The 144,179-nt window shown below is 41.3% G+C and overlaps 8 protein-coding genes and 1 long non-coding RNA gene across 12 annotated transcripts in view; 3 read left to right on the forward strand and 6 right to left on the reverse strand.

Annotated features, from left to right (window-relative positions):
* Positions 1-3,076: 3,076 nt before the first annotated feature.
* Positions 3,077-46,331, reverse strand: LOC127351913 (thrombospondin type-1 domain-containing protein 4). Of its 2 annotated transcripts, XM_051379910.1 has the most exons (18): positions 45,979-46,331; positions 45,257-45,311; positions 44,977-45,046; positions 43,424-43,746; positions 41,671-42,103; positions 40,566-40,668; positions 38,125-38,261; positions 13,823-14,027; positions 10,744-10,919; positions 10,432-10,528; positions 10,022-10,219; positions 9,529-9,658; positions 8,368-8,572; positions 7,463-7,636; positions 6,605-6,778; positions 6,253-6,432; positions 5,301-5,445; positions 3,077-4,953 (listed from the first exon to the last, which is right to left on the reverse strand). In XM_051379910.1, exons 2-18 carry the CDS (start codon positions 45,283-45,285, stop codon positions 4,811-4,813), a joined length of 2,922 nt encoding a protein of 973 aa, XP_051235870.1. In that variant the 5' UTR covers positions 45,286-45,311; positions 45,979-46,331; the 3' UTR covers positions 3,077-4,810. The 2 variants fall into 2 exon arrangements, with proteins under 2 accessions (XP_051235870.1, XP_051235871.1); XM_051379911.1 differs by lacking the exons at positions 38,125-38,261; positions 40,566-40,668; positions 41,671-42,103; ... (2 more) ...; positions 45,257-45,311; positions 45,979-46,331 and adding an exon at positions 24,618-24,874.
* Positions 46,332-50,822: 4,491 nt separating this feature from the next.
* LOC127351914 (leucine-rich repeat-containing protein 49) lies at positions 50,823-83,056 on the reverse strand. 2 transcript variants are annotated; one of them, XM_051379912.1, is made up of 19 exons: positions 82,731-83,056; positions 82,418-82,483; positions 82,275-82,335; positions 81,906-82,124; positions 81,638-81,740; positions 80,958-81,161; positions 80,072-80,138; positions 75,910-76,053; positions 71,980-72,096; positions 71,776-71,837; positions 69,312-69,459; positions 66,994-67,077; positions 65,302-65,477; positions 64,472-64,567; positions 58,164-58,398; positions 57,079-57,264; positions 56,389-56,498; positions 53,084-53,237; positions 50,823-51,666 (listed from the first exon to the last, which is right to left on the reverse strand). In XM_051379912.1, the coding sequence occupies exons 1-19, from the start codon at positions 82,818-82,820 to the stop codon at positions 51,451-51,453; spliced, it is 2,538 nt and encodes an 845-aa protein (XP_051235872.1). In that variant the 5' UTR covers positions 82,821-83,056; the 3' UTR covers positions 50,823-51,450. The 2 variants fall into 2 exon arrangements, with proteins under 2 accessions (XP_051235872.1, XP_051235873.1); XM_051379913.1 differs by lacking the exon at positions 71,980-72,096.
* A 5,829-nt stretch (positions 83,057-88,885) lies between these two features.
* Positions 88,886-94,504, forward strand: larp6a (La ribonucleoprotein 6, translational regulator a). Its single transcript, XM_051379813.1, has 3 exons — positions 88,886-89,667; positions 91,526-91,724; positions 92,568-94,504. Exons 1-3 carry the CDS (start codon positions 88,886-88,888, stop codon positions 93,663-93,665), a joined length of 2,079 nt encoding a protein of 692 aa, XP_051235773.1. The 3' UTR covers positions 93,666-94,504.
* A 3,597-nt stretch (positions 94,505-98,101) lies between these two features.
* Positions 98,102-103,026, reverse strand: tm2d3 (TM2 domain containing 3). The gene is made up of 6 exons (XM_051379872.1): positions 102,873-103,026; positions 102,217-102,318; positions 100,758-100,918; positions 100,310-100,484; positions 99,593-99,668; positions 98,102-99,455 (listed from the first exon to the last, which is right to left on the reverse strand). The coding sequence occupies exons 1-6, from the start codon at positions 102,976-102,978 to the stop codon at positions 99,290-99,292; spliced, it is 786 nt and encodes a 261-aa protein (XP_051235832.1). The 5' UTR covers positions 102,979-103,026; the 3' UTR covers positions 98,102-99,289.
* A 1,054-nt stretch (positions 103,027-104,080) lies between these two features.
* Positions 104,081-115,426, reverse strand: tars3 (threonyl-tRNA synthetase 3). The gene is made up of 19 exons (XM_051378833.1): positions 115,082-115,426; positions 114,085-114,174; positions 113,670-113,857; positions 113,007-113,130; positions 112,629-112,753; positions 112,428-112,545; positions 112,146-112,210; positions 111,958-112,036; positions 111,594-111,740; positions 109,748-109,846; positions 107,727-107,893; positions 107,450-107,612; positions 107,184-107,321; positions 106,609-106,686; positions 106,412-106,512; positions 105,850-105,954; positions 105,427-105,499; positions 105,196-105,310; positions 104,081-104,593 (listed from the first exon to the last, which is right to left on the reverse strand). The coding sequence occupies exons 1-19, from the start codon at positions 115,391-115,393 to the stop codon at positions 104,445-104,447; spliced, it is 2,436 nt and encodes an 811-aa protein (XP_051234793.1). The 5' UTR covers positions 115,394-115,426; the 3' UTR covers positions 104,081-104,444.
* A 586-nt stretch (positions 115,427-116,012) lies between these two features.
* On the forward strand, positions 116,013-130,491 carry ulk3 (unc-51 like kinase 3). Of its 2 annotated transcripts, XM_051378835.1 has the most exons (17): positions 116,013-116,140; positions 116,645-116,789; positions 116,926-117,066; positions 117,365-117,485; positions 117,810-117,905; positions 118,206-118,349; positions 118,812-118,894; positions 120,078-120,233; positions 120,461-120,566; positions 120,708-120,748; positions 120,926-121,028; positions 121,611-121,675; positions 122,074-122,152; positions 124,514-124,554; positions 126,833-126,880; positions 127,129-127,192; positions 129,290-130,491. In XM_051378835.1, the coding sequence occupies exons 2-17, from the start codon at positions 116,685-116,687 to the stop codon at positions 129,304-129,306; spliced, it is 1,410 nt and encodes a 469-aa protein (XP_051234795.1). In that variant the 5' UTR covers positions 116,013-116,140; positions 116,645-116,684; the 3' UTR covers positions 129,307-130,491. The 2 variants fall into 2 exon arrangements, with proteins under 2 accessions (XP_051234795.1, XP_051234796.1); XM_051378836.1 differs by lacking the exons at positions 124,514-124,554; positions 129,290-130,491.
* A 1,977-nt stretch (positions 130,492-132,468) lies between these two features.
* Positions 132,469-138,260, forward strand: LOC127351369 (uncharacterized). Its single transcript, XR_007880881.1, has 2 exons — positions 132,469-134,279; positions 137,840-138,260. It is a non-coding gene; the product is annotated as an uncharacterized LOC127351369 (long non-coding RNA).
* si:ch1073-459b3.2 (growth arrest-specific protein 1) lies at positions 133,719-137,101 on the reverse strand. Its single transcript, XM_051378837.1, has one exon. The coding sequence runs from the start codon at positions 136,437-136,439 to the stop codon at positions 135,690-135,692; it is 750 nt and encodes a 249-aa protein (XP_051234797.1). The 5' UTR covers positions 136,440-137,101; the 3' UTR covers positions 133,719-135,689.
* A 961-nt stretch (positions 138,261-139,221) lies between the features above and the next one.
* The window catches only part of cplx3b (complexin 3b), a 6,560-nt gene continuing 1,602 nt past the window's right edge, over positions 139,222-144,179 (reverse strand). The window contains exons 2-3 of the mRNA XM_051378838.1: positions 142,209-142,296; positions 139,222-141,990 (exon numbers count right to left, since the gene is read on the reverse strand). Coding sequence (XP_051234798.1) covers positions 141,766-141,990; positions 142,209-142,296 — 313 coding nt within the window. The 3' untranslated portion in view covers positions 139,222-141,765. The remainder of the gene's footprint in view (positions 141,991-142,208; positions 142,297-144,179) is intronic.

Consider the following 144,179-nt stretch of genomic DNA (forward strand, 5'->3'; position numbering starts at 1 on the left):
GTTTGTTTCCTGTTTGAATCAGACACCAGTCCACACAGATGTATTGTACTTCCTGCTTGCCTGGTTGTTCTTGGCATTTGAGTTCTGTGCTACACAAACAGGATTTCCAGTGAAACTCACAAAATGACACAAAAATCCTTCTTCGCTTAACAGCATCTGCAGGGTTGCTCGAATTGGTATCATTCAAATTATTCCCTAACCAAGCAATAAAGGAAAAGAAAGAAAATAAAAGTTCAGAGCATGACATTAAAGGTATCCAAGCACTGAACACCTTATTGAGTTTGAAACTCAACCAAAGGATTCAAAATAAGAGGCTGTAAACTGTTTGTGCTATTGATTTTATCTTCATCCAGTAGCTTTGAGGCCAGCAGTTAACAGAGACCAGAGGCTTTTGACCAATAATCTGCTGCATTAAAGTAATATTTTAGCAATATTGTCACACAGTTTTTCACTTATGACGCTAAATATGCAGTAAAAACTGAAAATCAGCAAGTACTTGAGGGCTCTCTTCAACTTTTGAAGCCTCCTTAAACACCATTATCAAGTCCAAAAATCCTCCAGTTTTTTAATGTTAAAAAGAAGTTGATTTGAGAATAATAATAACAAAAATAAACAGCAAGAAGGGTTTCCATGTATGTAGTCTAATAGTTTCCATAAAATGTTTATACTCTAATTAATTATCCAAATTATGGAACTCACTTGACTGACCACAAAAATTGCATTTAAATTTAAAAATTAAAAACAATTGTTGTATGTCTTATGCCTAAAGGGGAGCATCACCAGCAGAGTGTAGTGTTTAGCAGGCTACAGTCATTTTAAACTGTTGCACAGGCCTCTACACACAGGTAACATAAGATATTCAACACTATGTTTGGTATTTGAAATGTTCTTACTCTGGCGCCATCATGTGAACCCTACTGCTACACTGAAGTGGGGATGCGTCCCACACCTCTAATACCCGTGTATCTGTGGAACATAAGGCTTTCAGCTGCCAGCAAGAAGGATATGCTAATCATGCTTGGGCTTTTCGTATTAAAGGCCAGGTGTAACAAATTCTTCTTGGAGATTTGTGGTCAGTGGTTGCAAACTGTTTTTCTTTTCAAATTAAGAGCTTGAAAAATGAGGACCTGGCATAATGTATTGCAATCTTTTTATCTGTGTGCAAGTTTGTTGCAAAGTACTTTGGAAATGTCTTTAAACTGTTCTGAAATATCTGCTTCCCAGCCAATGGCGAGTTCACTCCAGAGCGGAGGACAATCTATGAGGCTGTCCTCACATCCTCCAGCTGTCCTGACTGCCATCAAACCAGGTCATCATCTTTTAGTCAGTCAGCAATTGATTAAATGCCAACATGCGTAGGTGTCATTTTTGCCAAGCTATTTTTGGTTTACTGTTTGCACAATTAATGAAACTGGAGGAGCTACTTAGTGATGATTGGACAAAATAATCCTAATAAATCTGTTAAATGCATTTCTTTTCATTCCACCATCTCTATCTCTGAACAAATGGGGCATAAGGGTGATAATTTATGCTGCTTGTGTTAAAGGTGTTAAGCACCGCCTGGCTGACCGGGTTCACCTGGAGGAGCTGGTGAATATCGGCATCCTGAATGACAGCGTATGTCAGAGGATACTCTGTGGTGAGAGAAAGAAGAAAACACAGTCCTGTTCGTCCAATATTGATGTCTCATCAATAATAGAGAGACCCTCATTGCAGAAGTGAGAGCAGAACAAAAAGAGGTCAAGCTGCAGGAGCAAGTTCACAGTGAGGGCAGGAGAGAGGGGAGGCTGTTGTTGTCTGAACTTTGAACACAGACAGTTTCAGGTTGTGGTGGAGGATTTTATACTGTTATGCTCTTCTGACAACTAAATACAGAAGACACCGAAGATCGTTTTATTGCCTGGTTTCACTAATAGTTCGACCTACAGGTGATGGCACAGTGAAATCATCAATTTAAACACTCATCATCTTTTCAGTCACATTTCAGTAATCATTAAACAGAGTTATGTATTGTTATGCATATTGTTGACTAATAACATCTGAATTTTTAGTGTGGTTATATCAGTGTTTCAGTGTTTTACTGTCTTCACACACAAAAACACACTGATTCACTGTTTGACTCAGACTAGTAAATTATTTAATGTAAGCAATGTAGAAAGATAAACTATACTGGTATTCATTTTACTATTTGAAGAATGTTAATCAAAAAATCAAATTAAATGTAATGGTGTTTAGAGAGCAACCTCCATTTAGTCCTGACTGCATCCTACAGTGGACGAGATGAGTTTCCTGAAATTTCATAAAAGCAACTTAATTGTGGAGATCTGTGGTCAAGTTGTAAACGAATGCCAAGTTTAAGCCTGTGATACAAACCAAATTATTTATAAGTGAAAGCGAAGGTGAACAATGCAACATTAACACAGTCACAAAATGGTCACTGCAACTGTACATTTACATTGCACTGAGAACCTCAAGTTGAACCTTACACAGTATCTCCTCAAGGTTGAACAGATATTTACAAAGGACAGTCTGGGTGATCATTTTCATGTTGACGTTTTTATGTGAAGATAGTGGTAGAAAACTACTCATGATTCTTGCCTTATTGACAATACTATGAAAATAAGACCTAGATTGTAAATAATAAAAGCAGAATATTCCTTAAAGGATTTTGGTGCAATTAACATTCAACTTGGTGGTGGAGGAGATTGAGGGTTTCATTCTTTGCAAAACCCATCAGTCCGTGTCAGCAGGACTGACAAATGAACTAGCTTTTTTTCCTGGAGCTTTCAACCATCTCTCTCTTAGTGTATGTAGCAGTTGAGTTGTTATGACATATATACATAGAATGCGATTAAAAATATATAATTGTATCAATTTGGTCAGATATTAATATACTGAAGAAAATTTCCTGACATTTGTCCTGAAGACGAAGTAGTGTTTCATTATAAGTGGAACTGTAAATCTATTTGATGTAAGACTGCCTTTGTCCTCTACATGGATGACTCGTCCTCAATGTGATGAAAAACTGAATCAGTTTAGAAATCAGACAGGAAAGTATGCTGTGCAAGTGTACAAATAATTAGTAATTTTTTTTATTTCAAAAATTCTCAAGAACACTCCATGAAAAATAAACGGCTGAACAGTTGTAATGTAAAAGAAGACAAGTACAGATGTTTTATTAGTTGCACTCATTCGAATACGGAAGGATTCTGGTATTTTAGTTTAATTCTTTTTGATTGTTTTGGGGAAAATCAAGTATCACGTCATCATGTCAACACATTCAGATGTTGATGGTTTGTTTCTTGCATTTAGAGATTGAATCAATTGCACACTTGAATCATCCCAACTTAAACATTGATTAATACAGTACTTATGGATCTGAGGTAAATTTATGGTGCATGGAGGGAACTGCTAACATATAATACAAAAACAGTTTGAACAACACTTGAGAGGCCCAGTGTGCAGGTTCTGTATGAAACTGAAAGAGAGGCTGATTCAACAAGGACTTACTATTAATGTAAACCTCATATATACCATAACAGATTAATAGTTGTAAAATACTGTGGTGATTTTTCTTTACAATCAAATACTAATAATGCTTTATTGATAATTCAATGTATTTATAATTAGAGATTTATCAGGGATTGTACAATGGTGGAATGATCATCTCCTACAGAAAAAAAAAAAACATATATATGCAGTTTGTTTCACCTCTTCAAAAATACTTTGGGGTTTTTCACCATCTGCTTCCACCATCCAGCAGGCTGTGGAATGCCTACATTCAGTCCAGAGGCTGTGATTGGTGGAGAGACAGCAAAGGTTTTATCCCCACAGCCAAAAAGGGGCCACTGGTGGCCGATAAACCAGTGTCCTCCCTGGGGAGCCACACAAATAAATAAAGAGGGCTTTTTTTCTCTTCAGTTTCTGGGAAGATTGTCTGAGAACCCCTTAAAAAATACCTTTTACCATTCACTCTGTCATACAAACATACATATATACATACATATTACAAAGGCTGCATTTACACCTAACGGCTGCGCAGGCAGGAAAACCAGGTGGTCTGCCACTGCTTAGGTAATCAGAAAAACCTCATCCGTGCCACAAATAAAATCTAATTCACACATTTTTCTTGTGAATACATGCTGCGCAAAGGTTACACCATCAGCATCATGGAAGGTTTGACGCACAGTATTTCTGTGAAAATGGTAATTTGTCACTGTCTTCAGTTTGATGAGGTTACATATCTTTGGTCAACAAGTGGTTGTTAAATAGCTGATTCATGTGAGACAGCATCAACTTCATATGACATCATGCCATGAATCTGAGTATTGTAGTGTAAAGAACCATATTAGAACATAAACAGTACTTTCTATACATAGTCCATCTTAAATAGTTTACAGGTGCTCTCCACTTCATGTCATGTAATCCACAACAGCCAGCTGCAAACTGCTCCCACTGAAACAAAAAAATGTAATTCTTTAGATTAAACGTTGTGGTTAAAATCCATAAAGTTTTTTGTAGTTTCCTCAGTTTGCTACTGATCTTTCTCACCCCACCAGCACTCTGTTCATCGAGTGAGTGGATTCCTGTCCTCCACTATTCTTAGGTATTCCTTTTCTCCCAACAGCTGTCTCCAAATAAGCCAACAGAAATGTTCCTTCTTCAGCTTCCATCCTTGGCAATCAAAACAAGAGTCTGTTTAAACCAAGGTCCAGCCAGTTCACTCCCCTGGCTGGCCCGAGAACAGAGTGCCTGTGGCGGGGTATTGAGTCTGGTCCGACATGGAGCTGAGGGACCGTGGTAGAGAGTGCTAGCTGCGGCCCCGATGAATCGACTGTCTGTGGGTCACTCGTGAACATGAAGCACAGCATGTCGTCTTGTAGTAATCATACACGCAGAGGCGAGCCTGGACCACCACGTTGCAGTTAAAGTACTTGTCTCTGCAGTTCTCATCTGAAACAAAAATTAAGCAAATAATATGTGACCTTTATTAAACCAAGGGTGCTGTGTAAGAACCAATGACAATAGACTCTGGATAAAGTGTTGCAGGGAGATGGGAGCGTTAGCAATATTTACAGCTCCCCAGTGCTGCTTCAACTTCTAATAAAGTTTGGGGTTCAACCCCTTGCTCAAGGTACAGCTTTCATTTCAAGCATTCAGAGATGGCACATTGATGAACATTACTCATCTATATCTCATATCCAGCTGGACGCTACAGCCACAATAATGACCCTAAGGATGCTAAAATCATTCATAAAAGTTAGTAATATTCCAGAGAACACAGTCAGGGGATGACTGACCAATGTGAGGTATGCAGGGCTCTGGGTTGCAGTTCTCCCTCTGTGCTGGTCTCAGCTGCTCGTCGCAGCCATCGCTGGACAGCATGTCGTCAGACAGGCAGCGCACCTCCCGCACACGGAAACCTCCTTCACATGTTTTTGAACACTGGAAGGAGAGGAGTCAGTGACAGCAGTCAGTCCCAGAATAATCCAACCTTAACCCAAAAACCCAAAAGTTGGTCTACTGAAACTCTGCAAACATTCTTAATGTTGCAATCTGAACCTATAAAGGCTATGGAAACATAGTTTCACACTTATCTTCCTCATAAACACAGTATTTTCTGGCAAAGTTAGAACAGTTTTTCTTTTTTTAGTTGAGCTCAGTTGGAAAAAGGTGACGGCCGTGCACTTCGGTGCACCAAACAGAGCTTAAATCAAAGTCCTGATGAGGCAGATTAGCAGAGTTTTGTATTATTTATTAACTTTGATTGTTGCTTCTTTAAATACTGTCATTCATACATGATAATTATTGGTACGTAACAAATAAAGGATCGATTTTTTTACCCTTTTCCTGAGAAGTGCTATTCACACCAGAGCGTGATGAAGATGAAAATAACTTGTGAAGTTCACAACTTCAGATATCACATGCAGTACAAAGTGACTTAATCAAGGAGACCATGAAATTAAGCATACTATTTGTCATCCTGTTCTGACAGATCAAAGTCTGACTGCATGAATGAGCCTGTGATTGTTCTCTCTGTAGTTTACCTAATCAGACTCATTTTCTATGTCTGTAAACTCAATGTATACTACAATGTATCTACATAGCATTTAGAGGGATTTCTTCATCTGTAGCTAACCAGATTATCAGCCTTGTTGGTCATTAATCAGTTATTGAGAATAGTAGGGAGTGGATGCCTTGCTTGAGAGCATCTAAACAGCAAAAGAGGAGAGGGTTTCATATCTTACTCACAGCACTCCAGTCTGTGTGGTACCACTTCGCTCCACAGGCCTTGAGGTTGCAGCTCTGCTGGCTGAGGGGCCGCTCCAGGGAGGAGCACTCATACGGCGGCATGACAGTGAATGCTTCCTCTGACTTCAGCAGACACACTACTGCCCTCTGCTGGCTGCCTGGGCCACATTCTGCAGAGCACTGGGTCACATACAACAGCACAGACCATATGGATTCAATTACACGTAGCAAAAACTGAGACAGGAAAACAAATCCTTACATGTCACTGTAAAATCACTGTAAAATCCCATATATTTAGCTACTCCAGACTACGTCCCCTCAAGCCAAGCGTGACCTTCTGTTGTACTCATACCTGGCTCCAGGGGCCTGTGAACCACTCAATGCGATTCTCACAGGGGCCGTTGTTGCAGACTTGGGAGTCCGCAGGCCGTTCGCTGCCACAGCCCTCCAGAGGAAGGCTGCCGATGTGGTTAGTCAGGCAGAGGACTCCCCGGGTTCGTACCCCCATCCCACATTCAGCTGAGCACTGTGAAATAAACACTTGTTTAATAATAATAACCTGATTTAAGTGGACACATGACATGACATGTATGTATATAAATGTATATAAAGAAGAAACAAGTTTGATTTACAGTACACATAATACGAGGATGAGGTACATAATTCATATCTCCCCTAACTTTGTGGTTCATATTCCTTCAAGTATAAAGTGGATTTGATGATCAGATCTGCAGTACTGTTAAACAAATGTTAATTTCAGATCTCTGCTCCTGTTGGATTAGTTCTCCCTTTACCTTTACTGGTCATTTGTCTTCCTGTATGAACTTTTCTTCTACTACAGCCTTCGAATCATAACTGAAAATAGGAAAACATCTCTATAATGGGAAAAGACTCAGAGAGGGTTGAGTATTTTCCCATTATACATTATCTTCTATATTCAGTCATTCCTAATAGTCTTTAAAAAACCCTCTCTCTTCTCAGCTCTAATTTTAATCATTTCCTTTTCTCACACTATTCCAACTCTACTAGTTACTTGTGATGGAGAACTAAACCTTTATCCAAGCTGTTGTTCTAGCTGTCAAAATCTATATTAAAATATCTATAAATCATTTTCAAAAACAGCTGTTGGATGCATGAAGACCTACACAATGACCACACTGTTAGAAAATGAATGAACGTTACTATGCCTCCCATTGAATCTAACACCTACCCTATTGCCCCACTCGGTATAGAACCAACTCTTGGCACAGGCTCCCATGTCACAGTTCTCTACATCGATGGGCCGCAGATTCATGTTGCACTCCTCATCAGGAACAAAGTCGCCCACGTTGCTGACACAGCGTACCTCTCGTGACTTCTGACCCAGCCCACATGGCACCGAGCACTATGGAGACACAGGCCACATGGTTAACACGGTACCGTGGAGGTAAACACTACTGGAGAGACTAAAAGGCTTCTATATGTTTTTGTTTTTTAATGAGTACACTCTTTGGTTTATGTAGTGCATTAATGTATCTCTACACAAACTGGATTCTGATTGTGGTTTTCCTAAGTGGGTTAGGGTTAGTTGTTTTGAAGATTTACTGTATATCTTCTGCCCATAACATTTAAGTTAATATGGCGAAACCGGGAGCAGTTTCTTACTTACATATTCAGCATAAGGCACATTTTAACATATTATCATCCATTGGAATAGATAGAGAAAATAACAAATTGTATGTAAAAAGTATTTTAATAATGTTTTTAATTGGGAAAATAGCTGTCTCTATAGCTGCTAAATGCTCCACTATTTTCACCAGCTAGTTGCTGTCTGTCATTTGGTGCTGAGCAGAAAAAAACACACCTTGTCCATTTTACACTTAAAACTAAGCTAACTGTCTCCAGGCTCCAGCTTCATATTTACTGTAAACATCAGATACAGTCTGAAAGTAAGCTTATTTCCCAAAAAGTCCAACTATTCCTTTAAATGGTTGAGAGTGAAAACCTAAAGATACTGAGGATACTGATGTCAGGGATACAATATCAACCATGCACAGCACTTTGTTATACACTAACTGCAGAGACAGGTCAGACAGGTGTGATGCAGTCACATTGTGACAAACAGCTGCCACTCACAGCGGTCCACTCGGAGCGGATCTGCCACTCACTGCAGATCTTCAGCTGGCAGGTACTGGCGATTTCAGGCCGCTCCAAGTCACGACAACGGCTCGTGTGGACGTTGAGGGTGCGGTTGGCGTAAATCTGGCGACACAGGACCTGCCGGTGCTGCATGCCCAGGCCACATGTCTTACTGCATTCTGACCACTCTCCAATATCCCAGCTGCTCAGGTAGAAATCATCAAAGCTTGGTGTTAAGAAGGTATATGCAGTGTATAATATATACATTTTGTTGTTTATATTGTGATACGAAGATATATTTTGACCATTGTTTTGAAATAACTATTTTGAGTAGAAAAGGGTTTAGAAAGCTTCATGTTCCAAATATAAGTCAAAACGGCAGATAAACACAAAACAGATGTTAACATACATTGCAAACTGCACACTGGTTCTGTGAGGTGTCTGCAAGGTAAACTAAGACAGCATCTTCTTCTCATATCTGTTATATGCTGTATTTAAGATTTATTAAAAACTCACCTATTCAGAACTGCCTACCCCACTTAACCATCTACATTGTCTTTTCTTATCTGTTTCTTATTTCTTGCAGTTTTTTTTTTTTTTTTTGTGTTGTACGGTGTCCTCGAGTGCCCAGAGAGGCGCCTCTAATAATTTAATGTATTATTATTATTATTATTATTATTATTATTAAGGGCCTTTTTTGCTACTGTTGTTGCTGTATACCTCTGTCTGTCTGTCTGTCTCTCTCTGTCTGTCTCTTTGTCTCTCTCTCTCTCTCTCTCTCTCTCTCTCTCACGCCAACTGGTCGAGGCAGATGACCACCCACCTAGAGCCAAATGGTCTGTCCTAGGTTTCTGCCTCTTAAAAGGCAGTTTTTCCTTGCCCTTGTCACCAAGTGCTTGCTCATGGTGGTACTGTTGGGTCTCTGTAAATAATGTTATAAGGAGTTCGGTCTAGACCTGCTCTATTTGAAAAGTGTCCTGAGATAACTTCTGTTATGAATTGGTGCCATACAAATAAAATTGAATTGAATTGAATTGAATTTTTCAACTCATGAAACTTTAACAATTATATAACAGCAGTGTGTATACCATTCAGTCAACTTTGTTTTTGAGTGTCTTTTAAATTCAAATGTGAGAACAGAGGAGAGTGGTCTCTCACAAGGCTGGGCAGGGCTGCAGGTTGCAGGCCTCTTCCTGTGGAGTCGGTCTGCTGCTGCTATCACACAAAGCATCCGATACCTGGGCATGGTTCAGCCGGGAGACACAATGAAAGATGGAATACCTGAATCCTAAAAAGCACACAAAGCAGATGTTTAATTTAGGCACTGAATCTGAAATCTGAAAACAAATAGCATGTGTTCTATGAAACTGGAGTCATCCTCACTGTTTTTTATAAATGTGGGAAATATGATGAATTTGACCTTTAAAAAATGGTTATAATAGTTAATAGTTTGTTTTTACTGGATTCTAATCGTAAAAATAAGTCATGAGTAACAAATAAAATTTTTACACTGAGTGTTATATCATTTTACATGAGAAGCACTTTTGGTTGCGTTCAGTGTTGATAATGTAAAAACTCGAGCTCACTTTCCTTTGGCTCTAACTCTGTATGTCTGCAACTAAAACCCTAAAATACAAATAGTTTGACTGACCTTTACCACAGGAGGCGCTGCACTCTGTAGCACCAGCCATTTTCCAGTTGTAATCTCTCACGCGTCTGGGTGGCTGTGCGACGGGAACCTGGTTGTCAGGGAGACGAGGAGGGTCCCTCCCCCCACCCGCTGGGTTGAAGTTTTCCTGTTTAGTGTTTCTGTGATTGTCGTATCCACCCTGTCCATTCACAGCATTCCCTGAGACATGGGCACATTAAGACACACTAAGAAACGAAGGTCACTGCGGAGAAGAGATTGTTTGGTTGCTTGGTGTTTGGTATTATGATTAGATGGATTTGTGCAGGGCAGCAACCAACGCTCTTGATGAATTGTTTTCCCTATAATATGTCTTGAGCAATCAGAGCTATGGTAATAAACAGTTAGGGGGGTAAAAAGTAGGTCTAATTTACCTTCTGGTCTGTGGTTTGGTTGCTGAGGGCCAACTGGTTGCTCAGTAGGGAGAATGTACTCATAGTGAACACCAGGGTTTGGCTGCTGGAAGATCATCTGAGGCAAAGTAGAAGAGTCAGTCATAAAATAATACTTTTCACCTTCAAATATTTGAAAAGTATCCTTCTAAAACACAATACCTGCCCTGAAAAGTGATCATACAACAACAAACCTTAGTTTCTCGGGTCAAACTGAAGCTTGCCAGCATGAATAAAAGAGAAAATGAGTCACTACTGTAAGTATCTGGAGGTCTTAGTTGATTCATTACTTACATAAACGTCCAGGATTTCATTGGTGGGCCCTTCAGCAAGAAAGGACTCCCCAGCTGTGCTCCTGATTTCGTTGGGTCGGCGGTAGGTGAACATGGTCCCCCCTCCCTCATACTTGCCTGGTCGGTCAATAGCCCAGTTTCCATTAATGATGGATCGCCCTGATCGGCTTCGGAGAGCTGGGAGAGACAGACAGAACAACCACACAATCACCACCGACAGCCCTGAGCTCAAACGAAAAGGAAAATACTGCCACAACCTCTTCCACATAATTATTGCTCAATGTAAAAGCATTTAGGCATAATGAGAACTGTAGCACTGACTTCCTCCACCCAAAAAAAGTAATTATAGTTAACGGAATAAATGCTCTCACGTGCACTTTCAAAGCAATGTCTTTTAGAAACGTGACAATCTGTTTGTGCTGGCAAATCCTTCATGCAAATCCTGTAACAAAATCTCCCAAGATGTTTTCCACTGATTTCATGGATTAAGTACAATAGGCCATTAGAAAAGCATTAGAAGTGTAACATTAGACAGGCTTGTAAAAGAGTGTTTGGACAACTAAAAGCACATTAGAGATGCACAGTGTAGAACAGAGGCCTATTGAGGGAAGATCAGGGACGTGGTGAGGATATGGTAGGTGGCTCCAGCTAGACTCCTGCCTGTGTTTCATATCTTTGTTTGCATTTTAAAACCGAAATATCCATTTTGAAAACATGCCGCTGCCTGCAATTTTGTAAATGGTACCTATCGGTTCAAAAATAGCATTATAAGATGAGTCCTGTTTATTTTATCTACAAGGATGTTTCAGTTTCTTACATTGAGAAAGCATGTCCATGCATGATTGGTGCTTTTGGTTACAGAAGGGTAGTAGTATAGTATGCATGTGTGTAGATGTGAAAGGCTAGGAGAGTGAATGTTATAAAAGGTGCATATACCGGTTAATGTGTATGTGTGTTGTTGTACATAACTGTACATAACTCTGTGTACTGGTGTGTATAAAAATGGTCTGTTCAAATTAAAGAAAGTGGAGCACACTTGGCATCCAAGTAGCTGGGATTTGAAAGGCAGCCACAGAACCCATCTTCAGAGTGTTTCTAGTTCTTCTTTTACAGAGTGCTGAAATTCCTCACCTTAATTAAAAAGGATGGTGAGGCTTTAGGGGTAAGATCCTCAAATGAAAGCATGTTTATGCACTTTCCTCAAGGGAAGCGGCTGTGGGGGGGAAATCAAGGCCATTCCCCTCTTCCTCCGAACCTACTGCAGAGCTGGGGCATGGCTCTAATTAAACAATGTCTGACATTCCAATAGTCACTTCTGAAAATAACCCACCACTGTGTCCCGCAGTTGCACCTCCTAAAGACGCCAATTATCTGTGTAGTGCGCCTCACTCAGAGGCTCCAATGAAAGACGGCACCACAGTGGTGGGTGGTAATAAAGGCTGCACGCTGGAGAAATCCTGAAAAAGTGACACCACCCCCTGGTTGATGCCTTTTCAGACAAATCTAATTAATTTTACAAGCAGCTGCTGCCTGCACAGCTGGAACATGTAGAATTGTCAAATGTGAATTTCTCTATAGTATTTTAGTAGTATATCTGGTGGATGGACACAGAAGAAAATAAAAAATCTTCTGTGTTTTGAGCTGGAATGAAGGCAGAGCTCTGCAACTGATGAAACTATAAACCTGGATGGATAGCGGAAGTCACTATTTGCCGAGAGGCAAACTAAATTGACTGTGACAGAACATAAGTACTCCAGAAAACACTGCAAGGCCTGTTTAAAATATTGCAGACATTTCTGGCACTGAGCTTTCTGGACTGTACCCTGTTACTGAATAAAAACTCAATTTCAGCTATTATTAACTGCTCAGATTGGCAAACTAATAGATCCTAAAACAGTATTATTACAGTATGTAACACACTAACATGCTGCAAAGAAATTCAAACGTAGTTCACTCAGCCAATTCACATGGAATGGATTATTACGTGAATGCAAAATATGTACAGCACTGATATTTGGCGTCTAGACTGTGACCTCATCGCTCCCCAAAAGAAAACACCAAGCTTAGCACAGCAGGGAGTGGTAGGTGACAATGATTACCTCCCCCCTGGGAAAGTAGACCCAGAGCCTGCAGGTGGATGCTGGAAGTGGGGCTTTTGCAATGCAATATGAATAGCAGTGGCAGCAGAAGCAGCAAGTGGGGGCATGAAGCAGAAGGCATGGTAGCAAAAGTGTGAGCAGAGAACCGACATCCTTTTTATTTATTTAGATAGACGACAGCAATATTTACAGCATGTTTCTTTATCTATTCCCATCTTAAGCAGTGACATTGAACTGAGAATATCCATTTCCTTGTGCACATAGTGCCTGACTTTTAAATATTTGTAAAGGTCCTTGGTAGCTTTATTGTAAAATCAAGTTCACCTTGTCCGCCGTTCAGTAATGGCATTATTTCAGATTTTTCTAAATTAACTTTGTACCGAGATATCAGTCCAAATTCTTTAACACATTCTATCCCAGCTGAATTAATCTAGTCTGTTAGGGTTAAGAGGACATCATCTGCATATAATAAAATGTTGTGCTGTTTTGTCCCTATTAGGGATGTCAAGTTTACTCACCTTGCTTTTCCCTTTATTTCTCTTTATTAAAAGAGTTAGTGAGTTCAGTACTGAATTAAGCAAATAAGAAAACAATCTATTAGGAAAGGGTCCGCTGCTGTTGTTTTTTGTTCAAATGTTTTTAATAAAAGGAACATATTTTAGGGTACATGGGATTAAATGTTTTGTTTTTGTTTTGGGACAGCAGACTTCCTTTGGCCATCCCTCTTGTTAGTTTAAAGAAAGCTGACAACCCTAGTCAAAGGGTAATACTGTTTTTGTTCTATTGGTAGTTAACTGTAGTAACATTCACAATGTTAGATTTAAAACTAGGAGGAAAACCATCAGTCCTGAGCAACAAGACCAAAGACCAATGCTTTAATCAGCTCAGGTTTTCTGTTGTGAAACCACAAACATGGTAGTTATCACTGTGTGAGCTGGTGCTGTGGAATGCAGTATAAAAGTGTTGAGCACTTTTTCCCACCTAGGTAGTTTCTGCTCTTCACCATTTCTGTGACGTTGATCTTGGTGGCTCCCTCTGGAATCTCCACTATCTTGTGGTAGCCGATCTTGGACAAACTGTGTTTGAACACTCCAGAGACCAGCCTGCAGGTTGTGTTGTTGCCTCCACACACACCGCACTTGTCCATCACCCTTCCCGATCCGAGATACTCATCGCAGCCTTGGCTCTGTTAGACAGAGGGGAAAAAGGAGTCTAAGTGAATAAGGGATGTGTGAAACAGCTGTAGTTGAAACATCAAAGTGTGCACTAAAAGTGTTCAGTACAATAGTTGTTTAAGATCTCATTAGGCATAAAAGATTATATTTAAAAATCTAAGCTAAGTCACACTGTAAACTCACATCATTAAAAACAATAATAGAATATCTAATTAGCAGGGATCTTGTTACTTGCCAGAAGGCACAATTTTGCCGTGACTGTCTTTTTACTAATCCCAGAATTTTCTTCATAAATCTCTAGGGTGTGAGTTTTCTGTGTCACACTGGCGGTAATGATTTACAGGAAACCTGGGCATAGTAAAAATAGAACAGTTAACATCAGCAGTCCATAAACTCACTCAAACCAGCAGTAAAAGCAACTCCCTGTGCAAACAGGTGGTGGAGGAGCTTAAAAGTGGCCCCAGTGTGCTACCGTACACTCAAACACACCAGGCTGAATGTGGTTATTACAGTGCCAGGGTAAGTCCCAAAACGGACCACAGTCACCAATAAGGAAACCGTATTGGAAAGCCGCCAGTCTCCAGGCCTTCTAGTAGGTTTGCAGCTCTCGTTTGGCTTCCATATGGATTCCCTGTTTAAAGCTGACGTATTCCTCTTGCTTTGTCTCTTTCCCTCAGAGATGTATGAGCTGGGTCCCAACATTCATAAAAAAAAACTTTAAATACTGCTCAGTTTTACATGTGGTTGTGAGGTGCCAAACCAAACTCTAAAGATGAATGACAGTAACAAATTTACAGGAAGTGTATAATAAGTCATAAAAATGTGGTCATCTCCATGGGTTTAGCTAGAGCAGCCGTAAGTCAGCTGCAGGTGAGTGGAAAGGCAGACAGAGTAAAATACAGAGAGCTAGGAGTGGACAAGGAGGTGGAGAAAGGTAAAGGGAGGTAAAGCAGGAGAGATGGAGGGAAAATGGTGGCCAGACTTAGACTGAGGCTGTTAGGGTGAACTCAGAAGGAGAGTCTAGCTCTCTCCCACCCATCGCAGCTCATTCTGTTCTGGGCCAAAACAAACATAAAATGCCTCCTTCCACACAGGAAATAAGTGATGAGAGAAAAGAACACCAAACTTTTTTCAGAGTGCTGAAAAAAAATCAAATAATAATACTGCCAAACGCTTCTGTGGTCAGTGTGGAATTATGTTGCAGTACAGCATGGGGCTGGATAAAGCCGGGATAAAAATCAGTAAACATAACATGATCATATTCAGGGGAAAACTGCTGCGTTTCATGACCTCACTTTGCAGATCAGTGAATATAAAGCAACCCAGAATATTGAAAGAATACATAATACATGATAAAAACACTATTTGGGACATTCTGACAAGCTACAGAAAGTCCACCGTGGAAAACAAAATAAAATGCAGTCAAGGACGACTATATAGTGACATGACTTCTAATGAATATCTCCTCCACGTCTCCATTTTCACCATAAATCCCTTCAGACTAAAACAACACAATTATAGCAGCTAGGCAGTCTTTGCCTGAAAAGGGGAAAAATGTTCCTCTCATAAAACAGACGCTGACACGGTGAGAGGTTATCTGTGGCCATTTGGACGGGAAAATGTCTGAATCAAAACATATTAATGTAGGAGTGGTGAATGAGCACTGAAATTTACTGACCCAAATCTGAATTGTCAATGTGATATCATATGACTGTGGCTTTTTTTTTTTTTTTTTTTGTTCTTCTGATATGGCAAGAGCCAAGAGGTTTTATGTCTATGCATTAGAGACTTAAGAGACTACTTGATATCTAGTTATCCGGACCGTCTGGACCATTAAAATCCCTCAACAGTCAAGACAAACTTTTCAGCCTTGCAGTAGCATGCTGCACAAAACATTAACATCCCAATCTGTTCCTGAATAATCCCCCAAAGTGTCACTGTCCTGGCTGTCTCTGACAAAGTGACCTTATCTGTGAACGCATCAAAATGAGGCTAAAGCCTCGCTAACTGTTCCCAGCAGAACTCAAACAGAAATCTCATTGTGGCTGATGAACGAGGAGGCAGCTTTGGAGTCTTGGTCTAGTTTGTTCAATGCTTTATTCACCTTCTGTCTGTGGGTGGTTTGTGCCATCTGGTGAGGGGAAAATCCTGTTTTCAGTGGAATTATAACAGGATTTTAAAAATGTCACTAAAGCCCACCTTCATCTGGGTATGGTTACACGTGTCAACTCCCAGTCTACTCGTGAACACTGAAACAACATAATCTTAAAGTAAATCCTGATGGTACTGTCCCAAGATGCAACTGGGTTAAACTCATAATACTGCAGAGTTTTTGTAACAAACTGAACTCACACACAGCCAAAGGCACTTGTCACCAGAGATTTCTTCTACTCCCAGAAAACACAACAAGACGTTTAGAATTCAACACAGATGTCCAGAGGGTGAGTTTTAATCTCTTTCTTTTTGAACTACAAGTTTACCCCCATATGATGGCAGCTTTTCCACTCACTTTTAATGTTTGAATACTGAAAATAAACCAGGGCAGAGACTTTGGGATGTGGACCCCCAGTGGTCAGTGTTATTGTCATTAGCCACCAAATGAACTGTGAACAGTGAGTTATAGGATAATGTTAACTATGACACATCAAATGAGTGTGTTGGGTCCTAAAATGAAGAAAAATCAAATCATTTCAACTTATATAGGCCATGTGAATTTCTGTTGTTGTCTGTTTGTATTTCACTTATACTTCCTTTATTCCAAGGTGAATGGCATAGCCACTACATGTCTTAGGAAATGTTCTTTTTTTAAGGACAGGCTACTAACAAATAATATGAATTTAGTAGTAAAGTTAGTATTAAACCATTTGTGGCCACTTGAAGGCAACAGAAAATATCTATCACGGAAGTAACAAATACTGCAGTTCCTGCAACGTCCACTTAAGGCTGGCTAGAGAAGTGAGTAAATCTGAAGGGCCCATATTAAAATGCTTGTTTACAGCCTGGTACAAAAAAACTGTTTTGGTCTCTATAGCTAAATTCCTTGTTCCTAACAACTGTACGAGGGGTGAACTTTTATAGAACTCACCAGTTTAAATTATATTATGCTTACATAAGAGCGTGGTTGTTTTGAGTGAAAGTTCTCAGTAAGAAGGCCTCATTCAGCCCGCCTCATCTTCACCCACACTCACATTTTCACTCATTTTTGGATTAGCTGGGAGCAGTCCTGACTGACTGCCAAAATGGCGAAAGCCAGAGCCGACCACACTGAGCTTCACAACGGAAACCAATGGGTGACGTCACTGAGTTTGACTGAGTCACTTTTTAATTATACAGTCTACGTATACAGACAACACTGATAATCAAGCAGTTGCCAGTTTTGTCTCCACCAATTCCTGAGGCAACTATCTGGCTCTTAAGCTGCTCAATGCTGCACTATGTTCACAAGCTAGTTGTTAACTTTGCCGGCCTACTATCTGGTTCAGAGAAGGTAGCGTAGAAAGTTTGTCACAGCTGATTCACTGAAAACAGCTGCCTGTTGCTGGAAGCAAAGTCAGTGAGAGTGGTAAAAGTGAACCAAACCAAACCAAAACAATGAGCCGAAGGACACTAAAACACTCTGTATAGCTAAGGGGAACTGCAGAGATAGGGATAATTCTCTCTGTGTTCGTCACTATGTCTGATACCTTCCACAGTACAAGTAATCATTTGACCACTTGTCAATATGAATATATTTATTGGTGCAGCTTTAAAGGGCGTAACTGACAAGCCCAATAAATGTGTTCATGATTTTTACAGGCAATATGCAACAAATGCTACGAAAACTATAATTAATACTGAGTTTCACATTGTAGCCCAGAAATAAGCGATGATTTGCACAGGCCTCTTGATCTGTATGTTAGATACATGTAGAAATGTAGAAATGATTTCCAGTTTGCTGTTTCACTTGCATGTGTACAGCAGCGCCTCTGAGATAAAGATTTAGAGGCAGCAAATGTCAGACTTTGGTATCATTCCTTAACACTTAACATGTACAATGTCAAGATATAGTTGCCCAGTCACTAAATATCTTCCTGACAGCTCTGGCATAATGTTACAGTTGCCTTGCAATAATAGTGCTTTTATCCATGTAGGAGGCCTGGTTTGTGGTTCCACACAAGGAATGCAAATATGAATAAAATGCCAATGCTCAGAATGATATCATGCTTAAATTAACAGCAGTGGTAACATGCAGGCATTTAACTCTTCTCTACTGTAGTAAATTGAGTTTGAGATGTGGTGGAAAAGAGCTTCCACTCGGTGCTGGAACGTCTCTGAGTGTTTGAGTGTGTTTGTGTACCTTAGATGAACTCTGTTAGTTTTGCTGTGGTTCACATATTTTGTGAGGTTCTTTAACAAAGGTTATTTGTGTTTTTCCTGGCCTACGTGGGATATCATTTATCTATTATTTATAAATGTTATTTATGCAGCCTTATTAACATGATTTTATCTGCTCAATTTACTATTTACATTAGTAACAGACCAATAAACAGCAATGGTCTGGTGTCTGGGCTGCAAAGTATGTCAGAGAGAGCATTGCAAAGTGAAGGACCCCGTTTCTGTCTAACATGTGTATGTTGTCAGACAGCGTTTAAGGTGCTCAGTCAGAATAATCTGTGACTGACAGACACATCAAGCCCAAGGCTGACAGACTGACTCCAGCAGATGCTTATGGCTGAACCAGAGAGCTACACGGCACTACCAAAAACACAAACTATATCCACTACAACAGAAGCTATGCACATTACTCATACACAAGGCTCCCCCCTTTTCCTCTATCTTTGAAATGTATCCAACTGTCTGTGTGATGCATTTTATTAAGTATTAAGGTTCAATGTAACTTAAACTGACCTGGTCATACAATAAATATGTAAAATAAACCTTTCAGCATCTTAGAGCCTCAAAATATAAAAACACAAAACGTTTTTAGTAAATACCACATCTTATAACCAAATCACATGAGGCAGTGTGTCAACATATAACATCATGTTTAAAGGGTCTTTGAGAGACACAGTTCAACGCAAATTCAAAGTTTATGTGACTTCAATAAATCAATCAATCAATCAATCAATCAATCAATCAAAGTTTATTTGTAAAGCACTTTTCATACAGTTTAGTCCAGTGTGTTAGAAGTGCTTCACAGACGATTGACGAGATGATAATAAGACAAAATGGAGTAAAAATTAAATAAAGAAAGATTTAAAAATAGAATACAATAATAAAAATGAAAATAAAATACAGATATAACAATAGTGTTTAATGAAAGCTATTCAAAAAACGAATTAAAATATATTATAAGAACATAATTCAAATAAATGAATAATGAAATTTACAAAGGAAAAATATTGTCTAAAACCATTCCTTAGTTAAAAGCCAGGCTGAAGAGGTAGGTTTTGAGTTTCCATTTGAAAATTTCAACACTTCCAGCTGCTCTCAGATTCTGCGGCAGGCTGCCTCGCCAAAGGTTTTTATTCATTTTTGGCTTGTGCTGGAGGATCTGAGGGGCCGCACCGGTTCATACACTGTGAGCATGTGTGACATACATACTGGTGCAAGACTTGCTGTCTCTCTCCCAGGTTCAGAGCAGCATGCCAGGCTTGACTCTGTCCTCACCAGAAGTTCCCACTACTGTTGGAGGATTTTAACATCAACAAACTGTTCAGTTGTGCAGTTTGTATCACAGCAGCTTCTGCTAACAGTTTCAGTTATAAATGACAATTCTCAGGCCTGACAGACTTGCCCAGAACAACTAACATTGCTACATGCTGCTGGTCCAAATGCTGTAAAATGGCAATGAAATGGAGAAGGTTATGAGTAAAAGGATGTTTTCTTAGTCTGGATATGGTGCAATGGTTAAGCCCCACCTCCTCCAAGTCTGAATCCGCATTGGCTGAGGCTCAGATCCCGCCAGAACCTCCTAACCTGTATCTTGGCAGTTTCCCTCTCAGCTTTCCTACTAACCACGAAAAACAAAACAAAAAATAATACTGCTGTCTCCGTAAAAAATGTTTTCACTATCTTTGAATGCACCGTAACAATTATACTTCTGTAAATAAAATGAACAAATAACAATACTGAAGGGTTTTGTCTCATCCATGTCAACAGACAATGTGCTTTCTGCCAGTGGGACATTAGCACAGCTCCTCGTGATAAACCTCTGGGAATAAAGACATGCTATGGACTGTACTCCTACGGTAAAAATGCATCCTGGGATGGAAGTATTGCCGTATTTTAAAACATATTTATGAGCGTGGGCTTCAGGGGGCTGTTTGGTGATTACACTGGGGGTTTCTGCAGCTCTTCACACATTGAAACGTTGTAATATTCATTGGCAAACGGCCAGTGAAGTTATCATGACTTGGTCAGCTGTGACACACCAGTTCATCTGGAAATGCAATACAGGCCTAACTTACAGACGCAACATCATCCCAACGACAAAGAATTTATAGTGGAAGTGACCTCAAGACACGATGCTCACTGTCTGGAAATGACATTATTGAGATCTTCCAAACATCTCTCAGACAAAAAAATCATATAAGATGATGATAAGGTTTTGAAATTAGGTTTAGATTTGGATGTAATGAAAGTATGGAATGTAAATATGCCCCCTTACTTTCATATGAAGTGCACATTGTGGTTGCCACGGCTACCAGCATCTGCCTCCCACATGCTGAGATGCTGTGGATCTTTAACCGGTTTTAATGAGCAGGGGCAGGCGACACTGCTTTTACTTCAGTCAGCACTTCAAACACATCTGTATCTGCAGAAGCCACGCTGTCTTCAAGTTCACATGTGACATTCTCACTAATAAACTGACTATCCCTGATTTACTGTTACATCCGGTATGAAACCATTAAATACAAGATTTTAGAGAAAATTCTTCTTTTTGAGAATCACACTGGATGTGATTAAGGTCACATTCATCATTGGTACAGACCTTCTGAAGCTATAATGCCAACATTCATACTCAGGGTTTAAACAGATTGAAGGGTGGTCTATTTTTTTAATATTGCCAAAAACAAAAATACTACAGGAAATATGGAAGGAACGGGTTAACCAGTGACAAAGTCGTTACTACCTACAGTAGCAACAGAGCATTGCTTCCAAGGCCAAGCACCTCATTAAATACATTTGTTTATGGGGCTACAGGTTACTTTAAAGAAAAGCCCACTCACAACTACCACATTCAAGATTTCCCATCTCTGTGGAAGCCATTCCTGGATGATATTAGAGTAAGATAACTTAGTCTAACTCAATTTTATCTTTCCTTGTAATCCTTATTACTTATCTCTACACTGCTATATATAAGAACAATACTGTTTCTTTATTTTCATGTCTTCTACATTAATCATCAACGGGTGAGGGTGCTGACACGCAGCTTACCCAAATATTATGTATGCATCCATCAAGTGCATATTTTGATGGATGCATGGATTTTGAAATAACCCAACTAGTAATAGTAAAGCTTTCCGCACACTTAGATCAGTCCAATGTGGGGGTATGCTCTGATGAAGCTTTAGCTTTGCTAAATAAAGTGATGTATTGCATGAAATCTTTACCATTAGTTTGGACACATTGAGGCTTCCAGCACCTTAGCAAAGATTTAGCCAGGTGGAGCGGTTGTCATTCTGCATTAAAAAAAAGTCAACCAAAGACAGTATTGTCACACACATCGCAGAGCTTACGTTAGTTTAATCAGTTACAGCTTATCAAATCTGCTAGTGACAGTGTTAACCTGTCATCGAGCACTAACTATTTCAACTATTAACTATTTTCAAGCAGTGCAACCGTTACCATTAACGTTACAGCACTAAAATGTGATCATCAATATAAACAACTGTTTGTTGTTGCTGTAACGCTTTCGTCAAAAAAGTGTGAAGAAGTCTGACAAACTTGATTACGCATTTTGCCCAATAAATAAAAAATATATCAAAATAATTATGCAGATACAGCCTTTTAATGCAGGTGGCTCCAAGAGGAATCAAACTTACTATGGAAGATATGACTTCATCAATAGCTCAAAAGTTGCAGATTTATTCAATTTGTTCCTTTCCCTCAGATTTCACTTCTGGCTCTGGTAAAATGGGAACACTAACGAGAACACTAACCGTGGTTTGTAACCACAAATAGAAACACAAGATCTGGTGTTTTGGATAGTAATCACTCAGCTTTCCACTCTCCACAACATAGCATTTCATAAAATCATAGCAACGTGCGTCAAACCAAAATGGGAACGCAGACAAACTGGGATTATTTACTGTAACACAGGACGAGATGAGCCGAGGAAAAAACAAGTGGCAGTTGTGGTTCCAACTAATTTATGAATTGCATTAAAGTTCTGTTTGTGCCTGTAAATGAACAAGTTACCCAATTGCATTTTAGTGTTGTATGAATTATTTTTCAGAACTAAAAATACAAAAATTCACTCTGGTAATCCGGTTATCATGTCTACAGGATCTAGCCAAGTGGTGAAAAGAGATGTAGGCATGAGTGGCAGGACCTTTGATCCCCACAGTAAAACGAGGCCTCATCCACACCACAAACTGCCCTCACAACCCGGGGCGGGGGGCAGAGTGTCTTCGTTAAAGGCTCCCGTGCTTGTAAAACACTCAGAAATAGCATTGAGCATAGTGAATATACAGCCATAAAAAATGCATAAGGTTTCTCCTGACATCACTGCTCTGATTTGGGAACAGAATGATAGAGTGGTCTCTACACGGCAAAGTAAGGGGTTTCATTCCCACTGCAACATCCACCATAGACATAAATTAAAGACATGATAAAAGGAGCATTTTTACCCTGGCCCTCTTTAAACAGCTCCAAAATCATGTTTTGGCTGATTTTATCAAGTAGCAAAAGAGTTTGCTAACAAACATGATTTTGAAATGATGACATTCGAAAGTCCATTAATGACGCATCACTTCTGTTTGGGATCTCAGAGACGAGCAGTACAACACAGTTAGATACTGCATATGTTTCTGATCTGTAACTGTTTGATAGATGTTGATTCTTTTTTTGCAGCTCTAACCCTCAAATCCCAAATGAGCCTACTTAAATTTATGTTATTGGAGACATTTCTGTTACAGAGATCTAACAGTGATGTCTAATTGACCCAAAACATAAGGACTCACTCTGTAGGATGACATACTGTACATTTTTGTCTGTGATTTTTTGGCAAACAAAATAAATATAATATTTCTTCATGAGTAGCTTCTACAACATATAAAACATGAAATATTTCCTGAGAGTAAAACTTTTTATGCTGGTTTCATTCTTTCTTCTTTTGTCATTTTCATCAAATGTGCAAACTCATAACCAAGGTTTGTACTTTAGTACTTTTCAAAATATTTGGTTTTAATAAGGTCACAAGAAAAGACTAAATATACCTCAATGCGGTGGGGTCTGTGGCACATCATATAATGTGGAAGTAAGGCGAGTCAAAACAATACCTGCCAGATCTCTAAAGAAAGACAGCCCAAACATCTTCATAGAAAATACACATAAAACAAAATCTACAAGTAACACAGTCCTTCTTACACAAGTTGATGTCAGTTTGGTGAGGCTGGCAGTGAGGTTGGACATCACAGAGTAGGATGAGGGATACTAGGTTATTCTTAGTGTAGAATGAATGTCTACTACTTCTGATGCTACAGTAGCATTAACTAATTCTATCAAATGCCCATGAACACCTCGGATTTCCCCAAAGACACAACCACTCTATTTCAATCTGACGCACGCAGTTGCTCTCACAAAATATGTCAGGAGTAATTCATCCCACAATTTGTGCACTGACAGAATCCAAAATTTACATAAAATTGATAGCTATGTAGTTTAGAGTCATATAAAACTGGCACAGACATCCTCATAGAGACCTTGGCACTTCACAAGTTTGCATTAACAACCTCAGGCACCTCACACCAGCCTCATTAATCATCAGCAAACACAGGTGAGCTAAAACTAGCAGGGCTGAGCCACAGGTAGCGACAGGCTAATTCAGGCTTTCTGTCTGTCCCTAATAGAGTTCCAAGTACATCTTTATAGTCTCAGGACAGGCCTGACTCACTGAGTCTTCCACTAGGAGGGAAATCTAATCCCACAAGTAGCCTGTGAATGTGCTGTGGAAAAATAAACTGCTCCGAGAGCAAGCAGAGCCACAGTGAAAACAGCCATACTGTAAATACTTCCACTGAGTAGATGGACCACAGATCGTAAGGCCACACTGACAGTCAAGGTTATGGAGTGACATTGTCCAGTGCTGTCTACAAGCACTATAAATTGGTAGGAAATCAGTATCACGCTAACTTGCGTCTACATCTGAGAATTTGGATGTCTTAATCTGATCTACTTCAATCACCAAGTCCATTAAATACACAGAATTCTCTTAGCGACACACATGCAGCGGCATATCAACCACTGCAAACCTCACAGCAGAGAGCCCAAAACAAACTTACACTGAGCAATGCATCGCGCAATGCACCCCTTACAGCCAGAGTGTTAACATCAATGGGAGTCCCCACTCTCTCCCAGGTTCCTCCAGGACCCAACAGAGGTGAAGTGGGTCCTACCTGTGACCGCGGCTTCCCCTGCACACGCATGTGGAGGCAGACGAGCAGCAGAAGAGCCAGTCCAGACAGCATTCTCTCATGTGGCCACAGAAATGTTCGGTCACTCAGGCTTCCACGCCAGTCCAGTGGCTGCTCCTGTCAGCCTCTTCCCTGCCTCTGTAGCTCTGAGAATGCCAAAAAAAAACCTCTCACTACAGAGCTGATCTCTACGAGCTCCCCTTGTAAATTGAGCTGGGGGAGGTGCAGCTAAGGGAGGTAGAGGGGACTGGGGCTTTTTTAGAGGAGAGAGAATGAATAGGAGGGAGAGAGAGAGAGGTGGGAGGGAGAGGAGGCAGAGAGGAGAGTGTGGCAGCTTACTGCTGACAGTAAATTGGAACTCAGAGAGGAAGTTTGGGGGAATATTTTCAATGTGACAAAAAAAGTAAGAGAGGAAGGAAATTCTTGCGGGGCTGAAATGAATGTGTAAGCAAAACCACTATGGTTAAAATTGTGTGGAAATAATTGGCAGGTGGGTATGCCATCTTCTCGGGATGCCAACAAATAGGAATCACAGAATTACACACTTCTTAATACTACAACAACTCAAACCAGAAAAAAGGGGGCAAAGTAATACGGTTCCAAGGTCTCATGAACATCCTGAAGTGGAAACAACCCCAAATGAAAAACATATTTTTGTTGTTCCTGCTCACTCTCAAGATACAAAAACAACAAGTCAAAAAACAATGAGATCCCTTTGCCCTCTCTGAGCCCCCCCAATTCTTAATTACAAGCCACGTTGCAATGCTGGAAGCACAACTGCTGGAGCCAACAAGACCCGACTCATCATATGGTTTTCCTATTGCGCCACCATTGTTTCCACGACATTAAACCCTAATTCACCAGGATATACTGAGGTAAGGAGTACACTCTTCATCCACGCTTCTGACAGTTGGTTTTTTCATAAAATTATATAGGCAGGCCGAGCACATCAGGGACATTGTGGCTGGACCTGTTTCTACACAAAGAGACTTCTGCAAGCGCCGGCCTGGAATAAGCATGAGATAATTGAAAACGTTCCTGTTTTGAAGTCGCGCGCAGAGACCACAACAGGCAGCAGCAAAGTCTACAGTACTGAAAGGCTGTGTTTCAGATGGCCGAGCACCAGGGCAGTGGAGAGGGTGACGGACTGACAAGATCATTCAAAACAGAAAGAAGAAATAAAACTGCTAAAATACTGTTGAGATTTTGACTACCAATCAAGCTTTACTAAGATTTCTCTAAAATCTTTACTCTCTGTTTGGACACATTGAGGCATCCAGCACCCAAGCAAAGGTTTAGCCCGGTAGAGCGGTTGTCACACACAAACTAATCAAGCCTTGACTTTTACAAACTTTTTGTGCAATGTTTATACAGTGTGTGTTTTAGTAGATAGTGCATAGCCTGTATACCTTACTAAATGACATTTACTATCATTTATGTTATTAAAGAGTGTGCTACTACTACTACTCATTCACTCTTGTCAACATAACGTTGCAATTAACTTTAATTTGATAGAAAGAGGGTTGCTTTGAGATTTAGTGGGTGACTTTTTTTGCATGAATGCCAGTAGGGCTGACAATGTTTCCATTTAAAATTTTTCTATCCAAAATTTAATTTTGGATAGAAACATTTACAATTTAAATTGATTATTTTCAACAAATTAAACTCCAGCCATGTATTTATGGTCTTTCTAGTTTAAGATTTAATACAAATTGATCTTGTTTTCAGCCTGAAAAAAATATTTTTTAGGTTTTTGTTTATTCAAAAAAGTCCTGTAAGTAGATTACTTTTTTAATAGAAAATTTGACCAATTTAGCTTATATTTATTAAGATATTACACTATACTTCAAATTATTTAATAATATTCAAATACAATCCTGGCTTTCAAACTCACAGAATCATCACTAGTAAGCAATTAGCTTCAGCTGAGTGAATTTGCTGTAGACAGTTGTGCAAGTTAAATTAAAATTTACGTTTTTGTGTTTTGAAAATTGCACACATTGTTCAGGACTAAAAAAGGCAGTGACTAACAATCCCAGTAATAAGCATATATGGTATTTACAAGTACAACAGTACAGTCCTTTAGGTGGATGCAAATTTTCAATGTGTTAAACACCAGCTCACAGTAATCTGTCCCCATTAAAATTAACAGCTACTATGAAGCCTGGGACAAGATTTATGTGTGCACTCACATGTGTAACAAGTCAGCTGAACAGATTGCCAAATATTTGCGTGCTGGCATAACTCTTAATAAATCACACCCTGCTACCTTTCCTAATATGCTGTAAAGCTGTTTCACAGAGTGCAAGGCAGGGCAGCAAGAAACAAATTGCCACACCTGCAATTTGTCTTGGCCTATGTTGGAACAGTGTCAGCTGAGACACACAAACACACACAAACACACACACACACACACACACACACACACACACACACACACTTATATGCCTATCTGGCCTAGTTCATCCTGCCAGTAGCATCTGTCTTTCTCAAAACAAAATAGTATTACAGTGAAATTGTGAATGGCTCACTCGACCGTCTTTGTTTTCATAGTTTAAACCTCACAAGCACGCACACACACACACACACACACACACACACAGACACACACACCATGAAACAGCATGTGCAGTATGCAGTAAGTGGCGACAACAATCCCTCCAGTCAACACAGCACAGCTGCAGACAAGCAGGGGAACGGCTCTTTTCAGCAGCCCATCCGTCACGATGAACCAACAGACATCGCCTCCTTCTCCCCTGATCTGCCTCTGATCTGGATAGATCTCATTATGGAGGCATAGCACCCAGAGGTCGGGTGGGGCCAGACTGACTCTCCAGTACACCCCGGGGTCTTTGTTTCCTTTAACAAGTGGGTCAACCCTGAAGCAACCTTGGCTCCAGGCGCCTGATTCCTCCGGTCTCTAACCCACACACGTCAGAGTCATGCTCTACAGCAGGTGGGCTCAATGTTACTGTACACTGTCGGGGTCCGGCAGACTCACACTCATACAATAGCTGTATTCAGCTCCTGTTCTTATTCCCTGTCACTTTTCCAGCCTGTCTTGGCGTTTGCTGTTTGGAGGACGTTTAAATCCAAAGCTCATTAGCAGAACCATAACTGCAAACATTTTTAGCAGGTGTGGCCTCAGAGGGAAACACTGTACCTGGCAGCTGTAATGCCTCTCAATAATCTGCCTTACATCATGCTTCATACACGCTCACACTGAAGGATGAGAGAAGAGGATGCAGGGCCCCTGGGTTGTACACAGCAGTGCATTTCACAATCTCGAACAAATCCCCATTGCTATTCAATCATATTCTAACATCTCCGTTCATTTTATCTACCTCTTTTAAACGGCCTACCCTTCAAATCTGTTAACTAGAGCAGTAACAGTTCAGAAAAGGCAGAAAGTAAGAAGAGAAAACACAGTATTTCTTTGCATCTGGGATACATATTAGTCAGCAAGGCCAGGCATGTAGGTCTCATGATTGTTTCCTTTGAGCAATGTATTTGACTGAAAAAGGCAGGAGTGGAGTGGAGGAAGGCGGGTTAATGAATAAAGCAGGTCGAGAGGGGATTTGGGCTGGGAGGGGCAAGGTGTGGCTGAGGGAAGCTGCTGTTTCTATTTGTCTCGTGCTTCTATCGAAAAAACAGCTGATGGTGGATGGCACAGTCTGCAGAAGAGATACAATAATTACTGTACATCATAGGTATCCTATCCTATGTTCTACCCTGAGTCAAGTGCACAGGTATTGTACTGTATGTAGGGTGTAATTTCAGCCAAACACTATAAAGCAGCAGATATTGGTGATTAGACCTACTATTGCATAACACGCCACCTCCCCATCACCACCATGACCTCCAGGATGTCCAGAGAGCCTCAATTGAAAGTTTCCATCAACCTCCTGCTGGCTTCATTCCACCACCAGCAGCATCTGAACTCAGGGGGATCCTGTCCTAACTCTGACATTCACAGGGGTCAGTGGGCTCCACATTGAGTATTTCTCCCTTGCTCTCAGCAGATGTTAATGATAGATGTCAAAAACCATTAGTTTTACATGTTATATTGCTTACATTGCACAGGAACCTTCACAATGCATGGGACTTGGTTGATGGCAGTGGATGATGCAAAAAGGCCTAAAAATTAAACTTCTTTCAAGCTGAAGTAGAAATGTACAGCTCAGATGATCCACTGCCAGGTAGTATTCGAAGTGTGAGGAGTAAATGAATGAATTGCTCTTTACAGCCAATGGTAAATTTGTTGACCATCTATATATCTAAGACAAAGTCTAAAGCTGGAGCTTTATTGGAAGCAACTGGGCTTTGGGTGATTTGTTAATCATATTGCTCACAGTGTGAAGACACAGGCAGTCTTGTATCACCTGGACCTTGTAAAGCTAATACGTGAATGTTTTACAATCCAAGTGTTGTCTTTGACATTGTCATTGAATTATGTTTTCAACATTTTTCAGCATAATGGCATAAAGGCTTGAAAAGTCAGTGGCAATTTCTTTTTGTCTATTTTGTGAACTCTGATCAGAGACACGGACTATGGCCTGCAAAGGCTCCAAGGCCTTTCTTACTCAATAATCTCCTCAACAAGAAGCTTTTAGGAAGCACAAAACTGTGACCGACTGGCTATACAGTTCACAAATAGACCTGATGGGTCCACGTTCACTCATTTATTTCTTTCTTTTACGTCTTCATAGACCTGCTATTGGCCTTTTCTCAATAAAGCTGTTAGACGGCATCAGATAAGAGTCTAATTTACAATGGGGTCTGACCCTGAGCAGCACAGACGCACTCTGTTATTAACAGATTTACCAATTTATACGCACACACATGCTGAGATGGAAAAAATTTCTACATAGGCATATATAATCAAGACTGTGTACACAAACACAGATAGAGTATCACATAATATTCTCAAACACCTACAATTATAAACACATGTAAGTGAAACATCCACTCACACACACTCACACCTACGTTTCTTATCTCATTCTCAAATGACCCTAAATTCCCGGCACCCGGTGAGCACTGACCACACATTGAGAGCTCCAGATCTCTGACATTCCAAACAAACCAATGAGGCATAAAATGTGGTCAACTGTCTCTTCAATTGACAACCACCCAGATAGCGGCCAATCACTGTCAACAGCCGTCTGTCTGAGGAAGACCTGTGTGACCGCTGAGTGCTAAAAATACAACCTTGTATCCGTATACTATACCCTCATAAATCTGTCTCTGAGACCGGACGCTGGGATGCACTGCTGTTTGCCCTTGAAGCACACTCCACAGCAGAGCTCAACCCGTTGTGTGTCAGCCACCCAGCTCAACACACATCAACTGTCCCCAAATCCCCATCATCCACCCATCTGTCTACCTGCTTATTCTCCTCACATACTGAACAATTTGGTTCCTTGTAACGACACTGCTTGGTTGTGAGAGAGATGCATAATAATCATGATAAGTTAGGGTGAAAGAGTGCCACACTGTGACAAAGGAAAAGCATCACATAAAAGCAGTTGAACACATAAAAAAGTCACACCACAATAACCACAAATCATATATATCATATAAATAAGTCATAAACTTCCCTCATCTGCACATAATCTGTTAAGGGTTATTTGTGATTGTCATTTAGACCAAGAGAAAGAATAAATAGGAAAAGTGTATGGATCTGATTTTGCAATTACTTTCTGCTGACACCAATATTTGAAGGTGCTGGCCCAGCTGTTGTTGTGCTGAACTGCCGGAATACGATCCGGAAATGGAAGTTCAACACAGAGCTGAACACTGGTAGTCTTTTACTCTTCCCATAGTCCCTTATATAGTCCTGTGTGGTACCATGAGAATATAACAGACAATGTAACAAAAAGTAATGACTGCTCCTCACATAAACATTCATTCAAACCAGTTCACATTTTTTGTATATGAGCAAACAGGACTAAGAGCGAGGCAAGGCAGGAGTCAAGTGAGGAGAAAATGTGACCATTCTATCCAGAGGAAAATGAAATGAAAAGACAGGATATGAACAGAGGAACCACCAGTTTGTTGGAAACACATCAAATGCAGACACTTTGCTTTTTCAGAGCTTGAAAGAGGCCCCACTCCCAAGGTTAAACACTCCCCTGTCCCCTAAAGAAAGACTTAATGAGCTGTAGCAGAACCCAGCAGAGGTGTGATGGTGCAGAACAAGTGTCTGACCCCCGAACCCAGAGCTCTCAAGCCTACTGGTCACACAGAGCCAATAAGGGCTGACATGGGCCAATGAGAGTCAGTAGGGGGGACAGCAGGGCCCATCAAGATCCAGGAAGTTTAGGCCAAACTCAAATATCAATCTGTCATCTCCTTCACATCTTAACTCCTCAGCCACCATTTGTCTTAGCTGTCCTCCAACTGGAATTCTCATATTCAAGTCCTCTTGACAGTGACAAGTGTCCTAATGAGTATCATTAGGCAGGATACTATACTAGCTCCATATAGCTGAACCTGACCTGTGACTCCCTGTGGGGGTAGCTAAAAGAAACAGTATCTCTATTCCAGGACTAACTGAGCATTGCATGAACATCTATATTTTTGTTTATTTATTTTATTTTATTTTTTCTTTCCTTTATGTTGCAGACTTATATATTTTGAAACTTGCTGTTACAAGAGGAATCACTTGCAAGTGTTTCAAAAACGTACTTCAGAGTTCTGTTGTGTAACATTTTTAGACAAACTGTCAAAGTTTAATCTAACAAGTCTCAGAGTCTACAACCATGCAAGCGGCTCTGAGAAGCTGGATTTAGGCACCGCGGTGCTTTGAGCTAAATGCTAAGAGATTGTAGAGAGACAGTAAAAATGTCTACTGGCACCATTTCTAAAAGCTGCTGCACCACATTTACCACATCCATCAATAAAAACAAAAACCCAGTTTACGATTTTCTTTACTTCCTCAAACAGCGAGGAACAGTTGGTGGGAGGCAGGTATATTGTTTACCATGTTCACCATCATAGTTTAGTGTGTTAGCATGTTAACATGCGCTACACACAGTGCAGCTGAGGCTGATAGGAATGTCATTAGTTTTGCAGGTATTTGTTCATAAACCAAAGTATTACATTTAAATTCTGACTTGATGATGTTGCTAGATGTAAAGTCAGCAGACCACCAAAGTAGTTTTAATTCATCCTGAGCGGAACATGAATGCCTGTCACAAATTTCAGGGCAATCCATCTGAAAGGTATTGCGATATTCAATTGTCAAAGTGGTGGACTGACTGACCAACCTAAAAAAACACATTTAGAAATGAATCCAGTATAGTGTAAATTAACTCCAGAATGATATCTCAAGTAGTAATTGTAAAGACAGCATCTGTCTTCGGGCCAATACCCATCATAACTGTTACTGTATATGTGCAATAACTGAAGACAGGCTCTGCTGACATGAATCCATAACCATCTGCAGTGGGTAATGGTGGGGAACATCCTATGAGTGTGCAGCTGGGGCTCGTCGTGGATTAAGGTATCTCCACCAGCCTTTGACAGGCAGGCTGTATATCAGTGCACTCATCCCCCTTTTAACAAGTCTGCCTGTCCACCGTAGCAGGGAATGTCTAAAACAGATGCAGCTGTCAGAGGAGAGAAGTGAGGAGTGGCCTAGGATGTTGTCTGATGAGTTTGGGCCTGGGTGCTGGGAAACGTGCCAGTCAGAGGGGAAGACTGTGGCTCAGACCTCAACACTGCACTGGATCAGACGTAGCCTAGTTCTATCTGTCATCTTTATTAAAGAGAAATCCATGCTAAAATCTGCCCGTTCAATGCTACACTGCTTGTCAGCAAGCATTAATGCAAATAAATGCAGAATTAAAACATTTGGGCTTTTAAAATGCACGTATCAACCCTTTTCCTGTTGTTTCATCATTGTCTCCCATCTGACAGTGAAGAGCAGTAGGAGGTAGTGCAAACTGGGTCTACAATAGTGCAGGCTAGAGAGATTTTTACCCTCAGCTGGGCCCACCACCGCCAGCAGAGAAGTGTGTGGTCAGTGATCGCCCTTTAAAAATACACACACCCTTCTCAAATGCCCTTCCTTGGTATAAAGAGAGAAAAGTCGCAGCTGAATGGAATTCCCACCATAAAGGGATCTTTTCTTCTTTCACTCTTCATCTGAAATGAGTAACCACATTCAAGGGGGTTTTAATGTCTCAGAGCTGGCTTTTTCAACGTGTTCGTATACATATGTGATTCATAAAAATTTTTCAGTGTTTCCACTTTTAAAGACAAATGGTGATCCGAAAGAAAATGATCAAAGGATATCAGGAATCTCTGAAAATCATGGTCATTAATTGCCCCATAATGTCATAAAAATTACGTAGCGCTTTCCTTCTTAGTTTATATGCAACACATGATACAACGTAGTAAAACATAATTGCAAATTACATTATATGTGCCAACATTTACAGTTCAGGGAGAATCGCGTCATATTAGAGTTAGGCCTCAGCACAGTAGATGAATGAACCAGAATGGAATCAAATAAGTACTTACAGCATATGAATCTATTTTTGAGGAAGATCAGGTATGTTTATGATCAGTTTAGTGTCAGATGAGTGAGATTTCACTGGGAAACAAAACGTGCCAGAATCTTCTGATAATGAAAAGAAAGTGTCTGAAACTCCAGCAGTTTATGTTTTTTTGCTGATGCTATAATAGTCTTGTTAGTATCTTAATAATTATTTAGCTGATGATCAGAGACCATAGACAGAGAGCAAGGTTCTAATGTGGACAAACACGTAAAGGCAATGCAGCAACTGACTATCCACACCAATTTATTTCATCAGCTGTGTGCTGAGCCTCCCAAACAAGACTGTACACAGCAGTTTTGAAGCAGCTCCTTGGAGCTATCTGAGGTAGGAAAAATCATTCTTGGTTGAGCTAATGTTGAAGAGAGTGGAAAAAACATGACAGTCACAAACTCACAGCCACGCTTTCCACAATACTCGTCGTTTATTACTGACGCATCAACCTCATCAAGCTTGGTTGTACAGCTACTATTTAATCATACATGAACAAAACATGTCATCTAAACGTTACGGTTGAGTTCAGAGGCTAAAGAAGAACAGGAGCTCAGCAGCAGGCATCCATTCACAGCAGGTATAACGCTCAACTAACTCAAGACAGGCTGGGCGCTGTCTGATGACATTTCTCTCATATCTAGGCAACACAGTCTCCTAAAGGCACATTTTAACAGTTTTGGCTGTTACAAAGCCCCAGCAACACAGAGAGCTGAGTTCCCTGAACAGTGAGCAACTAAGCACAAGGTACTAAAATGGAACGAAAAACATTCACTGGCCATGGGAAACATGAAAAAAAAAATCTGCCATGTCTTTTCCTGTACTTTCCAGACCTTTTAAAAGGACAAGAGCCCTAAAATCTTCCTTGTGGGCTAGTCAACCTGCGAGTAACCACATCACTCCATCCTACCTCGGACAGTTCAGGACAAGCACTGAGGAGACAATTAAAGGACCAGCGTGTAGGATTTTGTTGCATCCAGCCGTGACACAGTAGATTGCAACCACCTGAATAACCACTCACCTTCCAAGTGTGTAGGAGAAACTACCTAAACTTGTTCATTTTTCAGGTGATTATAAATTAATGAAAACACACCTATGAATGTTATATTCCATTTCTGCCAGTAGAGCCTCCTAAATATTAAACACCGGACCTTTACGGTGGGGAAACAATCCAGCCAGTGAGATGAGGATGAAATCACAGCAGTGCTCTATCAAACAGAAGCTGAAGCACTGCAGAAAGTAAAGAAAGTACGATACCTTAAAAGACCTTGATTTGCCTCATTAGCGTTGGTTGTAAAACCTGATAGACATGAGTCTCTCTAACAGGCCAATTTGAGGGTGTCACTGTATCACATTTAGAAATATGAGATGGAGAACTGCACCAGGGGCCAAAGGTCAGATGAACAGAGCTGGGTTGTTATTCATGCAGCATGAAAGGTATCAGGGACCACACAAACTATTGGCTGTGTCATAGGGGACAGCAGCATTGCGCCATCACAACAAGCACATGGTGTAATTGCGTCACATTTCCCCCTAAATTTTTCCCCCAAATGTTTTTAATAAATTTTTCATTTTCATGATTAAGTATCTAACAATTGGTTCACTGTCACAAAATGAAGCAAAGAACTGCATTTGGACTGCATATGAAAGAAAAAACTAAAATTGCCTCCAGACACTTGTGCAAAGTAAAATAACTCACAAAGGAAACTGTGATCTTTCATATTGTGTGAATATAACGTACGTTCAACCTCAGCTCATTACATTGCTCCTTTTCTCTCTAATTCATTCACCTGTCATTTTCCAAAAGTCACTAACAAAGTAAAAACAAAAAAAGACTTATTATAACAGATTCTGTATGCTTTCAATCACTGTAGAGACAGTAACAGTAGATATTTAAATTAGGAATGCTTTGAATGTTTAATTTGAATAAAGGTTAATCAAGTAGCTTACCTATTTGTACAAATAGCAAACTTTCACCATAATGATATTTTTCTTCCAGAAAGTTCCCAGTTGGACAGCTGGCTGTTTCTTGACAATGTCATCAATGTGGTTTGGGCTTCCAGAAATAAACTTTAGTATCTCTGTGCTATGCAAAAACAGGCTCTGACCTGCTAGAGACTCTCCTTTTGAATAATTAGAAATAAATTATTGTGTGGTTTGGCTCTGATCTGAATCAGAGGCATTAGAGTACCTGGTACAGTAGGTATGTAGAGCATATCACTTCACAGTGTGCACTAGTTTGTACAATAGCTGCGTATGAGATACCTACTGATCCAAAGTGTTGCAGTGTTTTAGCTTGGTTTGTTAGGACTTGAACCGACAAGTGTTCAGTTTATTGCATTTTAGTTTTAACCTTGTCACTGTTGCTGGTCTGAAAATTGGTCAACAAAAATATTTTGAGGCAAAAAAACACATTGGTTTTGTAGGTGACAATGTGTAATGTGACAAAGAGACCAGTAAAAACTGGACATTTAAAAACCAGAGCTGTACAGGGCAGTATTGTTATACCAACTGTAAAACAAACCTATTGCTCATACAGCTTGACTTTCCCAGAGAATTTGGGAAATTTACTGACTCACTGTGCATTAAACACTCTTTTCAAAATGCAGCTACAATACCAGAGATCATAAAACAGTTCAACACATACAGTAGACCTGGCCAGATCTGCAACCACCAGGGCCACATAAAGACAGTGCACAGTTCCACATGGACCCAAAGAAACTACAGCCTAAACATCAGCCACTGACAAGCTAACTTCAACTATCGGCTGAATGATGTAAGGACATGTCAGAGTGTGATATAATGTCTCTCAAAATGGGACTAAAATGTGATAATATTAAATACTCCCAGACCACTTACAACTGCCTGACTGGTAATTGTATGTTAGAGGGTGTAACTTAAATAAGGGCCTTTTTGGAATTATTTTGAGTTCTTAAATATTATTACAGTAATCCTGTCATTACTATTTAATCATGTAACAACAGCAGTTCTTTGAGCAAAATGCCAACATCAGAATGCTAACATGCTCACAATGAAATGGTAACATGCTGATATAAAACAGGTAAATTCACCATCTTAGTTAGGCTGTTACCTTTTGCTAATTAGACCCAAGTACAGCTAAGGCTGATGTAAATGTAAAATTTGAATTTGGTCATAAAGCAAATAATTGTTGTTGTTATTTTGACCTGATGGTGGCGCTAGATAAAAAGTTACACCACCGCATTTATTTTGAATTTATTACATTTAAAACTTTTATTAAATTTTGATCCCTGACTTATTACAGTATTTTGACAAGTTATGAGGTATCATGTTTGGTCAAGCAGAGTGCACCAAACCAGCTGACCGTCAGCTGATCCAAACAGGCACCGATGACTGACACTTCAAACAATCTGTTGGAGCTGCCAACTCCTCGTTCTTCCCTGTGGTTCTTTCCTGCTCCATGCTGCTGTTGTGGCTGCTGATGAATATCTGTGCTGCTTACTCCCTCTACCAGGCAAACCTCCACCTGTTATGGTATTCTTTTTATCAATGTGCTTGCAATGACATCTCTTGCTTTGAGCATAATTTACAGTGTGTATTCCATATGTCAGGGTATATATCTGCCAGAAGCCCCCTAACCCCCGGAGGGGAGAGCAGAACTTGTAGCACCAACTACAAAGTTTTATCAATTCCCACTATAATATATAGTTTCAATGATGAGAGCAGTTCTGATTTAAATTCAATTATCCAGATGTTTTTACATTATCTCTTGGCTTGGAGCAGGGGGGAATCTCCTGTTCAAATGTCTGGACCAGCTGAGAAAATGTCAGTGGGGAGAGTGATGAGAAAAAATCTCTTCTCCCTAAAAAACAGCTGATGAGTTTAAATCCTCAGAAACTGAGCCAGCAAAGTCAGGAAAGCAGGAAAATAAATGATTTAACACTTGCAGATTAATGCTTTTTGTGCAATTGCTTGATTTAGAGTCATAAATCACAATTTACTTTCCATATGAGGGATCACAATTTAGAGTGTGTTAATGGTGGAAATGCGATCATCAAGGCCAAAACGAGAGATCAGAGTATTTGTACTTTGTATCTTCATTAAAGCTTAATGTTGCAAAGATTGTCACAGTGCATGGGAAACACACAGGGTTAACAGAGCGAGGTCAGCACGACCAACTGGAAATGAACTCCTTCTCCAACATATTTCTTTGAGTTAAACCCTGATCAAAAGAATGTTAAAGTGAATCCAGCATACTGAATACATTGCCAGCCATAAGCAGGCCCACACAGCGACTGCTGTCTCTCCAACTCTGAGCTCACAGGTGTGTTTTCATGGTGTGTATTAAATACGGGGTCAGAAGTACAAATATGTACTACATTGAGATCCCAGATCTCCTGCTTCAGCCCAAGGGGGAAAAAAAACTTCCCCCTGACCTCCACTTCACTCCTCCATTTGATATACAAAGAGCTCTCACTCTGGTGCTGTGCTGCCCTCTGCTGGTAACAGCCTGTAGCTTGTTCGGTCATACTACAGATTCATTCTCCACAATTTATACACCTTTTACAACCAAGTGCCTAAGACATGTCACTTAAATGTGTACTGAGTTTACGGTGATCCTCACAATGTCTGGGTTAGGATACAGTCATGGTTTACCTAGACGGTAGAGATATTTCAAATAGAAAAATGTCTCATTGCTAAAACTGAAGTATATTCCAAGATTGCACCATGGGATATCCAAACAAAGTGTTGACCAAAATATTTGTACCACCCCCTCATTCATGGATCTTTATACATCCATCATGTCCTCTTAATAATTGTACTTAAATCATGAACGACAGGGATCCAACAACAATGCCAACTAGCATGATGCTGGTGATAAAGAAAACCAAACCAACTCTACAATCATTTTCTGAGTTTTTAAAATATAAAAAAGTGTTTATACAGTGGCCTACCGTACACTTTCCTGCCACACAAAGAGAAGTGTCATTCTGCCCACACGGCGTCCCATCAATCACTCTCTCTGATTGACGCACGTAGAACCTGAACCCTATGGCCCGGCAGTGGAGTTCACAATGCTGATCCCCAGGAACTGAAAGGAGATTTAGGAGACTTTAAGAAATGTCCAGAAATTTCAGTAACATATCAGTATCACAGTGTACAGTGATGAAACATGGTAGACTAGCAACAGTAGGTGCATAAAGACAATGAAAGACAATAAGATATAGTGTGAAAACAGCTCTATACTTTCATTAACTTCACATATTAACATTTAATTCAATATTTAGTAGTAGTATTTGAAATACAAGGAATTGATTAGAGAGAGAGATTAGAGCACGGTGAATGCACATTCAAAGGATGAGAACTGTAAATTACTGTAAATACTGTTTTGTAGCATAAGAATGTTCACATCCTCAAATACTTAATTTCCTGAAGGATTAGAGGTCAGTGAAAAATCACATAATACAGGGCACCATTATGTCATCATGTTACTAATAAAAACAGTAATTACAACAATATGTATTGTATCTTTGTGTCTCGGCCACTGCTTTAAACATGCAGTGAATTACAACAGAGCAATCATTTAGAAATAATGTGTGTTTAAGTGCCCTAAAGTAGCAGATAAATGGAGTTTGCAAATTCCGTATAATTCAGACAATCAAGTCAGTCAATCAAATGTTAAACTTTGTTTTAACCAGCTCTTTGATTTCGACAAAAGATTCTGTGTTTCATTCGATGACACTAAAACAGCAGTGAGCGACCACGAAGGATCCTGATCCCTGTTCTTTACATTTTGTTCAGGTGGTTTATCAATTAGATATACTATAAGCTCAAAAGCAAGGTATTTCTTAAACAGATGTACAAGAGTATGTTAAAGCACTGTTCAAGATGGGTGTCAAATAATCCAGACTCAACCTCATACATTTACCTGAGGTTATTTCATCTTTACATCTGCATTACCCTTCAGTCAAGGCTGCAGGGTGAAGACGAGATCTCAAAATACACGTCTGTTTGACAGGATATTAATTTGGAGACTTATTTCCATTAGTGTTCTCAGAGAAATTACATCTCAGGAGGTGTTGTGACTGTTGCCTGGATACTTCAGGTGAGTTAGGACAGAGAGTTTCTATGAATGAACATTCATCAGTGAGCCTACAGACAGATGACATACTGCGGCGCTTACATCACAACACACCTTCGTTCATATGGGTCATAGGTCAGGGAGCTGTAGATGTAGCTGACAGCGAAAATGTGATTAATTTTTACATGTGTGTGTCAGGATTGTGTACTCTTTGCATTAAGATCCCAACTTATTCAGACATCTGAGCAGGACCCATCTGGTTACACATTTTCAGTCACTTCTTAAACACATTTTTACAGGTTTTGAACTCACATTAGAGGGGGGGTTAGCGTGTTGGTCTGTTGGTTGTACAGCCAGTCCAACACTTGAGTCCATGCCATGAGATTTCTGTACATTCATGGTGCTCAGAGAGTGAAGCCCACTGACTTTGTGGTTTCCCTAGACTCTAGCGCCACCCTGAGGTTAACGTTCGTAGATTTGAGTGACACTAAATTACCATGAAAATTGTAACACACTTTCATGTCCCCTCAGAATAAACTGCAATAATGTTGATGACTATAACCATGTATGCAGTGCTTAAAGGTCATATATATATATATATATATATATATATATACAGAAAACCACTGTTATTACACCAGTGGCCGTTAAGGGAAGTGCAGTCAGTATGATGTTGCTCGGACTCTTTACTGTACAATTAAACCCAATATTGAACGCAATAACTGCAGGAAGCAGACGTGAGTTTTCCTGATAATTTGAAGGAACTTTTTATACAATTTTCTGTCTGTATTATGTTTTATTTTTCAACAATCATACATACTTTATAAGCTTCTTTTGTAGTAAACTCATGGTTTTCTTCTCCCTGATGCCTGGCAATTGTTCTATTAGTGCTTTGGTTGTTTTAACTGAATACCTTTCTGAAGCGGGAGAGGCTGTGAGAGGGAAGGCTCTGTGAGTAGGCTTTTGTGTTCAGGTCTTCACCATACCCTTATCCTGTGAGATATAAGCTTAGATATAGCATGTATATTTTCAAAGTTTTCTTACACCCCCTAAAATCCAGAAGACCCCGACCCTAAGTTTGGGAAAAATTGTTCTAACAAAAACATGATTCTTATATTCAGGTGATTATACACTAATGAAAACATACCTATGAATATTATGTTCCATTTATGCCAATAGATCCTTTTAAACACTGGACCTTTAATTTTATGACCAAATATCAGCAAAACCAATTATATTCCCCTCAGCCTCAGCTGTACTTTGTGTTTCCATATGCACATAGTGTACATACATAAATACAAACATCCAACCTACCCTCATTGAAAGGTTCCCACTCATACAGTCTGCCCATGAAAGGCTGGTTGTTGTATGAAGAACACTGAACAGCCCTGATGTGTCTGCTGGATGGAGGACAGGTCTGAGGATGGACCAGACACACACACACACACACACACACACACACACACACACACACACACACACACACACACACACACACACACACACACACACACACACACACATTAACATACATACTTATTTTCCATGAAGACACACAGTCCAACAGGTAAATCCTTCTGTAACTGCAGCAAGCTCACATTTCTCATTGTCACACTGCGTGGCCATTGATTGACGGTTGCAGTCCACCTTCTCTGTTTTAACTGTTTTAACACTGTGCTTGTAGCTCAGGCTTTCTTGCCAAAAGTAGTTCGATTCCAGTATTTATGAAGCCTCGCCTGTGAAACTCAACCTCCCTGACATCTCTCTATATCTCCTTTGTCTAAACAAAGACAGGTCTGCTTTACTTTGCTTGAATCTCTGTGTCATCACACACCAGAGACAATATACAAAAACCAGACACTGTTTGAATTTATTTTAATGCACAGGATGGATTCCATAACCTCGGATCAGATAAGCAAAGCCCTTCATTCACTTGTGTGTATGCCTGGGTTTAACTGAAAAGGTTTCCTAAGCCGATAGTTCAACCAATATTTTTCTACTGGTAACAGTAGAAAACATTTAGTGTAAGTATTAAATAGCTTTAAATTGGAACATAAGTTTCACTCCAAAATAATGCAAAAGTTCTTGTTTCATAATTAATAGTTTTAGAATGAAGGGACATGTCACAATGTGGCTCATTAAAAATAAAAAAAAATTGTTTTGTATCTGTAACCCTGGAGGCCAGTGACAGAAAACATGAGTACCTTGGGAATAGGGTCAAACATTTATAGCTCTAACATTTGGTTTAAAGGACTAAAACTAAAGAGATACTTCCACCTACTGATTTATCAGCAAAACAACATTAAGAATCAATAGCAAATCAGAACTATAAGCAGAATCAGTAACGATATCTATCAATTAATATCCTTGCCTAGCCAACGTGCTAAGAATAATGAGAAAAGGGTGCAAATCTGCATACATTACTGTTGCAGATCCTGTAGTGAGCATGCTCCCCTGTGCAGGAGGAACTAGGTAGGGGGTCGTAGGGCCTCTCTTGGTGCTGCTGGGGTCCATACGTCTGGCTGCCTGATTGTACTTCCTGCTGGACCTGGGCCTGGTTACCCGAACCAGGCTGGTAGAGGGGGGCCCAGACTTGGTTATTTTTGGGCTTCTGTGCCCTGGGCTGCATGTAGGGTCTGCTATAGTGATGGACGTTGGTGGAGGGGTCCAAGTTGTTTGACCTGTGGCCACCGTGGCTTCTAGCGGGTGGGTGGTGGGCATCTGCCGCAGCAGAGCGTCTCTGTCTGTGGGGGCGAGCCGTCTCAACGCCCTGACCTGTATCCGTCTGCAATGGAGCAACATAAGGAGCTCTCCCGTAGCCATACCTCCCCGGGATGATGTGAGTGACCCTCCTGAAGACAAAAACAACAACTAAACCACTGTGCACTTAAAAACTGTCTAACTTAAAAAATATCATCTTCTTACATCAACCAGAGATTGTAGAACAGAGGCCATGCAGCATATTTGGATCAATATGTTCTTTAATTAGGGATGTTTTAGCTAAATTTCATCTTTCAGGGAGGAAACTATTATGGTCCATCATCTGAACTACAACTTTTGAGAAGCATCCAGATCGCAGTAGCAGAATTCTGGGAGCTTTTGTCGTTATTTGGCTCCTTAGATTCCAACTCAAACAACCCCCCATTACTCAGCTGTCAGTGCTATTTGTTTAATGCAAGCACAACAGGAAGGAGGTCACAAAGCTGCCAAGCACAAGCCGAGCCTTTGACTACATCCATAAAAGACTAGCTTTCCACTGAAGGGCAGTCAGATGGCCCACAGCGATGGCTCCAAAGAGTCACTTTTAGACCAGGCTGCTCAGCATGCAGCACAGCCGTACAGGCTCTTTAAGGACTTGCAGATCCCTACAAAGACAAGAACTGAAAAAAAATACTGAAAAGTCTTCCAATTACTTCCAATAGATGGAGACCATTTGGTTTTCACAGTATTTATTAAGTGCTTAAAATGAAATACTCAGGTTAGATAAATAATTATGGATTCTAATGAAAATATAATAGACAATAAATGATCTACATGTCTCCGGAACTCAGCTGGAAGGATGAACACAATTCTTCCTAAAGACCTTCCCTCATTTAATGGTGGTGGTGGAGCAAAAACGTAGCTCCAAGAGATCTCCTCAATGTTGAACACGTTCAGGATCAAGTGATGGTGAAGCTGAGGGCCATAGAATATCATTAATATAATTTTGATACAGATCAAAATATGTGTTGCCGGCCACCCGGTTAGCTCAGTGGGTAGAGCTGGCGACCCGTGTATCGAGGCTGAGTCCTTGCTGCAGCGGCCTGCGGCCCTTTGCTGCGTGTCATCCCCTCTCTCTGCCCCCCTTTCCTGTCTGTCTTAAGCTGTCACTATCATAAAGGCAATTAAAAGCCCCGCAAAAAATAAAATGTATGAAAAAAAATATATATGTGTTGCCTCCCCGTGCCCTGTATGGAAGCATCTGCATTTATTTTCTTTAGTTTAGTTTCTTGATTCATTTATTCATGTTTTTTCCTTTTGTCACCAGTTTACACTATCTAAGCACATCTCAAAATAAAAACACAAAACAAAACATCACAGCCATGGAAAAAAAAAAAGTAAAGTGATTTCAAGACCTCAGATTTTTTGGCTCAAAAGCCAATCCCATCACCCTGTGCTAGATGATACAGTACCTGCGTCCTCCAGGCCGGGTCTGCTTCTCCTCCCTCAGCTCTCCATGATTACTGCTGTTGTAGGACTTGCCTGTGTCGCGGTGCAGAGGAACTGTTGGCCGCAGGGCTGAAATGACAAGGTCTCGTTGCTGAGGGTGAACATCAGCTCTTCTGGAGGGGTATTGGGTTTGTGTGTAAACAGGCAGGCAGGGCCTGCTCTGCTCTTGAACTCCTCTTCCACAGGTCCGGGAGCAGGTTGACCAGGGTCCCCAGGCGCCCCATGAGCCCTGGATTTCTCCATGCTCTGCTCTGAACTCCTGTTGGGGCTCTGCCCTCTGAGTAACCTGTATGGGGATAAAACAAACCCGATTAGCGACACCGCAGAGTGCAAAGAAGTTGGATAGTACCACACAAAGTGAATGCCAAGGATCGATGGAAAGCCTCCATAAACAAGACTTTAATCTCCCCAGATCATGGCCTTGTATAAAGGCTCAAGTCAGTGACCTCATCTCATCAACATGACTATCCTGCCCCTCTGCCTCCCACCACTGTCCATGAAACAGACCTCTGTTCACGGTTATAAAGCCCTGATTTGGCTGATTAGTGGGTGTCTGTTAGTGGGCTATCCCCTATTGGCTACCTGCATTTCTCACTATTGACTCAATCCCTCTGTGCAACATTGCCAGGGACGAATTAGCAGTGATCACTGCACTCTCTGTTTGAGGAACCTGCCAGGAGAAGCCCTGTGCCAAACTGGCTACATACGTGGAGCCGCGTGGAAATCCTGCTCTTTAAGGAGCACTTTGTCTCCATTCACGGCAACCTCTCTGGGCAAACACATGGCCAAAGTAAAAGCTCAGCTGCCTTTGACTTTTAGTGGATGGAAAGAGAATACAGAAGCAGTCGGGAGAGTTGGCAGGAAGCTCTTTTCCTGTCAATCAGCCTATGCAGCTATTCAGAGAGACCTCAGACCCCCACCCCCCACCTCTTCTATCCTGCTTCAGCCTTTGTAACTCAACGCCACTGTCATCTCCGGGGTCAGCCATAGGTCATACAGCTTAATGCCTAGCGGAAAACGCACGGAGCCAACTTGCACCAAAACCCCACGAACTTGACTGGATAGCTGATCTGTCAGTCAGCTTTACCAACGAGGTGCATCCACTTGTTCCCTCTATGTGGGTCCTATGGCTCCAGAGGTCAAGAGGTGGTTTGCTGACAGCTGACATAAGCCCTCTCTGTTTCACTGCAATCAACAGAACTTCTCACTCATGCTCTCATTACAAGCAGATTAGCACCCTGGTCAGGTTCCCCCCTGGGAATACTCTCCTTGTTTACACATACAGAGGAAGTAGGAATGAAAGTGTATAACTTAAGGTGGCATTTGTCTATGCTAACAAGACACAATCATGCGTGCCATCTACCACTAGACAAGCCTTCCGCCAGCCTGTGCCAACCATGCGATTAGACTAATAGATAAAACAACAGAATAAAAAATTCCTGGAAATATATTGTATGAGGGTGCCAGACAGATCACACATGTTACAACAGAGATTTATTTTCCCCCTGCTGCTCACCTTCCTGTGGTCTGTAGTGTGTTGGCAGTTCAGGGGGTCTGACCAAAGCACCAGCAGGAGGACAGAAACTCTAGAAGAAACAGACAGAAGTGAATAATGGTGATGCTGCTAGCATTGCCAGTTTATCAAGAAGAATATACATAGCAGTGCAATGCTAATACAGTAGTATTAAATTGAGGGATTGATGGATAATCAGAGAACTCATTCATCTTCCTTTAATGAATACAAAAGCTTTTAAAGCAATAAGAAATCCATAATTGAAACAATCATTTGACATTACCTGACAATCCTGACAGCGGCTCCCTGCATAGCTGCTGGATTCTTAAAGTTGGACACTTGAGGCAAAACAGAGAAGTTTACATTAGTGTACACGTCTGAGCGGCACTGACATTTTTAACACCAATGCTGTCTGTGTGGCCGCAGGGCAGGGGCACTAAGGGTCAAAACTGTCTACAGACTCCAAAGTCCAACCACCTTCCTAGTCTGACATAAATTCCAAAAACAACAAACAGTATCAAAATGTAAATGATGTGACTTTACTGATAGCCTTGCCTGTGTGCCACAAATATCCCACAAAAGTCAAAACCCTGCCACTCTCATTTGCCGCTACATCCCTCTGAGCTTTCTGCCTGCTGGTCCCTCAAGGCACTGACTCAGGGAAAAAATAAACGACTTCTACCCACTTGACCATGTGAGTTGACCTCTCTGACCTCTGGCTCCTAATAAGGGAGCCCCCCTGCTGAAAAACTCCTGCTATCCCATCAGACAGCAGGTCTAAGGTCCAGTTAGGGAAGGACTTTCACCCCTCACCCCAGACCATATAACTCTAAATTAAGTCTTGCACACTTAAGTGTCCAATTCAGGAGAAAAACTCTTTATACTCACTTTACTTATAAAAAATAATGATAGTAAACTCCTTAAAATGTTATTTAAACTTTATTATTATTCTTAAAACACAGCGAAATAATGAAAATGAACATCCCAGACAGCTTGTCAATGTACCTGTAGGTTATGATGCTGGTGTGGTGAAGTATTTGATACTTCACTGTACTTTCTAACCAGTGTGTCTCACACTGCAGCGTTCACAGATCCATTTCCAAGCGCAGGTATCCGCACAGTCGAAACACTAATCCAGGTGGAACTGCGGGGTTTCCTTCCAGAGACTGTGCGTTAAGCCATGCAGGGTCAGTAAATCCGTAACCAGAGTTGTGAATCAGATCCTGGCGCAGAGGAAACTCCGGACATTGGTCATCGTGGTGATTCCATGGTGGTTCTGCTTTTACGCACCAAGACACAGAATGACAGAAAGCTGGAAACCGACACGGCAGACAGAAAACAAGCTCTGCTGCGCCCCCTGCCGCAACAAGCTCTCCCTCCTGTGCGTGTCATGTAAATATGTAGGTGCGTGTCTCCTACTTTCCCACTGGCGCGAGTGGCTCGGTTGTGTTTGTGTGTGTGGAAGAAACAGAGAGAGAGCTCATCTCCGCCATACTGAAACGTCCTTATTGGAGCCACAGGCGGGTGAAGGATCTGATTGAAGTGAAGTGAAGCCAAAGCTGAAAGCTGCACCTGGCATCTTTTTAGCATGAGAAAAACCCCAGAATACCCTGCGAAATGACATCAGTTAAGTGCATTCAGTGTCTGCTCTGTGATGGTTTAACACAAGACAGCTAAGAGTAAACCGTGAACTTATTTATCTTCTCAGCTTCAGCAGTTTGCATGGTGTTACTTTGGATTCATCACACTGTAAAACATTGATAATAAGTAGAATCAGCAGCAGTTACAAATATCCTCTACAGTGTATGCATTGTAGAGGATATTTGTGATATATTATACAAAATTAAGGGTCAGTTTACCCAAATCACAAAATAAATATATTCACTCCACCTACCCCTGAGGTATCTGGCCATGCAGTCCAGAAGAAAAAAAGTAAAAAGTAATTTGTCTAGTTGATGACATGTTGGCCACACTCTATTTCACTCTATCACTTTTATTGGGTGGTGGGGTAGGTTACTGATAACTTTAGTTACAGGACACTGCATGCAGGAGAAGAATTCCTTGAAACATGCTGTAACTTTAATAACTTTTTCTTGGCATTCAGCTCAGGACAGCTGTATTGTTTTCTCAGTGGTAGAAGAACTACCAAGGAGATGGAGGATTTATAGTGGTCCTATAGCGGTTTATAATCTATTACAGTGCATGACCATTAATTAAGTAGAAGCATGTCACCCAGACTTAGTGTAAAGTAACAAATAAAATGAATTGGACAAGCTACAGTTTAAATGATTTTAAGGTTAATGAAAAATGGGGCATGGTTTATGCAGAAGCTCCCCAAGCTGAGGATGCTCCCAAAGTTTTGCACACTAATGTATATACAGCCCACAGTAGGGGAAATTTGTCTCCAGGGGACAGTTATTGTCATCCACTTTCTTATATTCATAACCTTAAAAGGCTAACCCCAATGTTTCCAAACCCTTCACAGACAAACAAGCTCCCAATTAAAGGATCGTTAATGAACTACTGTTCAGGATGGCCCTTTAAATGGCCTCTCCAGACGTCACATTAAAAGTGTTTGTTGCTCATTTATGTTATCAGATTTTATGTTTCTTTAAGCAATAAACCTCCATTGAAGTTGAAATTTCAGTTTCAGATGGTTATTTTTTGGAGTGCAGGGCTAACAATACACAATACACTTGGTTCATTCCAGGAGAAACTAATAGTTGGTCCTGTGAGGTGGAACGAATTGGCAGCCTTGTCTCCAGACTAGACAAAAGTCTATGAGAGGGTCAAGCACATCAACACTGCAGTCTCCAAACCAGCGCTTACGTTTATTGCTTGTCATTCACCTGAACACAAATTGTGAAGATAATATTGCACAACTGTAGCCTTTTGTTAAGTCCATATTGGTGCAATAATGCTGCTGTTGTTTCACCAACTCTTTTTGCAATTACTTTCACCTCCTCTATGTGTACAAAATTATAATAACATTACTCTGTTAAACAGGTACAGCTATTAAACCTACAGCTGAATGAAACAAGTTCAGGCATGTTCTCTGTGGGTTATCAAAAAGTACACAGGGAATAGTTGTTAATAATAAATGGAAATACTGTAGAGGTACACAAGACAGACTTAGAGTGAGTCCAACAAACACGGAATCACTTTTATACACTTATATGAATAACTGTGTAGTTGTTTTTAGTCCTTCTTGGCCCATGTCCACTGTGCGTTGGCAGAGCGGAGGCCTACAATGATGCTGTTGTGACGGAAAAAAAAAAACACTGCTTTGATTTATCACAAGTCACTTTTATCTGTGACCCAATATCTCAATGGCTCTAACCCAAGTGATTAGGTAACAACTTAGATAAAAATACATTTTAATGAACATTATAACTAAAATCTGCCTGTGTACAGGTCATTTCTGTGTTATCCCCCTTCATGCTTGATTGCATGTGTTTCCAGGGGACAGTCATTGACATCCACTTTCTTATATTCATAACCTTAAAAGGCTCGGTGTGCACTCTTCAGCCTGGTTGTTTAATTATACAGAAAAAAACAGAGCTGTGGATGGTTCTATAGTTTACACCACACTATGTGACATACAGTATGCAGCTCATTACAGCAGTGGTCTGTAAACATGCTGGCTTCACAATGGCTTCATGGTGTAGGAAAACATTATCTGTAAATACAGTGAACTCTACCAGTGTCAATGTGTCTATGAAGTCCATCCACTCATCTACATGCTGCACCATACGTACATATACGTCTCTGTATGTATCTGCAGGGGAGCTGATCCTCAGTGGTGCATAGATATAGATGCTGCTCAGGAATTTGTCTTTAACCCCAATGTTTCCAAACCCTTCACAGGCAAACAAGCTCCCAATTAAAGGATCGTTAATGAACAACTGTTCGGGATGGCCCTTTAAATGGCCTCTCCAGACGAGATTTGGAGAGAGGAGTTTCTGTTGTCAGAGACTGGACAAAAACAATATTCAACACTTGAACAGAATAAAATATTGAACAGCGTTACTACAGTATTTGCTAAATAGATGAATAGGTTAATATAATTAAAGGTTTATTTGTTTAAAACACACTTAAACCAGCCAGATTACTGCCCTGGTAACTAAAATATATATATATATATATATATATATATATATATAAACCGCCAAAACACGATTACCATTTAACACACTGTAGTGTACACACATCGGTTCATTCAAATAAGAAACATTTTCCCCTGTAAGCATGGGCATCAAGTCGTCATGGCAATCTTTATATTTGATTTTGGGGTCTATAAAAAGCTTACATTTTGGCTTGAAGGTAACAAAAGAAGGAAACTCATCTAAAATACCTTGCTCTGGAAGAAGGTGTTGAGTGGATGAATGGACGGAGACACCTGACATCACCACCATATTAAGCCCCAACTCATATACTGAGTGTTCAGAAGAAGTATTATTTTTAATTTGAGCAACAGATTGATGGTGGGTTATTACTCACCAAGACATATTGGCTTTAATATGTTCAGCCTTTTGAACTGCACTGTCTGAACTTTAAAATACTTTCCAACTATGCGACTGGCACTAGTCAGGGAGTTCTGTCAGTCTTTTGGGACTACACTTCTCTGACAATGGTGACAGCCGTAGTCCCATAAAATGACTAAATGTGTCAGCACAAAGCACTGTTGTTTATCAGAGCTGCTTAAAATAAACTTGCTGTAGCTTTGTGATGGCAGGCACTTGTGGTTTCTTGTGAAAGCAGGCAAGATGGCTTTTATTTCCCTGGTTCATATGAGATAATCAGGGGACAGCAGCCCCAAAAAGCAACATATTCTGCAGTCATATTTCTTAAAACATGTTTAGGTATTCGTCTCCGTCTTCTAATTCAGATTAACCAGTATATTGGAGCATAGACACATTAGTAGGAAAATAAGTATCATGAGAAAATCTTCAACAGATTGCAGAGGTCAATGTTAGAACAATAAAGTTCTAACATTAACCACTTCTTAAAAACTTAAAAAGTATTCTTGTTTACAAAGTACTGAATGTACTCCACTAAAGCAACCTTTGACACGACTGTCATAGAAAGCAAAATTACAATCTTCAAGAACTACTAGTCACCGATACTATTGAAAACCAGAAAACAACAACAACAACCCAGCACTGAGAAGAGACAAACTCATTTAACACACAACTGATGCTCTCGTCTTCTTTAAGTCAAATACCCATAATCAAGGCATTCATCTCTAGTGGAGTGGATGACATTGGACAGCGGTACCTGTCAACTCTTTGGTTTATGTGTGGAGGTGTTCTGACACTCCATCCCCCTGCAGTTACTCCTCCAGGTTGTTGCTGCGTTATCCACCTTCATGCTTGATTAAATAAGGGTTAAAAATTTCTTTGAGGGATGGTGGAGCAGGAACAGGTGGTGAGAAAGCCTCTACGCCTCCAGGGACATTCCAGTCTGAGTTCAGACTACCCAGAGGACCCCCTTCATAGCTCCTGGACCTCCAACACACGCGCGCGCGCGCACACACACACACACACACACACACACACACACACACACACACACACACACACACACACACACACACACACACACACACACACACACACACACACACACACACACACACACACACACTCTCTGACTTATGGGAGTCCAATGGCCTATGAGGTGTTAATAATGCAAGTGTGAACTGCCTAAGAGAACCAGCACTTGAGAGGTGGCATTATGTCTTTCTTTACTCAGGCATCAGGTCTTCCCCTGTTCCTAATAACATGACTTTTTCACTCCTGTAGACAGATTTTGTGAGAAAAACAGTCATGCAAACCATGTACACAAACTGAGTGTTAATACAGAATCTTTTAATACTAAGTACAATACAGAAAATCAGTGGTAAACAAAGAAAAGTCCTTGTCCTTGTTCGTGCCCTTCTTTTGATATCAGGCAGGAGAAAGTGAGAGAGCGATGCGTGAAAGAAGATTTAAGACACAGAAAAATCATTCTAGTCTCAACAAAAGAGACACCGCACATGTTCAGATGATGAAAGTAATGGTGAAGAGGGGTCATTCAGAAGACTTTTAAAGTGCAGAGGTTGCTCCGTAGAGACCATAATGCACTGTGAGTCAATAAGTCCCTTTAACTTTCTTCAAGTACATTACAGCTCCGAGCACTGAAGAATCAAAACAGTGTTTTCAGTGAAAATCTACATTCAATCAAGATGCCTTTGTCATGATAATTTCTTCAGACACCTTTAAAACCATCTACACCCGTCCTAAGAAAGAGCTCCCCTCACACTAGGGAAATACAGCCTTCAGTTTCCAAAGATTTTAATAACTGATAGTCAGTGATAAGTCACTAAGTGATGATGTGTTAGAATTAGGGAGTTTGAGATGAAGCCCTGGAGGCGCCCAGGCAAGCTATGTCCACATGTGTGCATGTGTGTGTCTAAGAGTGAACCTTTGGTCCTCTTCACTTGGTCTCAGACAGCTTTGCAAGGCTGGCTTGGCGGAAGGCTGCTTGGTCCCTCATCTCCAACACACAGTCCCTCACCATCTCTGCAAACATGGAGGGCCAGAGCTTGTGCAGAGCCTCGCCCTTCAGATTGGTGTCTGACGCCCTTTGGACCAACTCCTGGAGGTACTGCTCTATCATGGCAGCACGCTCCGATGACTCCACAGTGCCCTCCTGTGAGGAAAAGAAGAGAATATCCTTCATGTTGATTCAGTTGTCATTAAGTATATTAACAATGGAAGGACAAGTGAAACTCATTAGATGTATCATAACTTAAAATTAAGCTATCACAGTGCACATGTTTAATACAGGTTCAGAAGCAGGAGACTATTGCTTAGAATGTCAACTAACAGGTGTGTCAGTATTTGGTGACCGAAATGATTTACACAGGCATTATTACGCACAAATATGTTATAACCTAATGATTTTTTACAGCCTTTAAAATATTCTTTCAATGTCAGAGGATTCTGAAATTCCTGCCAGTGTGTGATGATATACAGTGGTGTTTTAGAGAGTTGTGAAATAACTTAATATTCTTAAACTGCTTTACTTTTGATGACTTGAATTGAGTCACAAAATATAGTTAGACTTCCTAATGCAACGATATCATCCTCATATGTCAACAATTTAGGAGTAACAGTGGAGCTATATACACAGTGTCACAGAGGATAACACTTCAGCTAGACAGACAATACTTCTAAGTATTGCACATATCCCAGCCTAACCCATTAATTGAATTAAAAGTTGCACTTTGATGTAGTTTCAAATCTTTACTAGATGAAAATTGTGCATCTGCGTCTTAATGGAACAAGGATTAAAGTGAAATAGGGGATCTGGACAGGAACCAAGGAACAGAAAAGCAAGACCACCACTCCACACCCTCTTGATGGAAGGGAGTGAAGTGTGTGCCAGAAAGAAATGAGAGGCAATACTAACTACAAAATGCAGTGATGAACTGCTTTAAATGATTGATATTGTTTGTTGATAGAATTAAGCTTCTCAACTGCTGAGTGGGCTGTTATCCCAAATCCTATTTAATTACTGTAGTGGAAATGAACATTGAGTTATGTTTGAGACTAGGAGCACAGCATTGTTTTCATCTAGGAACCACAACACAATAGCACAGAAAGTGAATTCAGATGTGGTTTTGAAATAGTGATGGCAGGTGCCCACATGATCCTGTTTAGTGACACGCACACGCTCACACACCAGTTAGAAAGTGTTTTCCTGTCTGATGCCGTGCTAGATTTATGATGATGGCTTTTACATGGAAATACTTGTGAGTTGGTAAAGTATGCTGTTGCCACCTCATTTAGCGACTTCTAGTTTTTTTTGGGTGAAACATCACCATGAATTACAGCAGAAAGTAATGGTTCAAATGATTTTTAAAGAAATGTACAGGCTGACGTATAATGGAGGTAAGGTATGTCACACCACAACTCAGCAAGGAGCTGTTGGTTGTAGAAAAATTGGTTGATATTGGACTCAAACTAGCTTTTACTAATATTTCAGCCACTTTCCGGAGTTGTTGCAGTTTCCCAAACCACTTGGCAATTGTAAAAAAAGATATAAAACAAAAAACAGAACTGACCTCAGGGCTATCTGCACTGCAGTCTCTGCTTGGGTAGTTGAACAGCGCTCTGCTCAGGCCTTCCCCTAGGAGCTTCCCGTTGTCTCGCAGCTCCTCTGGACTCAGTCCAGCCCGCCGGCCACGCCCCTCCAACAGGAACTGCAGCTGGCGCTTCCTTCAGGGTGAGGAGAGAGGAGAGAAAGTTAGACACCTAGGGGAGGAACAGTGGCAGAAAGTGAGTGACACCAAGGTAAAAAAATATATTCTTGTGTCAATCAAATGACACTTTCTCCTTAGCACTATGAAGAAATAAAAAAACTGACTTGGTTGAGAAATCCATCAGAACTGACGGCAGACAGCGCAGTTGTTGCTGTCAGTGTAAATGTAAGTGTCAGCATTTTAATTTCACTCTTCTCACTCAGCAGCAGGATGTGGACACTTATAAAAGCAGTAGAGGACTTTCAAAGTGATGTAAACTACATCAAATGTTGCTGTCTATCAGTATGAAATCTCATGTGATACACTACTGCACCAACATGTTCCACAGGCCAGTGCCAGGATGCTGAAATAGTCTTTTCAGAGGAAGCTGGAGGCAAACATTCCATATAGGATAAGATAGTTTGTAAAGTGTGTGTGTGTGTATGTGTACGTGTACAGGCGTGCATGCCTGTGTGCACGTGTGTATATGCCAAAACACATTAGTGTGTCAGACACAAGTGAGTAACGAGGTAAAACAAGCTCAAGGAAGGTAGACCTGTGTGTGTGTTCATGTTAAAATCAGTGAGAATCATATGGGCATGGGGAATAGTAAGTGTTGTGTATCCATCTAACAAATCCTATGTGTAATTGAGTGTAAACATCCCTTGAGAGAACAGCAGTTATGATCACGTTGTAACAAACTCAGACTGAATCAAATGGTTCTTGTGCAATGTTGGTGAAAACCTTGAGACACTACTTAAACTTTTTTTAAATTTGTGTTGGAGCCAAAAGTTAACACGATACTGTAGTTCCTGACTGCCTTTTACAAACACACAGCCAATGAAATCTATTTAAAGGTCTTGTGCAATATTGTTGTGTTTTGTAAGATTACGTTTTTATCCAACAAGAGCCTTCAGCATTATAGCGGCTGCATTTGGTGCCACATTAAAACAGTTTCCCTTGATGTCTTCCCTTTCAGTGAGACTCCTAGTGCTGAAATGTGTTAAGTAGAAGCTCTCCTTGTTCTCAACAAGGGTACAAGGACAAGGGATCATCTGAGGTTCAAATCAAACAACCTTGAAAAACCATGACACCTAAGTGTTGTCCTAAAAAACATATCTGATAACAAAATGCTTCAGGCCTTTCTTTTTTATTTACTACACCTTGTGTACAGTGCAGCATTAGGAATAAACAGCCAATGAAAGCAGAAGAATGACAAACAGCATCCTATTAGCAGGACCTTGTGTTGTGATGGTACGCTTCATGCTGGTAGCGAGCACTGTATACCCTTGCTAGAGGGGAGGGAGGAGAAACAAGGAGGTAAGGGAGGATAATACTGCCCTTCATTAAAAAAAAACAACACATTTCTGTTTGATGGTAGCAATCTTTCATCAGGCCATTTTGGGCATTACCACCTTGGAAGACAACAATCGGAAGTAAACATTTTGCATGGAACTGAAACATTAGGAAGCTAGCATTAGCCCAGCAACACTAGCAAGGAAGTGGTACCATAAAATGTTGCTCTTCAAACCATTTTTCACGCCAGGCCAAATGATCCATTTTACAGGAGCCACAGTAAACTGTAACCAAAATCCTATAGCTAAGGAACAGCTGCAACATAAATAGTATCACATCTGGGTCAAACAGAATTTTTTAGGTACATTTCATCCTACTTATAGCTAGCGTTCCTTATGCTGCAAGACACACAGGTAATGAGTTCATGTATTCTGTAAGGAAGTTTACATTGCAGCCACATGTAATATAACATCCAAAGCATCTTACAGAAGTAGGATCCTAGTGGGAATGTTAAGGGCCTAGCTCTACACACTAACTTAGGCAGGAACCATGACACACAACCGTGTTCAGTGTTAAACCCACAACCCACTGAGCAACACAAGAGCTTTGTGGGAACCTGACACATAAACTCTATTCTATTCTATTATTGTGTTTTCTGCTTTTTTGCAGTATTTTTCCATTCAGAAAATAGACTTTATATGACATACAGCCTACAACAGGAAGGTTTTGGCAGATAAGAGGTCCAATCTAACAGCATTTAGTGTGACAAATGGATATACTGACTTACGGGGTAATGAATCTGCATGCAGATAACACTGATTAAGATTTCAGTTGTGATGCGAAAATAATCCTCGACCTTGGGCTGTTGTGTATTATCTATCCATAACAGTGTATGAATCAGGGTGAGTTGCAGCCAAGAGTCAGTCCTCCTAAAGTTTACAAGTTCATTTTCAACATCATTCGGAAAGGGCAATTGAGGATACAGAGACAGCTCAGATTCAGATTCAGAGACTCACATACTGCTCAACAGTATTTATGAATTATATTTCATTGAGTATGCATTTTCTTTTTTCCTCACCACTAAAAATCACATTTACTTCACTGTCACTGTCTTCCACCTCTAACGCAATAACTCTAACCAGAGCAGGTCATTTCCCAAATTATGGCCATCAAAATGGAAGTTATTTAGAGAACTACATGTAATACAGGTTTCTTAACCAGTCAGATGATTTGACCTGGCAATTTTCCAATCTTTGGATTGTACAGTAATACTGTGTTTTGACCTTTCAAAATGTAGTCTGCCCATAACCAAACAGATAATAAGAACTATTAAGAAATATTCTTGTGCGTGACAAATTCAGCTGATTTTTGCCTTGCGAGGATGTTTTTCATTAACCAAGAAGAGTGACAGACCTCAAGAACTGTTGGCTGGGGAGAGAGAGGAATGTTTGTGTCGAAGTGCCAAGTACCCACCCTTACCCTGAGACACATAGTCTAATTCCCTGGCTCCTCGGTGCCAGGCTCTGTCTCGCTGTCTCACACAAATGTGAACACACACACACACACACACACACACACACACACACACACACACACACACACACACACACACACACACACACACACACACACACAAATGTATACACGCTGAATGCTAGGCACAGGCATGCATATACATGTACAGTTGCCGACATACTCACAAGCTGTAAGCTGTAGTTCACACATATACACATTTAAGAATCCGCACATTCTTTACATATCTAAACGAACAGCTAACACTGTCCAGGACACAGCAAACACATCAAACTGTAGCTAATTTATGTTGTTCTCACCTGGACTCCTCAAGCAGCAGGAGAAGCCGGCAACGTGGAGTTTCGGTGGCTGCTATATGACCCAGTGTCCCAAACACACGCTCTGCAGCGATCACATCATTCATGGTCACCTGAGGTAGACACATGAACGAGAGCTCAGATATACAGCAAACAATGCTTGACTGGTCGGCTACTTCATGTGTATCTCTACACCCTAAAAACACAAAAGTATGAGTCATGCTTTGTCATGGGTTACACCATTTTCTCAAAAGTTGTAGCCTCAGCCAAAAAGTAAAACTCTAATCAACTCAAATAATTCTAATTTAGAGACCAAATCCTCAGGTAGATCATGAGCCAATAATTTAAGGCTGGTAACAGTAAAGAAATAGTTACATTTTGATTAAAAGAAATGTTGCTTTCTGGTGGGGAATAAGAAAATAATAGTTGGACAGACTGTACAGATAAAAAAAGAAAGATAAAACATTTGAATTAGTGATCCTTGGAGGTGCTGGACAGAGCCAGGCCAGTGTCTCCCACTTTTTCCAGTCTTTGTGCTAAGCTAAGCTAAGAGCTACTGGACATTAGTTTACCTTTAACGCACAGACTTGAGAGTGGTAGCAATCTTCTCATCTAACTCTTAGTAATTCTTATCAAAGATGTCACAAGATGCTGTCTTTATATGGCTGCATTAAAAACCAAGCTAGTCCCCACCTCCTGTCCATTGATCCTCTGCAGGTTGAAGTGATGGAGGCGGTAGATGACGAAGGAGCGCCACAGAGCCAGACTGACCACTGGATTGCCTTCTGGGTGGATGGTCAGCTGGTCCAGACGCCTCACCTGAGCCAGGGCCGCCAGCTGGGGCAGACGGCTGATGTTGGTTTCCAAGAAGATCAGATGCTGCAGAAAAAGCAACAAGTTGGTTTCAGTGAGAGAGAACTAGATACCTAATGTATATTTGTTCATGCCTGTAACTCACTGAGTTGGTCATGGCAAAGATTAACCATGTTAGGTGTTTTATTCTCTTTTGAGAAATCAATTTAAAATAGTGTTCTTTCAAAAACTGTAAGATGCTTTGGATAAAAAATATCCACCTAATTATACTGTACGTTACATCAGCAAATGTTTTCATTCATAATATTTAAAACCGGGTTTCTGTAGGTTTCATTAGATTAAATTTAAGACTTTTAAGGACATTTTTAAGACCATTATGAGGTCCATACTGACAAAATAGTACAAAGGAAAAAAGTATTGTAGTTGTTTTGTTTCAAATTCAAAGATACATTTTGAATAATAATAATACTTACTTACTAATTAAATTTCTTTCTCTGTATTTCCCCTTCTCTTTGTTTCACTGTGAGAAGCAAGAAGACTACCCTGCTAACATACATACTTATTTCCTAATTAGCCCTGCCGTGTGTGCATCATAGCATTTCATGCCTAGGAGCAGGAACGTCTGTGAGGCAGCAGAGTGGGCTTGAAGTAAAATAATCATATCAGATATTGTAAGCCCTAGGTACAGCTAAATCAACTCTTTTTTATCCGCTTGAAATCAGTGCTCTCTTTGATGTACATTGTTTTACTGTGGTGATCCAGTCCCACAAAAAAGGAAATAGTTCAAAGGACATGACGACAAGGCTGATGACAAGGACCAGGCAGTTTGGTGTTTGGACATTCAGCATTTACTACAACCACATCTAAAGGTAACATGAAAAACATACAATCTCCTTTTTTTTCTTCTTGAGCAATTTATGTCAACATTACTAATGCTCTTTATGGTACGTGGCTTGATCCCTCACCGATAGATTGGGGAACTTGACCCTTATTCGCGGCAGTGTTGGTACAATGGCGTCAAAGTTGATGTAGCGGAAAGTTATTACAGTGACAGCACCAGCAGTCTGAACTCCCCAGCCCCTCTCTAGGGCCTCCAGGGCTCCGAGTCCGAATAAACGCAATGTGTCTCCATCCAGCTCCGCCAGGTGACTGTCAGAGAGAGACAAGCTCTGAACACTGCCGCTCCCTGCCTCCAAAAGCCTGCAAAGTAAACACACACAGACAGTCTTTGTAAATCAGTCTTGATTTGCTGAATGCACAGAATTAGTTGCTTCATGAAACTTGAATCTTTGGGCAAGTGCTTTGAGTACATTTGTTTGAAAAAGGAGACATTATGCTAAAAGGAAAAAGCAACATCGCTACAGAACGTGCGGGGGTCTAGTGACAATGTCCTATTTGTCTTGCCTAATTGCTTTCCATTCTCCTAAACGACAGTTGACGTGCCCTTCCCTGATAAGAGAGTCGTGAGAGTGGAGAATCTGGGCGAGTCTCAAGGAGACATAATCTCTCTGCCTGAGTCCGTGTGCTCAGCCCTCTGGGTCTGCTGACACTCAGGGGACTTTTCAGCATAGCAGGGCATCAGATGGCTACTGGCTGCACGCTACTCAACACTGATCGTTTCGGGTTCAGCCCGCCAACAAACTAATCACCCCTATTCATATTTCACACCCTCCCAATCTCGCCGCAACAGAAAGCCATAGTGGTTAGAGGACTAATCCTTTGATTATAGAACTTAAATCCAATCTTGTTGAGACCGATTTTTAGAACGTGTGTGTTTGAGAAGTGAAGTGAGACGGAGAGTGGGAGTCAGGGACAGAAAAAGAAAATGAGATGAAAAAGGACAGCAGACATACTTTAGACAGAGAGGTACATACATAGGGAAACAAAATGAAGCTGTACTGTAACTGAAGCTTCTTTGGAAAGGCCACCTTTGTTACAGGCACAGTAAGACTGATCCCCCAGAGGTGGTACCGGAGAGAAGGAACTGTTTCTTCTTCTAAACTGAGCACCAAAAATAGGATCAAATTTGAGAATTAGACAAATAATTACACTGCATTATTAAAGGCCATCTTCAAAATGAGAGGTATGCTACGGTAGATTGGAGATTGGACTGTGTAATAGGCTGCAACTAATGATTACTTTCACTATCAATTAATCTACAGAATATGTTCTTGATTAATCTGTTAACTTTAAGGTGTAGTTTTCAAATTTTTTTTTTCTCCCACTAACAGTTCAAAACCCAAAGATGTTGAATTTACCACCACATAGACAAAGAAAAGCAGCGAATCCTCTCAATCGAGAAAAAGAGATTTGTACTTTGTATTCAAGTGACTTACGGTGACGACAGTGAGGATGGTTGATTGTTCATTAACCAGTAATCATAGTGGAATATTCTATCCACTATCCATTCCATATGTGTAAGCTGCTGGAGGTGAAACAACATTGACATCAGGTTCTACCAAGAACCTGATGTCAATGTGGGTGATGCATTGGCCTCGAGTCACGTTAACTGATTAATTCTTGTGTAAAAGACACATGAATGGACAGGTGCCTCAGGAGATGGTAAAGTGCAGTACCAGTTTAGACCATGGCTGTTAGGTCTTTGAGAAACGCTCTGTGCGTGTGGTCTGCTTGTATGTGTCTACGACGTCTAAGTGTACAGTGTGATGTCACTCAAAAGTGTTCTCTGAGGCCATAGTCTGCCTTGGAGTTCAGTCAGTTTTAATTAGTTCAGTTAGTTGTAAATACCCTTTGGGAGAGACACAAATTACACTTGCCAGTAAACACAACAACCGGATTAATCATGTAATAGAGCCTGAACCTCTCCCAGTAAACCACTGACTGACAGGGAATATCCCACTCAATCATCATATTTAATTCCAGACACATTACTCTTAGATGATACATAAGGTGATCCTCCATGCAGCCTGTACGAAAGCCATTCTTACTCAAATGTCAAGGAATGGTCACTGGAGAATGTGGGGGGATGCCATGGATAAGAGAACGAAGAGAAGTGGATATGGTGTGGCAAAGTCATCCTTGCTGTCATTTTTTCCCAGTGGCCAACCGCCAACTCCAACTAAAAAATCCCCTGAAAGAAAAGAAAGCCCCCCCCCCAAGACCATCTATCCATCTATCTATCTTCTATCTATCTATCCATCTATGAAGCAAGAAATCTCTGTCTGTCTGTGTGTGTGTCTATGTGTGTGTGGCTCAAATATCTCTGCAGATCAGGATCAGACTGACCTGAGAGTTTCAACATGGCTGCTGTGTGGTTTAAGGGTGTGCAACGTCGGCTCTGTTTGGACTATAAAGATACCGTTAAGAAATTATTATTTTATAAATTATTTCCGAATTCCGCTAGCATTGTCAACAACAGCCACCGTAGCCACGTGCGCACCAGAGCCAATCACTGCAGAGCCAAAACATCCTAGAAAGTGAAAGTAAACTGATGTCTCGGTCCGGAGGGCTGACGGTGATTTTTGATTTTTGATCACAAACACTTTTTGGCCGGTGACAGACGCTGTTTTTCGGGCATGTAGTTCACTTTCTTCTTTCAGAATTGATATGCGCTGACCATGAGGTGTGGTACTTTCACATTAGTGGAATGGGGTTCATCTCCCTACAGTGTCCTTGCGAAAAGACAAATTATATGAAAACACAATAGTTATCAATCTACACATTTCACAACAAACCTAAATGTCCCTGACGTCCCACCTTCAAACACAACCTCATTTGGCCATCCATGAAAAAGCTACTTAACCTCCCATTTTCTACAGCAATACATACTTCCTACGGGCACTGCACTAGAAATTATAAAACACACGTCTGGAAAACAGGACACCTTAAACAGCACACAAGGTCAATTATTACTCTAGTTCTTCTACTAACTGCTGGAATTGATGTGGGCATTGAAAGACTTGAACAGGCCTCAAAATAGTAGATTCTTCCAATGAGGGCAGCTACAAAAGCAAGTTTAAGTACATGTTAAACAATGAGTGTACTCGTCCAGATAATGAAATGTGCATTCCAACGGAAATGGCACTGACCAAGAGCAGGTGCAATAGTCACAGTATTAATACCAAACATGGTAGTGAAGACATTTTAAAGTCCAAGTGTGTCCTGGTGCAAGCACACTCATGAACTGAAACATGGGACTTGGCCAGCAATGGACGAGGAGGCGCCAGACACTGAAAGGCAGTTTAATTGTCAGGATATGCCACGCCTCCCATATGCAGGATTGCCAAAAGCAGTAAATCAGGAGGAGTTGGAGAGTGGGGCATGAGATGGAGCGTAACATGTAGATAAGTCAGGTAAAGAATGAGAGTAACTTCTGTGTGCCTGGAAGGGTGCCATCAACACACTCTGCACTGTGTCACATATTGTTCCCCCATAATCACAGTTGAAAGGCTGCCAGGTGGCTCTGAATCCCCTTCTGACATGAACCCAGCGACTAATGTTTGAGAGAAGAAGTGAACAAGGCGAGGAAGACCGAATGAAGAATCTGTCACAATTACATGGATCCTGCTCTGGCCAATTGGACTCTGAATCTAATTCAATTAGGGCTATCTCACTTAATCCTACAAGATTTTTTAAAAGGACATCTGTCATCTCTCAACAGCTTAATCCCTCCCCAAAGACATGGCTTGTAGCATACACATGTCTCCAATCGCCTAAATACTAGGTGGTAGTGATGCATATGAAACATTACTCTCTGAGCTGTCATTTCAAAAGAGCATTTCATCATTTCACCCTGTTAAAAAGTGAAAACAAATGGTTCAAGTGGCACTTACTGGTGCAGTGCAGATGTTGGGCTTATTGGGTGCTGAGTGCAGCCGACTGTTACTGTAAAGTGTGTTTCTACAGTATGTGGTGGTTTTGGATTTCAGGTTTCATCGAGGAGCCTGCTTAACTTCTCTCCCACCGTTGTGAAGATAACTCATTGATTTATGTGCCTGAAAAACCACCTGTTCAGGATCTCAGCACAGCTCTTTATTAAATGAATGTATGAACAGTACAAAGACCTTTCCATCTCCCCACATGGTGACCAACCCCGCTATTGGATTTCTGAGTAATAACTCTTCCACTGCCACGCACCCAAACTCCCATCTCTCAGTGGAGATGAGGTCAAATAAATCTTAAATTGTTTGCACAGGAATAAACTTGGGTCTGCATCACTTTGGCAGTGACACAGGCTATTGTCCCATAACTTATTGCAGGAACACATTGACACAATCATGCTAAACGTGCTTTCAACATTCACTTCAACCTCATTCTAATTTGTCACCAAACTGGGGCTGCTAATGCTAACCAGAGATGACATAATGTTCATCTTTTATCCCGATTTCTCATCACATTTAACTATAAGGCAGTGTGGTGTTAATTTTCTTAGATTTACTTTTTCTCCATACAGATTTTTCACAACTTGAGACTAATCACATCCATTGTTCTGACTTTAAAAACTTAATCAAAGTTGTGTTTTACTCTTAAATTGCCTCAAATTGCGTAATAATATATGTGTGTGTATATATATATATATATATATATATATATATATATATATATATATATATATACACACTATGGAGTAATAGTTCTCAGCAGACTTTGAGTTAAATTTTGTTAGTTGGGAAGGAACACTCATATACACACACACGCACCAAGTGATTGCCCTGCTCCCCAGGCTGCCACTGAGCAGCTCCAGATGTGTGGATGTGCCAGGTCCAGCCCTGAATGGGAAACCAAGAATCTGTTGAGATTCTGGAGTAACAGGATTACTGATGACATGTAACAAACCATACACCGTCTCTTCAGGGTGCAAAACCTCTTCCTGTTGTTAGTATTTCCTGGGAAATCACACCCCCAAGGACCTGATGTGTGATGTCATGCACTAGTGAGGCAAGAGTGGTTCACAGGCCCCAAAAAACAAAGACAAGCTCAGATTGGGGAGGATGGTGTAATTTTCTTCTGAATCTAGTACTTTAACAGCTTTCTGAGGTCACTGGGGTATACTGTGTAGGCATTATAACACTTCAGTATACCCACACAGTGTTGAAGAAAACAATCTTTAAATTTCCCACCTATTGTAGATATACCCAGGCATTTTGAGGATTTTACCCTTTGGCCATTTAGTCACAGATCTTGTTTTTCTTTTAAGTTACTGGTGGTGCCAGGCTTTGTAAAGGGCTGTGTTATTTTGTCATTCAATACGAGCCAAAGTAACACAACTCCCAACCCATAAGAGCGTGGTAGATTGAATCGTGTGAGTCCTGTTCGTCACCATAACCTGTTAAGCCACATGACTGAAGTTATAATAGACCCTGTAAAGGAAAGCCATCGCCATTGAGGGATTGCGCTTCGGGGCCATTTTCATATCCTGGTGCAGGAAGGAAAAGCCATCTTTGAAACATGTAATAATAGTCCTTGACACAGCCCCCACTTTCATCTCAGCCTCCCCCTCATAACTCATCCAGACCTGGATCACAATCTGTGTGCATATCAGAGCTCTATGCTCACATTAGACAGTGGAAGAAGAAAACTGTCTTCAGACATCTTAGACATGCATGGACTGATTTTCCCAGAGAGTTCACAGAGCCCAGGAGCAGCCAAGACCCACGCCCCCTGGAGTAAGTAAAGGGGTCACTTTGTTGCTCAAGAATATTTCAAGATGGGTTTGATGTACCAGCTGTTGCAGGGATCAGATCTGTAACCAGGATGATCTCTCTACGTGTACATGCTCTATTTAGATTATTCTGTGCTATGTAATGTTTTTGCAGATTTCAGTATTTAGGTTGATGGATAGTGAACACAACTCTGTGTGACCTTCTCAGTGTGACCTTCAAAGTTAGCTTTCTTCATTGGTCAGTAAGTATCTTGAGTGTCTGTCTGTCTACCCTTTTTCAATGTTACCGTACTTCATGAAACATAGCCTGAAGCAAAATTCCATTCGACCGATACAATAGTTGTGTCACAATGCCAGGTATCTCAAAACCTTGGCAATAAAACCAGAACTATGTGCATGGCTAGATACGTGTGAGTGAACTGATCCTTTATTCAATTTTACAATAGATCTGTCTCTAAACCATCATGGAGTACCAAACTCATAAAATATGCAATCAGTGTCTCATAAAGTTACTGGTCAATACAGACAACTTTACTAATGTATTGATCTAAGACTACTTTTTTGCATTTAACAGCCAGGGGCGGGTGCTTATTTCGTATTTTATGTAGACATATACGGCACGGGGTACACACACATGTATTTTTGGCTTACTTGGGATCTCGAGGGCTGTTTGGACGGCTGTTGGTGCGGAGTCGGCTCTCCGTTCCCCCTGATGGTCGCTCTGGTCCTGAACCTGGGCTTACCCGCCTGATTAAAAAAAAAAAAAACTCAGCATCAAATTAAACTATCATTTTCAGAGCGCTCTCAGATGAACGAGAATCAAGGCTGTAAAGCCAGTTTCAGATTAGAGGGGTTTTAAAATCAGCTAAATAACAAACATAGGAAGAACTTTTACAGACTCTCTGCTCTCTAATTAGAAACAGACACTACAAGATTAGAAATAACTGCATCATATAAGATACTAAACTATTATGTTTACCATGCCAGAAAATATGCATCCATTTTTCTCACCCTAACACGTGCTTCACTCTCCTCACATCTTCCCTTTATTATTAGGTACACATCAATAGACTTTCCTCCATCTCAGCTGCCAATCAAACTAAATGGCTACAAATCTTGATGTCTCTTTTTATCTTCTGAGAGATAACATAATATTTTTCATCTTGTTGATATGTCTCTCACTGGCTATTGTGTGTCCATTCAGATAGCATGACATAATGACATAATTGTCAAACATTGCAAACATGAAACTGGTTTTAAATTATCAGGGTGACAATGAGTATGCCAGCAGCTCTGAACGGTTACGATTTTATGTTAAAATTGCTCCTCTTCATCAGATATTCCATGACCAGATTTCCCCTCCAATGTTCAGGAGTACTGAAGATCAAATCAAACACAATCACACACAACACTGGTAACTTAACAGCCAGTGACTCCCTTAGTTCTAGAAATGTGATGTGACTTAATGTTCTGGTGTTTACCTGGGTTCATCTGGAGAAGGCTCCTGTGCCAGACCATTGGTCTGGGCAGGGCTGTGGGCAGGGCTGTTCTCCGGACTGACTTCTTCTTTAGCACCATTTGTTGGTGGCAGCTCCAGGCAGGCCCTGACACCCTCCCACTGCTGCGCTGCATTACGGATGGCCAGACGCCGCTTCTCCTTGATAAACACAACATACACCCGCACACGCACACGCACACACACACACAGGACAGAGAAGTTCAAGTGACAATTCTCTTTAGCAGAGCACAGAGTGCATATACTAAGATAATGGAACCTCTGTATATCTTGACAGAATCACAGGCCAACTTATACCTACTGCCTTCCTTGTCTCTGAGGTACAGCTTTGTTTTTGAAGAGAGTAAGAAAACTGCTTACTGGCCTTACTGGCAGATATCCCACTTTATTAAAGTTAGATCTGAAACTGTATATGCATGTGTTGGTCCAATTTATTTGCGTCTGTTACCACAGCATTTTTATTTAACTGCAGTTGGCTCTTACAGCAGTAAAAATGACATCCATTCCCTGCAAGAGAGAAGATCTCTGCTCTTTCAATTGTTCTTTCCTGGCCAAGCTGTAGTTTCAATATGCTCAGTCATGGAATGTGCCACTCCCCGACGCAGGGGTGAGTCAATATCAATTCAGAGTGAATCCTTCGCCCTTACGAACTCTTGGCTGTGGCATTCAATATAACATTTTCTCAACACAAGGGATTAGCAGGAGTTAGGTTACTGAGAGACAACATGTTCCACACAGAGACCATCTCTCAGCAAGAGTAACCACTGCAGTGCAGGCGCAGCAGGGGCACATCAATATATACTTTCACACACACATACACAAATACATTTACTGCAAAACAGATGCCTGTGTAAGACAGAACATCTTAGACCATTTAAAAAATAAAGTATAATTTACAGAGTCATTTACAGATACAGTACCACTGTGGACAGTGTATCCCTCCCCATACATTAACAATGTTCCCATAGGGCACTTGAGTTGTGTATTACTGAGGTACTGATGTGGATACGTTTGAAAAGTTGAAAGTTCATGTCAGCATGCAAAAAGTATATTTATGGCCCACTAAAACACAGCCTCAACAATCACAAGACACATATGTTAGAAGACACATAAGTAAAGGGAGCAGAGTTGGGGAGCAACAAATCCTGAGAATGACCTTAATATTTTAGAGCTATTCCATCAAATTTTGAAAATTTTGATGGGCACGTTGATCAAAATGAAAAAAAAGGGAAAAAAAGCCAAAACTACCATTAGGAGGCTAAAGAGGTCAGTTATTATCCAAATACTCACTTAACCCTTGCTTTTAACCTGGATACTAATATAATAATAATGGCCTGATGCTGGCTATGCATTGGATTCAAAATAAACTATATACAATATAACATATATATACAGGTGATGCATAAAACACTATTAATCAGATTTCAGATCAGTAATACAGTATATGGTTTTAAAATGTTACAGTAGCTCCACTCAGTACTTTGAAACTTTGCAACAAATGATCTTCTTCCTACCAAGAATAAACTAACCATACAACACGCAGTGTATGAAAAAGGTTATTAATGATATATAGGCTGTCATGTGTATTTGCTATACAATTCAACTTTAAATCCAGGCAGACAAAGACAACGGGAGCTCATCCAGATCAGAGTGGTACCTTATGAATGGTCTGCTTGTGACTCTCCCTCTTCTTCTCCTCCTCTTTCCGAGCCTGTACACCAGCCATGCGCCGATCCTCGTCCTGAAAAAGATAGCTTGTGCAATCAGAGTGTCGCTCCATTCATGAGTTGTGAATTATTCAAGAGAGAGGGGAACCACAAAAGACACCGCCCGGAAGACTATTCTCTGCACCAGAACTGGACCACTATGGAGGATGGGAGAGATTCTCACAGCAGCCGGCTGCATCACAGGATTATCTGTCTGATTTTCAGTCTCGGATCAACTGAGCCCAGCTGTTGGGGAAAGCCAAAACTCCCAGAATGCAATGCTGCCAACACAATCTGAGTGTGCCAGTTAAGAGCTGGGGGATATTCAGTTGTCTGTGACGAGCTAGCAGAGACGATGCTTCAGTCTGATCAATACAGGCAAAACGCTAACCTCACAGGAGTCAAGGCTCTGATGTCAGCAGGTGGAGACAGATTAATATGCCAGGCCTGTATGTCACTAATTTAACCTCATTGTGAGGAAAACAGCTTCTTGTGGAAAAAATGACCAAAGTGCATATGCTACTCAGTATAATTGATCAATATCTTATTGATTGCAAAGGGTGCTATTTCTCAGCAATAACAGTGTCTTTGTTTGGACAGCTTCCACAAAGTCTATTACGCTGATTATTTGGCTTCAGTAAACTACAGTATTTCCAGCTTAATAATCAAATTAAACCATTTTAAACATTAAAAGGAGTTATTTCCTGAAAACTAAACATATTCCCACATACATAATAGCTGTCTTTGCTCTATTCGCATTATTAAATGTATTTCCAGGTATTATATGTTTTATTAGTCAATCAAATATAATGACTATAAGCCCAGTGATAATATATTTTGTCAGAGACAGCTCCAGTCGACTGTATGTCTCTTGTTTGAACTTCCTTTATTTAGCTTTTTAAAATAACCCAACCCGTTCTGGAATATATCTTCCCCACTTGAAACAGAGAAGCAGCATTTGTTAAATTAGCCCAAAGCAGGACAGTAGTACTGTATTTCCTCATTTGCACTATTAACTCTCATTTCATTCATAAATAATGACCAATCTGCCAGCAGTCAGGCAAAAATTTTTTATCTCAGATAATCTGATCTCACTTCTACTGACAGGATAGTGCTGCTAGCACTGGGGGCAAGTATTTCCAAATCAGTTGGAGGGGAAAATCTAGATCTTCAGTGGCTAATACAAAGTTTGCCCCCAGCAATATCATGACATCGTTTTAAAATATGGGAACTCCAGTCCTAGGCTGACTTTGTTGTCAAATCAAAACTTTGCATCTCCCAAAAGTAAACCGTCTGGAAATAAAACGTCATGCCTGTTTTTAGGATTGACAGCTACAGACTGTAGTTTGTTGGAGAGGTTTAATGGGCTCTAAACTTGCTAAACCTGTTAAGGACCATATATACCTAAAATTCAAGTAAAAACATGAAAATTGCTGAAATTGGAGTTACAAGGTTTTTTTGTTTTTTTTAAGTATCCACAGTATGTTCTGAGGGCAAGGTGTGTGGTACTACAGATTCCTTTAAAGTACAAGCTCAGACCTGGGTGCTCCCTGCTTGACAGCCTCTAAGAACATGCTGATACTTCACTGTAGCACTTTGTTGGCATGCTATATAAATACAGTGACTTCATATCTATGCTTGAGAATAATCATTGTTTTGTTGGACTGTATTCTAAATGCTTAGTTTATAGTTTAGTCACTGATGCAACCGAGAACATGATGAATGCTGCACCAATGTCAAAGAACAAAGACTAAGAGTATAGCGTTGTCAATATGTACAGGAGCTTGGAGATGCCCCACTGACAGTGAATGGGAGACTGCCTATGTGGCTTCATCCTAAGTTTGTACTGAACTGTGGAATCATCAAGTTTATGTCAAGTCAGAGTCACGCTCAAGAATCAACATGTACAGTGCTGTCAGGAACATATGGTGACATAATGGTGTGGCAGCATGTCAACGTACGTAACACTAACTTTTGTAAAAGTACAACACAGTCATGAGCTGTGAGGGTTTTAAAGCTTTAGGTTTGCCACAACTCTACACAAGTTGGCCTCTTCGCTGTTTAACATGTTAAATAATGGCAATATAGCATGAAAAAAAAATAATTCTCCCCTTTGATCATGTGATTCACTGTCTTAAATGTGTAGAATTAAAGAAAACATGTCAGACAACTACAGACAACAACAGCTACAGCTATAATTAGCAGAATTTGGCCAGGGGTCAGTTTTTCCTCTTGTACACACAGACAAAGGTAAGCAGTTCAGCCTTACTGTGATGCGCTTCATGTCCAGCTGTCTCAGATGAAGCACACAGCGCAGGACGGCCTGCTTGTACCATGTCTCCAGGGCTACAGGATTCCCATCCAGGGTGAGCTCAGAAAGGGAGCGTGACTCTCCAAGGCAGGCTAGCTGATCAAAACTATACACAAAGAAAAAAATCAGTTTAAATGAGATCAAGAGTTAAAATGCACAGATGTTTTCAATACAAAAAACAAGGTACACTGAATGTTTTTCAATGATACAGAGGCATGATGACCTAACACAGTATTGGGAAGCCTGAGTCATCCACCGGATAAGTCAAACAAGAAAACTGCCCCCCATCTATGTTTTGATTCTTGAACCTTTAATTTAGGCCTGTATTGACAGAATGGAGCCAAGCTAAAACAAGACACTGGTAATTTAGCAGGCACACTGGCAGCCTGACATTACTCAGGGGGCAATGAAGAGAGAAAAATCCACTACACTGTTGCACTTGTCACCCTGTGGCAAAAGGAGGCATGAAAAAGCACAGTCATGCTATGTAAGGCAGTGGAGATTCTATCATTGCTAATTTGTGATGATAACCTTGATGAATCATATGCCTGGAACCACTTATGGACCTACTACACTGCACTGCGCTTGATACTAGCCAGAGGTTTCTTTGGATGCAAAATAGGGTCAGATAATTAACCTCTGATGAACTATTGAAGCAAGAACAGCTGCAGCTCTACCAGATGCAAAGCAAAATTTCCCATTTCAAATTTAATTTGGGGTAGTCAGGAAACAGGATGAATGAGAAGTATTATTTTCTCTCTTATCTCAGAAAGAGAGTAGGCACAGCCATAGGCTTCTCTTTTGCACTGGAACATAGACTGATGATAGCCCAAGACCCACAAACAGTAACCTGGGGCATTTTTATGTTATTATTATGTATCATTTCACATAATTACTTATAATAGAGACAATTCTATTCTAGCAATTATGAAGAGGCAATTTTTCACAGTGATTATGAGTGATTACTTGAGAGACATCAATGGTGCTTGACTGCATGTCATGCATTTTGCATAATTATTGCAGTCATAATCACAGTGACCAATGGCCTCTTGGGTATTGTTACTATGATAAAGCTGCTCAATAATAGTTGCAGTAATGAAACGTCTACATGCACCTATCACTAGGTGATATCAAAAGGTCCAATAAGAAGGGAATATCAAAAATATGTGTGTGCTGTACGTGCAGAGTGAGGTGTGGCTGCACTACAATCCCTGCATATTGTTCTTTACTGACTTGTCATTATTAGTTTTGCCCGGCTCCGGTTTCATAAGGTGTCTAACTTAATTCAGGCAGGTTAAGTCATAAATGCAATATAATGATGAGTGAAATAATGACTGCAAAGATCACTGAGGGATTTTTTTTTGCTCTAACATCCTCTACTGTGCAAACTCACTGCACCACGTAGACGAGTGTGTTCTGTCCCTCTACCTAGCAACAGAGCACTGCTCTCCTATCAGCATTGAACAGTTTCAAAAGGGATACACTCACTGACAAGGTGAGCATCCATTCAAAAGATTAGTTTTAATTGAAACGCCTTTACCGAAGGGCCATAATAGTCATAAGACTACGAAGAAACAAAACATTATGAGTGTACATATTATGGAAATTAGCTGAATAACCACACTTAGGCAGCATATAATCGGTTTGTGATCTTAAACTCCTCATTACACTACAGACTGACACTGTACTCTATTTCTTTGTCATGATTCTCTCAACAGTGTGTCAGATAGGGTATCACACAGACACCAGAACAGCCGAGCTGGCTTGAGATGTCAGGTCAGATCTCTCACAGCACAAGGTGACTGTGGTGAAGGAGGCTAATGAACACCGTCTGACCCCGAATCCCACACACAGGCCCCTCCTCTATGGAAACACAATTTTAAAGCAGCCTTATTTCAGTGAGAAGGCTGTGCCGCTTTAACAAGTTAACTCTATGACATCTTGATTGCTAGGCTCGGAGAGGCAGAAACAAAGAAGAAAAATAAACAGACTACAGATATAGGAAAAAGTGTGTAAAGTAGGTTGACATTTGCACTAAGCAACAAAACACACCTGTCATTCATTCTATCTAGCATTGCTACTCCCAACCTTCAATCTGTCATTCATTTTCTGAGGAGGTGAGCTACCTTCTCTCAGCCTGCTTCACTGTTGTCTGAATAACTTTAAAGTATTGGCACACCCATTTCTTAGGTAACAGCATGCTTATTACTAACAATAAACAACACATCCAGGTTTTCTAGGTTACAGAAAATGCCCACCACAGCAAACCTCTGTGTTTTGCTGTGTGTGTTTGTGTGTATTCTGCCTGCAGCTTGTTGGCCAGGCCCTGCCAAGAGCCAAGGGAGTGGACATGGAACTGTCCGGCCACCATCCCTGTCCCTGCCCTGTGGGGAGGAGGGAGTTAAGCGGTACAAGCTCTTACCTGGTGATGTTGTTGCAGCTGAGAAAGAGGCGCTGCAAGCAGGGCAGGCGGTCCACCTCAGTCTAGAAAGAGAAAGAGAAAGAGAAAGAGGGACAGGGAAAAGAGAGAGATGGAGGGATGTGAGGAGGAGAAAGTGCTCGGGAAGAGGGCACTGCATCGTCACTGTCGTCAGAGCTCTGTATCCCTCTCCATTCCCTCAGTCACCTTGCAGCTCTCAGCTCCAGTATACAGCATCCCTATCCACCCTGCGCATGCACACACACACACACACACACACACACACACACACACACACACCCCCAATACAGCACGCTGCCTTTTCTGCACATGGAGAGGAGGGGCAGGAGAAAGAGAGAGAGAACATGAGGAGGAAGGGGGGAGGGGAGAGAGAGCGGAGTGTGTGCTGCGCTAATGCAGAGATCCCCTCCTGCAGAAAGCTAACTCGAAATGCTCACTGGAACAGATACACATCCAGCTGCACACACTCTGAGCAGCTAGCTACTGTACCTCATCATACAAGAACAATAGCTAGGGTTGAATTTAACTGAAACGGAACAGACTAGGGGTTGCTTTTTCATCAGGCATCAAAATCAATGCAGAATTTAGATAAGGGGGGTGGGGTGAGGAGCAGCAGCTGGCCAGCTGGCAAGCTGAAGAGGGTACACAGGGACGCAGGAAATGTCACCACTGCAACGACTTAAGCTAATCAGATGGCAGTGTGGGAGGAAATCACGTTCAGTAGTGTCAAGGTTTGTGTGTGTGGATGGCCAGTGTTGCACATGCTGGAAGCAAAGAGGACACTCACAGCAGCAGTCTGAATGAGCTGCGTCAGCGTCCGCCCATAATGCAGCCACCGCCTCGCAGCCTCCTCCAGAACTGTTGCCAGTCTCCATTCAAATGAAAGATCAGCCCAGCATTGAGTTTATGCTAGCTCCGCTGCAGTGAATAGCACAACACTGCAGCACAGTCTCATCAATGCCTGTCCACACTAACATATAAATATAGTACAGTTACTCATCCTTGTTTCAGTACAGCCTGCACCATGAGAAACAATGTTAGAGAGAGCCTTTGTCTGTTTTCTAAGTGTTTTATGTGGCTATAGTGTGTATGGACTTAGAGGGTTACTTTGGTAATTGATTGTTTTCCCAGCATTCAATTTCCTTTAAGCTTTAAGTACCTGCCCAGCACAAAATGGTGGTGAGACAAGGTATGTGAGGGACAGAATTAAGAAAGATTAACATCTAGCAAGCCAAAGATATTTTTCTTCACATCAAAGTTAAAGGTTATAGACAAGTAAATATTGGTCTTAACATTTGTCAGGTAGCTTGAAACTAAAATAAGATAACCATGTTTGTCTGTTTTTGTGGATTGCAAACTTGATAATCCAGGCTCATTGCTCCCTGGTGGTAAAACTAAATCACTTTGACACTTATGGTGTATGAAGAGACAAGTTATGATTCTTATGAACAGAATACTGAACACATAGAATAAACATAATGGTTGCATTAAGACTAAGACCGTGTGGGCACTCTTGTCGTATTGGCTGTGTAATGCTTTACTGTGTACCTCAGCAATACAGGGGCATGTTCTCTTTCCTTCTTTAAAAAAATTGCAAGTCATGCTATCCAGTGCTAGCTTAACCGGACCCTCCACAATGCTGCCAGAGTCTCTGTCTGTGCCAGTCTCTGTATGGATGCTGGTGAAGCCACTGCACGCTGTCTGAGACTAAATATAGCAGCCACGTCTCAGACAGAATGATGTCATCACTGAGCTGATGTGCTGCATAACAATCGCCCACCAATGTGGTCTCTTTTTGATCAGAACCAATCGGCTGAGAGGAACTGATGTGAGGTTGGGTACAGCTGTGCTGCTGTGTTTGTGTGCGCTGCTATTGCCTGCGGGTGTGTATTTATGTGTCTCTGTGCCCGTGCCTTCACCCTCTTCCACTGACAGTTTGCGTGTCTTCATTTTTCACACTCATACTGAGCTCCTGCAGACGCATTACTCCACAAACACAGAGCCACCTTTCAACACCGCTGTCTCTGTCGCATGCAAAAAACACACCAGAAAAGAGCATGAAACTGCTCAAACAAACACAGGTACATGTGGATGTGGAGGGGTTTTCAAAGGGTTGTAAGCTGTTGGGTTTTGTGGATGCTCTTTGAATAGCACTGACTTGAGGTTTTGAGGTGTGAGCTTAGCTGACACACATCTGGCCTCAGGTATTGTGCGCTACAAAAGCAGATGCTGTGCATTATGCACATATACAGGTTGAGACTACAGATCTGGTGTTTTTGCACTGCACTTTGCAGACATGACTTAATAATTTAATAATTTATTTATACTTAATAGTTAAAGTTAGCTTCTATGCTTCTTCTCTTAAACTTCACATTCTGAGCAGTTGGGCATTACAAAAAAAAATCCACATTATTGCGCTTATATTGACACTGTCTTTGATCATTTAAGTTTTAATTTGAATATTTTTCACAGTGCTTTGAGGCAGCATGTTGATTTATTAGATACCCTCAGTTTCAAATTTCAAAAATATGCTATGTCCGGAGGAGAAATTAGGAAACACACACAGACTAGAGCTGACTAACCTACAGCAGAGCTACGAAACAGCATTTTCAACTGTAGTGATGCTTGACTTGTTACTGGCCCCACAAGAAGACAAACCCATTAGAAAAACTCCTGCTAATCCATAAAGCCAGTCGCCTTTTTACTATGTCTGGTTTATCAATGCTGCTCATGCTGGCTACCCAGCTCTTCCAAACAAATCATTGTTCTTGCTGCCAAAAATGTAAAATGCATCACTTACTGACTATTGAGGATTTCTCAATAGAAAAGACCCACCTGAGAGCAAGTATAAACATCAAAAGGTTTATGAAATGATTATATCTTGAATCACCACAGTGTTAGCCGTTATTGGGCTGTAAGCATTACAGTGTCATTTAATGCTATATAGCTATATAGTAATGCTTATATATATATATATATATATATATATATATATATATATATATATATATTAAACTTAAATAAATATTAAACTTACTTATTGTAAGTCAATCACAGCATTCTTTTCATCTGCCTTGAATGAAAGGGAAACCTGGACACCTGGAGGATGGTTATTTACCTTGAGCCTGATAGACGCACTTGGCAGCAAACACCACTAATGACAGAGACTGGAGAATCTGCTGAGGGGTAGTATTTTTCCTTTGCTGTTTGTCAAATAAAACACTGCATCTGATGATTAGGACTGGAAGTGGTTCGTGATCAGAACATGCAGGGTGAGGACAGGGTGAGTGATGGGAAGAGGTTTCATACAACACAATGTTGGATTCTGTTTGTACTTTCTACCCCAAAAAGCAGGAAAGGGCTTAGGGGATTTGCATACAAATGAAGGGGCCTGTTTTGGCATGCACTGTTCTGTTTATCAGATTAAAACTATAGAAACCAAGGGGAGTGGATTTCCATGTTTAGAATATCCAGTTTCTCTTTCACTGTGCCAGAAAGTTGGTGGGAGGTTGTGGGTAATGAGCAACGTCTCCCTAGGTAACACCACCAAGATACATTTCACCACAGACTTTCTTACAAAGATTCTATTGATGTAATTTCTTTGTTTGTTATTTTGTGACAGTAAAAACAGCTACATGTGATCCCATAACAAAGGAAACCGTAAAAAGACGTGGTCCAAAGGAATGACACAAAGATGAAAGATGAAGGACGCTACTGGCACTCTTATCTTGTGAGGAACATCTTCCTAAGGAACGTGTGTGTGTGTGTGTGTGCGCTTAATTGTTCATCACAATGCAGGAGGAAGAAAATGTATCATTGACAACTGCAGGAAACTGCTGAGCACTATCCCTAGCTCTAACAAACCACAAGGCAGCTGCAAGGCACACTGATTCAACACATTTGTATGATGCATTAATATTAAAATATTTTTTTAATAACATTTCCAACTCCTGCTTGCATAAAAGAAAATAGAAGCCCCACAAAGAGAATGGGGCAGAAAATTCTGCCTTGGAGAGAAAACGAGATTCTGTTCCCTGCGAACAATTGGTGTGAATAGTGAGCATCGAGTGAATAAAATGCTTTAAGCTGTCACTAATTGGGAAAGAGGCCCCTCACCACAACAGAGATGCAGTTGTGTCGGAGGTTGAGTTCAGTCAAACAGTCCAGGCCTTGCAGTTTTTCCACTCTGGAGATGCTGTTTCCTGCCAGGTTCAAGACTCGCAGCTCGCCCAGGTGAGACATGTTTTCTATCCGGCCGATCTGTACGAAAGCACAGTGAGACAAAGATTAAATGACTTAAAATGGCAATCTACATAATCATATTGTACATATAGAAACACAGAGGGAGGCAGGGTTAGCATAGCATAACACAAGTGGAACTGTACACATTCAGTGCACATTTAAATCATGTATGTAAGATCATCAGATGGTTCAGATCTATTTAGAAATATTTAGTCTGAACACAGCCAAAGGTTTTAAGGAGAAAGAGACAAAAAGCAGCATGCTCCATTTTCTTTGCAATGCCTGAGGCAACACTTTATGCTAAATGACACTAAAACAGAAATGACACCCCCACTCCTCTCTGTACCTCACAGTGAGTCATTTCACAGCAACAATCTGCATCACTTGTGAACATCTTCAATGACAGTCAGTCGCATCAAGCAGTGACTCCTGTTTGACCTCCCAGACAGGAACAACAAACAAAAAGTTGGGGGTAAAATGATAAACAGTTCCAACCCCTTGTCTTCTGCGAGGAATACTTATGGGGCCCTGTCACTTAAATAAACTTCTGAAGAGTTCCTGGTGGCTTTTACCCTGAGGAAGATGTGTTTGCCCCCTATAGTGCACACTGTACATGTGAGGATAAGGTTTAAAGGGCAGCAGGGGTTCAAAGATTCTGTTAAATACTCAAGGATTACTGCAAATGTTAAATAGGTCATCTGAAACAGAATTAAATATTAAAAAGAAGTTGAAAAATTAGAAACACAGATAAAGATAAGAAGCAAGATGGGGTTTGAGTTTATGTTTCACAACTTTTTTGGAAAGCAGTGGCACTCACAGATGGTCTGAGAAAGTTCATACAAGTAAAAACTAATAAAGAAGATTTTAAAATCAATACGCAAACCTACGGGGAGCCACTGTAGCGTGAGGAGTAATACAGTATTGCTTTCCTTCTGGTCATAGTCAGCACTCTAGCTGCAGAGGTTTAGATTAACTGCAGTTGATGTATTTCTTTTTTTATAGAGTTCAGACAGGAACTTATTACAATAGACAGAAAAGTGCATAGTAGTCTCTGAATATTGGCCACAGAGGCAAATTTACACCTTCTGACAATGTACGTTAAATGAACAAATGTTGAAAAAAAAAAAACAGTGAGGGTAGACTGCTAGGGCTCTGATTTTTCTACTGACAGTGCGTGCATATACAGAGGGCAGCATTGTTAAGCAAAAATGCCAGTAAACTGAGTGCATCAAGTCCACCCCAAACACCTGATGATGGATGGACAGCATGAGATCATTAGTCTGCATTCAGAACAGTTGTACTGTGGTGTCACAGTTGACGTGAATGCTTTCGGTCAACACACAATCAGCACACACCAACAGGACAATGGTACCTAAGAGAGGCAGGCTTGTGACAGGTTTCTGGTTCAAATACCAGGAAGGCAAATGCATGAACGTAAAGCAGAAAAACAGCCATGAATACTCCCTGAATAAATTAAGGTGAGAAAAAAAAACACTCTCACAAGGTTAACATTATCTCAGGCCCAGACTTGGGCATCCCTGACCTAAGCAAAGGCAGGCGTCGGCATATCAGACCTCTGTCAACACACAGTCACAGTATCTCTACATACACTGAAGCAGATTTGAGATTAATTTGTAAATATTTGAGCATCTTGTGTTACACAACATGAATTTGGTACTTTCCAGAGGTGTAGGTCAGGCATCCATAATGTTAAGATGATTCAAACACAGTACCTGTTTCATCTTACTACACTCGAGGTAAGTAGGACATGGATGTGATATTGCTGTGTCTATAATGTTTGTTAAACCTTAGTAAAAAACTAAATAAAAATGTAAAAAAAGATTGCTTTGTAGACAGGACAGAGGACTGTTCTTGTCTGGGGAGTTGAGTGGAATGGTTGAGAGGGACATGCCAAGAAGTGGAGATAGTAACACCAGCTCCTGGCATGTTCCTTGTAAACAATACAGTCATCACATCTTAAACATTTCATATAATGGCCTTGTGTTGTCAAAGAAGAGGACATAAACAAAGATAACCTTGTGTTACAGGTGTCACTTTTGACAGCAAAGCCTAGAACATCCCTGTGAGGAGTCTCTGTTCCAGCTTCAGCCTAACCCAGAGTACTACGCTTACCACACTGGACAGATTTAGTCAAACTTAATCAAAAGCATCATCTTGATTTGTAGAAGGGGTATTATTTCTACAATGGACATGAGCTTAACCAACATCTCTAACACACTCTCTAACTGATACTTTTCCTTCCTTTTACAGACACTGTAGGGCATTCTCCACTGTCTCCTGAGAGTATTCAAATTGCTCGGGTGGAAAACATCACCGCCTAACTAAAGACTGGTTATCCAACAATGTCAGGTCACATTGTAACCCCCAACACTTGGTCACTGAGACCAAATGTGGGTTGGATGCACACTCCCAAAGAGAATATCTTGTTTTGAATAGTTCCAGCAAACTGGAAATGAAACAACATCCTGTAACACAAATAAATGTGTAAAAAGAAAGAAAGGTTGGGAGTGATTTGAGCCTCCCTGCTAGAGGATGGGAGGAAGAAAGGGTGACAGTGATGAACTACTTGTGGTTAAAGCATGCACACAAAAGGGAAAGAGGACAAGCAGCTGGTATTATATGGCCGCTAGTGACTAAACAACAACCCGACTGGGTAGAATAACCATGACTTCAACATTATTTTAATTCATCCATCCATAATTCTCTCGCTGACGTCACTCACTCCATCATTGTGCAGCAATTCACGTTACATTTGGGTGGTCAGGTCTCTGGTGAGTTTGTAAAACGTTTAGTGAAGGTGATTGAACAGTTATTTAAGCTCACAAAACAGGAGGTTTTGAAGTCAGTGAGTGAAAAGCAATCTGTAATAGGTTTATCATCTGCTCCTCAATAGGCGGCTGCCAACAATACGGCTACCTCCAAATGAAATGTGCTCTCACTACCAAGGACAGCACAGAAGGCGAAGGAGTGAAAGTCGCTCATTCAACTGTCACATTACTAAAATTGTTTAATTTAACTGTAGAGATGTAGTTAGGAAACAGAGCAAGTGGTCAGAGTTTGAGACGACAAAGTAGCTTCTGTCAGGAAAAATAACACAACACTGTAGCCGTCATTGAATAGTAATTGGGACGCCTGCTCATGCAAAGAGCAGCCAACATCAGAGAGGGAGGGAGTCTTAGCAGAGCTCTAGAGTAGCTCTCTGAGGAGGGGCGTAGGCGGAATGCTGGCAAAACACTAATTTGACCAAGGGAAGCCTTTCTATTCTAGCTTCCCTTTCCAGGAGCTGTTAAAATCCTCATCTGACATCAGTGAATCTCTCAAGCTTTTAAGATGAGTGAGCCATGCTCTATTGCGGAGGCTGAACAAACAGCCCCCAATAATAGATTTAGACTCAAATTAATTGAAGAACAGCATAATCTGCTACAGCTCTTAACCATTCCCAATGCTGAAAACATAGAAACAGTTGTGCCTGTTGAATAAATTATGCTAGGGTCACTGAGGAAATGGATGTGGGAGTAGACCCTTAACAAGAGCTTGTGGGTTCTGATGGTTTTCAGTTCTTTGTTCTCTAACGGTCCTGGGAAATATAACAACACATTGCAATATCAAACAGAGAAAAAATGGCAGACATGAGCTCTTTGTTCCTAATACAGTTGAGGACACTCAATAGTAACAACTCCACAGTAACAAGTAGGCAATCTGGCTATAATGTATGTTCTGAATGGACATTTTATAGGCCAGCGAACTTAGATGAAGAGTTTAGAATGAGCATGAGGACATGAATTCTCATGCCTGGCCTCCTGCTGTCGTGTCTGTTTGACTTTAGCATTTAGAGAGCTGCATCTCACACAGCAAACCACTAGTTAGCCACAATGTGGAGGAGGTAGGAGAGACAATCCACTTCTACTGAACTTTGCAGCTCAACATCGTGATCTCCTGTTACAGTTTCAGCAACTAAATGAACAAGACCAAACACACACACGCTGTAGGTGGGAGGACAGTGAAGGAACAGTACCTGATTGTCATGCAAATCCAGGATATTCAGTTTGGACAGGCTTTCCAGGCAACATATCTTATGGATTCTGAGAGGTATCAGGAAGAAGTGACATAAAATGAAAAATATATCATGAAAAAGTACATGAAATACAATTTGTCACAATGTCTGTCAAACAATAACACCCATTCTGAAATGTACCAGGTGTAGATAAATGTTAAGGAAATCCATAGGAAAATAAGAAAGTGTGTGTGTCTATTGAACAGGTTCCAAGCAGAGGACATCAGTTTGGCCAACAAGTGTATTAAAAGGTTACATTCCCAGAGGAAACCGAACATACAGTAGTGTACAGTGACTTATTGTTCAGGACTGTCCACATGGATTTAGATCAGATTACACAAGGAAAGGCTGTTGCCTCTTGAAAAATGCCAGTGGAAAGCTAAATCAGTGGTATTCTTTACTCTTCAAGTGCCTAGGAAATAGGTCCAAAAAGACAAATGTCATGTTTTAAAGAAAGTGAAACAAATGGCAGCGATCGTCTGTAAGATCTTGATGTCATTTGTCACTTTAATCTTCCTCCTGTCGAAATGACCCACCAACACCAAAATTAATATTTTTAAGTTAAACTGGGCACCATATGGAAAACCTTCATCTCTGAAGCTTACCATGTAGCAACAGCTAGTGAGCAAAATGTATTAACATTACATGCAAACCAGACGATGTCTTGAATAACCTACAAGCAACGCCTTTCACATTAAACCAGAAATCCTAAAATGTCACCTATTCTCAATCATCTGCTTCACTACCACAAATATGAACTGCACAGTAATACCTTGGTGATAGAGGCAATTCAGACATGACATATTTTTGTGTTTGTTTGATTCTGAATCTACTGATGACAACCAACCTGTTCTTCCCCAACATAAGGATCCTGAGAGAGCTTAGAGCCTCAATGCCAGTCATTTCAGAGATGTGATTGTCATACAAGTTCAGGAAAACAAGGTGTTGCAGATATGACAGATGCTGGATCATTGTGATTACATTGTGCTGGAGGTTGAGAAGCTGTAGTCCATCCATAATGCCCAGCTGAGGACATTCCTCCAGACCACGCCTGGGAAATTAAACGAACATTTAGAACGATTTAGGCTTCATATGGAGGACTACAGATCTGCGCTGAATTTTCTTGACGTAACCTTCAAACCATGCAATCTAGTATTTAGTATTTTATTATAAATACTGACTGACTTATGTCTGCTCTGTCACCAGTGAAGTAGTTCTTTGTCAGAAAACACCTATCTTTGGAGACACAGGGTGGGGATTTTAAGGGACTTTGCTGCTCCCTGGTGGCAATCTGAAGCACTTGCCATTTCAAGAGAAAGACTTCTTATTTCTACTGCAGATATATTGACAGACAGACAACAAAACTTAAATGGCATAGAGATGCCGCAAGATTATTAAAGACACTGCAAGCACATGATACATAGAACTGTCGTGACACATGACATGACGATCAAATGTCCAGTTTACAGACTTTATCCACACACGTAGAATCCTAATCTGTTAGAAACTCAAAGAGACCAGAGGTACCTGTCCAAGTCGATTCGTTGACAACTGGATGCAAAACTGTCACAAGGCAATCGAGTGAAGGGAAAACCAGGGACTGCATTGTATCTATATCCTCCAGAACCACCTGACATGGACATTACACAACAACTTCAAGATAAACATAATCTCGTAGTGCACTGTATAAAAAACAGTGTTATGTATTTGTAGGGTACATAACTTAAGTCTTATAATCTGAGATAAAACCAGTTTTTAAATCCCATAATATTTGCCAAGTTATTGCCATAATTACCTGCTGGCCTGGGAAGGTTTAAGGCATTACGATAGTAAGTGGCCCCTCCACTGTGGATTGGTAACCTAGATTTGTCTCTAGCTTCTTGTGAAACTGCATCCAAACCACTGTGAGCACCACTCGCTAGTGGTACTCGATTATGTGCAGAGGAATCTGTAGAGTCACCTGCAAATGATGGCCCTGGAGGTCCTCTCTGGCTGAATGCATGAAACCTGTTTTCTACAAAGGGTATAATATAGTGAAACAAAGAGTCCATACAAATATGTACATACTTCATAAATGTACAATACACTGCTGAATCACACAAAAACCTCTTGGGCGATTGGTGGGTGGGTGAGTATGTGAAATGGGTGGACGGGTGAAGCTTACCTGGGTTAAAATGATGGGCGGTATTCATGTATTTTTCTTTAACAAGATCCTGAGAGTCAGTCTGTGAAGTGGTAAACATGATAAATTGTGAAACATGCATTGGCAACACAATGTCCTTCAGTGTGTTGTGTGTTATTACTCACCATCCTCTGGCCTCCCTCTGGTACTAGTGATTTGACAGTTGTAAGGTGCAACTTGCAGCTGTTGATCTGCAAACAATTTTTGGGATTGTTCACAACAACAACAGATCACCAGTGTTGCATTAAATAAGACACAGACCCCTCAACGATATTCAAACATTAACATATAACTATGTTAGCTAGGCTGCTATCTTCAACTAACAATAACAGGTCATTTCCTTTTCTGAGCCTGGGGCTTCAACTTTTAATAGTTAGCCTAACGTTGTAGCACTGTACTGTGAAGCGACGGTGAAAGTCTATTAGAAGTGGTATTTACCATGGGGGTGAGAAACACCCATCTATCGTTGGCACTGGCGTTGTGTTTCTGAGAGCGCATGGTTTTGCCTTCAGTCCGCTCTGACTCCATTTAGCTAACGTTTGCTAAAGTTAACAGTAACGAGCAGCCGTGAGCGTTGACAGAACAGGTCTCCGAGCCGCCGTACGTAACGTCAGGAATATTTGAAAGAAACAAGTGAACTCATTCGCTACGGTGAGCTGTTCCTAGAACCCAACGCAAAGTTTGTTCGTCCAAAAAACGATTTTCATCGTTTACTTCAGGAACTACAAACTTCCTCGGAGACAAGTACCGTTGCCGTGGCAACGGCCGCGTTGCCTGGTAACGCTCACTTCCCGTGTCACTAAAAAGCACTCCGTGGGGAAACTAGTCCTGAAATGAGTTGTTTTGCTACCTTTGAGCTCGTTTTGGTATGCAATTTAATCAGTTATCACTTAACTTATATTCTCTCTGCCGTGTAGAAGCGACTTGTGTTACAATCTAGATTTGAAAGATTGTGTTTACATCGTGTATATTCCGAATATTTTTATCTGATCTTATATTTACCTTTAATCTAATTAACACAAAATATTATAAGTCCCCGAAAAGGGAGCACTGGTTGTTTTCTGGCTCTCTAAGCTTCCATATGTAGTCTGCTGTGTGGACTGTACGTGACAGTGTACATACATAATGTACAGAGAGCAGGCAGGACAGGGGGTCAGTAGGGGCCCTCAGCTCATATTAACACCAGGCCTCCCTGTCAGGTTAAGCTGGCCATATTTATAAAGCCTTAAACCTTGTTGTCATTGTACATCACACTGGAGGTTATTCTCAGGTCAAGGTTCATCAGGATCAGCCAATCACACATGCCCTCCCAGAATACACCTACTGCAGAGTAAATGCAGCAGAAAAACAAATGCCCTGATGTACACAGTTAGCCTAAGTAAACACTTGCCCCTGCTGTGGTCAGTCACATAGACCTTTGAGATGTAGGTGCAGTCAGCTTTTTCCAGCAACACAGCTGAACTAGAGTAATCATATCACATTTAGAAGGAAATTAATCCGACTTAGAGTATTGTTGTAGTGTTGTTCTGTTCAGCAACATTATCCTCAGAAAATCCTAATCCTGATCACGTCAGTATGGTAAAGACAAAACATCTTAATATACAAAGGCCACTGTGACCAACTACTGGTAGGCAACACCATAAAACACTGACGTAAGCTGTATAAAGTACTGTATTTGTAGAGATTTGTAGAAATTGCCCATAATAGTTTTGCATGCATGCATGTTTTCCCATCATAATTTTCTAAACATAATTAAAATGAACCACTTTAAAAGTAATTGTGTAGCTGCACCTGTGAACATTTCATTTTGACTTGTTCTCTGCTCCTTTTCTGTGCCCCAGATAAAATGGATGTAATGTCGGGGACAGAGATTGCTATGATAATCACCACAAGCACACTGAAAATAGACCTCTCTCACAATGGATATTTGTCATTTCAGGAAAAGGCACAGGTGCAACAAATAACACTAATGATGGCTCTGTTCCAGTTAGGCGTGTCAGTAAGCCATGGCAGTGAGTCACTTGCATTTCTCAGATATCTTGGAATTATCTTATGCTGATTCATCCCTGCAATTACCCCCCTGTACATTATATCTCAACATCGACCTGACCGAGCATCTTGGTGCATTTTGGGTTAATCCAGACATCTCCTTTATAAATGTTAGATTACAGACCAACACTTTTCACAGTTTGTACATTATTATGATTTATAAATGTATGTGTCTGGAGATTTATGTGTAAAAAACAATAATTAGACCTTTCTCCTGAACATTTTGACTTGTGAGAGCAGCAAAAGCACAGGTGTAAATAAATGGCATTGTGATCATTCAGGATTACACCCGTGTTAGACAAATCAAATGTTCACTGTGGGAAAAGAATTATGAACTGTTATGTTGCTGTAAACTAAAACGTGTCAATGCTTTGTCATGTTATGGATGGAAAACATTTTGGACCCTGTCTTTAGCCACAGGTTTGGTGCTCTATTTACAATATAACCCTGGTGACTACCCATTTAATCTCAGTCAGTAACACCACAGAACACCAAATGTGATCAAATAGATTGTGTTGTGTATTTTCAGCCTTTTTACTCTGGCAGTAATAAGCGGTTGCTCAGAGAGAACACAAGTCCAGATTCATCAAAGGGACATCCCACACACTGCCTGTCAGAATCTATTCATGAAGCACAGGCTGACACATATTATGGGAGGCAAATATCAACAGTTTGTATGACAGGCCATATTGAAAAAGGACAATGTAAATTCTAGTTGTGTATAGATTGATCTATATGTAGCTGTGCTAGATCTATCATACATGATTCCCAGAAGAAACACAGACACAGAGCCAATAAAATGTGTTGCTCCTGCATTTGTCACCTTAGCCTAGTGGTATTTATTCATAATTGTATCTTCGTTATAATATGACCATCCTCTGCCCTTATGAAGACCCTTTAAAAGTTTGCTCTTTAACCGAGGTCAAAGTGTGACATTTAACACATTATAATTTTTTTTTTCTTAAAGTTAGACCCAGTGGTCTCAAGAGTCTGTCAGCAGAGGGATGGATACATGCAGGAGGGTAAATCGATGTAATTTGTTCTTATAATTGGACAGTCTGAGTTTATAAACCATAACATTAAGTGATATATACCGTTGGTTGTTAGAAAAAATATAAACATTAGCTTTTTTTCAATCATAAGAAATATAAAAATAAACATGGTCTAATTGTACCAGCAGAGCTGATTTACTGGCAGCAGCACAGCATGACCTCCGCCTTGATCGACAGAGGACATGTAGCTGTAGAAACAGAGACATTATTTGTAAACATATTCATGTTAAAAAAAGAGGTAGAGGGTGATGTACATAGATCTGCTGCTCTCTGCCATCTGGCAGTGATTGTGTGTGTGTGTGTGTGTGTGTGCGTGTGTGCGTGTGTGTGTGTGTGTACTCCTGTCAGTCAATCCATTTATCAAGCATTTTTATTTTTGTTTATCCAGAGGAGCTGAAAAGATTTATGCCATTCAGTCAGAGGGAAAAATAGATTACTTGACAGCTCTGGGTTAATGATTTCAAGCTTCAGTTCATTATTTATGCAACACCCAAGACTGCGACTAGGAGAAACCAGGATGGCTGTTAAGTGTGACATTCAGTACGTTCACACGCAAACAATAACAGGTTCAGGTTATAGTTTTATTGTAGAGCTCACAGGACCCACTTCCCCAGTAACCTAGAGTTTACATGATTTGTTAGATAACCAAGCCAGTATCAACCTGTGTTTACAGGAAACACAATATCAGCAAGACAAAGAAAATCTGTTTGTTTGTTGCTTTACATCTATTTTTATTTTGATCACATTAATGCAAGCTCTCCCTTTAGTTGAAAACTGATTATATCTACGCTAATTACAAATTCACTAAAGTGCGCTCTGTTAGCTGCGATGGCTGCAAGAGAGGGGGGTTGCCAGCATTTCCTCACAGGGTTACAACCATCCCCCATTTTTTGCAGTATTCCTCAAACATGACAGGAAGGGGAAAACAGATTGGTTGCCAAGGCCCCTCCATCTGCCATGTCACATTGTATCAATAATATCAAGCTTTGAAGGGACAAGGAGAGGAGTGGAAAAAAGCAACTATTGTTTTCAGTGATTTCAAGAATTTAAAAATTCGCACCCTGGGCCTCAGCAAATCTCCTCCATTGTTAACTATTGTATCTCCTGCTTACATCAACAACTACTGCAACTATGCAAGTAGCATGGCAGGTTTAACAATGGAACTCTATCTTACAGGAAGAATTTTTACCTCAATGGGAACTGCATGTGCTGTACATTCCCCAGGCTTCGTTCATAATGAGTGATGGTGGCTGGGTCCGTTGGATTATGTAGATGTTACATAATTACTGATGTCACATTAAACTAGTGCGTTTTACAGCGAGAAACACGACTAAGAGTCTTCAGCTACTCTGTGAGGCTGAACTAAATGCCAACATCAGTATGCTAACATGCTCAAATCAGGATACTACCATGCTGAGAGCAGTTTTCATTCCACATTCACATCTTAGTCTGTCGTGTTAACATGCCATACACTAATGAAAACATATTTATGAATATGATATTCCATTTCTGCCAATAAAAGCCTCTTAAATGTTACACACTGGACCTTTAAGGGTCCACACCTGCAGCCCAAGCCCTACTTGTGCCTTAAGAAAAACTCCTAGAAAGAACATTAGGGACAAGAGAAATGGAAAACAGGAAGGAAAAGGAAAAGTCCTCTAAAGAAGAATCCTTAGGAGAGAGCTTCTCCTTGGAGGGTTGCTGGTGCGGGAGGTGCCAAAAGTGGGAAAACTGTAATTATGAAAAATGAACATGCTGTGTTATGGTGTGAATTAGAAGAGAATACCGCAGTAGTTTTAGGTGCTATTGAACTGTATTGTATTATATTATACTCCTTATACTGAATATATATAGATATATATATTAAATATAATTCAGAACATACTTCCACATCCACACTTAGTGACATCAAAATAAGGGTGGACAAAATAATAGACAAATCTTTTTTGTACACCTTGTGGAGAGATGCTTTAAAGAGGAATGAAGAAGGCAATAAACGTGGGACAACCAAGTCTTAAAAGAGGAAGTGGCAAGTAACACCACTAACAGGTGCTTACAGCGCCATCCTGACGTCACTTCCGTGACTGTTTGTCTCAGTTTCACTTCAGCATTTTCATCTTAATTCTCTTGGTTCAAGAACTTCCTAGAAATTGTTGTGAAATCAATTAAATAAGACAGAATAAGGCGTGAGGCGTGCTTCTACAAAATTCTTGGAACGTGTTTATTTGCATTGGGAACAGTTTAAATGACCCTGCTGGCAGACTCTTCCATTTGATGTGAGAAAATGAATCCTCCATAAGAAACTAAATGCTTCAAATTGTTTGTTGCCAACCTCTTGCTTACCCCCCTCCTCCCTCTCTCTCTGTCATTGTCTCTCTCTCCCCCCCATGTTGCATTGTACACAAACTGGAGCGCTGTATGGCATGTGGTGCAGAGAATGAGTCAGACTGCCCACCAGCTGTGAGCATGGCTTGCCAGTGGGGAGGAGTAAAGATATTTCATGCAGGGCAGGCAAGAGCCAACAACATTGGTGTGGGTGATTTACAGGGCTATTAGGATGGAGGCCAACAACAACCGACGAAAATGGTCCTGAGGTGTAGCCTGCAGTGAAATGTTCAGATAACCGTAATAATAATGCTTAGTTTAACACCTACATATGTTCTTGTGCTACAAATCAGCATCAATGATTCTGGAATTGAACGCCTTTTGGAGGTCCCAGTGGATATCTTAGACAAAATAATAATCAGTCTACTTAAACTTCAGTTCAGTGAGGTTTAACTGGTCCCATAGGCCTAGAGCAAGGCTGCAGCTACCATTAAGGACACTTAGGTCATGTCCTCAGTATTGTTTGTGGGAATTTTGAGTTTTACTGACTTTAGGGTGACTTTACATATTGCAGTTACACACACGTGAGTTTTAAATGGACATTTTTTATATTTCTTGGACTAAATATTCTTAAATTTTAGTTTTATAAACTAAAATCCACATTCTCAGTAGTGTGAAGGAGGCTTTAAAACAACACATGGAATCATGCAGAGAGAATAACTGGACAGAAAATATGATAGAAGAGTTTAATGAATGTATAAAATGTGAATTTGAAGAAAATGTTTGATGTGCATGTGTGCGGGGGGTGACTGGCTGAATTTGGACATTTGGACCGTAGTTTCGATACCCTACCAATGGTTTTATGGTTTTCGATTTCTGATTTGACCCCGATGAATCTAACAGTCTACTATTCATTTCTATGCTTCCATCTTCCCTCCGGCACATGCACTCCCACTTGCCTCACGCGTGCAACCAGCCGCTGAAAGCATATTATCCAATTAGCAGGGTTAGGGAAGGGGTCGTCCTTGGCACGGCAGTTTCCTAATTAGAGAGGAACACGTGAATTTGCTCCCCTACTTAGAGCCATGTAAACGGCACTTTCGGGTCTTCGCAGAAAAAGACAACTCACTCTGTGTGCAAAATCTGTGTGAAAAGAGACCGAGAAATATGCACGCCTTAGTGAACGCCTTCATGCGCTGCCTCTCCTTCCTCTTGCCTCCCTCTTGGCTTTGTGTCAGCTTTTGCTTGTGGGTTGGGAATGACTGCGAAGAGACGCTGCCGCGGCCCAATCCCAGAGCTCGTTTCAAAAGCAGAAAGCCTCTTACATATGAGGAAGTAGCAGCAGTAGCAGCAGCAGCAGCAGCAGCAGTAGAAGCCCAACGAGGCTCCAGCCCGTCGGTCTCACCAGGTCCAGGCTGCGTCTCGCCGGCTGCTACAAGCCCCGTTGCTCCTCAGGGCCCTCCATCGGGTCGGATCTGGATCGGGGGTCTCTGGCGAGCCGTGGAGCGCGTCTTCGGAGCCCCCTGGGTCCTTCTCCGCCATCACTGGTGCCCGAAGAAACGTCGAGCAGCTTTACGCACCCCGTATCCTGTCTGTGCCTTCGAGTCGAGCGCGATTAAAAGCTTCCAGGGAGGCGCTGCTGCTGCTGCTACGACCGAGGGAGGCAGGGGAGCGGGTGGAGGCACCTTGGCTGATTTGAGGAACATGAGTGGGTCCGTGGGGATCCCCAGTCCGAACCCAGCGGAGTGCGCCTCGGATGCGTCAGCGGAGCGGGGCATCGATGAGGTAATCACCGTGGATCAGCTCACGCAGGAGATGGGGACGGTGACGATAACAGTGGCCATTCAAGCGGCGGAGGACGAGGAACCAGAGGAAGTGTCATCCAATAATATTGACTTCCTCGGAGGCAGCTGTAGTGAGGACGAAATCGGAAGACATGACAAATCAAGGTTTGAGTTATTGGATACTTTAGGTTAATCGTGGTAACAACAGGGTTTGTAAACTTTGAATATAAGCCAGTTACACCATCCTCTGATATTCCTGGCATTGGCAGACTTTTATTTTCTGAATTTTTTTTTTTTTTTTGCTGAATGAATGTGAGCACACACTCCACGGTAGGTGTCCTGGGTTCAGTAAGGTTGGACTGGAGGGTGAATGAAGCTGTCAAGGTTATTGTAACCCCATTAGTCTATTTCTGCGTCGGATTTGGTAACGTATTGGCTCGTTACTTCAGTGGGTGAACTGCCAGCACATGAGCAGCAGCGTGGGTGCTGTTGGATTGTTCTGTTTCACTGAAAGAATGCCAGCTGTGTTAAAAGATACTGTACAAATATATATATATATATATATATATATATATATATATATATATATATATATATATATATATAAAATCTGTAATTCCGACAGGTGTATCGACAAAAGGCAGTAACCGACATCAGTTAGCGAGGAGGACAATGGACGCTCACAGTTGGCAGTGTAAATCCCCACAGACAGACACACTTTAGGGATTATTATTATCTCCTGGGTGGGATGGCGGGGAAGTGTTTGACCACCTGTAGGCAGCACCAGTGCTGTACAACCAGACACCTGAGAGAGGGAGAAAGGGAGAGAAAGATAAAGGATGGCACCTTCACTTTAATCTAATTCCCCTGCGTCATGGTCTGCTATTTTTATCCTCTGGCCTATAAGTTCCCTACGTGCGCAAAGGGTGAGTCAGTGACAGAAAGGCCAAAGGGGAAAATAAATCGTTCTGTCCGTACCAAGCGTTTCAGTGTGCTTGTCAGGTCACACCCTAATGGCTCTCCTCTGTGGCATTAGGGGTGTCTTTAACACCTGTGCAGGCCGGCGCTTTGTGGCACGTTTTTTACACGCAGGATGTAGGCTATATTTAAGATCACTAAACATCTGATAAGAAGCATGCTTTGAGCTGATAAGGGCAGATTGTGTATGTGTCTGTACATGTGGCTGTTTTCACCCTTTTATATCCCTGCAACATTCCTTTAGAGACTTGCAGTGCACTACTTGATAGTGAGTTGAAAGTGAACTTCACCACATCCCTAAAATCCACTGCATTTTCTTAAATCCACACATTTAAACTCCCTCTCTGTGTGCTGACATTGACAGTATTCTCTTCTAAAAGCTCAGCTGAGGTGGTCTTTATCTGAAGACCTGGGGAAGCGGTGGGCTCGTGCCAGCTGTGCGGTCAGCCAGCCGGCTGGAAAGCTGTTGACTGAGGGTGTGTGAGGGAGGGAAGGAGGGGAGGAGGCTGGAGGAGTTGATGACTCATCCACAAAATTTCATTCAGACCCTCACTCTAATCCGCAAAGCTACCTGACTCTGCTGCTCCACAGCCTCAACCAGCCAGATGTCTGACTGAGATCAACTAGTGCCCAAAAGGTTCAGCTATGCAGTGTTGGTACCAGTTTCTGTAAATTGTGTGAAGTGGATGTGGTGAGCCACCATATTCTGTGTAGGAGGTAGAGCCTGTGACTCCGCGCCCTTCAGATGGAGAGGTCTTGGCAGTTTTTTGGATTAGTGGGACACTGGTGTCGAGGTCTGGCACAGAGGTATAGTGACTATGGCTGGATACACAGCTTGTTTTTCCTTTGGAAAAGAAAATTTGCAGAGGGAAATGGCAGGATGACGACATATCCCTGCCAATAACTTGTAAGCCTCTGGCTTATTGTATTAATGAAAGTGAAATGTGTAACAGTTGTAATTTTGGCAGTTTAAGATATGAAGCACACTGCTGTTTCAGTGGCGAGTCTCTGCTGACCATGATGCATGTTGTCTTCCCACACATAGCGGTGCCGGGACCAGCGGAGGAGAGCTGGAGGAGGAGAGCTGGCAGCCCCCGGATCCAGAACTCATCCAGAAGTTGGTCACGCAGATCGAGTACTACCTGTCTGATGAGAACCTGGAGCATGATGCCTTCCTGCTCAAACACGTCAGACGCAACAAACTCGGGTTTGTCAGCGTCAAGTTGCTCACTTCATTCAAAAAGGTAACGACTGTTGCAAAGAACTTGGGTTAAGGTCTGGAAATAGAGGAGGAGGAGGAGGAGGAGGAGTAGTAGTAGTAGTAGTAGTAGTAGTAGTAGTCCACTGGTGATGGTTCATTGTGTGCTTTTAATGTTTTAATATTTTGATATTCCTGTGCTGAAAATGGGAATAAAACATCCAGCTATAATCTACATGAATTATAGGAAGACTGACCAGAATGCACAAATCAAGTTAGGGCAAGCCAGTTTTAAAATGGGAACCATGATCAACTCCGAGCCATTATTTATTCCCAATGTCGTTGAGGCTGAGAAATTGAGGATTGAATAGCAATGACTGGCTGTTTCTACTGTCAACATAACACTGTTGGAGATGCAATGACATTCTCACACTGATTCACAACAGCTTGTGCTTCTTTAGGCTCATGCATGCAGATTTTTTTGGGTTGTTTGTTTTTTTTAATCTGTTTATGCCACAAGTAATTTAACTCCCCACACACATTTTTTAATATAAACAAGCATTCAAATATGAGCTTGATAACACTGAGGTGACGCATTTCAAACATGAGCAAATTCTACAGTGATGAATAGAGTCAGGATGTTTGGCTGTGCTGAATCGGTTATAATGCCAACAGAGATATTGATCCAGGAAGTATGACTGAAAGGAAGGCAGTACACATTACTTATTGATCCTGCTGACAGATGTAAGTTATTGTTTAACCAGTTATTTTAACTGAAGCTTCATAACTCACAAAGAGAAGCTGTTGCAGGGATCCTAATGGTTATGAGATGGCCCTCTTAAAACACTTCACATCCCACCCATGTAACACAAGCATTGTCTCTTTGCAGGTGAAACACTTGACTCGCGACTGGAGAACGACTGCTTATGCTCTGAGACACTCAAAGATACTTGAGCTGAACGATGAGGGGCGCAAGGTGCGGCGTAAATCTGCAGTCCCAGTCTTTGCCAGCGAGTCGTTGCCCAGTCGCATGCTGCTGTTAAGTGATTTGCAGAGGTGGCCAGAGCTGGCTGCTCTCACTAAAGATAATGGCGGCAGCGAGGGAGGAGCCCCTCAGCAGGAGCAGCTGATGAAGCTGTTGCTGAAAGCGTTCGGAACATACGGCGCCATCGCCTCTGTCAGAGTCCTGAAACCCGGGAAGGACCTGCCGGCTGACCTGAAGAGGCTGAGCGGCCGCTACACTCAGCTAGGCACTGAGGAATGTGCCATTGTGGAGTTTGAGGAGGTGGAGGCTGCTGTTAAAGCAAATGAAGCTGTGGGGAGCGAGGATGGAGGGGCCAGTTCGTTGGGGTTGAAAGTAGTCCTGATTGGCACCAAGCCGCCCAAGAAGAAGGTACCCAAAGAAAGGCCGCGTGAGGAGGGAGGCATGCGCAAAAGTCGCTCGCTCAACAGTAGAGTACGAGAGCTTCAGTATCACGGGGACGATTCGGCCTGCAGCTCCTCAGACACTGAGAGCAACCCTACGTCCCCTAGGCTGGCCAGAAAGTCCCAGTCCTGCAATAAGCTCAGCCCCACCACTGCAGGCATCAGCTTCCAGAACAATCACCTAAGTCCTGGTATGTCCCCGCGTAACAGTCCCTGGTCTAGCCCCCGTGCCAGCCCCTGTTCTCAGCGCAAGTCTCCCCATTCTCATAAGTCTCCCTTAGCCAGCGAGGGCAGACTGAGTCCTGAGGCTGGGCGTCGCTGGGCAGACTACTCCTCAGACAGTAGCCTCACTCCTTCAGGGAGCCCATGGGTTCAGCGGCGCAAGCAGGTGGCATCTCAGGAGAGCAGTCCGGTCGGCAGCCCGATGATGGGCAGAAAGATCCAGAATGCCGATGGCCTGCCGCCGGGCGTAATGAGGCTGCCGCGGGGTCCCGATGGAACCCGGGGCTTTCACTGTGTCACTATTAGTGAGCGGGGAAAGACTGCCGCCACTCAGACTTGATATGTGGAGCATCCTTATGCATTCCTTATCCCCCAGAAATAAAGATAGATTGGAAATTTGAGCAGTTCTTGGCCATGTCGCTCAGCCCCCACCCCACATTTGAGACTGTGTAGATATATTTTTGTTGAGTGCATCAGTTTTCAGTCTTTGTTTATATTTTTATACGATGTTTTGAGTTACCATGGTAACATTAGTGATTTACTAATGGAAATTTGAGTGAATGTAAATTGATATTCCTTTTGAAATGGACCATGTCACCTCCATTGCTGTCTAAACTTGTTCTACATTGGGCGGGTTGGAGAGGGAGTTCCACTTCCTTTTTTTTTTCTTCTTTTTTTTATTGAAAAGCGTCCTCTGTCTTGTGTGTAAAAGCTCACAACATTGTCTGTGGATGTTGTATAAATGTGTACGTGGCATAGGCACATGGACTTGATAGAGATATCACCATATGCCTTTTCTGTATTTGTCTACTGTGAGTTCCATTTTTACATGCTGTTTAAGCTGAGGCCATAATCACTCCACTGCCATAAAGGTTGGACAGTTAAACTGGGACATGATATTTTTTTAGTTTTTATTTTGCCTTTTTTAATTTCAGTATTTCCTTTGGCACTTAGTTGGGAGTGTTCTAGCCCTTTTAAGTGTTAATTTGTTCGACAGGTAGCTGCTTTATTTATTTTTTTAGCTTTGAATTTCTTTTTCTTGGCATATCTGTTTCCATCAGTCTAAGCGCACAGTGAGGTTTGAGGGATCAGGTCAGGAAGGATAAATGCTCTTACATCTGAGCTGGGGTATTTGTACAGTGCGATTCCTATTGTACAAATAAATCACTAAAATTGCAATTGGCCTGAGTTTCTCTTTTGTTTGTGACACATTTTGAGGTACTCGTGATTGTCTGAAACAACCATGATCCAATCCTGTTTTTTCTAATTTCAATATGTAAGCGAGATTTAAGTGAGATATTGTTGCTGTGCCAAGACTGTAGAAGCTTTTCAGACTTGGAAAGCAGAATTGGCACTCTGGTGTGTGTTTTTTTTTTTTTTTTTTTTTTTTTTTTTTAAATGAATTGCACAGATGGGAAGAGAGTTGATGGATTATAAGCCATATCAACCCTCCACAAGGAAGATAAAATTGACAAACCGGTGGAGCAGACCATTTGCACAAGTAATTTATTCACATTGCCTGTGTCTTGGTATGTGCAATGCCAAGAAATGGCACCCCTTTGAATCCTTCACATTTTAGTTTCATAATGTTGGATGAAGTGGATGTACTTTGGCTTTTTTGACACAGCTCAACAGTAATTTACAAATGATTCAATTTGAATTCAGGTATTCACCTCCTCCAGTCAACATGTAGACACCTTTCAGACAGCAGTGACAGCTTTGTGCCTTTTTGTCTGGTCTGTGTTGCATTTACACATTTGGACATCCCCATTCATCCACCGTCCCAGCTCTGTCAAATTGCACAGATTGCGAGTGAACAGCAATTTTCAAGACTCGCCACAGATTCGTGATTGGTTTGAGGTTTAGGTTTTGAATTGGACTGCATCGTTGTTGTTCTGAAAAAGGTACATTCCAGTCTAGTTTTGGCTTTGTTTGGGGTTGTTGACTTGCTGGAAAATGCATCAACTCCCAGAGTTCTCTTGCAGACTGCAGCAGATTTTCCTGTGAGTTTTCTTCAATCATCAAAGATAGGCTTTAGGGTGTATGATGGACAAAAAGCTCATTTTGAAGGCCATCTTACTTTTTGTGTCATCCTAATGTGAGCCAGTTATAGCACTTGCACAGCCAGGCAACCCTGTGGCTCTTTCAGTGTTCATAGACCTCTTGATGGCTGCTCACCAATGCTCTTCTTACACATACATTTAGGACAGCCTTTTGAGGGATAGTCAGTCTTTGTAGTATCTTTCCACAAATTGTCACTTTTCAATAGCTTTGTCGCAAACTTTATCATCACAAACATCCTGAAAGCTCACCCGGTAGAGCTGGCCCCCATGTACAAATGCTGAGTCCTCGCTGCAGCGGCCATGGGTTTGACTCCGACCTGAGGCCCTTCGCTGCGTGTCATCCCCCCCTCTCTCCCCCTTTCCTCTTCACTCACTCTTCAGCTGTCACTATTAATTAAAGACAACAAAAGCCCCCCCCAACCTGATTTAAAATTTCATAGCAAAGTGCTCTTTCACAATTAATCCTTTTTTGTTTAATATGTATTTTGAATTTAGGTCATATTGTAGAGCTTTGTTTCCACTTTGTCATGAAATGATCCTCTTGGCTGATTAGTGTCAAAAAAATTAATTAGTCCATTATGATTCAATGTTGTGTTACAAAACAAAATGAAAAGGTCCAAGGGTGGTGAATACTTTTTATGGGCACTATAATTTCTGTCATGTCCTCAGGTGGTTTCAAATTGCTCCTTAGCAACCGTCGAAGTGTGAGAGAAAGGAGCACACAGTTGGATACGTATAGAGTGGCTAGACTTTTGAATTCATGTGGTTACAGCATGTCTGTTTATGCGCTTTTTGTTGCTAGATATGATATCTCCTGTAGGAGTGAGCATAATGAGAGGACACAATCTGTCAGGCAGTGTTGGATACAGAGGGTCAGAACCGATGCTCCAAAATTCAGAGCTGCGATGGGACTAAGTGGGATTGCGTAACAGACGGATGAATAAACTTTTGTTCTCTTTGCATGATTAGCAATTCAAAATTAGGAAGTCGTGATACTGTCTGTCTTTGACAGACAATATGTTGGCTCAACTCTTAAAGACTGTTCATTCCAAAATGTGTTTGGGATAAGTACCTCAAAATGAAACTATTATTCTCATAGGACGACGTTCTATATAATTACCGTCAAGGATGGTTTCATACTCACAGCAAATGAGAATATCATAAAGAGAGATAATAGCATAAGTAAATAACACGCTAGCCATTATTTGTAATTGGGCAGTAGCCATTCATGTATGAATAAAATGTTATTTAGTGCAGTAATTTAGCTATTTACTCTAGACTTGATTCTTGCCAGAGATAATAAGTAAGATGGGGTGATCAGATTACATGTTAAAAAGTCTTCCAGCTTTGTGTTATACTAAAGTTTTCTACCATCATTATATTATTTATCATGCATGTACCATAAATGAGTGTACTCACATTTACATGCATATACACAGATGTATATACAAACACATCCATTGAGCATGCATGAAATGTTAAACCCACTGACAGGTAATAGACAGGCAATGCAACCTAACACATAATAACACAGTATGATTCAGACACACTGAGGTTATGCTGTGGCAGTCAGTAGCAACAATCATAGGGAGTATCCTGTGGACTACAAAGCCTTCTGTCAATATTTAAATTGCAGGTTTCTAAAAGGTGGGAAAAAAATAATTTACGTCGTCTAGCATTTCAAGTCTCCGCCTCAGCTCAGAGTATATGACAAACACTTGCATCAGTCTGTGGGAGGGTGCTGTAGTGAGTGGGCAGCGTCACATTTGAGGAACTGGAAGTAGGGTGGAGTTACAACAGTCTCAGCAAAGCAGCCAATTGGAAAAGTCGATACAAAAATAAGAACTTACTTGAAAGGAAATGATTTTTCCCCCGTGATTTCTTTTTTCACCCCCTCACATTATGTAACATGAAGTTATACCTACATGAATTGTTGAAATAAATAGTGCTGTTGTAAACTGATTTACTGAAATAACTGTATAATTCACTCACTGTTAAACACGTTTAAAAACTGTCTCAGGCATCTCAGTGCCTTGCTCAAAGGCCCTTAAATAGTGCTAGTTTAGTGAGTGTTCCTCTTCCCCTTGTTACCCTCCTGACCCCATCCTTCTGTCACACGCTCATGGGTAACATAGGCTTCTGGCACCACTCACTGTCTTCAATGTGAGAAAAAGCACAGACATCTGTGAAAATGACCTCAACTAATAACAGAGCTCTGAATTCCTATCAGAGGCTGCAAGCCGGAGCTTGTGACCTCTTGAAACAAAGCACCTGTCCTGCACACGTTCTCTCTATTGAGGTGATGCTGACCTCTGACCTCGTTGTAAGGCATCCATTGAGCTTCAGAGAGAAAAATAAGCAGGGTTTTATCCAGGACGGTTGTACAATGAATGGAAAAATGCTGCAACTTATCACAAGAAAGGCAACATTAGTCATTCAATTTCTGCTCTTCTGAATTTTAGAAATGGATATTTGAAATATTTTAGCTTTCAGGATGTGGTTACTCAACACAGAAATGGTAGCCAAAATTGTGTCTCTTCAACTGATAGCTTGTCACCCTTTCTCATGCCCTGTAAATCCACCGGTTTTACTGCAAAACCTGACCAAATAGTGCACTGGAGCAGTGTGGCCCCATGAAACACTACCAGAAAAACACACAGCCAATGTTCTGGTATATCTGTTGGTTCTGCCAGTACAATTAGATAAACACAAATGATATTTCACTATTTTATTTACATAAAAAATGTCATTTACAGTGTTCCAACAGATTAAAATGACCCAACACTGAAAACAGAAACCATATTCACATGTAGTGAGGTGTGCCACACAGTCGCAAGCAAAGATCTTAACAGTGTTAGCATACAGACAACTGCAATGTGAAGAATGAGTTTGAGGAAAAATACCAGTTGAATGTATCTCCAACACGAGAAACCACAAGTAACTGCAGTTTGCACCACATTTCAAGCGTTGCAATCATGTACAAATATACACTGTTAAAGAGATAATTATCTGTGCGTTTCCCAAGTATCAGACCACATGCTGCAGTGAGTGAGTGAGTGCACTTCTTTCTGGTTTTCTACCAGTTCCAGTTGCTGTTTGAACATACAGTAGCTCTTATGTATCTATTTTTACAACATACAAACTTTATCAGTGAACTTTCCATTTTCCAACATTTGATTTAAGCTTCTGAAAAGCAATGGTATCATTTCTCTCGCCTTTAGGGCAATGTTCTTACAGTTGTGGCCTGCACTGTTGGCTCAATGTAGGTAAAAAATAAAGTAAAAACCGTTGAATACATCCACAAGAGCAGCTATCTGTCACGAATAAGAACACCTGAACATATTCCCTTCTGCATATTCATGCTTTTTTTCAGGACATTAATGTTACCTTTCATCTTGTCTATTGTGTCTGGTGTCACCATTAAAAAAGCTCTGTAGCCATGGTTACCATTTGACCCCCACTGATGCGTTTACCTTGCTATAAGGGGGGAGCAACACATGGCTCCAAGGTGACAGGATGTCTGTGGAAGCACTGCTCCACAGGAAACCAAACCTATCTATGTATCAGCATGAAAAAAGCCTAACCACCAGTAAAGTCAAACCAACCAGCTAGACACAATTACTGGCTCCTCATCCCCCTGCACAGCTCCATCTGCAGAATCTCAACAGGAGACGGACGCAGAATGATTGGGATTGATCTGATGGTTGTGTGGGTAGAGTCATCGTTGGTGTAATGCGGAAAACACTTCCTGCCTGTTAGCAGATGGGATGAGTACGTGTTGCACAGCGAGCTTGGGCAGGCAAACGTGCTAAGAACGCAGCATCTCAGATCTTCAGTCTCAGAGAGTGAAGCGGTGTGAAGAGGGCACAAACCATCCAAGCCATGTCTCCAGAGCTTTGCTTCAGATGTAGAGCGAACCGTCAGCAGGTCCCACATAACCAACCCCAATCAGAAGAACATCTATCAAAGTCCAAATGCCCAGGCCTCCAAAGCTGAACAGTTTGCCCAGACCCTCTCTCCACTGGCCCAGATAAAACCGGTCTGCCCCAAAACCACCAAGCGTAATGCTACAGACAGGAGAGAAAACACAGATGAAGGTAAAAGATGCTGTTAGGAGTACACATTCTGATTCAAAAAGAGTGTTGTATATTGTTTGCAGCATTTAAGCTGGTCATAGCTCTTGAGATACTAGTGGCAGGTTTACCTGAGTGCTAATGCTGTAGACCATTTGTATCCACCAGTCCAGTTACAAAATAGACGTTTCTGAAATCTTCTTTTACCTACAGAAGAAAAAAGACATTTAGTGGACACACACAGTGGTCCTGATTATCAAAACATTTCCCAAACAAATTAACAAGATTAAAACCACAATAACATTTCAGAAAAACAAGCTACCCTGACTGAAGACTCAAATGTACATGTATAGAAAACATGTACTAAAACAGAACATCTGACATTATCTTTTGTGTTTTTTTTGTACCTGATGAGATCAAGGGCCACGATATCTCAACTATGTCAACTTAATAAACAGACTAATAGTCCTTACATAGCAATAATTACTCTACAGTGTTATGTTTAGATAGCACATTAGAAATTTCAGTGATTCTTTAAATTCATGTATTCGAATATGTATCAGCAGAGAACTGTTTTTTTTTTTTTACTATATTGTTCTCCATGCTTCTTGTGCATTTCCTCTAGACAAACTGTTAATTATCACATTAAATATCGCCCAACAGACTGCCTAAACCTGCATAGAAAACTTGAGGACAACCACCTCATTTTTAGTTCTAGAAAACTGGATGAGAAAATCTGTAAAACTCCACTGCCAAAACAACTATGTTCACACTGCCTGACTGAGACACAGTTACCCCACTGCCAGTAAAGAAACCAAGCAGGTTTTACAGTAGAGCCTTTATCATACCTAAACAATGTACATGATCTAACACGTCACAGGTGGCGTTGTAGCGCTTGCGTGGGCAGGACACTGTCATACAGTTGGTAGAGTTTGAGCAGCGGTACTGTGACGGGTCCAGCTGCCAGCAGAACTGACAGGTGAAGGAGAGAGAGAAGTTGGTTTGCGGCTGTCCCGACTCTCCCTACAAACACAAACAGCACTAATCAGCGTTTAATGAAAAAAAAGCTCCACAGCAGTTGCTTAAAATCACTAATTCTATCACCACATGTAACTATTTACTGTGGGGACTTGTCAAGAAACGTTTAGATGAATTCCAGTTTGTACAAGTACAAAACAGATTGTGCTATGTTACATTTCCCTTTTGATCAATGAGCTAAACAAGGTACAGACTTCTGTAAATCGTCCACCCTTACTCCACCTGCATGCAGCATAAACAATATGAACTGCTACTCACTATACAGTGAACCCCTTTTTTGGGTTTACAAATGAAGGAAGCTGGTTTCCTATAGGTGCAGTTGTGTTGATAATTGCAGTGAATGCAATCAGCTGGCAGGCGACTACACAAACCCCGACTAGGACATTTGGAAGCGTAGTTCTCTTCATCTGTAGGAGACGCTGCAAAACGGCAAACACAAAATTACATTACGTTCCTACATTTCTAGTTAGAATAATCAATTTAATAATGCAATTTAATGTTCGTTTTATGACTTTATGTCTGGAATCATTAATGAGTGTGGCAATGGGCTTGTGACAACATCCCTTTCAAATCTCTTGCCAAATTGGGAAAATAAGGCTGTGGGAGGTACATGACTAACACTCTGCCCTCAACAAAAAAGCCATCAAATAGTCCTTGAGCAAGGCCATTCACTCCTGATTGCTCCATTAAGGCTGCCTGCTGGCCAGCAATGGAGAACTGTTGTTGCTCTGTTGAAAAGTTATTGCCTTTTCAAAGTCTAGACGACATAAGAGCAATATTGTCTTTGATATGATAACAAAAAAATTCCATATTTTAAGTTGAAGTGTAAAACACAGAAAACGCATTTGAAAACTGATCAATCCCAAACTGGCCATTGTTTCTGCAGTCTTGTTTGTGAATTTGCTCGTGAATGAAATTCCAGAGGATATAATGTGAGTGTCTGTATAGATGGGGTGGGGCAGAGTGGGTCCCTTTGATGTACAGACAGGTGTCAAATTAAAGAAAAAACCAACATAAAGTGTCTTAGTAAGGTGTCGGGCCACCACGTGCATCAAGAACAGCATCAACACTTTGTCATTTCCTCCATAAGTCTCTGGACTCTACTGCCCAAAGATATTCCCTCATTTGGTGTTTTGGATGATGATGGTCAAGTTCAGCCTCAATGTGTCAGTCCTAAATCTCCCATAGGTCTTAGATTGGGTTGAGATGTGGTGACTGCGGAGGCCATAGCATATGATTCACATCATTTTCATACTCATCAAACCATTCAGTGACCCCTAGTGCCCTGAGGAGGAGATCAGTCATCCTGGAAGAGACCACGCCCATCAGGATAGAAATGTATCATAATAGGATAAAGGTGATCACTCAGAATAACTTTGTATTGATTTGCAGTGACCCTTCCCTCTAAGGGGACAAGTGGACCTGAACCATATTCCACATCTCTGAACTCTCACATGTGCATTCATCTTTGTAATGAGAGGTTTATGCTCTGCAACCCTACTGTAATATCCCTGTGACAAAATCTGAATCCACTGGGCCTGCTCAGCAGTTCAACAACGCCAGAGAGCATGATTGGATGTTCATTTCTCAACTGTACCATGCAGTGCACCTGTGTGGGAACAGCCACTCATTTATTGAGGGGTTTCCTTTCATATGTGACCCGTCTGTATATTTGGCCATTGTAATTGTAAACCTGATGACTGACTGCTGTGTTTACCTGAGGCTGTAGCAGGGACTACTGGGCTGGTGATGACAGGTCCATGCTGGGCGTCTCTGGTGTAAGGGGGTTCCTGGCCAACATGAGGAGAGCTCAGGTACCCTGGCAAGTAAACAGACAATAAAAAAGATATACGACCCAAATCCAACTCACCCATCTGCTACAACCATGGATATAAAACCTACTATTTACATTACATGTTGGGCTGATTGTGGAAATACTGTTAGGTAATGGCATTTACGTGTTAGGAGACAGACAAGCCAGTAAGATAAATATAATCGAAGTTAGAAAATATATGATCAACTTAATTAACAATGCCATTAAACATGTAGCTAGAGAAGCTAGCTACATGTTTTTACCGAGGCTGGCTAGTGACATGCTGCCAATCAGCAGGGGCATTTAGCCAACTGTTAGCTCTCACATGTTATAAATTAAATACAAGGGACAACGTCGCCTGTTGTGTTAGACAAGTAACTGTTCAATCAGCGCTATTCACTGCTATCATTGCTAAGTAGCTCGCTAGCCCGCTAGCTAGCCAGTAAATGCTAACTCAGTGGGAGGAAGCTACCGTCAGTACGACAGCCCCAATGTACGTAACGTTAGCCATAAACGTGAGAAAAACTGGAGTAAATGTGTAACCGGATCCATTAACATACCGTTAACACACTGTAAGAACAGGTCCATGAACAAAACGATAACAATTCCGTAGGTTTTGAGGCACCGTCCTCGGTCCGGTCTCCATATCTGACAGCTAGTGGCCATTGTTACAGCAGAGCCAAGCAAAGCTGCATTCAGGGCATGTGGGAAAAAAGAGAGACAGTCAGGGATGCTCTGCTGGGAGGTATTAGTGCTCGCTAATATAGCACTGGTTGTTTGATTGTTACATAAAGCCGTGAAGATGCCATCGAAGAAGTATTCAGCTGATACTCATTTCTGATGCGTTTGCGTTACATCTGACCATTAATGTAACGTAGATCATATCTAAGCACTTGGCAATGTGGCATGTTTGAGTATATAGTAGAACTTCCAGCAAAGATATTGCAATAAATATCAACCAGTAATGCAGTAACCTTGAGAATTATAACTGCATTATTGTGACTATCCATTTTAAATATTTTCTCCTTTCAGTATTTTTAAGCTGAATGACACATCTATAATATCAGGTGGTGGCATCAACATTCAGTAAGTAACTAAAATACAGTACATCACAAGCCTTGTTTGAAAGAAGTGCGACTAGAGTAGAAGAAAATATTTATGGAAAAGTGTTTGTGTGTATGCTATCTTTGCCATGAGTGTGAACGCACCATAACAAGCAGCTGAACTTCCTGGTCCTGATCTTGCCACGCCCACCGCGCTCCAGATCAGTATATTATAAAGTGTATATATATAATATATAAAGTGTGAAGATTTTATTCAAATGTACTTTTTAATGAGGTCTCATTTCTGGTCAGAATGTCTCACTTAATGTGGTGTTTGTAGTCTATGAATTCTGTAGAGGACAGTAACACTACGGGGAAAAGAGCAAGAATGGAGAAATACATTTTACTGTCTTACACGGTTATATCTGACAATACATGCACTATGATCATGTGGCCCTGTATTGCTCTGTAGGTAAATAAAATCACTTCCACTGATAAAAGTTGCATTTCCATTGGTGAGAACTACTGGCTAACAACATCTGTATCTGCTCAGTTTCACGTTATTGCTTTGGAATGAGTAAACTATTCAAGCATGACAAATTTCTGAAAGCCTGTACATCTCTACAAACGAATCCTTCTGCTGTTCATCATCATACCAAATTCTTGTAAAAGAACCACAACATGAAGCTCTTCTTTTGTGACATTAAAAAGAACAATCACTCACATTCAGTAGATTTATTTTATTTCTGGGGTTTCCCATGGAGACAGACCTTTGTGAAAAATCTGTGCCAAACACATAATCTTTGTTATGAATGATAACACTGGTTCCTTCAATTACCAGATAACTTCCCTTCATAACTTGATACCCACACCACATACAAACACATCCTTTTTTTACCCCTTCACACATCATCATGTGGGCATTTAGCCACAGAATATCAGTTTATTAGTTCCTGTGTCTGATTTCTGTTCTACGTACTACACTTTCACTGTACCATCGTTCTATGTGCCATCATTTGTCCCTTTACTGCTCATCTGACTGTAGTTGAGGTATTCAAATGCAAGAGTCTGGATTGTTCTTGGTCTTCATCAGAACTCCTCCTCTGCGTTTCGACAGCGAGATTGTTTGAGCAGGGTCAGGCGAGCCAGAACCTCGGCCACCGAGAGTTCTCCATGGACTTTGTTGTCCCTCGTGCGCACATTGACGCCGTTAGTCATCTTCTCCTTCTCTCCGACCACTGCCAAAACACAAGAAGACAACAGCTTGACATGGGCCAAGTCACACCACACACACACAGCTACCCTAACACGTTCCCTGCTTTGTGCTCAGAATTCAACAACTGTGGGTGGTTAGCCAGCTTGGAGGTCCATTTGCTTTATATTCATTCAATTAAGACTTATTATTATTCTAATGGTGAGTCTGCTGACAACCCCACATCTAGAAAGGACCATAGCAGGTTTTAGCCGACATACTCAAATCACTTCTTCTCTACGTTCCTATTTTTCTGAAAAGAGTCCTTTATCTTTTAGATTTTTGAACACTTAAAAACACTTAAATTTACAGCCACTGGAACCATATTTAGTATACTTCCTCTGTCTACACTGTGCTGCCTCCTAGTAATTAAAAATAGATGACTTACAATGAGTGGATTACCCAATCAGTATTACAATCTAACAATACAATAATATAACATATGAATGTCGTGGAAGCAACCAATTAAATGTGCTTTTGAAGGGATTGCAGGCAACCCTAAGAGTAGCAAAAATGGTGTGAAAATGCTCTTGAATCAGTGGTCAGTTGGTGTTTTCAAATGCACATGGGGCAGTAAGATCTTCTCACCAAGAATGAAGTTGTATTGGGCCAACTGCGCGTTACGGATTTTCTTGTTAAGGAGACAGCTGGAGTCCAGGTCAGCATCTGCCATGAAACCAGCTTCTGTAAACTGCTTACACAACTGACAAGTGGGGAAAGAAAATCTTATTGAATATACAGCTCAAATCTGAATGCCACCGATAATTATTCATATGATCGTACTTAATTGTGGTCAAGATGGGGAAGTGGGAGACTTACCCTCTTGGCGTAGTCCTCACAGGAGGGGTTGACAGGCACCAACATCACCTGACGTGGAGAGATCCACAGAGGCCTTGTGGAAGGACACACAGACTCTAATGAAACAATCTTTACAGTGCTATACTGGTGTAAAGATAATAACATAACAACCTCCCTCGACAAAAAGAATCTAGGGTATGGTTGAAACGTTACAATACAATACAATACAACACAATACATAGTTTGACATTCTAACAAGATGGCATGTCACTCATAACCAGCCTAAAACTGTACAGTAACACAAAATTACAATTGTGTCTATTGAAACATCACAGCAGTGGACTCATCAGCACTTTGGGCAATGGCTAGCTTTTTCATTTTTGGAATTTAATAACTTTTTTAATTAAAGTTCTCAAGTGTAAGATTAACAAAAAAGCACCTCACCATTTCCCTGCATAGTTCTCTGTGAGAATGGCAATCATCCTCTCCACTGAGCCCAAGATGGCACGATGGATGATGACTGGTCGGGCTTTGTCATCCCCATCCTTCCTGTTTGCATCAGAAAGAATAATAAGGGTTCCTGTGAAATGTGTCAGTATAAATGTAGACTTATTCTTGGCTGACCATATTTATTATTGTATCTTTGTTTATTGTATTTGTCTTATCCTACTGATCTACACAGTCAGCTCTTCCGCTTTCCATATGTAATACTGGGCTGATGGGACTTATGCACAAGCTGTAAATACTATTAACTGCCTGTTGTCTATTGTTATAAAGGCTGTGCAGTGTCTTCCAATTCTGGGTTTACAAATTGAAGTTCCTGGTGAGGTGTTAAATCAGCTGCTCAATGAGTTAAAATTTGCATACAACTCTTCACCTCTGAAACACACAACTTGGCGGGACACAAGCTGAGACATCTTATTCATGAGGGGATTAACATAAAATCCTTGGTGCAGTAAAGTACACAGACTCAGCAGTGTGTCAATGTTTTGATTAGGTGACTCACCCCACAAAGGTCAGGTTGAAGCGGATAGGCAGCTGGAAGTCCAGCTGAATGGTTGCACATTGGTGGTAACGTCCAATTGCATCTTTGATCTTAATGTCAATCTGCAACAGCACACAAAGAATTACAGTGCCTTCCAGATATCGGGGGAATTAACTTGATTTTGTGTTAGGCAAGAAAATACAGAGAAATTATCTGACCTTGGGTCCATAAAAAGCACCGTCTCCAGGGTTGAGTTTCCATGGTTCCCCAAACTCATTCAAGCTGTTCTCCAGTTGCTGTCAATCATGAGGCATAGGTTAACATGTAATTTAAATCTAAACAATGGAAAGCAGTTACTATGAAGCTGGCCAAGTCATACTGCGGTACACAATTCAGTACAGAATACACAGTTCAGTCTGCACTTTGCACTCCCTACTGCACTTCTATATTTTATCCATATAAATATCTACTTACAACTGGACAAAATAAATGACATGTCACACAAATGAGCAATGTCTTATTGACAGCACACCTCCTACAGAAACCAATGAACTTCACAATGACTCACAGATGTGATACTACTGTATGATCACACAGCAGGGTTTCAGCTCTTTCACCAACAGTGCCAACTCAGTGTCAACATGAGCATTTATTTGCTAAAAGGTAAGGTGTGGAAAAGCCCTGGTGTATATATTAGGTTTACATCTTGTGCTCAATATTTACTAGAATTCGGCTGGTACCTGGAGTTCATTTTACACCATAAATCATAACTATGATGCATGATGCAGTTTACCTTCTCAGCCTGGTTCCACACAGCGATATCGCCCAGATACTTCTCTGGACGAGTGGAGAGGTGAAGCTGGAAGGAGAATCCAAACACATCGTAAACACAGCGGAGGAAGTCAAGACAGCCCTTCATCTCTGACTCGATCTGTAGAAAAAAAGAAAAGATTCAGAATTTCGGAAATGACTCATAATAAGTGGGTACTTGTTTTTCCACATGTTCAAAAGACCTAAAAACTGTGTGTAAAAACAGTTGAACACTACTGTTGTGGTCACCTGATCCATTGTGCAGAAAATGTGAGCGTCATCCTGCTGGAAACGCCGTACTCTGGTCAGCCCGGTTAGTGTTCCTGACAGCTCGTTTCTGTGGAGGACTCCGAAGTCTGCCAGCCTCAGAGGAAGCTCCCTCCACGAGCGAGGCCTGTGGCTGAACATCAGACTACAGGACAACCAGAGAGCAGAAAATCAAATAACTATGACACACTTTACATACTGTATGTGCCCAGTACAGCATTTTGGAAACAAACTCAACAACAAAATACTCTACAATTACCAGTGCCCGGGGCAGTTCATGGGTTTGAGTGCAAAGATGTCATCTTCCACAGGGAAGGAGAACATGTTTTCACTGTAGTGTTGCCAGTGGCCAGATGTCTCCCACAGTTTGCTGTTGTAGATGTTGGGGGAGGCTACTTCCTGAAAGCCTCTTCTCCAGTACTCATCCTAGAAAAACAACAAAACCACATAAACAAGCTATATCTGCCAGTTGGAAGGGCCCAGGTACTTTATTGAGCCGAGCTAAATCATGACTTCTGGCATCAAACTCCAGCTACTGCAATGGAAATCAAATCCTGTGGACTTTATTTATACATTTGTTTTCTTTAAGCAAAACATTTCTCGTCCAGTTGAGCTGTTTAGCAGCCAAAAGTAGAAGACTGGTGTTACTGGAAACATTTCAACTGTGAATGTGTGGAACTGTGAATATGAAACAGGAAGGAGCTTAAAAACATAATGCATGCTCAGTCAGCTTCTCCTGAATAAATACATTTTAACAGAAGAGAGATACAGAACCATCTCGTCCATTGCAGTCATACTAAGGCAGCCTCCAGCGTCTAGAAATGTGTGCACAGTTTGCTGCACAGTCAGTTCTCACTGTTAAACGTTGTAGCGATGGTATAGAAGGGAATGCATAGCTAGTTGCTCGTCGGGGGTCGTTTTTTTTCTTCTTTTTTTTATAAACACAGCGATAACAGATTGAAGTGACGTGATAATGATCTTGCACAGTTTCTGTACAGTATGTGAGGTCTTCTTGGCTTGGACTGGTGTGTTGGTGTGTGATGTGAAAGTCTTCAAGATGTCAACACATCTCCGCAAATACGTCACAGAGCCAAGTTCCTGTACAGTCACTGAACTTGCCGAAGTTATTCTGAAATCTAAAGTTTGCACAACTTTGGACATGACTGTCTTCTGCTCTTAATTGAGAACTTCTGCTCCCTCTGGCCATCATTTAACCTCATTACCAAATGTGGAAATTTGGTGGCCTCCCAAACACTAGTAGGGTCTTTAAAATAAGCTAAACACTTTGAAATGATCATTCCATGAAGCCAGTCGGTCAAATGATTGCTGTGCTGCTGACAAACTCATTGGGAGCACAATCTGAAAATCTTGACATGTTCTGTATCAGCAACTGACTTCATGATGTTTGGTTTGTCATGTATTTGGCGTTTGACTGAAAAAACTCTTTGAAAAGCTCAGGCCATAATTCAGACTTTCTACAGCAGTCAGGACTTTTTCTTGGGCTCTGAGCAGAATTTGAACCGACTGAGCTGAACTAAACTATTCCGCTCACTGTTACACTCACAGCTCCTTGGTGATTGTATGTTTTGCAGAAGTTAACAGTTAGCGGTCTGCATGTCAATGAGTTGGCAATCACTACAAGTATACGTAACTGTTAAGCACAGCCTGTTCCTCATGGACTCAGGGTTTTGAGTGGTTTTGTGTTTTAGAACCTCTGGAGTACTTCTTTTTTTAGATCAATGAACCAGAGGCTAGTTCTGCTTGTGGATTTTGTTCTAATGTAAACTGGCATTCAATGATCTTGACAGTACTTTTTAATGTAGATCCCCAAATAAATATTTTAAAATGACAGTCAGCATAACTGATGCAATAATACAATTATATATATATATATATATATATATATATATATATATATATATATATATATATATATATAATGAACAAACCTCATCAGCATTAAATAGAAAAGGGTGATTAAAGTGAGCTTGACCTTGAAATCCTCCTTCACATCTCTTGAGCTGTACTTGCTCATTTTGGCCATTGTATTATGATAATATATTCAAATGAATATTAATATATTGATTGTAGGTAACCATGAAGATTTAACAAAAGCTAAAAAAGAAAAACAGAGCCTCTAAAACGAGAAGGGGGTCATTATCTGAGGGCTTCTGTGGTTCATCTGCCACAACTGAATTTTCTATCTGAAACAGACTCAAACTTGCCACATATGGTGTAATAGAAAAGAGGTGCTGATGGGCATTTCACCACCACTCCTACCCTGATGAACTCTGTGAGTGTGTTGTAGATGTAGGCTCCGCGCGGCATGAAGAAACAACTCCCGGGGCTCAGATCGTGGAAGAAGAACAGCTCCTGATCCTGTGAAACAGACAAAGAATGACTTTTAAATGACTTGACATATTCTTTTTATCTGCAGGTACAATGAGCAAGAAACTCCTCCATACACAGCAGGGAGTTATCCTCTCATCACACGGCAGACCATCTGTCAACGACTGGCTGCAGAAAAAAGCTCAATGGACAGACTGGGTTGATGTGTCCTGGTAGCTGGAAAGCAGGACAAACTGTTTCCTTCCAAGACTGTGAAGACATATCTTATTCATTTCCTCCTTTAAATCTGAAATAAAATAGTGTGAGGGTGGCAGCAAGTCCTGTGATTTCTGTAATGACCTCTAATTGAAAACTGTGATTATGAACACTATTGATGCAAGTTGTCTCCTTGTGCATGAGTTTATAACACAGCCCACCTCACCTGCTTTTCAGCTTCAGTAGTTAATAATTGAAGAATTACAGTGAAAATCCAAAAGAATAAATGCTATAATAATGACACTGCTTTGTCAGGTGCACTTTTATTTGGAAAATGAGGCTTTGTAATGGAAATGTCCTGTAATGTCAGCCACCTATTTCTAGAAACACCCTCGATCACAGACCATTTGAAACAAATAAACAGACAGACTTGGAATTGATCTTTGTTATAAAGCCAACCCTGAGCTAATGAGATGAGACTCAGTCAAGTCTGGTTCAAGAACTGACTTTGGATCACAGACCTGAGCCATCAAGCACTGGGAATTCACAATGAAGAAAACTCACACGTAAAACACAACACTGTAATATTTGCGGCAAGCACACATGAAATATATAATATTAAGAGTAAAATATGTCACTGCAATAAACAAAGCAAAAATGAACTTAAGCAGCAGGAAGCTCAGCTCCACTGTATTCCCTCTGTTAGTCCAATTTGGCTATTTAAACCTCCTTTATGAAACCTGTAGTGCTTTTATTTCCTCTATACACATCTCAAAACTGGTGAAGTTAGAACATGTTTGATCAGTCGATATGTCAAAGACACAGTCGCATCCCTGCTGTTGTATCTGCTGGGATATATTGCTTTTACTTCAGTGCTATTGGCTGATGAAACTAGACTGCATCTAGAGGTTTTCAGAATGTTGTGCTGTCATTATGCACTGTGCAAATGATAAGGGTCGGCTTGGGATCGTGCCACAGAGCACCATCTTTAAAACAACATGCCACTTTTGTCACCTCCCTCCAACTGGCTTCAACAACATTATCTTGACTCTTGCGTTTAATATGGAACTGTGTTGTTATCGGTGCTGATTGAGGTGCTGCCGTCTGCGTCTCCCATGCTGAGAAACCAGCTGGGGTGCTCAGATGACTCACAGTTGTCCCGAATGTGCCAACATGAAGAAACACAGTGCCCTCCGCTGGTACAAAGCGGCAACAGTCGATCTATGGCAGAACAACATGGTTTTCATTCCCCATGTTGTTTTGTCATACTAGCCAGGCCCTGAGGCACTTTTGATAATCCCAACTGGGTTACACTGGGTAGATCATTTGTTTGTATATTGTTGCATGTGTCCTTACAGTTGATGTCTGCCTGGAGACTGTGTTCTTGGTCCAGGTTCTGGACCACATCTATAAAACCACAAACCTCTCACAGGAAAAACCTCCTTGAAAAACCTCAGAGGAGATGTGTCAGCCATCACATTATACAATTACAAATCAGAACTCTTTGTACTAGGTTTCAGTCTCCAGTTCTAGGCCTCAGCAAGCTGGGTGGGCTTGGACATGACTGCCTACAGTGACTCACTTTGCCAATCTTGCGATGGTCTCTGTTCTTGGCCTCCTCCTGAAAACGTTCCCACTCCTTCAGCATCTTTGAGTCTGGGAATGAAATCCCATAGATCCTCTGTAGAGTCTCCATGTCGGAGCGGCCCTCCCAGTACGTTGAAGAGTTCTGATGACAGACGAAGAAAAAAGTGAAAAATTGCCATTTTACACACTTTACTTTTTTAGAAACATCATCACTAATAAAATCAGGAGCAAGTAACAGGAATCGACTCTGGGTTCATTACCTTATAAGTAGTTATAATAAAAAAATGTATCTGTCTGAGAACAGCACAAATTGATCTGGGGCTTGTGGATTTAGGACCCTGTGTGTATTTCCCACATACCTTGTAGATCTTCATGGCTTTGATCTTGCCTGTATGTCTGACATGGGGACCTCTGCACAAGTCAATCAAGGGCCCACATCTGATCAGGATTCATAGATAACACAACAGTTAGTTTGAAAGGACTAAAAGAACTAACACATCCTCTTACAAAAGAAAGATCCAGTTTAATATTTTTTTCTCCTTCTTACCTGTAGACCGTAGTAGTGGGGGTGGTGACTTTCTCATTCAGAATGCGGCATTTGAATTTGTTGTACTGAAAGACACAAACGCCTTGGGTAGGTTGGTTTTTTTTGTCTTGTTTTAAAGATTTCAGTGTTAAATGACAAATTCCATGCATGCAAATAATAATAATAATAATAATAATAATAATCCCTTATAAATACATATTTCCCGTTTTGAACATCAATTCATACTCCCACACAAGCAGAGGATATACTGACAGGAATGTTCTCTCTCTCCCTCTCTCTCACCTTAAACATCTTCAACAGTGTCTCCTTGCTGATCTCGAGCCTCTCAAAAGGCTGCTTTTCCTTCACCACAGTCTTACATAATGTCTCCAGGTCCCCAAACTCAGCACTGGAAACTCCCCTGGAGAAAGGACACATGCTCAGCTCAGTAAGGAAATCTGGCCAGAGGAGAGAAGACACTGATAGTAAAAAATATCTGCTCACTTCTGTCCATCCAGGAACATGTCGTAGTAGAAACCATTCTCTATGGGGGGTCCGTAACACAGACAACCTCCATAAAAGCGCTCCATTGCCTCCCCCAGGATGTGAGCACTGGAATGCCAATACACCTAGGATGCAAGATGAAGGTCAAATTAAAGTAAGTATGTTGTTTGGACACTGTGGCTTAGACCTTTTTAATACATTTGACATTAAGGTAGGGCACGATAAAAACAATATAAATAAAAACATTCAATAAATATAGTAAATTAAAAGATTTGCCAATGCTAAATTAAGAAAACATCCTCAAGGTTTCCCTCAGTAGCCATTAGCCATGTGTTCAAATGTATTTTATTTATTCATTTGTATTAAAAATGTACTCACAGCCTGAGCATCCTCATTGTCAAAGCGCAAGATCTCAAGAGAGCAGTCCTGCTCGAGAGGTCTGTCCAGATCCCAGAGCTCCCCATTCACCCGAGAAATCACAGCGTTGTCAGCCAGGCCCTGGCTGAAAGATCAAGTGCAAGATAGTTGCCTCAGAAATGCTGAGTCTGCATTTAACAGTGATTTCTATCATTATGATGAAAAGAAAGAACTAGGGCTGCACGTTATGGTTAAAAAAAAAAAAAAAAAAGGGTTATTGTGATTATTTTGACAGATTTTACAATTGTGATATGATTCATGATTATTATGAATGATTATTTCTGCATCACAACTTTCATTTTCAAATGAAAAAAACCCTACTAAAATCATGAGGATGTGACATCTGTTGGGGTCTGTAGTACCAAAGAAACAGATTTGTAGGCTACGGCATCTCTTCAGAGCTTCAGTGCTTAACTATAATGGCTGCTGTCACACATTTTAATCAAACAATCGCAGCTTCTTGCGATTTGGATCACATGTGGGAAACAGAGTGTCTAGTCTCCCTCTGTGGTGTCTGCTTTTATCAGACAAATTAAAATATATGGATAATATTGGCAGCCATTAATTGATAATAGAATTGTAGCCTCCACATTAGTGAATCTGGCCAGCTGTTCAAGTAGTCACCTGATATCACAAGCCAGCTGGTATGGTGTGGTGAGCCAAGCTTTGCCCGCCACCTTCCGTCCGTCTGGTAGCTCCACAGTAATGGGCTTGCTGTCTGCAGCTTTCTTTTCCTGCAGAGCATCACTCTCGCTCTTCAGCTGCTGATAGAGGCTGAGGCGCTCTGCGATGTATCCAGGCCAGGGCTTCAGCTACAGCGGAAAACATGAAAAACAATCAGTGTCAAGAAATTGTCTACGCTTAATGAATTAGGGAGTGTCGTTTTGTCATGTTAACCAACACAGTATGAAATATCCCATCTGTAAAAAGCAGGGACTCGAGCAGAAACACTTTGTTGTGTGTTATAAGCTGAAATGAGTTATGTTCCTGTTGATACAATGGGAGAAAAGAGGAGCAGGATAGCTTCTTTAATAATCACCTCTTTCACACCTCCACCTCCTTGTCCCTTATCCTGCTTCTTCTCCTTCTTGTTGTTCTTGTCACCAGATTTGGTATCCGTGGTTTCCACCTGTGCACAGAGAGCAGTGTGTGTCTTTAATACTATAATAGGGTCTTATCACCATTTCCTTCTGAGCCAGCCTATTATTAATCAGTCAGTGAACACGATCAGTATTCAAAGTGGGCATACACTGACACTGAAAGGCCAGCGTAAGGCCTATTGAGGGCAGGAAAATAAATGTCACTTATTTTAAATCAACGGTTTTTAATCAGTATTAATTCAACATCTGTTATTTTTTTGGCCTATTTCAACAAAGTGTTTTGCGGCCACATTACAGCCACACACCATGATGTCAGTAATCAGCCTATCAGGATGGAACAAAGCTTTCTTTTATTAGAATAACATTATAATCTTTTGTATTTCTCCTTTGTTGTAAAGCACTTTGAGTTTCATGTAGAAAGCTGCTATACACATAAAGTTATTATTATTATATTTCTCTCCTTAGGGCCTGGTGAACCTTTCACATTCTGGAGACTTTGAGTTTTATCCCTTCTGTTTGTTTCTGTAGCTCCAGTGTCAGTGTCAGTGTCCGACCAGGCTAGAAGCTAAATCACATCCATTGGAGCCATCACATTGTTTCATCGTTTTGTGATGTTTTTAATGTCACAATAGTGATGAAAAGGACGAAAGAAGACAATACCAGTCAGGCTCCGTCGCCATGGACACAGCAGTGCCAAGCGGACTGAGCCCGGCATCACCCATCTGGACTCCACGGGCAGCTCCCTATGAGCACTATCGGTCCGTAATGGCACTCAGAGAACTTGGGGCAGCTATTTCTGGATGTGGGGTGGTACAGATTGTCATTCAGCTCTACCGGACAGAGGCCCACTCCTCGTGCAGCACTACCCCCCACCCCCCAACCATATTACAAATGGAGCCATTTGAACCGGAGAGCATTTACTGCCCCAGTCTTTACCTTGGTATCTGCTCGGCTGTTTGTCTGCTTCACTTTGCTGCTGTTTTTTTCCGGAGCTTTGCTACTCTTCAGTCCTTCTTGTCTCTTGCCCTCAAGCTCCAGCTCTGCTCGCAGACCCCGCCGGAGGTGCAGCAGCCGGTACCTGAGCTTCTCATTCTCGGTCCGCAGGCTCTCTAGCTCCGGGGAGACCTCCGCAACACCGGCGGCACCCAGACCTCGGCTCAAACCATCGCGGAGAGACGAGATTTCCTTGGTGAGGAGCTGAATTTGCTCCTCCTGGGCTGCCAAGCGTGCAGCCAGGCACTCCGCCATCTTTAAATGACCACCATAGCCACAATGACAGCCAACTTCCGGTGAGGGTTTTTGAAAATAAAACTGATATCCACAACCACAATAAGAGCCACTTATTTTAAATACATAACAACCACCTACAGTACAGTAGATACCCATACAAAGAAAACAGTCAATAAAAAAATAATACTTAATAGGAGGAGGAAAAAATAAATGAATGAATCAATCGTTTTATATGTATCAAATATTATTTGGGTCTTTGTTGCTTTTTTAATATTAATGATCAGAATCAGAAATACTTTATTGCTCCCTGGGGGTACATTTAAAAAAGAAGATTGGACCATTTCATTTTATATATATATGGAAATTTGCCAAAAACGTGTCAACAGTTGGATTAGGAAGTTAATATTTATGTCCATTGAGTTATTTTCAAAATAAATGAAAGTATCACTACCTTAAACATTTAAAGAGGTAATAACACTTAACGTCTGTGTTTTTGCTTTTATGATATGTATATATATATATATTTAAGATAGATGTTTTAAATGTACTAAATAATGGTTTATACTAATATATAATATATTTCTGCTTGATATTGTGTGGCTGTATTGTTTCCTCCTGTGATGTGCAGTAGCGGAGGACCAACGCTAGGTGGCAGTCACATATTCTCTGATACATTGTAATGTCACTGATCACCGCAGTGCAACGTGCGACCACTATGTAAACACTGACTATTCATCCATGAGCTGAGGATTTGGTAGCTAACAGGCAAGTGTCAGCTATTTGCATATGTGTTTATAAAACGTGTGAATGAACGCGGAGAGGTGTAACTACTTCCGTTTTATTTTGGGCTGACATTACTGTACCTGTAGGCGTGCTAACTTAGCTAACTGCTAACTGTACATACATTATGACAAGGGCTACGTTAGCTACAACTTGTAGCTAACTCCCAAACGGATGTACACCAAAACCGGTTGGCTTGTTTATCAGGAAGAAACATTAACATAGTAATCCTATAGCAGACCTTTACATTAGCCTGTCTGAAATTCGGGATGTATTCGGGATACATAAAGCGACAGTAAACTTTGAATTTTAACTTCAGAGAAAGATCTGCAGCTTCCAGAGAAAAACATGCTGCAGTAAACTCTTTAAATGCTTGACAAACACAGTGGTGAAATAACGGACTGTCCCTTAACTAGAGCCCTGTTATAAAGCAGCAAGACAAGGAACTTAGTGTCCCCACCAGGTTAAAACAGTGGTCTTACATTGCAGCTCAGACCTGCTGAGGAAGTTTGATGTTGCTGCCGTCAGCATGGCTTCAACCTCCAGCTTTGCTCCACCAAAACTGTCTGACTTCATCCTCACAGAGCGACTGGGAAGTGGTACCTATGCTACAGTTTACAAAGCCTACAGAAAGGTGAGCTTGTGGGGGAGTCAGGGGAAACCTCACATAAGTCTGAAACTGAAAGTGAAAGTTGGAGTTCAGTTCTTTATTATACAATGTAAGTGTAAGTAGAGCGCTGCAGGAGGTACTCAGCCTTTGTACATTGCAGGGGGACAGTCGAGAGGTGGTGGCAGTGAAGGTGGTTGGAAAGAAGACTCTAAACAGGGCATCTACAGAAAACCTGCTCACAGAGATTGAAATCCTCAAGACTATGCGTCACCCTCATATAGTCCAGCTAAAAGACTTTCAGGTAAGCCCATTTATAGCTTCAAGATTAGTGGTAGCTTATGTAAAGGATGTATTGTGAATAGAAAAAAAAAGAGATCTAATGAAACTATGCCCTGTATACTTAGTGTTCACCTATCTATGCAAGCTACTGTATATGTTGATTCAGGGCGCCAGCAGGAAAACATCACTCTCCCAGTAGAGATGGCTAAGAAGTTTGTGTCCTATAAATATATATGTATGTATTTACCTGGACAGAAGCAATAGCCAAACTCTTGCTTCAAATCTTTCCCTGAGTGTGTTAATTTCTTCTCTGTCATCAGTGGGATGCTGAGAATATTTATTTGATCATGGAGTGGTGTTCTGGTGGAGATCTCTCCCGCTTCATTCGCAGCCGCAGGATTTTACCTGAGAGGGTGGCCCGGCGCTTCCTGCAGCAGATGGGTGAGTCATTGCCAAACCCGGGTTGCAGATAAATGGTCTGGTTTCTTTGGCTTTACGTCAGCATTGGTTCTAAGTCAGCGGCTTCCCACCAGTTATTGTATTATTCTTTCTTCTTTTTATAAATCTAGCTTCGACACTTTTTTCAGCTATTCAAACATGTGTTATATTGTTTAGAAAAAATGATAAAGCTCACTCTTGTGGTAGAAATAACATATATATCCTTTATTTTAGTGCAAGTTTATGCTCAGTGCAAACGTTAGGACTGCATGCTGTGGGCTCGATGTTTCTCTCATTATGTTTTTATATGTGTATCTGCACAAACAGCCTGTGCCCTCCAGTTTCTTCATGAGCGAAACATCTCACACCTGGACTTGAAACCTCAGAATATTCTGCTCAGCGGCTCTGTCCTCAAACTAGCAGGTAATCTCATGCTCACAGTCAAACAATCAAGTAAACACATTGATTCGCATGTGAGTTAGATCTTTTCAGCAATGCGCTACACACCAGGGAAACTGAATCATTGTCGTGCTATTGGGCCGATGTGTCTGCAGAGCAAGAAAGTCAACTTTTTTGCTTCACTGGCCACATTTGCTTTGCATGTTGTACTACCAACATATCAAGGGTTCGTTATCTTTGCTTAAATTTATGGCTTCAGACTGTTCGGAGCATTGTTCTGCTGGAATCTCTGAACATGTTGTTTATGCTGTGATTTGCTCTCAGATTTTGGCTTTGCCCAGTACATGTCACCATGGGATGAGCAGAGTGCCCTGCGAGGTTCTCCTCTTTACATGGCTCCTGAGATGGTGTGCCGCCGCCAGTATGACTCCAGAGTAGATCTCTGGTCAGTAGGAGTCATTCTTTATGGTGAGTACTTTGTTTTCACCTTTTTCATCTCTATTGAATGCAAAATAACATGAGTTATGTGCTGTGTAGCATGATTCCCCCTCAATGATAAATTCTAACGTCCCAACATCACTTCTTTTTCAAAAATATCAATATCAGTTGACTAGTTCTTCAAGCTTGAAAGCACACTGAGTAGGTCACAAACAAAATTGTGCCATTAATCATCAAATGGCAGCCGAGTTTGCTCCCTTTTTTGTGGGGTACAGTAATTACACAATAGTACAATAGCACACTACAGTAATTGCACTGTGTGGAGTGACAGTGTACATAATGGGAGGGGCTCTCGTTGCTGTCAGTCATGTAAGCCAAATAGAGTATCATGTAATTTACAGACTGTTGCCTATGAATTTCTCACTAAAGACCAACATCATTGATGTAAATACTCTGTAATTTGTAATTATAACATTGTTTGTGTGCGTGTAGAGGCACTATTTGGGAGAGCACCATTTGCATCAAGGTCATACACTGAATTGGAGGAGAAGATCCGGAGTAACCAACCTATTGAGGTAAGTAATACCTAAGCAATATCAATAAACAAGTTCCTCTTTAGTGAATTGCTGGACTGAGAGAGTTGGCAATCCTGCTTAAAAATACAAATGACTCACAGCTCGCACTAGTGCTCTAAAATAGGGTTACATAGTTGTCATTCGATGGATGCACATCTTGAGCATACCATTCTGTTATTTTCTAGAATGACAAACTTGGAAAGCAGCAGTGCTTATTTTTAGACGGGTTGCTTTTTAAGAAAAAGATGTCAGTTTGCCACTTCAATCATCCACATATACTACACACCATTACATCACCTGATGATAATAAAATAACTTGAAAAATATTTAATAGCACCTCTGTCAAGTCACCTCTGTTTGCATATTATCCTTGCGAGTTTTTAATGCTCAAACGGGAAAAAATCAAAATGCGAGGATTAAAAAGATTAATTATTTTGTTAAATGTATGTCCTACCCCACTGCTGTCCTCTGTAGAAAGCAGTATGTCACTAAATGTTTTACTGATAACGGTTTATTTAAAAACACATAACTGCTGAGTATTTTCTCCCTGTATTTGTGATTTTTCACCTTCAAACCACTAGATGGCATACTTTCACTCATATACCCATGTCCTAAATCAAAGCTCATTTAAAATTTCAATGAATGTTTGTAAACAGGCCCATATAATGTATTGAATTATGACCTGAAGAAACACAAACTTGTAATGTTTCATCTGTAGTCAGTCTATTTAATGATATACGTGTGTAAAAACAGAATAATAGATATGTTTTAAAATGCTAATTAGATTGGAGTTTTGTGTAGAGTTTACTATGTTGAAATGAAACAGTAACTAATTGCTGGCACCTTAAACTCATAGTTGTGTTTCTGCCCTGAAATGCTCGCTGCATACATGAACCAAATGTTAATTACCACAACGCAGGACAATTAAGGATAACAGTACTTTTAATGATGGAGGGCTTTCAAAACACTTGAATTCTTGTGTCAAACATTAGGCTTGAGCTCAATGGCAGCATCAGCACATGGTCCATTACCCTGGGATTCACATAGAGAGTTTTAAGGTCATCTTTTGATAAAAAGTAGTGATGTGAGACTAGAAGGTCTCTGGCAACAATCTGCTGTCCTTTTCCCTTGGATTGTCCTGTGGATCAAGTGTAACATAATAAGGTCGTGTTTTGTGCATCAGCTCCCTCCTGGGGCCAGGGTATCCAAGGACTGCAGAGACCTTCTGTTGCGGCTGCTAGAGAGAAATCCAGATGCCCGGATCACCTTTGCAGAGTTCTTCACCCACCCTTTTGTGGATTTGGAGCACATGCCGAGTGTAGAGAGCCTAGTGAAAGCGGTGAGAGAATAAGAAGAAAGGGGAAGTATGCGCCGGCATGTGTGTGTCTACTCTAGATGACCGTGAATAATGTGTGTGTGATTGACTGAGCACATGTGTTGGTAGGTTTGTGCTCATGCCTGCCCCACATGTGCCTTCACGCATGACTCTACATGCCATCATGCATAAGCACTGGCGAGTTGTAGTAGTTTGCATTCAGTGATGCCATTTCCTTTTTCCCTTTCCAGAAAGAGCTGGTCGTGCAGGCCGTTCAGAAGGACCAGGAAGGGGAAAGGTCCGCTGCTCTCTCTCTGTACTGCGGTGCCCTTGAGCACTTTGTCCCTGCTATTCACTGTAAGAGCAACAACCACTCTCATATCCTGTCTGTGGCCTAAGGCTGACAACAATGCACCGCCTTTGTTGCACCACAGTAAACTGGCAAAGTAAACGCACTAAATGTAAAACCAAAACGTCTCTTCTCTCCCCCCTCTCCAGATGAGACAGACCGTCAACGTAAAGACGCCCTCAGGCAGAAGGTAGGCCGCGTTCACATTTAGATTACTTTCTATTTTCAATTGGTCTTTTTTTGGTTACACTCGAGTGGCTTTCTCTTGGAATGAATTCTCCTCTATGAATACCATATGGTGTGGATGGAGAGCATATGGCGTGGTTGACATGATTAAGTTAAGTCAATGTAAGAGGACTTCCCGCAGGTCAGCCAGTATGTGTCCAGAGCCGAGGAACTGAAAGCCCTGGTGGCCTCAGACAACAGACTGAGCTTTGAGGAGGCCCGGACCTCCAGGGATATCCTCCGAGGTAATGAACACAGCTCGGTGCAGAGGCAGAGCCACTGTATGTCTAGTCAGCAGCTGTATGACAGGGCACCTTGAGTAATGCAATGTGTGTTTTTGTACTCGGATTTAATAAATTAAATTGAATTGAACATTAAATTATGGGGGTTCCGTATTTTTTTCCCCTGTATGATTATTATTCTTGTAAGTACATACGTCTCCAAAAATGTGATATTTTGGTCATGGAAATTTGCGTTAAACTTCTGTATACAAGGAAGCAATTGACCTGATCTACATCCTCTTAAATTAATCTTGGGAGCAAAATAGAATTTTTCTTTTCTTCTGCGTCAGAGGTCAGAGATCAGCCACAGAATGACAGTTCTAAGTCTCTTTGGAATTTTATGTTTTGCTCAAGAACACTAGGCTCTATTACTCCTAAAATAAATATTATGAAATTTTAAGTATCTCAAGTCCACAATACTGGAGTCTTAAGATACTGCCTGGCACGCACCGATTACTTATTGCATATTTTTTAGTAGAATGCATTGATGGTGCATTTAGACTGATAGACAGTAGGACTCAAAGTAGTGTTTTCTTTCTACTACAGAAATGTCTCGAGACCAACCACGACTGCTGGCTGCTCTGCAGATGGCCTCTACTGCCATTGCTAAGGTTAGAAGGGGGTACTGCTGGATGGTGCCACTGCTATAGAGATACACACAAAAGCAGGGTGAAGCAGAAGTAATACAGCAGAAAAAAACAAACCAGCAGGGAACAAACCAATCCCCTTTGATCTTTCATAGGTTTCCTTCCAAACCACATCTTTTAAGATCACTGGTGAACCAAAAACATCTATTTTGCGGTTTTGCTCGTCTGACCATGTGTTAGCTGCACAGACTTCTTTATATTTGTGTGTTTCTGCTGTTTACACCCTTAAAATTAGAAGTGAACAATGAATTGAATAAGCACATTTTGCCATGCTAACAGACTACACTATGTAAGTACCAGGGTAGCCCAAGTGTCTTTGTAGTCAGATATAAAGCAATGTTTTTCCTTATTTCCCATTAAAGGAGGAGAGTGGATTGGATGATCATGAGGTTCTGGATGTGTACCAACAGTGCCTGGGAGAACTTCTGTTGGCGCTGGCAGGTAGATAAACTCCTTTCTTTCCATACAAGATTGCTTTATGCAATTATCCTGTCCTTCACTGCTGTTGGCTACTGAACCACTCCACTGGAGCCTAAGGTTTAAAGAGGACCTATTGTGCTTTTGCTTAGTTTGTATATATTTATTTATATATATACATATATATATGTAATGAGGGCAATGTATGTAAAATATAACCCCTGTGAGCAAAAAGCTCAGAATTCATACCCCAAATGCAACGTTTCCAACATTTTTTTCTACTTTATGTGACTAACCGACATCTACTTGTCACAGTTTTATTTATATGGTTATCTACTCCAGGCAGAGCATGGCTGAGCATGCCTATGTAGTACAGGGACCCGGTTAGTCTGTCTGAGTTACCCAACTGCTGCTACTGCTCAGGAGTGCTTCAGGTTTTTGTTTGTTTTTTGCCTGCTGTTGTTGTAAAGGAAAGCTACATATTTTCTGTTTTTCCTCTGATGTCCTGCGGCTTTCTCTGACTCAACTCTCAGGGATTCACTGAGTTTACTGATGGACATTTACTTGTAACTATTAACTAACCGCTAACTGCTGCTAACAGACTGGGAGCTTGAGGCAGTGGCACTCCCGGTGGTCCAAAGCTCCTGTACTAGAGATATAACGAATAAACACCAGCTAAGTGCACTGCTAACCAGCTAACAGCAGCAGCTAGTTACTGGCTAAAGTGGCTGACCCTGTCATGCTGTCAAGAGGACGCAGCGATGTTGACAAGAACTGGGTGCGGCCTCTCGGCACGCTTTCACAAAGTTGGCCAGTCAGAAGAAAGTGGGCTTTTAGTGATGAATGAGCATAATAGCCCTCCTTTAAGTGCCTTGCTCAAGGACACCTTGGCAGTAGTTGGTGACAAAGGATGAATTTTAAATCATACTGTTCCACATCTAATGACTTCTTATGCATTCAGAGACATCACCTCAGCCTCTGGCAGCTGTGTCTGTTTGCACACATTTGGCATTAGAGAAACAGAATAATAAGTCCTTTTGAAAGGCAGATGGGTATAAGGGCACATAAAGTGATCTAGAGAGCAGACACAATGAGCAGACTGAGAGAAAATCATTCATTTTGAGTAGAGGGTACAGCGAGAATCTGAGACGGGTCGAGAAGTGGCTGAACCAAGATGATGATACTCGAGGGAAAGGCTGGGGAAGAGAGACAAAAAATGACTTGGAGAGACACTTCAAGAGAGACTTAACTGGAAACAGAGAGAGAGAGACACTTTGAGAGAGATGGATAATAAAAAAAACTGAAAGTCTCAAAGGGTGGAAAATAACTTTGAGAAAGTGATTTAGAAAGAGTTCAAGACAAACTGACGGAGAGAAAGACAGAGTGAAGAAATAGACTGAGAGAGACGGGGACACTTAATAAGTGACAGACAGACAAACCGACAGAGGAACTACAGAAGAGACTCCAGTGACTCTCTGTGGCCTGGCGTCCATTAGGACGGGCTCATGAGCTCATCTGGAAGATCGGCCTAATAGAAGAGGTGGGATAGAGTGATCCAGATGTGGCTTTGAGCCGGGATGAGACTCAGTGCCAGCACCCTGTGTGTGGTATATGAGAGCCCTGCCATCTGCTTCCCATTCAGACAGCACACTTCACTTCTTTGTGTCATTACACACTAGAAACAAATAAAAATGATTATCTCTCTAATAAAAAAGAGCTCTTATCATCCATCCTTCAGTGTTACTGAAAGTTAAAAGACTTTTTGATTTTAGATGTTAAACTTAATCGCCTGATGTCGCTAAAGAAATAGTTTACAAAAGCTAATTACATTTTTACGTGTGTTCTATAAGCAGAACCTGGTTTTGTCAGTAGATCAATAATATATGATACACAAAACTAAACTAAACTAAACTAATCCTATGCCATCCTAACCAGCCTCTCTCTCCAGTGTCAGGGAGCCTCATTGTGTGGCGCAGCATATACCACCAGGAGGATTGTGGGGAGAAAACATTGGTTCTTTGTTTGGCTAAGGGCTCTTTGTTGCACAGCTTCCCAACATGCCTTGCCACCAGAGAGCTCTCCTCCTCCTTCTCCCCTCTTTCTTCCCTCTCTGTCACTCTCCCCTCCAGGATGACAGACTGTGAAAACACTGGCCTACATTAGAACCATTTCCACTCTTGAGCCCCCAGTCTACACGCTCGCGAAATCCAATCTAGTAGTTGACTTCTTCTTGAACAAACAAGGTGATTAGGTAGTGGACTCTCTTTTTCCTTCCTCTCCTCATTATTCTCTGTATCTTTTTCTCTCTCTCTCTCTCTCTCTCTCTCTCTCTCTCTCTCTCTCTCTCTCTCTCTCTCTCTCTCTCTCTCTCTCTCGGGGAGCCAGCCGAGCCCCAGGGCCGCAGGAGAGAGCTGCTGCACAGCGAGGTGAGTAGGCGAGAAAGGGCTTCTGGTTGAGTGGTCACGGTAGGAACGACTATCTGTCATCTCCACAACAGGCCCTCCGCTGATCACCTAGCACAGTGGACACTCCATCACATTACCCACAAGCCTTTTTTCTGCAGTCACATGTACATGTTTTTTAGTGGTGATGGCCAAATAATGTAATCCATCATCTATATTACTGTTACATACACATAGATCACTGTCCACTTTATAATTGGACACTTAAAGCGACTATAATACATTATATTTCAACAATGGATCACACGTAGTGACAAACAGAGAATTATCACCCAACTCTGCAGTTCTACTCAGCTTAAAGCTTTACAATGTCTGTCAGCTCATTGGATTGATTTTATGCCCCACAACTTTATTCTTTTGGTTCACTCTTACAGCTCTCATTAGCGTTTTTTTTCTCTGCCACATGAGCGTTACAAACCGACTGTTGGCTTCTTGCTCAGCAGAAAACAGCAGACAGACAAAGTTAGCAGCTAGTTGGTGAACATAGCGGAGCATTTACAAGCTAAAAAGACAAATATTAACCTAATTACCTCATAAGACCTTTCCTGTAAACTACATACATGCTTTCGGCCACCAAGTTGAACATACTTTAACTAACTTTCGGGAATCAAGACCCTGAATACTAGCTGCCATCAATGCTCCAAACTTTTGGGCATTGTGTAGCTAGCAACTAAGCCAACAGCAGACAACAGTATTTCACCAACAAACCCCAGACTGGGGAAGGGGGTTTGAGTGGGCCTCATAGACCTCCCTATTTGAAGTTTTATGGGTGCTTGTCTTAAGTAAATTCAGATGCGGCTGTAATAATCTAACACAGCATTAGAGAGGCGGGGGCGGGGGATTCGATCGAAAGCATGTGTGTATGTGAGAACCAAAAAGAGCCAACACATGCTGCCACGACTGGCCTCCATGTGCGTTCGTATCTACTGTAGAGCACACTTTAGCCTTTCAAAGCTGTAATTCAATATCCTGGCTTCTCACTGACGAACCACAGCTTTGATCTTACCAGTGTATGTTTATATAATGTCATTATGACTGAACATACGTGAGGTCATGTTGTCCTATGAGCTGTGTCTCAGTATATGTCTCTGCAAGTTATCAATATGTCCCATGAACCATCCTCATGTAGATTTCTACCACATTTATTGTACTTTGTGATTAAAGGGATTGTGATTAAAGTGCTGTGGCTACATAAGATTGGGGTCAGGGCTGAATCCTAAAAACTGTGGTCGGAATGATTATTTACTGCAACAGATTGGTGTTTTAAAGGAGAATTATGGAAGCTATCAGTTTAGGTCTCCCATGATTATGACCCTTAGATGTTACTACAGTAATATCCAAGAGGGCTTACTTTATACTGTGACATAGTGGTGATACAACTAGGTATGAGGTGCAGCCAAGAACCTTCATGATCACCAGAGGAGTGATTACCACAGTAAAGAGCACCCTCAAGCATACGATGACAGCCGTTACTACTCGCACATGTGTGCCATATGAAACGTTTTCAAAAAATAACAAAAAGAGAAAGAAGCTGATCAGTTTAATGTGATTTTGACATGGTTTATCTCCCCATACAGCTTACAGTTATTGTGTTTCCTGCTGCACGAAGACGTGGCAGTTTACATTAAACAAAGCACAGCTCAGAAAATGCATCTGCTCTAAAAAAAGGGGGGGTTGAGTGGGACTCATAAATAAAAAGCCAAAAGCAATGAACGCTCTTTATATTTAATCTCCTGTCAATTCAAGAGCTTACTTACAAGTCTAAGAGCTGTGCTATATGAAACTGTACGTAGGCTCAACAGTGCTTTGAGCTAAATGCTAATATCTACGTGCTAACATGCTCACAGTGACGATGCTAACATGCTGATGTTCAACAGGTATAATCTTTACCATGTTCATTATCTTAGTTTAGCGTGTTGGCATGCTAACATTTGCTGCTACGCACTAACCACAAAGTACAGCTGAGCATCTGACAATTTTGACCTGATGGTGGCAGTAGATGAAAAGTTAAGGATCACCAAAGTCAACCAGGAATGCCTTTACATTATGTTATAACCACCCAGTAGTTGAGATATGAGATATATCAGTCTGGACCAAAACTGTGGACCAACCAACCATCATGTTGCCATACCTAGAGCCACACCGCAGACATGGCTAAAAAGCATTAGTAGTGAACCTATTTACATGAGCAAACGCTTGTGTCGAACGTGTGAATTGTATTTACATTCATGTCCCTCCCCAGATTAAAAGCCTCATGAGCAGAGCTGAATACATCAAAAAGAATATCAAGGTAAGCAGGAATTCCTTCCAAGGATTCGACACGTCTCCAGACCGTATGAGTAAAGTTGCCACTGAGAACATAGAATATGTTTGATTTCAGACTTTCTTTTGAAGTCTACTAAATTATATAAACTTAAAACAGTGATGTTCACTGAAGATAGTTAAATCATCTAAAACCCTTTTAGTCCCTATATCTGTTTTTAATGCCCACTTTCTGTTGTTTGCTGTTTGTTTGGTGTGTGTGTGTTTATTTTTCAGATGCAGGAGACTCAGAGGGACGTGTCTCTGGATCGAGAACCTCTTGCAGACTCTGTCAGAAGCTGTGAGTTTCCCTGCTGGCATTGTATAAACTGCTCCTCTGGTCACGAGAGTGTGTTCTTGAGAACCTTGCAGCCATGCTGACAAGTGACTGTGTGGAGGATTTAGTTCAGGAAAGGGGTGTGAGGAATGGCGGCCTAAAGATGTAATGAAATGTCCTTTCATTAAAGGTTTTTCCACTAGTAAAATATGAGCCATTCTCTTGCTGCGCTGGCCACCCCGCAGGACTGTCTGGCTCTTTGATTTCATTTCAGTGCAGCCCTGGGCCGCTGTGTCCTCTGCCCTCTTGTAAAGCTTACCTTGTGAAAGTGAGATTTGGTGCTAGCAAAGAGTTGCCCTCCTAACACACAGACACCAGAAATAACGACAGCACACACATATAAAGTTCATTCCCTAAACGTTCTCGCATGTAAATGTGCTTTATATATATATATATTTTAAGAATCAAAGTGGAATCCAAACAACAATATAATTAATTAATTTCAACATTTAATATACTGGAACTTCCCTATCTGGACACTGTATAAACAAACTAGTAAATTATATAAAAGGCGCTGTATTATTAATATATGTTACATTTTAATATACTTGAACTTCCCTAGCTGTAACCTACAGCCTAATTCCTAGTATTTTCTGGGCTGAGCTCCTAGATGGATAGTGGATACCTAAAGCCTAGACAATATCCTGTTCTCAGCAAGAAATTCCTGGGGAATTATGAATAAAAAAATGGGGCTGGGGGAAGGGCACCAATGACTCTAGAGGCCGCTCAAGTTTCATGAAGAACGTAGCTTCTTATTCTCTTATTCTGCTGCTGTTATTTTAATAAAATCACGCCACAGTCAGCCGTAATATCTGGCACTGATCCAACAGCAGCTGTACAAGAGAGGGTCGCAGAAACGCCCAAGTCTGTCTGGTGACTTTAGACTGCACCAAAACATGCAGCAAAGAACCATCACAATGTAACCCCCCCCCACTCCCCCAAAGTCTGAAGCACTAAACCCTCAAAGACTTATATTTACACCACCTGTACGATTAGTGTAGTTAGACAGGGCAAGGACTCAAAATTCTAGACAGAGGTATTTCCATGGCAAGGCTCATACTTCATATAAAGATGAATTATATGTGTTGTGTATATGTTGTAATGCTGTGCATTTTAAGTAATCTGTTTGTATGTTCAGTTTATGTGGCAACAGATATTAAATTGAGGGCCCACTTCTCCTTCAAGGTCAGAATTTATATTTACATAGTGAGTATACAGCCCAGTGAAAAATAAGTAAGAAGTAAGGTTTCAGTATAGTTGCATTAGCCTTGTGACTGACAGTGAACACAGGAGGAGCCCATCTACACCCCTTTCTATTTTGCACAAGTTTAACACAGCAAGTTGTATATTTGTTATTGTGAAAAGGTTTTTGCATTATTCTAGGGTTTTCATTGAAAAAGTGCTTTACAAAGGTATAGTTTTTCTGTATGTTTTAAAGATATTTTTTGGCCAAAGTAATCATACTACGAACTCTTTATATCCTGTATGCTTACCTTCTGTGGTCATTAACAGCAATCATCACATTTTGTGGCAGTCCTTCAAAATCAATGAACCATGGTTAAATAAGAGGTCCAGCTACTGTCACCCTAATGTTCACAAAGTTGTTGGCTAGCCAGCCATATTTATACTTAAAATGTTAAAATGTCAACTGTTCAAATGGTATTAAACAGAAAAATCAGTGTTTGAAGTAGAAGTTGACAAGATAGGTTGAAAGAAAACATCAATTTAAATCATTTTATCACATAATCTACACCATGAAGCTAGAAATGATCATTGACCTCTGGTATTTAACAATGTTGAGAATGTTTAGTACAAGGATTAGTTTTCCTTTGGACATAAAAGCGTCTAAAACTAATTGGGAAAATATAATTCTGTGTAATCCTGAAGGGAGCTACAGAAAGGCCATCCTTGTGAATGACTGATGTGGATACTGATCCCATGGAGTCGCCTTTATTAGCTAGCTTTATTATTTGAAATACAGTGGGAGACTTAAAATGGGAAATGTGTCGTAATCTTGAAAAAGTGAAACCTAACACACATCAATCATTTCTGTTTTCTCAGCTTGCTGTCTGCAGTAAGCTTGACGGCCACCGTGAGAACTGGCTGGGACGCCCCACAGAGCATCAGACTGCCTGTCAGTGTTCAGGTTGGACGCGAATGCCTTCACCTGACCAGGTTTCTGTCGCGGCCAAATCAAACCTGCATCACACCTCACTCTAACCAACTCAGAACGCTGTCCGGGTGGGATATTACAGTTGCCAGCCAAATGTGGCCAATGTTTGGGTTGTTGTTGGAAAGTTGATGAATTTGCAGGCTGAGGACTTGTGTTTAATATTTTTGAGGAAAAAAAAACTTTGGCTGGTAAAAGACTGAAAATAGTTGTTGAATTTTGGATTTGCACACTAGTGAATGTGAAAGTTAGTTCCCTGCTCCTTACACTGTGTTTTTGCACTGCTTAGACTGAAATCCCTCCTCCTGACACACCATTGATATGTAAATGCCGGACAGCTTGTATGACAATGCCACACTGTCATGGTAAACGAGTTAAACCGAGACTGTTGCATGTATTGTGCTGCCAAACATTCAACAGTATTTGCAACACACCAAAAAACTGGGAAACCTGAAAATACAATCAGATGGGAGCTGTGATGTTAAGAAGCATCACATCAGTTTGGAACTGTAGTATTAAGCATATTATATCGAGGACTGTGCAAACATGCACATACTCCCCCCCCCTCCTCTCCACTGCCTTTACTGTGGGTCAACCACAGGCTCACCATGCTCTCTCCGCTGATGGAGCCCTCTCCACCACTATGAGGGGAAAACTGGAGAGGTGCGGCCTCTGCCTTATTTACACTAGACTTGCATTTTCTTAGGTTTGGCACTGGCTGAGTATTTGTGGGATACAGTGAGTTGTGGCGCTGAAGCAAAGCCTTTATAACTAGGCCTCTGTGAAACGGTAAAAAGCTTAAGAGTCGGTGGCAGGCCGATAATCCTCGCTGTTGTAGGTCTACACGGACTGTTTTGATTCCAGACAGGTAAAGCACTTGAATATTCCAAAAGGGAGCTTTACTTTGTGAATATAATTTCTGAAAAGACCTGAAGCAGGAATCAAAGGAGAAAAATATAAATATGTCGGCTGGCAAGATTTCCCCACTTCTGTGTTGTTTTATCTTTTATTTCAATGTTTATACAGCTGTGATTTTATATATTGTATATTTATTAAATGAATTCAATGGAAAATAAAATGGTAATCACTGAAAGCTCTGTAGTCTGGACGTTTTGTCAACAGCACAAAGCGAATGCTCGTCTTTCAGAACCTACGGAAAGATTTATGTGCCGCCGTGGGAGCAACACTGCTGGTCCCTTGCCATCGTCATCATCTGGAAGGCCACTCTGCAGAAACAGCTGGCTCATGTCCACAGAGGGAGGAGAGAGGAGGGCAGGCATGGAAAAGTAAGGACAATCGATATTTATATGATTCATATAGAAGAATGGAAAACTATGGAAACTGAATATGAACATTTCCAGATCTAAAAAACTATGGAAATTAAACTAATAAGTAATTAGATCTATATTATCTTTTTTTCCCTTATATTTGCCCATATCTCTTCTGCTGTGCATGATAGGTCTAGCTCTTTTTGCAGCACTATGGCAGTTGCACTCGTGCCCAGACAAGAGAAGTAACTTGAAGTAGAAATTAAGCTTTTCAAAAAAGCGTACAGTTTTAGAAAGATGGGTGAACGTTGGATTAGTCCCACCTGTGAAAACAGCGCTAGGGTTTTCTGTGGCTCTGGAAGTGCTGTGAAAATAACACTGATTATGTCAGAGTGATGTCACCAGGGTTATCTGGGCTTGGAGAGGACACATTTATAACAGAAAGCCGGTTTGCAAACTGGAGTTTGACAGGTGTGGGTGTTGACCAGCCAGTGGGGTCTACTGAAAGATGCTATTGATTTGCATAATCGGAAATGTAGGAGCCAGTGTTTTTTTGGGCTTGGCTCTTACTAGGATTAAAAGTCAGGATATCTGAAGCTGCTTCGATTTTTACCAGTGTTGTGACATCTGTCTGGAGGAGCCCTTTAAAATGATGACTCAAAAGACAAAAAGATCTTTGAAAAATAATCAGTGAATGTGGAAAAAATATGTCTAGTTCTCCTTAAAGCAGTGAAATACAGAGTGTGGCTGTAGCTGCCTTAGGTATAACAAGTGGTTTTCAGATCTGCCCAGGACTCACAGTAATGTTTGTCTTCTGCCCTACCAGCTGGCTAATCACATTCACCTGGCATGCCAGGTGTAAATCACTACCAGACTGTATGGTTAGAACAGAGAGCAGCATGGAGCAACAGGACGGAGAACCACCGGGGGCTGCATTTGTGGCTGTGCTGCGGAGGGGGCTCTAATTGGCTAACGGTACCCATGGTGTTGGCTCAGCTTCATCGCTTTAATCATGACATGAGCATGTTGCTGCCAGGAAAACTTTGAATGCAATTTTGACTCTTATGCTTGCTTTGTTGCTTGTTTGTGGGAGTTCTGCCAATTTATATTGCCCCCCACCCCAAAAAAAAAAAAAAAAGTGCAGAGAATCTCCTCACAGTAATGCAACCCAGAGAGGAAGATTCTGAAATGGAAACCTTAATCCACCACCCTCGTCATCCAAGAAACCCCCCAGTCTCCCTTCCCTAACCACAACCTAAGGCATTGTGGCTCTAATTGGCCTCCATTTCGCTGCTGCTCCAACAACACTACTTATTGCCCTTTCCCCTTCCAGGCTCGCTCTCCCTCGCTGTCAGGCTCTGTTGATACTGTTAATGGGACAGCGGTCGAGTCGTATTGGCATCAACGTCCCCCATAAAAAGGGGTCTCTATGTTCTAGACCTGAAGGAACTGGGCACCCTTGACTCCAGCACCCCCTGCACTGAAAACAGAGAGCGGGTCAGCCATTCACTGTGGCTTGATGGTTATCATGAATGGAACATTGTACCTATGGGAGACAAGAGCCTCCTAAATCCCTGGGTTACTCCCACTTTGGAGCGGTGAAGAGAGAGTGGGGGTCCAGAGAGGGGTGGGGTGGGGGGGGTTTGTTTCAGAGAAATGTTGAATAAAGATAATTTAGAAAATGGGCTCCAGCACAGTGCTGCCTCTGTATCCCCCCCGTTCCTTCCACACACTCAACTCCCCAAGGCTGCTCTGCTCATGTTTGTTTTGATTTTGCTCCCAGAATCGGGTTGGAGGGGGGGTTTGAAGGAGACAGGGTTGTTATGTTGGAGGACTTTAAAATGCATGGCAGTGGTTAAAGCAGATTGGACCAAAGACAATCTAACTAAACTAGAGAGAGTCATGCTATACTGTAGCTGCAGGCCACTTTATTTCTCTATCTCCCTGTTTTTGTGACACAATAGTCAGTTTGAGGTGCTTGAGGATTCCTGTGGTTAACAAAAAATCAGAGAGGAGAAGCTGTGCAGAAGTTCTCTCCAGGCTCGGGGATGTTGAAATTTTCCACCTGTAACTCAGGCAACAAACTTCTAATTATTCATGAAATGTAGCTCTGTTTTGTCACGCAAGGCTGGGGACAACCTGACAAATGTGGGTCATAGAAAAACATATTTTTTTGGACTAAAGTTACATTTGCAAAACAGGTGTACACCTCACACCTAGCTGTAATGCTAAATTACTCTTTTATAGTTTGTTAATGACTTGTAAATACCAAAGTAAGTGTGGAACAAGCCCCAAATGGTTGCTTGCTCTGAAACCGTTGCTTTATTAGAGTTTTGGTCATTAGCAAGGATTGTGAATGTACTGAAAAGTGCATAAGTCCTTCTGATACCAGCTCAGTCAGATCAGTTGACATCTTTTATTGACTGCAGCTCTGCCTTCCTCCTAAAAATCATGCTGGTTTAATTACAAGTTGAGCCTAAACTGTAAGTAGAATCCTGATTTCACTTTTTGCTCCAATGAGGATGTATTGGGCAACAACTACACACTTAAAATTCCTCACCAGGTTTCAGTTACACTGATCTAATCCCTTAAATATTAGACGGTGAAACACAGCCACATGTGGCGCTTACTCTAGAGTCACTAGGCTGACTTGAGAATGACATTTTCAAACAATAACCTCTGCTTATGGTCCTCAGAGACTGTATACAGCACCTTAAAAAGGCAATGTATAAATAAAGTTATAAAGTAAATCTAATACGCGGAAGCATCGTGAACTTGTAATTTGGAAAAATAACCTTATAATTGCTATCTGGTAGGATGAATGGTATATGCAGGTATAGCAGATTATAGCCACTTCTTTTTCAATGAGTGCACCTATTTCCTAAGTATCACTGAAGCATATTCCTCTTTCAACATGTCATTAAACATATGCATAAGCTCTTAAAGGTTCTCCTGTACCAAAGACTTGGAGGTACATGTACAATAACAAAAGTATAGGACGGAGACAGGAGAGACCTTTCACACAGTGACATGGATTTCAAATCAAGCTTAATTGGGCTTTTGAGATTTATTTCTTTCTTGATCACATTACTTCCTTTTTAAATCTCTCTGTACACAAATCACATCATTACACACCTTTTAGCTCATAAAACATTTTATTATAAAACTCACCCTCCCACATGGAAGACACTGCTCTGAAGTGTTTGCTCCCCACAAGATGAGATGAATACTAAATCACGTCAGGTTTTGTGGACAAAATCTGAGCTACGTTTATGTGTTTATAGTGTATTAAATGCAAGTGACCGCAGGCACCGGCTTATTTTACTGCATATAATTGTAAAATATATACACATTTTTCATATTCTAGCTTCATAATTTAACATTTATCAACATTTTTCAAGACTTCATAACAAAACAAAAAGATTAGTTTTGACACAATTTCAAGTGGCGAAGACACAGATTGGCAGCTTCGTTACAAGAGAGCAATACTAACAAAAACAATGTTTTTACTTTCCCTTTTTTTTTTTTTTTGCTAAACAGCTTAATGTGGAGCAGTGGAAGAAAGACCGCTGGTTTGAGTCCCTGGACTGGATCTGTGTGGACCCTCAAACAGGTAACATTAGCCCTGTTATCTCCTTCAATAAATGTGTGCAACTGCAAATATGAAATCCTCAGTTTCAAAACAAAATAAAACCCTTCAAAGTACATATTCTGAGCATTACCTTACTGGGAGTTTGAGAACTGAACTTGGTTTTCCTACATGTAGCCTACAGTCTCATGCTCCTTTAACAAACTCTGTGTGACACAAAAATAATTAACATACATTCACCCATGTTGGACCATTCATACCAGCCTGCTGCCTTCGAGTGAATACGCTGTTGTTCCTGTTCACACACTGTTGTGACACCTGTATGTTCACTGATTACCGTGTTGCTGCTGCAGTGTTTCTGATTCATTAAGGCGGGGCATGACCCGGTGTTTGGTCAGTCAGTTGTTAATGTCCATAAAATGTTCTTTCTCAGGTCATGAAAACGCACTGCAACAGCTTCTGTTCTAATTATGTTTAAAACCTTGAATGTGATTCAGCCACACATAACAAAGCCAAGCAGGTAAACTCCTTATCATGAGCAGCGCTGTGGACAAACTCTGGGTATGATCTTGTTGATCTATTCGCACCAGCAACAGACAGCCAGGAAAATGGCTTGTTGCTTCAGTGTGAAAGCAGTAATAAAGACAGGGGGTCTTTTTAAAGGCGTGAAAGGGGGCAGGCAGTAGAGAGGAGGAAGAAGGGGTGGATGGGGGGGGTGTTTGTCTCAGGAAAAGTTCAATAAAACAATCTCACATGGGGGAGGGGCGCCAGACAGAGTGCTGGAGAGGGGCCTTCAGTTAATTTCAGTACTTGATCCCACACCCTTGCCTGTCCTTTTGACTGTTCCCACAAATATTTGAAGTGTGGTTGCTGCAACAATGCGGAGGCCCCTGAAATGGAGAGCAGAGCAAACAGAGACTGGATGGGTCCAATGTTTGTCTAAAGTCTTAATAAAGCCACACTCCAAAGTACCATTGAAACCAAACAAACAGGAGCTGGTTAAAGGCACACAGAATGGCAATGCCCTGCAACAAAGTGTGGCATGGTTCACTTCCTCTCACATCACCTCAAAGTATGTTTGTTACAACAGGTTTGAGACCTTCAACTTAGCAACAAGTGAGCAGTTCACTCAGACTACTGTAAGGCCATGTGTGACGATGTGAATCACAAATATTGTTTTTAAAAGAAGCAGTTTTCCTGAGTGAGATGTGCAGGAAGAATCAGTACTATGTAAATTGTACGGTTGTGGAAAGCCTACACAAATGACTACTGTGCTCACTCACTGTCGCCCTGCAACTAAAATAGGATGGCAGAGAGGCCTGGGGGTGAAGAAATACATAGCTTCCCTTCTCCAGCAGACCTGGGTTCCCATACCAACTCCAGCTGGACTTTATTTTTTCACACTGTCTCAAATCCAACAATATTTCAATCATCTCAGTACAATATCCGTGCCAGAGGAAGAAACAGGAGCGTCGTGCAGCTGGCCAACCTCTGGGAAGCAGAGGAATCAGTATACACCTCCTCTCTGTCATTTTTAGGGTCATAGTCTTCATCCTCATACATGTCATCCACATCAGGCTGGTCTGAAATAACAGTGTGGTCTCCTATGGAGCAAAGTTTGCTCATGTTCTCCTTGACCACTTCACAGAAAGGCCTCTCTACCCCATCGCAAACACAGCGGTTCAGCAGCACGCCGTTTGGGATGAACAGCATCTGCTGAATGGTGGCTTTGCACTTGGAGGAGCACTTCCTGCCGTTGAACAGCTGCCCGCAGTATGACAAGTAGGCCGTGAGGGAGGTGTGGCAGTTGCTGTCCTCCTCGCAGCGCTGCCGGGCCTCCATGCACCCTATCCCGCCGGCGTCGCTCGGGTGTCTGCGGGGGAGACAGGGCTCTACGGCTCGCTTGGCGCTGAGGCACTCAAGGTCCTGGGCGCAGTCGCAGGTCTCCAGGTCTGGCCCGCTGCGGGTGTGGTTGAGCCGTATCAGCGCATTGATGCAGTGGCTCGGACACTGCCTCCTCGTCCCCCGGATGTTGCCCTCACAAGCTGCTAGGTATTGACTGTACGCAAGCTCGCACTCGGGCTCGTCGTGGCACCGAAGGAGCGCCTGCCAGCAGATTAGCTGGGCATCTAAGGCCACCAGCACCCATGGGAGAAGTGCCAGGGCGCTGCACCAACATTTCATGCTTGGATGGAGTTCTAGTTCGGTGGCGTGAACTTTCTCCACCAGCACATTAGGATCAGGACGATTTACACATTGAATCTCTCCGACTGAAGTTCACAAGAATTCCATACATGGGAAATACACTTTGTAAATGATCCACGAACTTGCACGTAAGTTAAGTTCTCCTCCTCCTCCTCCTCCTGCGGTGATCCTCGCAACAGGATCTGACTCAGGAAATTCACCACGCGTGGCTGCAAGACAGAGAAACAGCGCAGTAACATTCATTCCGGGAAGCACGTCCGTCCAAAAAGTTGGGACTCGTACTCCAAAGTGCAGCCTGTGTGTGCTCCACGCCGCCGCTGCAGATCCGAGGTGGACATTGAAACGCGCCGCAGGGCTATCCAGAGTTAACCACAGTTATTGTCCCCAGCTCAGTTTGTACACTTGAACTCATCTTTCTTGCCATTGTTGGTTTCGACTCCTCTTCCCAGCTCTACCACTTTTAACATCCATCCACGCATTCCGGTGTTTTTGTTTTTTCCCCCTCAAGTTGGAAGAGGTTTCTATCTGTCGCAGTTCGTCCCGCTATGTGCGTCTTTGTCCCTCTCCTTGCTGTTACGCTTCACGGTCCGCCGAGCATTTCCCCACAACACCCCTCCTTCTGTCGAAAAAAAGAAAGAAAAAGTTTTCCTCCCCCCCCTCTCTCTCTCTCTCTCTCATTTACCATCCTGGCCACCGATTGGTCGTCATTGAGGAGTCAGCCGTGGGACCCACTTCCAGGCCTGCAGCCGCACAGGCTCTGCAGCACAAATCCTCTCAGTACATGATGAGATAGGCTGGATGAAAATGTTTATGATTCTCCTAGCATGAAACCCAGGATCTGTGTGGTCCCCTCTTTTCTTGTAGCAAAACACAAGTGGAAAGGGGGGGGGGCTTGCAAAACGCATTCCTTTGCAAGAAGCTCACATCTGCAACTTCACTGCTCCAATTTTCAGCGCGCACAAACAAATCTGTTCCTTTTTAACCATAAACAGGGCAGGGGGAAACCTCTGTGATAACTGCCTCTGTCGTTGAGGGTTTTCACTTAAATTTCTCGCTAATTGTCGCTCTTTCCCCCTCTCTCCCTGCCCTGCCTCTCATTCTGCAGAGTTTGTAAGGCCCCGATTGATAGAAAAGAATGGGAGAGAATAGTATTTTCTGGCCCGTTTCACCCCGATTGTGTCAGATTGGCCATGCAGTAGCCCAGTGTCTTTCCAGGCTGCAGATTGTCCACGCACTGCGGCCTATCAATAGAGAGGGGTTCCAGCATCAATATATTTTACAGCTATCCCCTTTCACACTTTCACACCACACTTGAAAACTACCAATAGCCCAGGCTTTTCTGCCATTGAAATGGTAACTAACTAGATTTTTTTTTTCAGGTCTGCCCCCACTGAGAACCAGTGCCAGTTTTGCACAAACTCCACAAAACCAGATGGATGCCCGACCTGAGATCAGTTCAACACAGTATGACAGATAGCAGTTCAGTATCCAAAACATGCACAGAGTTGGCATTAGACCTACAGTACACATAGTATATAACCAGGTGGACAAAATAACAGAAACATATATAATATATCACAACACTGCAAAATAACAATTAATAAAATTCTGTCTTCCACTCTCAACATAATTGTCCCACAGTAGTGTTTTTATAGGGCTGTACTGTATTATTTTGTTTCTTCTGTATCCACCTGTATACATACATACACTCAGCTGCCACTTTATTATGTAGTCTACACATGTACAATCTATTGAAACTTAATACAACGGTTCTGCCATAAATTCTGTCTCTGAAGTTAAGTTGAGTTTTGACATTGTGTGTTTTTTGACATTGTCATGTGTCAGTTCAACTATGTAAAACCTCTAGCTGTTATTTGGGGACAAGCATCTATATGGGATAGGCCTTTAACTCCTTTTGCCCAAAACTCTTGCTCAGCAAAGACGGGAAGTACTATCAAATTGTTTATTTAAACTATTATGAATATTACTTCCTTCAAATAACATAAATTACAAATCATTCATTTGATATGTTCATACTTTGTTGCTCAGGGTTTCCATAAAATGAACTGATCGATTGAATTGTGGAGAATCTAACTAATCTAATGACGTGTAGCATATCCATATTGACAAAAGTTTAAACATTAGATTTGTGTAGACGATCTAAGCAGCTTAGAACTCGCGTCTAATTGAGACCTGCGTTTATTTGTTACAACGTGTAGTCACACCAGGCTAGTAATGGGGACCTACCTCTCATTGAGACCCTGCTTTCAATTGAAGTTTTACAACATATGTTTATTATTGAAGTCATAGTTTAAGGTGGTTTTGTACTGCCCTACATTATATTTTTTTGTGTTTCCTATAAGGGGGCAGAAACACCTTAATTGAATGCAGTCTAGTACACCACCACTAACTATGACATTGTACAATGGCACCTAAAGTGGCCTCTACAAACATGCATGAATTGTATGTGGATTATTTGACTCATTCTGTCACTGCACTGTGCCACAGAATGAGGATGTTTTCCCTCATCAGAAATACTAAATCTATCATTTATCTTTGAGTACTGACTAAAGCATCCCATTACTGACCGTCAGTGATAATCTTATCAGCCTCTATCTGCAGCCGCCCTTGTGGACGCCTCTGTAGTCGTGAGTGTATTTTTGTCTCCACCTGGTGTTCTACTTGATGCAAATGTAAGACTAGGGACACATCATTTGCACAAGCAGCTCCTGTGCAAAAATCACACAAAACAGAGAGGAAGTTTGTTATCCTAAAAATCAGTTTATTGCAGTTAAAACTCAAAAATCACTGAAATACTTTCGGAGACAGAATGATAGAGATACTGTGAAACAAACAAAACAGCCAGAGAACTAGAAGAAACTACGTGTCGTGGCAGCCATTTCCTGATAAATCAGTTCCACAGGATGACAACACAAAAAATACATTTATATATTATTACTATCAATATTATTATTATTGAGTTATTGAATTATTATTTCAAGTCACACACACTCATACAAAGCAAACAGCTTGCTTTATGGCTTCTGTTCCACCCATTTATATTGTCTCATGATCAAACATGACAGATTCTAGTAGCTCTATTATAAAAGGACTTATTGCAACTTTTCCTCTGCTTTATATTATTTAAATGTTACGAATATACGGCTCATCTATCACATGACAATAACCACTATACTGAAAATGTTTACGTGTAGCCTCAGTTTTCATTCAGCAGTAGTGTGGCACCTACAGCATCTTGAAACAAACAGTCAGTATCTTTTTGTCCTCATTTCCTCTAAAATCAAACGTTTATATGTGAGATGAAGACTTGTATAATCATAAAGTACCCAAAGAATAACATGTTTCGGCAGTAGAGCTATAACAGGAATCAGAGTGGGGACAAATATGAGCTGACATCATCCTCCACACCACTGCTACATAAAATCAAACACTGGCAAAATGTAGCGTATATGGATTCAACACAAAATCAACAACATCCTCTCTGGATTCGCCCACGCCTTCACTTATACTCGGATAGAGAATGACAGACGGAATACCGAGTTACGCTGTAAGCCCACAATGACGCTGTGTGCTGTGTAACACCATGACCAGCACTCTCAGCCACAGGACCAGTTTAGCTTCTTTTTTTTTTTTTTTTTACAAAGACACCACTTAACATGTCACGTTGTCTAAACGACACAAAGCCACCAGCACAGAACGGCACCACTGAGACGCAGGGGGTCAATGAGATGGTGGACAGGTCAAGGGTCATGTGAAGGTCGACAGTACTACACGACACAGCGAGTTGATGAAAACAGAGGGAGGAGCAAGCCGCTGTTGACAGTATAGGCAAACAGCAGATACATTTACATCTTACACAACATAAATATATGTGGATTTATACTCACACCGCAGTTACACAGGTTGACATATTTGTGCCATTTCCTTTACATTGGTCGAAGTGTTTTCGACAAAGGCTTTGGCATATGACTTCTAAAGCATTTAAATTGTTCTAATCTGAGCAGCTTTTTTTTTAAAAAACCTCTGGATGCATCACAAAGACATATATGCTCCCCGTGTTGTTGATAATGATGCTAGGTTCAGTTTGGGAGCACAATTATTGAACACACTTACATATATATATCATATCCTGCCCTTGAGTGAGACATAATCTCTGCCTGCTCACAAATGTTTTGTTGCTTTTAATTAAAAGTAAGAAACAAACCAACAAGCAGGCCTGTCTTTGTAAAAAGTAGCTGACAGATGTTGGAGCTGTAGAGAAGACAACCTTGTACGGACATCCAAGGCACACTGAAGTACAGAAAAAGCTTAAAATGAAAAAAAAGAAGCCTTTTCTAAAGATATGTCTCGGAAAAGATTAAAACTTAGATTAATCCAGCTCACAGGGAGCTTTCATCAGGGCGCCAGGGGGCCAACATTAGTAAGCTACTTATGACAAAAATCAGCCTCATTTGTTGCTCTAAATGAATATTGCCTATTTCTAAGATTTTGTGCTTTTGTACGTGGTATATAAATAACCCCACAAATGGCTCTTTCATTTTATTTCTCCTAAAATAAATTACCCAAATTCAACATAACCCCCACACGTATGGCACATGAGCCTAGTGTGTACGTGTGTGTTCCTTCCAACTGAGCAGCTGATCTCAGTGATCCTCTCTCGGTAAAAGGTGCACGTGTTCATGAGTGAAATCATCTGCTGTGTGTTTGGAAGCAATGGAAACCTGCACACACACACACACACACACACACACACACACACCTGAGACCTCTGCTGCAGAATCATATTATGCTATCTCAGGTCACGTGAGGTACAGAGAGCGAGGGTGGTTAGGGAATGCAAGGAGTAAGGGATTCAATAGGCTGATCTTTCTCAGAGGAGGAGTTGCTCTAAAGGCAGAAGTAACCTCATTGGTTAAATATCAACAGGAGGAGCCAAACAACTACAGTCTTAGTGCCACTAAGCTAATTTCAATAAAAAATATGTATGACATTCATTACTTTTAGGACAAAACTGGCTCACCTAGATGACACTGTGGCAAGAATGATTTCTTTTCCAGTTAGTATTACGAGCCTCAGGTTTCATAATATCTTCCTCATCTTTTACTTTTCTTTCTGCTGGGCCTCAGACTAACTTTGCACAGCTAGAAAAACTGTTATTATGTGGCTCTGCCAACTGACATTCCACCCAAGCAACAAGAATATTTCTACCTCCAGAGCAGCTCTGCCTTTGAAAAATATTTGTACAAGTAAAACTCTAATCTTGTGGGATTTAGAGCTGGCCAAATCACATGAGACTGCAATTCTCCGTCTGCTTTTTGAGGTCTTCCAGTGTGGCCTGGGCTTTGTCCTTCAGCTGGTCGATGTCCACATTCTGGATGTTGGACAGCTGGCCCAGCACCGACTGCTTGTGCGTTTCCTCCTGGTTGTCCTCGGCAATCATCTTGGCCAGCTCTGTGGGCAACACCACATCGTCCCCCGCCTGCTGGATCTGGGTCTCATCCATCTCGTTCTGAAGTAGATGCGCATGTGTGTCCATGCAGACACACCCAACAGGACAAGAGAAAGAAGGACAACAAATTTAGAGGGATGTACGTCATAGAAATATTGTACTTAGCTGCAAGAATGTTGTGGGTTTTACAAAGGCAGTGATCCTGTTGGAGACAGGACAGCCCTTAAGTTCGAACACGCATTGTCTTTACTTTCAAAAGCAGAGCTGGATTAGTTTACCTTTGGTAGTCTGTACTTGTCCCGGAAATGACTTCTAACTGTGGCCCTCTCAGCTTTCTTCTGGGCAAAGTTGGCTTCTCGTTCTTGTCTGTGAGAAAGGAGGATAAATAATATTTTGGCAGAATTTTCTCAGTGCCACTGAACATAAAGATATTCATCAAATCCAACCAAAGCTGGCTAGGAAATATCTTTTTTTAACAACTGTGTCGCTTTCACCTGTGGAATAGCAATGCTAACTCCAAGCAACACACATTTAAGAGGGAATATATTACAAATGCCCCACATATTATCTGAAAATGAAAAAAAAATCCAAGTTCATTGGTGCCATGTGCAGTTGCATCTCTGCTTTAAGAGCATCATGGCGCTCCTACTGCATCTGAACCTTGGAGGTCTTGGAGCTTTGTGTTAACATCTTAACACTAACTACAGAGTGTAGAGCCAGCAGAAGGTGGAGCATCAGCAGGGATGGCTTGGGGGGGTAAAGGCAGGAAGACACGTTCTGTTTATTTTTGAGGAGCCCAAGATGCGGCATCCTGTCAGTCCAGCACTCCTTTGAGGGAATTCAGTCCTCTTGGGATGTGGACTACTAGGGGTAACCTACTAACTGCAGACTTACTACCGCTCCCCCACTTTTACAACTGTCAACCCCATAGCCTACATTTCCTGGATTTGTCTCACCCTAGCTAGTGTTTCAGTCCGTCTCCCTAGCAGCACCTACATTGTTGCTCTTCAGGTTGTTTTCATCTTTTAAGGTTGGAAACCCTCACAAGAGCTTTGTAACGGTCTTTGCAAAATGGGCAGTTTGAGGCAAACCATCTAAGAAATTAAAGCTGACACTCCAACCATCTTGCTTGAGGTCTGACCCTGCACAGAAAGAGGTATTTAGGCATTTCTACAATCCTACATCTGTCTCTGAGAAACCAACGGTTGGAAGATATTTATCTGTCTGTTCTATCAGCCTCCAGTTATTTGTTTCTTAAAACTCACTCTTGTGAACAATACAGCCGACAGTATGCAAGGCCTCCAGCAGAGGGCAGGCAATAGGCTGCTGGCAATGCTCTCTCCACTCAATGTCACTGGAATATTTATGGCTTCAGTGTAGGTCATAATTGCCCCTCATAAATTGCTAAATTTTCTCAAATGCCTCTAACATGAGTCAACAACATGACATAATGCTTAAACTTGCTCATATGGCCTAAGGCCAAACATAGCATGAGTACAATGACAAAAGACCACATTTTATTAGAGTTAGTGAAATACAGTAGATGCTTATGACAAAATCAACTCTTCAAAGCTACAGTGGCAGAGGTTCCATTGTACGCCTGAAAGGATCATATCAGCTGCATAATCTAAAGGCGGGGGGACACTGGAGGACCATGGGCATGGTTTGCAAAGTGTTTGTACCCAATGTGTCAGGGGAAGGTCGTTTTATCTGGAGATGCAGCATTCATGGTGCTGTCCGTGTGAGCCCGAGTTCACTTTGTATTAACATGAGCGGGCCAAACACCAAATGGCACATAGGCCCATGCGGCGCTCACTTGCGGCCAATGAGCAGAGCTTTGTGTCTTCCCCTCTCAAGGGCATCAGATGACCAGGGTTGTCACTGTGGCCCGGGTGCTGAGGGTGATAAAATGTCTACATGTGACATGTCAGTGAGAGAAACCCCCCCCAACAACCTTATTCTGCTTTAATCTGAGCAGTATGGGCTTCTCAGAGCTCATGTTTAGCACCTCTGACTAATAACTCACTTCCACTGAAGGTCACATAATGACGGCAGAGCATTAAGCATCTTGCCATGCCTCCTGTAGAGCTCAGTGGGCTGAGCTGAGTGTTAATACTGCCAGAGTTAGGACTTCACTTCCCACTCACGCTTAAAAGGTCTGCACATGGTGCTGTGAGGCACTTTGGATAAAAGTGTTCATTAAATGTGTCTATGCTGATGAGCCAGTGATTGGAAACAATTGGATAATT

Source organism: Dicentrarchus labrax, unplaced genomic scaffold, assembly GCF_905237075.1.
Source record: "Dicentrarchus labrax unplaced genomic scaffold, dlabrax2021, whole genome shotgun sequence".
NCBI classification, from domain to species: domain Eukaryota; kingdom Metazoa; phylum Chordata; class Actinopteri; family Moronidae; genus Dicentrarchus; species Dicentrarchus labrax.

Excerpts from the sequence above, each read along its gene's own strand:
- LOC127351913 (XM_051379910.1), bottom strand. The coding sequence starts at position 45,285 with ATGCAGGGAGCCGCTGTCAGGATTGTCAG. Across the intron at positions 10,529-10,743 it reads ATGAAATCCTGGACGTTTAT|ATGATCTTCCAGCAGCCAAA; the intron begins GTAAGTAATGAA and ends ACTTTGCCTCAG. Across the intron at positions 4,954-5,300 it reads GCCCTGCATACCTCACATTG|ATGAGAACTGCAGAGACAAG; the intron begins GTCAGTCATCCC and ends TTTTTGTTTCAG.
- LOC127351914 (XM_051379912.1), bottom strand. The coding sequence starts at position 82,820 with ATGGAGTCAGAGCGGACTGAAGGCAAAACCATGCGCTCTCAGAAACAC. Across the intron at positions 67,078-69,311 it reads TGGACATGAAGCGCATCACA|GACGAGGATCGGCGCATGGC; the intron begins GTAAGGCTGAAC and ends TATCTTTTTCAG. Across the intron at positions 51,667-53,083 it reads GCAGTGCAGATAGCCCTGAG|GAGGGCACTGTGGAGTCATC; the intron begins GTCAGTTCTGTT and ends TTTTCCTCACAG.
- larp6a (XM_051379813.1), top strand. The coding sequence starts at position 88,886 with ATGCACGCCTTAGTGAACGCCTTCATGCGCTGCCTCTCCTTCCTCTTG. Across the intron at positions 89,668-91,525 it reads GGAAGACATGACAAATCAAG|CGGTGCCGGGACCAGCGGAG; the intron begins GTTTGAGTTATT and ends TCCCACACATAG. Across the intron at positions 91,725-92,567 it reads TGCTCACTTCATTCAAAAAG|GTGAAACACTTGACTCGCGA; the intron begins GTAACGACTGTT and ends GTCTCTTTGCAG.
- tm2d3 (XM_051379872.1), bottom strand. The coding sequence starts at position 102,978 with ATGGCCACTAGCTGTCAGATATGGAGACCGGACCGAGGACGGTGCCTC. Across the intron at positions 100,919-102,216 it reads AGTCCCTGCTACAGCCTCAG|CGTCTCCTACAGATGAAGAG; the intron begins GTAAACACAGCA and ends GCCGTTTTGCAG. Across the intron at positions 99,456-99,592 it reads TCTACAGCATTAGCACTCAG|CATTACGCTTGGTGGTTTTG; the intron begins GTAAACCTGCCA and ends TCCTGTCTGTAG.
- tars3 (XM_051378833.1), bottom strand. The coding sequence starts at position 115,393 with ATGGCGGAGTGCCTGGCTGCACGCTTGGCAGCCCAGGAGGAGCAAATT. Across the intron at positions 107,894-109,747 it reads CACTCACAGAGTTCATCAGG|GATGAGTACTGGAGAAGAGG; the intron begins GTAGGAGTGGTG and ends TTGTTTTTCTAG. Across the intron at positions 104,594-105,195 it reads CCAATACAACTTCATTCTTG|TGGTCGGAGAGAAGGAGAAG; the intron begins GTGAGAAGATCT and ends GTGTTTTGGCAG.
- ulk3 (XM_051378835.1), top strand. The coding sequence starts at position 116,685 with ATGGCTTCAACCTCCAGCTTTGCTCCACCAAAACTGTCTGACTTCATC. Across the intron at positions 117,067-117,364 it reads TCCAGCTAAAAGACTTTCAG|TGGGATGCTGAGAATATTTA; the intron begins GTAAGCCCATTT and ends CTCTGTCATCAG. Across the intron at positions 120,234-120,460 it reads TAGAGAGCCTAGTGAAAGCG|AAAGAGCTGGTCGTGCAGGC; the intron begins GTGAGAGAATAA and ends TTCCCTTTCCAG.
- si:ch1073-459b3.2 (XM_051378837.1), bottom strand. The coding sequence starts at position 136,439 with ATGAAATGTTGGTGCAGCGCCCTGGCACTTCTCCCATGGGTGCTGGTG.